We start from the raw sequence: 121,896 nt of genomic DNA on the forward strand, positions 1-121,896 counted from the left end.
GTTTAAGGACTCCAAAGCGAACAGGCTAAGGGGATAGGGAGCCTCAGTGCCGTGGAGCTACCCCTGTCCCTCCCGGCCAGCACTGCCCAGAAACAGCAGCTGCCACCACCCCGGGTAGCATAGAGGATGGCGACAGCTTTCCTGGCCTTCATGCCAGTGCCACAGTGGCAGCCTGTGGCCAGGAAGAATCACTGCGGAGGACTGAATTCCTAACAGCCTGTGACGGGTGCATGAGAGATAATTTGGTTGGAGGTGGAACAAGCTCCTTGGGGGTGATCGAAAAGGCCACACAAAGATCTGCATTTGCTTGCTTCCTCCCCTTTAAATTTACAAGATTTTCAGGCTCCTTTCAGACATTCTTCCTTGCTCCCCCAGTATGGGACCTCCCTGTTTGAGAAAGCCTGTTCTGAGAACAGCAATCTCTGGGCGTAACACAAAGGTCACGGGGATCCCTCCAAACATGCTCATGAAGCACGGGTTTTAAAGCCAGATTTAGATATAATAATATGGAGCTATACCTACCTCACAGAGCTGAAAGAGACCTTGCAGGGTCATCGAATCCAGTCCCCTGCCTTCACAGCAGGACCAAGTACCATCCCTTATTTTTGCCCCAGATCCCTAAATGGCCCCCTCAAGGATTGAACTCGCAATCCTGGGTGTAGCAGGCCAAAGCCCAAACCACTGAGCTATCCCTCCCTCTCCTCTCACCTTTTTCCATAGCTCAGTCTAGTACAAAGGCACATAACTAGGAGTAATGGCATGGGAATTACAAAAGGGAGGCCTTTTACTTATGATATTAAGGAAAACTTCCCAAGAGGTGGAATGGCTTCGTTTGGGACATTTCAAACTAGACTTGCCAAACAGTCATAAATGTACAGCTGGAAACCCGTTCCTACATCAGTGGGGAGATGAGTTGGGTTACCCCCAGAATTTCTATTACAATTTTTGAATGAGGCCTGAGGAAAAATGGTTTTCAGTTTACTAAGAAAATCTAAGCTAAGGAAAATGTACATCAAAATGTAGAAATTTTAAAGAAAACTTCAAGCCAGAGCAGCTCAGTCGGGCTCCAGATCCACTGACAGGAAAAAAGGAGCTTGAGGAAGAAGGGATACATGCTCCTGTATAAATCTCCCTGCGTGAGCTGTACTTAACATGGTTCCCTCTTATTCCAAAATGAATAGTTCTGATACTCGGGTGGGCTTCAACAGGCTGTCTCCGTGGAGATAATTTAATTTAACATGGGAAAAGGTCATTCAAGATTCTGAACCAAACTCTCTCAAGTGATATTCTGGGACTCCTGGACATCTATCATGTCTCAATCAGTGTGTAAAAAAAATCAAGACAATGTGTTTTAGCAGCAATTTCCCAATTTATTGAAACTGATTGATTTTTGCAAGTATGTCTAAGCTAATCCCATCACATAAAGTAATCATAATCAATAGGCATACCTTTGGCATGCCTAGGCAGACAAGAAACTGTGAGATCAACTAGAAAATAAGGTAATATTTACCTGAACTACATTTACAGAAAATCAGTACAACACACAGTCATGTTCTCCCACTGACTTCTGATTACTAAAATCTCCCCACCTCCCCAAAATATTAAACACATCTCCAATACAAACACAGGTTTATAATAATTAATATAAAGTCAGTATAATATAGAATATTCCCAGCAAAAAAAAAATAGTCAACAATCTTCAAACACTGTCTTGGTGGGTTTTTTATTTTTAGTTTTATTTTTGTAGACAGGTTTAAAGCATGTTGAAAAATAAATATATATGAAAGCATACACACAGCACTCTTACTATGCAGAAATTCTAGAAAAGGCAGAAATCCAGAACACAATATAGAATCTAAAAATAAAAAGAACCATTAAGTATGGCTTTCTCAAGAGTTGCACATGTCACAGAATGAGCTAAAATAAGATTATCTTTCATAATATTGCAAAAAATTCCAGTTTTTGCATTTTATTGGAGGTTTTTTTTTTTTTTTTTATATTAAAGGATGATGTGCAAAATTGGAAGCATTAAGGTGGATCTTTTTCACACAGGTGCCTATTCAAAGATGGCAGTGTTCTGACCCAACACTCTACTGCAAATTGAGAGTCAAAATATACAACTTTGTCAGGAACAAGAGTTTGATACATAACCCAAAGTAATAAATTCCCAAACATACATATATATAAAAAGTCAACTGAATGCGATTTTCACTTTGGAGTTGCAGAACATTTAAAGGCATAATTCAAGATACAAAACATAAAATGGGACCTAATGCTAAAGTAGGCTTCCTTTTGATAAGAAAATATTCCTTTAATAGTCCAAACACTATTTGTTTTTAAAAAGAGCCAGTCACTTCGAAAACCTTCATGAGACATGTCCTACTTCTCATCTCCCTGCAAAATCATTCTGTATCTTTGTGAGGTTTTATGGTGACCTTAAACTTTAATATATAAAGAAACAATACTTAAATATATATAAATTAGGATTTTTGTTTAAATGACTTTTTGAAAGAAACAAAAAGTGGCCAAGAACCTAAGTTGCCTGTATTGTTCAAGAAAGCTTTTAATGCAGTATTTTACGAAGGTCTAACTTACTGCATCATTTAGCATTCTTTAGGTATTTATTCTGAGCTGCATAGATAGTGTATATAAAACTGAAGAAATGCATTCAATCATTGAACTGCATGAGAAGTTAGCAAAGCTATATTTGAGATGCTCTTTGTAGTCCTGGCCCCATTTTATATATAAAAAAGATAAGAATAATAAAGAGATTCAGGGTACAGTGATCACATATTAACATATAAAATTTTTTTTAAAATTACACACATTTCCACTGAGATCAAATGTTTTATTTTTTCATTAAGGGAGTTCTTTTCTGAAACTAAATCTGCATTTTATTTCTTTATGTATTTAAAGAAAATGAAATTTAAAAAGGGAACCTCAGTAAAATATATAAATTCCTGAAGGGAAATAGAAGAGTGGATGCTAAAGATTATTTGAGCTAGTGTTGGATAGAACAACATTTAGGCAGAATTTCTTTACACAGAACAGCAAAGAGAAATTTATATAGGCAGCAAATTACACAAGTATCTGGACACAGAAAAATGTGAGATATGGTTGGTAAACTCTAAACTGGCACTCCAAATTTAGAAAGTCAAACACCTGCACGAAGTTGTGCATTTGCTGACGTCTTTGTGGGACTGGGCCTGGGGATGGACCTGGAAATTGCTGGTCTCTTTCCATGCTTAATTTCCTGTTTTCAAATCTGATTTCTTTTAATTTTTACATAGATTATCCCTGCAGTTAAACACAGTGCAGCTTCAGATTTCAGTTTATAACATAGAAGCGAAGTAACTGGTAAAGTTGTATAGAGAGCCCCCCTTTTCATCTGATGGAAAGCATCACCGTTTTCAAACTCACTTTCTTTCAAAAATAAAATCCCATGTCTCTCCCCCATAGGGTGTGAAAGTTTAAAAAGCAATTCCTTAAAGGTTTTTAATTTCCAAATCTGCACACCTCCATCAAAAACAAAGCACTTAAAAGTATACATCACATATTAGAATGATTTATTTGGTATATATATTTATTTAGTGTAAGTTAGTAATATAGACGTATGCGCTATATTATAATTTTAACATTATAACAAGTTAGCTTTTTGTGGGTTTCTCTTCTTTTTTTGCATCCTCAGTTTGAAGAGCACAGAAGTGGCACTGGTAGAAAACATTTATGAAAGCCATTTGGCTTCTTGTCCACCATTTTAAAAAAAGGAAAAGAAAAAGGCAATATAAAATATTTCCAAATAAAACACAAAATAAAGCTAAGCACCCCAAAATATTAATACAAAATCAAGTTTGCCCAAAAGGGGGCAGGGACAAGGGAAAAAGTCAATTCAGGATCAATACCTTTTGTTTCTCCCTAAAACATACTAGCTGAAGATAGTGAATTTGTATAGTGGAGTCAGGGTGGACGAAAAGTGGAATGTAGAAACTGAAGGTTTGTGGTTTCGGGGTTTTTTTTTTTTCCTTTCTCCATTTTTAAATAGATTTAATATATAAAAAGCCAAGCTACAGGTTTCTTTAAAGTACTGTATGTATTTGTCTATATGTAACAAGTGATTGCTGGAAGTCTAGGGAAAAAATTAATATTTACAGAATAAATGGCAATAAATCCACAGCCTGCATATCTGATAGGTAAAAGCAGTCAAGTTCATGAAACAGTGGCCTGGTTTTATAATCAACACAGAGTGGACACAACTGCTGATTTCTTTTGCATTTAGAAAAAGGGATATAAAAAGGTCCAATCTTAAAATATTGGGGGGGTTTTAAACATAGTTATAGGGCTTTATAACAAGCTAAAATGCAAAAACAGCTTTTTACAGTTTCATAAAAATGGTTTTATATGACCCTCCCACACTATTCCTTGAATATTTAAAGAATCTGGTTGCCCATTTTTGTCAGGTAACTTTCTCAATCCTAAATATTAGCCTAAATATCACACAGACAAGTGATCATAGAGCTTTGCTTTGAGCTAACAATCGATTTAAGACCATGGATTGACTTAGAAAAACATTTTTCCAAATTACTGACAAGTACCAAACTTGAACAGCAATAATTCTGGTGCTTATGCACAATGTGAAAGTATAAACCATTGTGAGTGGAGTCCCAAAATTTGGGGAGGAAGAAAACATGCATAGGAAAATTGGGGAGATTTTGGTTTTTTTCCTTTTCAAGAAACTGAAGACAACTGCAGAGAAAGGAATAAAATACATAACAATGGTGATATGACCCTTCAAAGAGAGCAATGCCTAAATGTCCAACTATTCTAGGTAGCCAGGTGGGTAGGTTCCTGCATTATCACACTTCACTGGGAAGAGATTCCTGGCACCGAAGAGCTGAAAAACCTAAAGATTTGATTACTTGGATTTTGTACAGTAAAATCTGCTTTTATTTTACTCCCTGGGTAGAACCATGCTTTCCATTTTTTTAAATTAAACTGCAAGCACTTATATTGTTTTCCCACAAGAAAGTACCTTTCCCACAATTGGGGGGAAAATAGCACCTTTTAATAATTTGGCTTCCTAGGTTTAACTGGTTGCCTCTTGGTCTTGTTTGTGGCAGGTTTCAAGACCACCATTAATCATACAGGTTGTATAAAAATCTGCTCCATAGCAAGAAAACAGTGAGGTCTTCAGCTTTTTTTTTTTTTTTTTTTTTTTTAAGCACCAAAAGCATAAAGGTGAAAGGTTCAGCAGAAGCTTTTATTATGAGCAGGACACTTTCATTGAGTTTTTTATTTAAATGTTGTCATAGGAAGGCAGCAGTGGCCAATATGAACTGAACTATTTGGAACACACCCATGTAAACTCTACTGTATAAGAGGAGATGCTCTAGTGGAGAAATATGGTTCTCTAAAAGGGAAGGTTTACTTACTTGGAACCAACAAAGGAAGTTTTACTTAGTCAGTTAAACATACGGACTACACCTACAAAGTAAGTAGGAATGTTTCAGCTTGGCAAGGATGAATATAACAATTTGGGAAAAATCTTGACTTCAGAGCCAGGATTTCTCCCCTAGTTCCTTGAGTTATCACAATTTGTAATTCATTTTGCTAAATGACTTGTATTTACTAAAATTTGCATATAAATATGAAAAAGGCAGTTAGTTGACACCTAAGGAAGAAAGGTGACAACTTTCATGTAAACCAAGCAACTGGGTACTAAACTCTATGCGTCTTTTATAGCAAAAGAAATCTTATGGAAACACCAACACTCATTTCAGATAATAGAACTAAACAAGGTTGGAAAACTGGATACTGTTAAGATGCCAGTGGGCCCAAGTAATTTCATGATCTTTAACCTAATGGACTATTTGGGAGTTAAGATCCCATGTTATGAAAGGGGTTCTTAAGGCTGCAGCCTGAATTGCTGTTTGATCTAACAGGCTCCATAAAAAAAATCCATACATTAAAAAAATTAAATATTTAAATTAATTCTTTGCGAAAGGCTTGGGTTATATGGAGAAGCCCTCAAACACACAGGTCAGTTTATTTACATGATACTAGTTTGTAAGTAAGTCCACTGCTGCTGTGAATTTAGAACAAACAAAACTTTAAAAAAAAAACAGTGGTTTGGGACACAAAACCTCCCTGGTATTTAATTCAGGGTGGGGAAGGTTTATAAAAGGAACACATGCTTTACACTGTCTCCTAGTCTCTCTCTCCCCCCTCACAGTGCTTACATCTTCAGAAACTCTAAGTCACTTGCATGCAATCTGATTTGCTCCCACAGAGAGGCAAAGACAGACAATCATATTTTTCCATGTGGGAGAAGGGGAAGGGGATGTAACTGATGCCACTAAAAGTGACACTTACTAATACAGTATCTGAATGGTACAGATAAAGGACTTGTTTGTTTAAAAAAAACCACAAACAACTCTTTTGCACACATGGACAACAACAAGGCTACTTAGTTTTTCCCAGCACACTCTGTCTTCCCTCCCTCCCCCTACAAACAAAATCTTCCCCGATTCCCTAAGAAATCCAAGTAAAATCCTTGTCATTTTCTCCAGAGTTCTCTTGCTCCTGTGGAGAGTCGACATCTTCTTTGTCATCTTCTAGAATCACATCATCTTGTGAAATTCCTACATCATCTTTCCATTTTATATCATCATCATCCCCCATCTCTTCATCTCCCTCCACTTTCATGTCATCTGGATCCTCCATGTACTGGCCTTCACCAGGATACAATTCATCTGGAGAACCTTCTCCTCCATTCTGATCTAAGTGGCCTGTTATGCCTCGACCAGAGCAATCGGCACAAACTCCATGGCGGCGGGAACCATGCTTAATTCCCACGCTGGCTGCAGACATGAACACTCTGTTGCACACTTTGCATACATATTTTTTATCTTTACTGTGGACCTAGGGAAGGAAAAAATAGAAAAAAATTAAGGCAGGGAAGATGAAGCAGAGAATTGCAAATGTGGTCCAAGAAAGAAGAGATGCTTTCCGTTTTGCTGTAAAGGGAAAAAAATAATGTAGCCCGTAACTGTCACTGGCTGGTATTTCGAACAGAAATGATGGGTACCAGGTATGACTTTTATCCACTATATTTCTACTAGTATTAGTAGGAAGGTGTTTTACAATGCAATGGAAAATCCTTTTTTTGAAACACCTCTGACTGTGAAACCAATCATTTCAGCCTAAACCTCCTTGCTTCTCTTGGTCTACATTTACCACAGGGCACTAGAATGCACACATTCCTAAAATTCCTACTACATTTTGAAAGTCTCATACTATCTTAAAATAGCTGTCACCAGATGCTAGTTAAAAGCTACCCAGAAATATGTCTCAAAGATACAACAAGAATTTCAGTGTTTGCTATTGGTCAGACAAAGGAACGGTCTACCTTAGGAACATTTTCACTGGTGGTGTAACCATGTCAGTGTAGTTACACGGTGCAAACTGCTAATGTAGCTGCACTGCACTGAAGTAAAGTAAGGTTTACTTTGGCAATTAACCATATTAAGTCGTGCCTTTGCAAACCCTGTCTTGGATTGGTTCAGTGCATCTGTGTGAGAGGTGTACCCTGCTTTAGTTGCAGTGACACAATTACATTGATTAAGTTTTTCAAAAATGTTCCCAATGCAGACAGGCTCAAAGGTGGTAACTTATCAACAGGTGTCAGGATACTGTAACGCATGAATTTAGCGGTCTGTATTCCATCGTTATCACCATCACCATAGGCTAAAGAATAAAAATCTAATCAATGTACTCACTTTAAAACAAAACAAAAAACCAAACCACCTTCTAATGCACATCAGCTTCAAAATTTGTGTCTACTTTGACAGCTGAAGAAGGTTTATCACAGAAGTTTCTGTTTCTTGAAAGAGTCACACAGCATTCCACGGTATGCATCCGATGAAGTGAGCTGTAGCTCACGAAAGCTCATGCTCAAATAAATTGGTTAGTCTCTAAGGTGCCACAAGTACCCCTTTTCTTCACACAGCATTGTGTGTCTGAACATGGCATTATGCACAGCTATTACAGTTACAGAGTACGAGCAGCAGTGGAAAAGTAATCTGCAGAATTTATTCAGAGGGAGAACATTATTCTAACTGACCCAAACGTCACAGTATAATAACCAGAACTAAATACTTGAAGAGTTTGTGTGTTTAAACACAGCTCCATACAAAGTATGCTAATACACGTAATCTCTGCCTTAGTGCATTTTCACTTTAGGCAAAGCAAGGGAGCCTATTTACTCATTAAACTCATTTGCTACACTCCACTCTTAAAGAAAAGAACGTATCAGTGGGGTCAGGATTACTGAACTCTACTTCAGTGGAGTCACACCAAAAATAATCTGGCACACGAACACATGCTTTTAAAAGTTCTTTCTGTTAAGATGTTACAATGCCAAGAGGTCTCTGGAAACAGCATTCAAATCGATTGTGACTCTCTATTCTTTGAATTGATGGGCCTACCATGTCCACCAGAGAAAAGATGTTTTCTGTTTGAGGGCTCTAAGGCAATTAAAACTATGCTGGCTATGCCACGAAGTTATAGTAAGGAACTGATGAAAAAACCCCAAATTAAAAGCTATACTTTGACCTGACAATCTGAGTTTAGAACACACGCTTCCTCACATTGAAGTCAGGTGGTGAGTTGGCTTTTCCACACAAAAAAGGAGATAGGAGGACAGATACCAATGCAGCCCAACTTTCATTAGGCATAACTTGATCCAAAGTTTTTGCATGACTAAATCTGAAATTAATCTGAAACCAGTCAGGAAATGTGCCACATAGAAAATGCCATAGAAAGATAAAACAAACAAACAGGTCAATATAGAGCTGTGCCATAAGTCACCTTTGAACAGGAGATGGCAGCCTTGCAGCTGAGCCACTGGTCTGGAATTCAGATCTGGGGTTAATTCCCAAATCTGTGGCAGACTGCCTGGGTGAGCTCGGACAATTCACTTCATCCTTGTGCCTAAATTACCCGTCTGCAAAATGGGGATACTACCTATTTCCTTTCTCCCACCCTTCATCTGCTCTGTCTGCTTCGACTGTAAGAGTAGGTGAAGTTGGTCAGTTTCTTCTCTCTCCAAATACCTTTAGTTCAGCTGGGTAACCAATAAGGAAATTGAATATTCTAGTTGTAAGCACTCCGATTAGCCTATGATCGGAATAGGAGCATAGGAATTGCCATAGAACAACTGGTTTGGCTTCAGATCCAGGAAATGTAGATCTTCTGTGACTCAGTTAAAAATGTGTTTAATTGACCTTCTTTCTGAGTAAAAAAATGTTTTCACGTTGATGAGCCCAAATGCCTTTGGGAGCAAGGAAGTGGAGCCAGCACCACGAGAGCTGCCAGCAGACAATTAGAAAGTGGTCCATGGTCCTCAGCCAACATTTTCCCAAGGGGTCTCAACTTCCCAAGATGTGATTACGCTTGTTCTTGCTACAAGTTTTTGGGCCACCGTGTCCCCCTTTTAGTCGATACACCTTATATGCAACTATGTCAAGAGCACACACAGTATATGGGCAGTGCCTCCCCATATCCCCATGCTATCTACTGATTCAGTTACTGTGTTTCTAACCTTTCTGTTTGCTCACTTTACTCTCCTTTTCTGTGTGTTTCTTTTTTATACACCTCCTGTTACTCCCATTCCTCCTTTTTCCTGTCCATTTTTATTAGTTTTTGCTCTCTTGGTTTTTTCTCTCCCTTCCCCTTGTTCCTATTGCCTATTCCATCAATGACCAGAAAGCTACGCTGCTTGTGATGGAGGTGAATATTTACTGCTTTCATGTGGCCGAGACTCTTGTTCTCACAACTGAGCTGTGTATTGCGAGGAGCGACACACACAGATTGGACCAGCAAACTGCTTCCTGACCCTGCACTCCCCAGCCATGAGCTGTATCTCTTAGCCCTGGTCTACACTAGGACTTTAGATCGAATTTAGCAGCGTTAAATCGATTTAAACCTGCACCCGTCCACACAATGAAGCCCTTTATTTCGACTTAAAGGGCTCTTAAAATCGATTTCCTTACTCCACCCCTGACAAGTGGATTAGCGCTTAAATCGACGTTGCCGGCTCGAATTTGGGGTACTGTGGACACAATTCGATGGTATTGGCCTCCGGGAGCTATCCCAGAGTGCTCCATTCTGACCGCTCTGGACAGCGCTCTCAACTCAGATGCACTGGCCAGGTAGACAGGAAAAGAACCGCGAACTTTTGAATCTCATTTCCTGTTTGGCCAGCGTGGCAAGCTGCAGGTGACCATGCAGAGCTCATCAGCAGAGGTGACCATGATGGAGTCCCAGAATCGCAAAAGAGCTCCAGCATGGACTGAACGGGAGGTACGGGATCTGATCGCTGTTTGGGGAGAGGAATCCGTGCTATCAGAACTCCGTTCCAGTTTTCGAAATGCCAAAACCTTTCTGAAAATCTCCCAGGGCATGAAGGACAGAGGCCATAACAGGGACCCGAAGCAGTGCCGCGTGAAACTGAAGGAGCTGAGGCAAGCCTACCAGAAAACCAGAGAGGCGAACGGCCGCTCTGGGTCAGAGCCCCAAACATGCCGCTTCTATGATGAGCTGCATGCCATTTTAGGGGGTTCAGCCACCACTACCCCAGCCGTGTTGTTTGACTCCTTCAATGGAGATGGAGGCAATACAGAAGTAGGTTTTGGGGACGAAGAAGATGATGAGGAGGAGGTTGTAGATAGCTCACAGCAAGCAAGCGGAGAAACCGGTTTTCCCGACAGCCAGGAACTGTTTCTCACCCTAGACCTGGAGCCAGTACCCCCCGAACCCACCCAAGGCTGCCTCCTGGACTCAGCAGGCGGAGAAGGGACCTCTGGTGAGTGTACCTTTTAAAATGCTATACATGGTTTAAAAGCAAGCATGTGAAAGGATTACTTTGCCCTGGCATTTGCGGTTCTGCCTTTGCAAAAGGTTTCTGGGGAGGGCAGCCTTATTTCGTCCTTCATGGTAGGACACTTTACCACTCCAGGCCAGCAACACGTACTGGGGAATCACTGTAGAACAAAGCATTGCAGTGTATGTTTGCTGGCATTCAACCAAAATCCGTTCACGCGGTGGGAGGAGGCAAAATGCGACCTTGTAACGAAAGCACATGTGCTATGTATGTAATGTTAACTTTCAAGGTTTACCCTGAAAGAGTGTAGCCACTGTTTTATAAAATGTGTCTTTTTAAATACCGCTGTCCCTTTTTTTTTCTCCACCAGCTGCATGTGTTTCAATGATCACAGGATCTTCTCCTTCCCAGAGGCTAGTGAAGCTTAGAAAGAAAAAAAAACGCACTCGCGATGAAATGTTCTCCGAGCTCATGCTGTCCTCCCACACTGACAGAGCACAGACGAATGCGTGGAGGCAAATAATGTCAGAGTGCAGGAAAGCACAAAATGACCGGGAGGAGAGGTGGAGGGCTGAAGAGAGTAAGTGGCGGGCTGAAGACAGGGCTGAAGCTCAAAGGTGGCGGCAGCGTGATGAGAGGAGGCAGGATTCAATGCTGAGGCTGCTGCAGGACCAAACCAGTATGCTCCAGTGTATGGTTGAGCTGCAGCAAAGGCAGCTGGAGCACAGACTGCCACTGCAGCCCCTCTGTAACCAACCGCCCTCCTCCCCAAGTTCCATAGCCTCCACACCCAGACGCCCAAGAACACGGTGGGGAGGCCTCCGGCCAACCAGCCACTCCCCCACAGAGGATTGCCCAAAAAAAAGAAGGCTGTCATTCAATAAATTTTAAAGTTGTAAACTTTTAAAGTGCTGTGCTTAAAGTGCTGTGTGGCATTTTCCTTCCCTCCTCCACCACCCCTCCTGGGATACCTTGGTAGTCATCCCCCTATTTGTGTGATGAATGAATAACGAATGCATGACTGTGAAGCAGCAATGACTTTATTGGCTCTGCAAGCAATGATTAAAGGGAGGAGGGGAGGGTGGTTAGCTTACAGGGAAGTAGAGTGAACCAAGGGGCGGGGGGGTTCATCAAGGAGAAACAAACAGAACTTTTACACCGTAGCCTGGCCAGTCATGAAACTGTTTTTCAAAGCTTCTCTGATGCGTACCGCGCCCTCCTGTGCTCTTCTAACCGCCCTGGTGTCTGGCTGCGCGTAACCAGCAGCCAGGCGATTTGCCTCAACCTCCCACCCCGCCATAAACGTCTCCCCCTTACTCTCACAGATATTGTGGAGCACACAGCAAGCAGTAATAACAGTGGGAATATTGGTTTCGCTGAGGTCTAAGCGAGTCAATAAACTGCGCCAGCGCGCCTTTAAACGTCCAAATGCACATTCTACCACCATTCTGCACTTGCTCAGCCTGTAGTTGAACAGCTCCTGACTACTGTCCAGGCTGCCTGTGTACGGCTTCATGAGCCATGGCATTAAGGGGTAGGCTGGGTCCCCAAGGATAACTATAGGCATTTCAACATCCCCAACAGTTATTTTCTGGTCTGGGAATAAAGTCCCTTCCTGCAGCTTTTGAAACAGACCAGAGTTCCTGAAGATGCGAGCATCATGCACCTTTCCCGGCCATCCCACGTTGATGTTGGTGAAACGTCCCTTGTGATCCACCAGAGCTTGCAGCACTATTGAAAAGTACCCCTTGCGGTTTATGTACTCGGCGGCTTGGTGCTCCGGTGCCAAGATAGGGATATGGGTTCCGTCTATAGCCCCACCACAGTTAGGGAATCCCATTGCAGCAAAGCCATCCACTATGACCTGCACATTTCCCAGGGTCACTACCCTTGATATCAGCAGATCTTTGATTGCGTGGGCTACTTGCATCACAGCAGCCCCCACAGTAGATTTGCCCACTCCAAATTGATTCCCAACTGACCGGTAGCTGTCTGGCGTTGCAAGCTTCCACAGGGCTATCGCCACTCGCTTCTCAACTGTGAGGGCTGCTCTCATCTTGGTATTCATGCGCTTCAGGACAGGGGAAAGCAAGTCACAAAGTTCCATGAAAGTGCCCTTACGCATGCGAAAGTTTCGTAGCCACTGGGAATCGTCCCAGACCTGCAACACTATGCGGTCCCACCAGTCTGTGCTTGTTTCCCGAGCCCAGAATCGGCGTTCCACAGCATGAACCTGCCCCATTAGCACCATGATGCATGCATTGGCAGGGCCCATGCTTTCAGAGAAATCTGTGTCCATGTCCTGATCACTCACGGGACCGCGCTGACGTCGCCTCCTCGCCCGGTATTGCGTTGCCATGTTCTGGTGCTGCATATACTGCTGAATAATGCGTGTGGTGGTTAATGTGCTCCTAATTGCCAAAGTGAGCTGAGCGGGCTCCAGGCTTGCCGTGGTATGGCGTCCGCACAGAAAAAAGGCGCGGAACGATTGTCTGCCGTTGCTCTGACGGAGGGAGGGGCGACTGACGACACGGCTTACAGGGTTGGCTTCAGGGAGCTAAAATCAACAAAGGGGGTGCCTGTACATCAAGGAGTATTTCAGGCAGGACTGCACGGAGGGTTCCAATAAGAAATGGTGCACCTAAGTTATCGTTGTTATTGGAACAAGGAGGTTAGCCTGGCCTCTGATTGATACATGGCTAGATTTACCTCGCTGCACCTTCTCTGTGAGTGACTGCAGTGTGACCTAGAGGAATGAGTCCCCTAGACAGGGGAGGAGGCAAATGAGTACAAAACAAATCTGGTCTATTTCTTGTTTTGACCCACTCCATCTATCTTTTACATCTTTGGCTGGCAGCAGACGGTGCAGAAGGACTGCATGCCATCCACATCTCATGGCTGCTTGGCAGAAGATGGTACAGTACGCCTGCTAGCCATCCCCATCTCTTGCCTGCCTGGCAGAAGATGGTGCAATACGACTGCTAGCAATCCTCATCTCTTGCCTGCCTGGCAGAAGATGGTACAGTACGACTGCTAGCAGTCCGTATCGCCTGCCTGCTCACCATAAGACGGTTCAATAGGACTGACTGCAGGACTAAAGAGAATGACCTGGTCAAGTCACTCCAAATTTAGTCCCTGCGCCCATGTCTGCCCAGGCGCTCCCAGCCGACGCGGCCAGGAGCACCTCGGACACGATGAGGACGACTACCAGTCGTATTGCACCGTCTGCTGCCAGAAGGCAAGGGGTTGCTGCTACTGTGCAGCAAAGCCGTACCGCGTCTGCCAGCACCCAGGAGACATAGGGTGACGGTTACCTGAGCGGGCTCCATGCTTGCTGTGGTATGGCGTCTGCACAGGTAACTCAGGAAAAAAGGCGCGAAATGATTGTCTGCCCTTGCTTTCACGGAGGGAGGGAGGGAACGGGGGCCTGACGACACGTACCCAGAACCACCCGCGACAATGTTTTAGCCCCATCAGAGCGCTCCATTGTGACTGCTCTGGACAGCACTCTCAGATGCCCGATTGTTTGCCATTGCTCTGACGCTGGGAGGGGCGCTTACAGGGTTGGCTTCAGGGAGCTAAAATCAACAAAGGGGGTGGCTTTACATCAAGGAGTATTTCAGGCAGGACTTCACAGAGGGTTCCAATAAGAAATGGGGCACCTAAGTTATTGTCCTTATTGGAGCAAGAAGGTTAGCCTGGCCTCTGATTGATACATGGCTAGATTTACCTCGCTGCACCTTGACTGCAGTGTGATCTAGAAGAATGAGTCCCCTAGACAGGGGAGGGGGGGGAAGCAAATGAGTACAAAACAAATCTGGTCTATTTCTTGTTTTGACCCACTCCATCTATCTTTTACATCTTTGGCTGGCAGCAGACGGACTGCATGCCATCCACATCTCATGACTGCTCGGCAGAAGATGGTACAGCACGACTGCTAGCAGTCCGTATCGCCTGCCCGCTCACCATAAGACGGTTCAATAGGACTGACTGCAGGACTAAAGAGAATGACCTGGTCAAGTCACTCCAAATTTAGTCCCTGTGCCCATGTCTGCCCAGGCGCTCCTGATCGACCTCACAGAGGCGACCAGGAGCACCTCAGACATGACGATGACGGCTACCAGTCGTACTGTACCGTCTGCTGCCACAAGGCAAGGGGTTGCTGCTACTGTGTAGCAATGCCGTACCGCGTCTGCCAGCACCCAGGAGACATAGGGTGACGGTTACCTGAGCGGGCTCCATGCTTGCCATGGTATGGCGTCTGCACAGGTAACTCAGGAAAAAAGGCGCGAAATGATTGTCTGCCCTTGCTTTCACGGGGGGAGGGAGGGAACGGGAGGCTGACGATATGTACCCAGAACCACCCGCGACAATGTTTTAGCCCCATCAGGCATTGGGATCTCAACCCAGAATTCCAATGGGCAGCGGAGACTGCGGGAACTGTGGGATAGCTACCCACAGTGCAACGCTCCGGAAGTCGACGCTTGCCTCGGTACTGTGGAAGCGCTCCGCCGAGTTAATGCACTTAATGCACTTAGAGCATTTACTGTGGGGACACACACACTCGAATTTATAAAACCGATTTCTAAAAAACCGACTTCTATAAATTCGACCTTATTCCGTAGTGTAGACATACCCTTAGCAGCTTTATGAGGGGCCCATCACAGGGCCAGAAAGGCTACCCATTTCTTTACCCCTAGCAGTATGTTTGCAGTGATAAATTGGTCCTGCTTTAACTACTCCGTTGCTCTTCTCATGTGGCACCTTACCCAAGTCGGGAAACTTAACATAATCCATAAGTGTTGCTAAACAGAATGACTAGAGTCTGTTCAAACAACTTAACTCTGAGACTAGGAGTATTGTGTTCTTGATACTCCCAGCTGCCTTGAACTTTGAGAAACAGAAATCATCAGAGAGCTTAGTGCCCTCTGGAGTGGAGTGCTTGACTACAAAGTTGATTACAAAGTTAATGTGAGGAAGTGTTGCTCTTAGATATAAAGATTCGAGAGAATTTTTTGTTGAGTCTGGTGTTACATTCCCAGTTTCTGTCTGTTCAAATGCCTTAGTGGTGGTCAAATGCATTACAGGGGATGGGAATTATTCAGGAAACCCTTTTTCTCTGAGCTGGGACAGGAAATTACATATATTTGGGGATTCAAACTTGGATGTCAGTAGTCACAGTTCTCAATCTGACAGCACAGCATCATCTCCTGCAGGCAGCAAGAGTTTGGGCACTTCACCCACTCTCATGTGCATTTAGCCATGGCACCAGCTGTGTTGGTTACAGACAATTCATTTAGAAAGCACCGAAAGAAGAAAAAAGTCTGCTATGTACACTTGATTTGTGCTACAAGAATTCTTACTTTCAACTGAAATTAGTTGATTTCCGGCTGTCTGTTTTTATTAATTATTTATATCACCTGGGGACCCCAAACAGGTTGTTATAGTGCCTGGGTCCCCAACCAAAGTTGGGGCTACGCAGTTTTAGCTGTTGCACAAATATATAATGAGAGGCTGTGCCCCTTCCTCAAAGATCTTACAGTCGAAGCAGACAGAGCAGATGAAGGGTGGGAGAAAGGAAATAGGTAGTATCTCCATTTTGCAGATGGGTAATTTAGGCTCAAGAATGAAGTGAATTGTCCGAGCTCACCCAGGCAGTCTGCCACAGATTTGGGAATTAACCCCAGATCTGAATCCCAGACCAGTGGCTCAGCTGCAAGGCTGCCATCTCCTGTTCAAAGGTGACTTATGGCACAGCTCTATATTGACCTGTTTGTTTTATCTTTCTATGGCATTTTCTATGCGGCACATTTCCTGACTGGTTTCATATTTAGTCATGCAAAAACTTTGGATCAAGTTATGCCTAATGAAAGTTGGGCTGCATTGGTATCTGTCCTCCTATCTCCTTTTTTGTGTGGAAAAGCCAACTCACCACCTGACTTCAATGTGAGGAAGCATGTGTTCTAAACTCAGATTGTCAGGTCAAAGTCTAGCTTTTAATTTAGGGTTTTTTCATCAGTTCTTTATGAAAAAGTTAGGGCTTCTCTACACTTACCGGGGGACAGATGACGGCTGATCACTCTCCCGTTGACATTGCATCGTGTGAACCCCACAGTAAGTAGATCTAAGTATGTCACCTTCAGCTACGTTATTCACGTAGCTGAAGTTGCATAACTTAGATCGATCTCCCCCTGTAATGTAGACAAGGCCTCAGTCATGCTTCTGCTTTGATCAACATTGAGTTCACCAAAGCCGGTGCATTCTTACTCCTATTGAACTACACGTTATTCCATGTTCTGAAATATTTTTCAAGATGGGTTCTTGAAAACTATTTGAAATACTATTGTATGTATTACCATATGTATATGAAGCAAACTCTTTTTTAAAAAAAGTTGGATAGTAGACCCATCCTAAAGAATGGATCTTAAAAGCGATTTTAAATGATCTATGCTGTATCCATGTATGCCGTTCTGTGTTACTGAAAAGATTTTCAGGAATCAAAACATTAACAACATCTCAGGAGATGGCAAAATAGGTAGATGAGGGGAGGTCCTCAGGGCCAAGAGAGCCAGAAGTGACGCAATATGCACCAAAATGAACCATAACTTCAAACAGAAGTCCAGCAACCCAAACTTTTAAATGATTCTCCCCTCCACCCCGCTCCTTTTCTACATTTGATAGTCCAACTGGAATACTCAGAATGATGCACACAACTGGATTTTGCCATCAAAACATACTATTTCCATTCCCCCAGTTAACTCAAAAGATGTACCATCTAAAACAAAGGCACGTATGCTGTTTGTCTTCAGTGGTTGAAAATGACCACTTTCATGGTAGACAGACCCTATTCTTATTGTATTTGATAATAAGGATATTCACCAATATTTCAAAGGGGAATAACTGCCCTGGCTGCAACTGCACCAAATCCTAATGTAAAAAAGAAAAATATTCCACCCCGAACTATAAAGATCCAGGGAACCAGCTGGCATGACAAGGTGTCTACAACGGCAAAATTAACAACAGACCTTAAAACCTTTGTGTCTACAGGGGACAGAGCCAGCTGCTTGGATGTGCCTATTGAACACCAGAAGACTAACATCCAAAGGAAATAATAAAGGGACATCTCAAGGAGCAGTTGGTCCCAAGGCCAGATGGCTGGGCACTCATCCGAATGGACACATACTCATGGAAGGAAGTAAAAGACGGTGGGGTTTTAGATACCATAGCAACTGATAACATAAGCCCCTTGATCATTCTGGTTTAAGTGGTATGGGCTAACTGCCACCTTGTATATAAACACCACCACTTGGCAAGCTAAGACATGACACTGGCATCTGCTGCAGGCAGGCAACTGCCTACCAGCTGACTACATACAACTCTTCCCAGAAAAAGCAACTGAACATTGTTTCAGAATGCACGTGTGAACAAAACAAGCTGAATTCACAATGTAGTATCTACATTAAAAATGTCAGTTTATATTTTTAAAAAGCTATAGCTTCTACAAGAAGTTGGGTGCTCAGCAACAAGGGAAGCTGTTATTTTTCCCTCACAAAGCCACTAGATTTAAGTAATTTCTGGTCACTATGGACACTGCAACTAGCAGGGGTCAGAAAATTTTTAGCAAAAACAGGGACAACCCAAAGGGAAAAACAAAACAAAAAACCCAACAGCAAACAGCAGATCAATACTTTTTGCTGAAGCCATTTAGAAATATTTGATTATAGGGCTACACATTTTCCTTGCAAGGTGGACATCCATTTTTGGAGACAAAATGTGCATTGCAACCTCAAGGAAAGCGAGTGGTGACGTAATGTTAACTGATACATTATCCATTGGTTACTTTTGCTATTACATCTAGGCCCTCCAAAGTAAATGGTCATTTTAAAATAAAATAAATGAACCTTATTTAGAATATGTATTTCTCAGTACACATCTATAAATCAAATAGAAGAAAGGAAATATCAAAGACATATTTGCCATCTCAGGTCATGTGTGTGTTTTTCAGAAGCACAGCTGTTTATCAAACTCCTCTTTAAATAGAAATCACACTAGCAAAACTAACTTTTTATAGACAGTGTTTTAAGGGACAATATCAGATTTAAAACAATATTTTTAAAAATTAATGTCCTTACCTATGTTAATGTTGCATACATTACTAAAACTAGAATCTGTGCTGTTCACACATTTTGTATTTCTCTCAACCTGGACAATGAAAATATATCTGTCATTTTTGTTTCTAGTTAATTTCACTGTCAGCTTCTTATGCTCTAACACAATGGAAAAGTATCTGAGAAGCAAGGAATGCAGGGAAAATCTTATTTGCTTAAAAAACTTGCTCTGGATTTTAAAAAGATACCGCATAGAAACATTTCTACAGACCTGAGGTTATGTAAAAGCTTTAACAAACAAAACAAAACACATTTTTAAAACAAAAAATTGGGCTAAACAAAAACTAACTCAGGCCCTTTAAACCTTGCACATTGATTGAGGAACTGAAAGAAGCAAAGGCTTTGCTGGTTTAAACACATTTCCTTTTCTCTACTTCAACTTTTTACTCTGAGATGTATGTCTGGGAGTTATTTTTATAACAGGTGCAGTTTGCATTTGATGCACAACAACATTCATCTCCACAGTTCTACCTGCAAACTGGCACTAAGAAGCACAAACGTCTGACATATCAGGAAAATAAAGTTACAAGACAAATAAGCACAAGGAACAAGATTCCATGGGTTTCCCTCCCCATATTCAATTCACACAACCCCCAACACCTCCCCATAAGTGAAGATGAAGATACTGATTGAACTAGTAGCCTGTGGAAAGTGATGCTGTGCTAACTGGAAAAAAAAATCCGATGAACATAAAACTATCCATTTTCTGGAGTCTTATACACAATCTTCCCCTGTAGGGCTCTCACTTTTGTGAAAATAGTCAGTGGGTTCCTCTGTAGAGATTTTTGTCAGTAAACCTGATGGGTCCATATTGTAACATCCAAAAAGCGAAGTGAACCTACCTAGTGCTTCTTCATAGAAGGAACAATGGTCTGAACCGAAACCAATCATGATTTTTAATTTATTTTAATTGTCATTTTCACTGTCCAGTTCGGGGCACCACCACACGTTAGGGAAGATGTGGATAAACTGGAGAGACTCCAAAGGAGAGCAACAAAAATGATAAAAGGTTTAGAAAACCTGACCTATGATGAAAGGTTAGAAAAACTGGACATGTTTAGTTGTGAGAAAAGGAGATTGAGGGGGAACCTGATGAGCTTCATGTTAGGGGCTATTCTAAAGAGGACAGTGATCAACCGTTTTCCATGTTCACTGAAGGTATGACAAGAAGTAAACCGTTAATCTATAGTAAGGGAGATTTAGGTAAGATATTAGGATAAGCTTCCTAACTATAAATGTAGTTAAATTATGGAATAGGCTTCCAAGGGAGGTTGTGGAATCCTCGTCATTGAAGGTTTTTAAGAACAGGTTGGACAGACACTTGTCGGAGACAGTCTAGGTTTACTTGGTCCTGACTCAGGCTGGACTTGACCTCTCGAGGTCCCTTGCAGTCCAACATTTCTATGATTGTTAACCCAACCTTTATCAGTTTCGTTATAAATCAGTTAAACTCTTTGGAATAACTTCGATAGTAGTAATGTTTTTTTTTATTCCATGTGAAACTTTTTCAGGACTTTATCCCTTGCCCTGCAAATCTGCACACCCAGTTTGCACTTTCAAAACAACATGCCTAACCTCTGGCCATAACTGGATTCTGAGGGACAGGCTCAACTGCATATAAAGAAAAGCTACAGATATCTCAGAGATGTCTGATACATCTCCCCACGTATATACTAAAAGAATTTTAACTCCACTTCAATACACCATGGTAGTGACCTGAATGGTCCTTCCTTATAGCAAAAATGGAGATCTAAGATGGATTTGTACAAAACTACCTCAACTTCACTTCTGAAAGACAAGAGAAGATAAAAATATGCTACATTTAACCTGTTTAAAACTATCCACTACAATAGGAAAAAAACCTTGCAAATGTCAGGATATTCAAATGTGTTATATTTAACTTAAACTATCGTTTTAAATCGCCTTTTCAAAATCTGGTGACGGGAGAGAGGATCTCTCTGTGGATATCTGCTGTTTGACTTATAACCAGTAAAACATAAATCAGTCTAAATTTATCTTTAATCTTTTGTGATACCTTAATTTACATGTACTTCACATGGAATCTACATCATCCAAAAGGAAAAGCTGTCTCCAGCTCCTATCTGTCAAAACCCATTAAGGTAAGGGTCTTTCTTAGCCTGGAAGATTTTAGTCAGTCTTACAGCCCACAATCAAGAACTGTTGCTTCTGAAGATAATACATTCCACTGAATTCTCTAGTAGTTGCATCTATTTGCAAATTCAAAATTAAAAAGGTGATAAAAGGTAAAAGCAAGCAAGTTATTGAACTGGCTCTAATAATTTTTTTCAGTGATTTCTCTGCCCAGCACTCTTTTCCCCTTTCTCTCCCATAGTGTTACAAACCAGTTGATGTATGAGAAAGTATTACTATGAAGCCGCCACCATCCCTAAAATTAAAGCTGAAACTGGTGTTTGTGCTACAGACCTGATTTAAGGGGGAAAGGGACAGTGCTGGTCTTGGCTGTTGAAACTATTGTGCTAGAAGTTGACATAAAATTTGTTCTTTTTAAAGTAACACTGTTTCAAGGTGGGGGTTTTTTTTTTGTTGTTGTTGGAGAAAAATGTGAGTTAGTTTTAAATTCCTTTGTGTCAAATTCTAGCCCAAACATTCTGTTTAAAAATCAAACCAAAATAAACTTGGTAAGGTGTTAGATTCTAGCACTTCTAGTTTGTGGGTACTGAATTTATTATAATAAACAGAAATTGCCAGGATATTAACAGGTTTCAGAGTAGCAGCCATGTTAGTCTGTATTCGCAAAAAGAACAGGAGGACTTGTGGCACCTTAGAGACTAACCAATTTATTTGAGCATAAGCTTTCGTGAGCTACAGCTCACTTCATCGGATGCATTCAGTGGAAAATACAGTGGGGAGATTTATATACATAGAGAACATGAAACAATGGGTGTTCCCGTACACACTGTAACGAGAGTGATCACTTAAGATGAGCTATTACCAGCAAGAGAGCGGGGGGGAAAAACCTTCTGTAGTGATAATCAAGGTGGGCCATTTCTAGCAGTTGACAAGAACGTCTGAGGAACAGTGGGGAGGGGGTTGGGGGGGGGAGAACAAACATGGGAAATAGTTTTACTTTGTGTAATGACCCATCACTCTCAGTCTCTATTCAAGCCTAAGTTAATTGTATCCAGTTTGCAATTTAATTCCAATTCAGCAGTCTCTCGTTGGAGTCTGTTTTTGAAGTTTTTTTGTTGAAGAAACCCATTGTTTCATGTTCTCTATGTATATAAATCTCCCCACTGTATTTTCCACTGAATGCATCCCATGAAGTGAGCAGTAGCTCACGAAAGCTTATGCTCAAATACATTTGTTAGTCTCTAAGGTGCCACAAGTCCTCCTGTTCTTCTTCCAGGATATTAAGGTCTTGAAAAAGTAGCTAGTGAGTATGAACAACAATATTTGCAACAATTATATCTAATTTCACTATCACCAGATGGGACTTCATGTCATCTCTACTATCCCACAGTCTCACCCCACATCATCAAGGTGATGGACTGTCAGGTGCAAGAAGTCTAGAAATGATGCTAACAAATGTATGGAAGGGAAAATACCACAACCAAAGAAGGAAATTTGACAAAAACAACCCACACACAATGTCATGTGTTTATAACAACACCGCAGTTGAGACAAGCTAGCAAGTTACAACAGCACACATTGACCTTCTAGCAGCTCTCTGAACAGCAAGCAATCTTTAATTAAATGATAATTCAGCACAACAAGATAGCGGTAGTCCTGGATCAGAATTTCCTTGCTTTTACTGGGTGGTGTATTACTTCAAAAAAAATTGTTCCTAATTATTCAGTCTTTGGCCAACATTTTTGATCCTAAAGATACCATTGCCTCTTGTGCCTTGAAACACCAAAGCCTAATAGGTCCTCCACAGCAGTCTATGTTGCATTAAAAAGTAGTTTAGTGCACCAAGAAGTGAGGATTGGAGTTTGAGATCCCAGCTCAGTCCCTCACCTTAGGGCCAGGAGCACTAAACAGGGTTCGCAAACCACTTCAAATTGTTCTTCAGCAACTCCTCTGGCTGAGTTGGAGGACCAGATGTTGAATAACTCCAGAGGAACAATAAGCAAGATACTGGGACTTTTAAAGGTAGAGAAAACAGGAGAGAGGTCTTCTGCATTCCATAAAAGACTCAGAAGAGCACCAGGGAAAAAAGAGAATACAAATCTAAGTCAGGTGAAGTTCCTTTTCTCCTTAATCACAACAACAAACCACCTTTCTGTTTTCCAACTACTTCAAATGCTCCTACTTACCAAAGTGTGCCGTTTCATGTGCTCCCTGCGTGTGAATTTTTTCCCACAGATTTCACAAGGATAGGGTCTTTCTCCTGTATGGGATCGCATGTGTCTCTTCAGGATACACTGATGCATGGCTGAGAAACTGCAGTATGGGCACTTGAATTTCTTTCTGATGACTGTGAATTCATTTACTGAAAAAGAGCAACCCAAGAGGGCAGGTTACAACTCAAAACATTTCAAATAATCCATTTTCTTGCTTAATTTTCATTAATGTTTTTGCTGTCAGACCACATTCCCACTGTTTTATGCTCTGCATAAGGAAAACATTTAACAAGTTCAATTACGTTGCACTGTCTTTCTAATGTCTGCCTTATTAAGTGGAAGATTTTAACTAGGGTACTTATACTATGTCAACACAGCTGGGAACTTCAAGTATCTTCCCCAGAGAAACTTGTTGATAAGACTGTACACCAGGCTGTCAAATATTTAGCAACAGTAAAAAAATGATGCAATTTCCTTAATGTCTGTTAAAGTACAAAACAAAAGGGGATTATAATCTGCTATAATCCTAAATTATTTTCAGGAATTGGTTGGCCAATATAGAGACATCTGAAATTCAAGCATAGTTCTAGTTAGTGACAGTGCCCTCATGTACTGAAACAGCTACATGCAGAATCAGGTCAGAAATAACTAGCTGTGAAGAGAGGATCACAAATGTGACATATTGATAGCAGTATGTCGAATTTCTCTTTAAACCCCTAAGTAAAACAAATGAGTGAAATGCAGTTTATAGGAAACCAGGTACTGTGGCACTATTGCCATTAATGTTCAAAGATGAAGGGGTGTCTTGGACAAAGACAGAGTTCACCATGCAAGCATTTAACAGTAACCATCTTTAAAGTAGCATACTATTGCTGCAAATATGGAGAGTAGCAGAAAGCAGATACAAAATCTTTAATGAAAGCGCAATTCTTGAAAGTGTGTTCACGGTCCAAATTGTATAATCTTTGCGAGATTAATTTTCTTATCACATTTTCCTGAATGATTTGGAAGAGAATGAATTTTTATAAGTTATTCCTGTGCTGTCAACGTTTCTCCTTTTGCCATCCTTTTAGAGGTAAGTGCACTCAAACTGGACCCCAGGGATACATACAGTATTGACAGCCTAATGGCCTAATTTGCCAGCAGAATGCACATAGAAGCTGTGTTGCTGTTTCCCCCTCCAAATAAAAATGAAAGTGGAACATGCAAAACAAAGCAGGGGAAAACAGAAGATCTGATATTCCTTAATGGAACCCACCCATTATACATTTGGAGGTCATTGTCTTTGTGCATGTAATGTTTGATATCCTCCCACTAGTGATTCTCTTAGTTGCCATTACTATCTGTTAAATATTACCCACTTCAATGACTTTGCCCAAAGCAGTTTTACTGCTAGTAAGGACCTGGATTCTTAATCTTAAGGATACTGGTTTGCATTCAATAAAAGCAAATTCTAGTTGACATCTTAAACCTTGGTGGGCTTAAATATGCTATTGTTCTAAGTAGATGGCAAACCAGCGCTGTGTTTTCAAATGAAGCACTGCATGTAGGAGAGAGAAGGAAAAAAGGGAAGTCTAGTGTCTATTATGGTCTTATGTCACTAAAGGTACCGAGTTAAATTACAAGATGCGTACTCAAATATTACATCCTGCAAAGATCCCAGTAGCTAAGTCAACGCTGACAGCTCTCAGCGTCTCACAGACCCACACCCTTCAAGTGCAGTTGTACTCTGAGAAATGAACTATTTTAAAATGACACCTTTTTACTCAGCAGGCCTGCTCCCTGCGTGTATTCCGTCTCAACGGCTTACTCTGGTGACCAGTTCTTTTTAAAAATTTACTTCTATTTGCATGGCAGAGCAAACACAACGAGAGTGGGAAACTAGGTTTGATTCCTCATGCATACACAGTGAAGACAATCCTTTGAAACCCCATTGATTAGTATGGGGCTGCACAAGTGTCACTGAAGGCTTAATCTGAAGATATTGAGTTGCACAGGAACACCTGGGAACAATTTTGGAAGAATTTTTATTGCTGGAACTGATACACAAGAAGGATAGAAGAAAAAAACATTTTGAAAAAAACTTGACTGTCTCATTATTAAATTTCTAGGGCTAGTACTTGGAGAACCAACCAGTCTTCTTAGTTGTAAGCTGTGAAATTCAAAGTAAAAATCAATTAAACAAACACTGAACCACAGTGGGTTGTGGTTTTTTCCCTCCAATAGAGAGACTTTTTAGACTAGAACCATACTCATATGCAGATGGTTACTTGTAGTCAATGTAACTTATTTCTAAGCATATAGATGGAAAATCCTTCACTTTTTTTGTCCACATTTAACTATTTAAGTGCTGTGCCCTTGATGACAGAGGAAGAATCATATATCCAGCAGAACAGCACCTGTTGTGCTACTCAACACAAAAAGATAGGTCTTGATATTCCATTACTTTCAGTGGAATAATTGAAGAGTAATGCAATTTTCTCCCCTTTTTAAAAAGCATACATAATAAGATAATAAAGGGGCCACCTGTTGTATACTTGTAACCAAATCTGTTACGTTATGATTTCCTATACATTTAAATGTTACTCATTGGTTATATTCTTCTCTCTAGGCCTGAAGATTGTGGATTCAAACAACACCCAAAGACAGAGGCACCTACCCAGTGTTGCAATACACTGTAGGATTAGATAAGGAAGTACTATTAGAAACATTATTCCTTAGGGGATCATTCAACAACCCCTTCTAACTTTTGCTGACTGCCCAGGTAGAAGTTAGAATGCACAGCACTTTTATTTAATGAGGAGGAAATGAACATATTTCATCAGATGCCAAAAGCTAAGCAAGGTCACATTTGTTCAATACGTGAACAGGAGACCAAGCAAAATACTGAGTTCTGTAAATTTTGGTGATTCAAAACGTTGACTTTTTTTTTTAAATTAAATGAAAAAAATTGGCTTTTTTTTTTTTTTTTATACAAGAAAGGATTTGGCTGAAAAATGTTGTCCCACTCTAGTACTAACTGATTGAGAAACACTCTTCTCCAGGCCAGTACTGTAAAAAATGCCCCACGTTTGTGCTGGGGTGCTGGGCTTCCACGTGCCATTTTTCAGATAACGCACAAACATGGTACTAACAACAACTGGTTGGAACATTTCTGATGAAATGTATTTTCATTGAAATATGTTGTTAAATCGAAGAGTAAATGTTTCAGAGACCTATCAGTTTTCTAAGATTTCTAAGGTCCAGGGCTTTCTGGTCATTTCTGACGAGAGAGAGATGCCCAAATTGAAAATCTGATCTTTTCTATAAGAATAATGGACATTTCAACACAATTCCATTTTGTGGAAACATTTGAAAAATTTTGTTTTTGTTCTAACATGGAATTAAATCAAATTTCAACAACTCAAAATGTTGCCACGTAACAGAATTGTCATCTTCTGGCTGGCTCTAATCCTGACCACTTAGAGAGAAGATCCAAAGTACAGTTTCCTTCTCCATCAAATGGGGCAGTTATTTTTAAATCTACCTCTAAATTTCCTCAAATCAGCACTTTGAACTTAATAGTCTTCACGTCTTGTCCCAGACTGTTGCTCTGTTGTGTTCTATAGCTCTTGTGTTCCACCCTGAAGTTATTTAAAGCAGCTCTGGAAAACGGTCATGAAAATTTACTAGTCCAAGCACAAAATCTATTCACCCACCTGTACCATGGTGACTATAATGATAATAATGAAAAAACAAAGACTATTTTATTCACTTGTCAGAAAAGATTACCCACTCCAGTCAAGTAGAATTTCATAAGGTTACTTTAAAGGGATTACACCCATGCATGCAAACTGCTTTGGGAACCTATGGAATGAAAGGTGCAAAAGAAAAGATAGAACACCCGAGTTCCCGGCACCATTCATTCTCAATAAAGCATATTCTAATGTCCACTGCTCTCTGCCAGCTATTGTTGATAAAACAATAGCAACACCTTGCTTGTGCAGTCATTGTGCTACTAGTATTTAACTTGTTACTTGTAAAGCACTGTTGAAATAAACTAGAGAATGGAAAGGTATTCTAGTGTATTTTATTTTTCCAACTTGCCTGGGAGAACTTAAAGTATATGAAAAATATTTTGCCTTTGCATTGTATCTAACACATTTCCCAGTTTATTTCTTTTATGAGCAATCTTTAGCAAGTTTGAATATTGTGAAGGACAAAGATATTTATGATAATCTGTTGCCAATTTCAACGGGATAAGATCTCTCAGCTGCTTGACCACTAACAATAGGTTATACAAACAAAACATTTGCACTCCACAGGATCACCATAACCCAAATACTACAGAATCTAGACAAGGTAAGCAAGCTATAAACAGATCAGGTAAGATCAGCCAAGGTCAGCTAAGCCTCCCACAGCTACACGGCTATTTTCAGTATTGTCTAACAATTTAAACATAACATACATAACTACATAAGGGTCTTATTAAATTCTCAGCTATCCAGCTCTGTTGGATTCCTTCATAGGTGGTTATTTACAGGAATTAAACTAGTCACAGGTGCAGTAAACAAGGTTCCTGCAGGGCCAGCGTTGTGAACAGGAGATGTTCCCTCTCATGTACAGTTAACCAAATCAGTTAAAAAAAAATGCTGTCCTAGTATGGCAAAACAAATTGGGTCCTTTCAATGAAAATGCCTCAAATTAACAGCAAATTTGTGATATTTTGGATTAGCTTTCACCACCACCTAAAAAAAGTCATTAATAGTAATCTACTGGTGAAATACACTATAAATAAATGCAGGACTTGATCCTCTCACCGATGGGGTGGAGGAAATTTTCCCCTGTGGGTGTGTGAAGGAGTGCTGAAGCTATCCATTTCTGCAGAATTTAAGATGTTCTTTAAAAAAATCAAGTGTGATCCTTGCAGTTGCAAAGAGAACCTTCCAAATGAGAAGTGATACAGTACTGCTTTCCTGAGTCCGCAAAGACAGACTGTTCTAAGCGCCGCCGCTGCTGGCATTCCCAATTTAAGCGGAGTCAAGCTGACAAGATTATGGTTAGTTTCACCGTTGCTATTTAGAATCCTGACAACAATGCAACTGTAAATCAGTTTCACACTGTCGACCAAGAAACCTCTTACCAGCAACACAAATAGGTACTGGAGCTATTCAGAAGAGGTAACATAGCATAGAAATTGAAAAGCTAGAGTAAGTCACAACAACATGTGGCTGTTTAGAACAGAAACTGAAGAAAAAATTACTGCTGTTTCAACTGTAGAACTTTATGTAGGCAGAATGTAGTTAACAGTGTTACAATTAGCCAGGATGCCACCTATACCATGAGTGCCATGAGAGTACTCACAGAAATTAAGTGCCCCCAACACCATTCTGCGATACGGTGTCAATTCTGATCTGTAGATTACAAAGGCAAGAGAAGAAGGGATTACTGTGATCCTCTTGTCTGACCTCCTGTATAATTCAAACCATAGGACTTCCCTGAATTAATTCCCGTTTGAGCTACAGCAGATCTTTTAGAAAAACATCCAGTCTCGATTTTAAAATTGCCATTGATGGATAATTCATTACAACTCATAGTAAGTTGTTCCACTGTTAAAGATTTATGCCTTATTTACAGTTTGAATTTGACTAGCTTCAACGTCCAGCCATTGGATTTTGTTATACTTTTTTCTGCTAGACTGAAGAGCCTTCTATAATCCAGGTACTTATAAACTGTGATTAAGTCACCCCTTAATCTTTGCTCTTTGTTAAATAGATTGAGCTCCTACAGTGTCTCACTTTAAGGCATAATTTCCAATCCTTTAATCATTCTTGTGGCTCTTCTCCAAAACTTCTACAATTGATCATCATCCTTCTTGAACTGTGGACAGCAGAACCGGACACAGTATTCCAGTAGTGGTCTCACCCGTCCCAGATACAGAGGTAATACAACCTCTACTCCTACTTCAGATTTCCCTGTTTATACATCCAAGACTCACAACAGTCTTTTTGGCCACACACTCACACTGGGAACTCAAGCCCAGCTGATTATCCACCAGGACCAGCAACTCTTTTTCAGAGTCACCGCTTCCCACAATAAGAGTCCCCCATCCTGTAAGTGAGGTACGTTCCTTGTTTCTAGATATATGACTTTACATTTGGTCATATTAAAACACATAATTTGCTTGCTCCCAGATTACTAAGCGATACAGACTGCTCTGTTTCAGTGACTTTTCCCATTTTACCATTCCCCAATCTTTTCATCATCTGCAAACCTTATCAGTGATGATTTTATCTTTCCTTCCAGGTCCTTGATAAAAAACAAAAGGTTAAATGCAGTAGAGCTAAGAACCTTGCATGTCTCCACTAGAAACACACCCACTCAATAATTCCCCTTTTACAATTACATTTCAAGGCCTGTCAGTTAGCCAGTTTTTAATCCATTTTATGTGCACCATGTTAATTTTGCATCTAGTTTTTGTTTTGTTTTTTAAATCAAAATACTACGTGGTACCAAGTCAAATATCTTACCAAAATCTAAGTATATTCCACCAACACTATTATAATCTTTATCAACCAAACTTGTAACCTCATTTAAAATAAAGATATCAAGTTTGACTGGATTTATTTTCTATTAACCAAAGCTGATTGGCATTAATTATATTACTCTTCATTAATCAAGTCCCATAACAGCTATTCCATTAGTTTCCTGGGATAGACGTCAAGCTGACAGGCCTATAGCTACCCACGTCATCCTGCTTACCCTTGAAAATATTGGCATCACATAAGTTTTCTTCCAGTGTTCCGGAACTTCCCCAGCATTCCAAGAATTATTAAAAAAATCAATGTGACTGGTTCAGAAAACTCAGAGGTAAGAATGCCACTTACTGTGCACATTACTTCCTACAACATTAAGATGCCCCTTGGAGGTCTTCCCTCAACTTATTGTCCAGACAACATATGGTTTAAGCTTGCGAGGCTAAATAAATTACAGTGAAATGTTGCATGTTACTGAAGACATAAAAGTCCCCAATTTCAAAGCCAAGGTATACAGTTCCAGGAGTTAACCAGGCAAACCCATGTACAAAATGTCCATTTACGTCACTTTGGATGCATGGTCATAGCAAATCCATGCAAATAATGCGTGTATTTGGATACCTAAACAGTATGGAAAAACCAGGCACAAAAGCTTTGAGAGAATGGTGAAAACAGATTGAACCACTTTAACTATTTCTGCTTACCAAGAGAAAGATGTGAAAGTTTTATGTTAAATTCAGATACAAACACCGTTTCAAATAACAGATCCAGAACATTTTATGATAATATCGCTCAAATTCACTGCTTTGGGTATTACAACGAATCTCAGTGCATACGACAAATTTTGCCGTTTACTTAAGATTAAACAGACAGAGGACAATAATTTTTGCAGTTATAATTTTATTAAAAACTAAATATTTTGTCAAATATCCATATATTTTTATTTCTGCATCTATAATCTAAAAACTTGAAAAATAAAAGCATCATTAGAAAAACTGTAATACACAGTTTCATTTTAGAGTTTCACAGTACTATCTATCTGTTAAACACACATGCCTATAAGCACATATATTTAGTCAATAATATATTAACCTCGGTATGGACATACAATGCATTTTTTGGTCTAAATGACAAAGTTTCAATGTACAAACTATTTGCCCTAAATAAAAAGGCTAATATTAAATATTTACAACACTTAAGAATAGCAGCATCTGTAAACAAAGAAATGACCATTGACCAGATTACCAAAATCATTACCAGCAACGATACATGGCAAATACATGAAGAATAGTACCAAGAAATGAAATATGCATTACGAACAGAGTTGTATTTTGAACAAAAACTGCAAAAATAAATAATTTAATAAATTCATTTATATAAAATGAGCATTTTAAAAAAAGTTATCCAGCAACACTACAAAAACTTTGGCATTACTGTCTCAAGTTATCTATCTTGTTTCACTGAGGTAAATTTTCATTGTTTTACATTTTTAGAATTCTCTTCTTGCTAATACATGTTAGCTCCCCTCCCACTTTCCTACCTGAAAAAGTGATGTGCAGGTTTAACACTATCCTGGTTTGTACATGCATTTCCTGCATACGATCTTTTAAAAAAACCTGTTTGCAAATCTAAAACTCCAAACAAGTTCCCAATGGTGAAAGATAAAGACTTTTTTAAAAAGCATAAATCTGGTCTATCGACTATCACTGCTAAACAGAGACAAATGCGTAGATGATATAGGAAAACAACCGGTTGTACAAAGTTTATATGCATTAGTCCTATCATGTAACATACTCACATCAATGATGTTATTTCCACTCTAGTTTAGAATATGCACGCTAACTCAGTGATAAAGGGAACCCATTTCATTTAGCATCACATGAACTACAGAAGACATTTTATTGTAAGGTTTGTCTGCAGTTTGGAAGATTTGTAGTCAACACCCTCCCCACCAAAAAAACCTACAGCTAAATTTATGCTTTCTTAATATGTTGCTAATCTCATTTGCAACAATTATTCATAATTTTTTCTCTTTATTGCTGATTGCTACTGTCAGGACCTCCAAAAAGATATGTTTATAATTCAAAGCCCAAATTATGGAGACAGAATTTCTGGAATCCTGTGCAGTAACTAGATCATTTCTGTGCCACATATTGTTTGGCATTCCCCTGCTTCAGTTGTCCACCCAAATATACTCTCATTACTGCAAGACTGCAATATATTATTTCATTTGGTGTGTTATTAGCACTGCCATCCTTAAGACAAGATGTTAAACCAAAAGCAATTTCTTCTGATTCTATGGAAATTAATTTTTTTTTAAATTAAAGGGACAACTTGTTTCCTGACCAAAATTCTCGCTCTCAGAAACAGCTGCTACATTTCCTATACAGTTACATCAATACCAGCAGCTGTTTTGTAAAATACTGCATAACTATTGCATAAAGATGCTATATAAAACTAAATTTTATTCTACAAGTCTGTAATTTATGCATATGCTGTGTTACTGCATGACAATTATTGGAATACTGAATCTTTTGGATGCCAAGAAGTGTTTCACAAAATAGCTTGAGGCAAGTTTTTTCCCCTTCATTTTACACATTAGACTGCATTTTAAGCTTAAACTATATCTTTTGTTATTTACATGGTAAAACCAATAATCCCTATCACATCATCTCCTACTTCCCAATTTTGAATTTAAAAATACAAGTTTAAGAAAGTTTTCTATTACATGTTTATATAAACATTTGCTATATTGTTCCCTGAAATTCTAATGTTTGTGTTTTTTTTAATTAATTTGCTCCTACCTGTGAAGACAAGAACTTGCAAGTCACTCAAAAAGTTGGATAAGTATTTGCACAGGTGCCAGGAATCAATACGATCGGTATTGACTGTACATATTACAATAAAATGCCTACTTAACCTGTCTAATAGAAAATAATTTCTTCCACTGCTATGTGATCTCATTTGGATGTTAAATTAATTTAATCAAGTCCCTTAAACATTAGGGAAAGGAGAGGGCTAATCTAGTTGAAAGAATGTTATCTAGACATTTTCACAAAGAATAACACAAAATAATAAAGGACAGACTTAAAAACATCAAAACAGCAAACTCTGCAGAAAATGCTAACAGAAAACATTAACAAAAATCAGAGAACCCACAGGGGCATTGGTTAGAATGAGAGAAAAGCAGAGGAAATGATCAAGGGTCTTCTTTCATGATCCACCTACTCCTTCTATTTATAAGATGTATTCAGTGACTTTAACAGTTCCTTATGTGTTTCATTACATTTATTACCATTGTGGCAATTTGATTTCTAATGACTGAACCGTAGCATCACTGAAGAAATCAGATAGGATCGAGATTTGTGACTGATGTTACACAGGTATTAATTCCCTAATACAGGGGGAAACCCCCGCTCCCAGTAAGTATTTAATATGGCCATTATATCTGCCTGTGGCACATAACAGTCTAACTTCCTATGGGTTGTAATACTTTGGGTTAGTTGGGATTAGTGTGAGGGTGCTGGTGGCCTGCGATAAAGAGGTCTGACCCTCTAGTAGCCCCCTGTTGCCTTAAACTCTATGACTATGACTCTGTCATGTGACAGCAGCCCTTTTAGGTATGCTGTGGTTATTCATGTTCCTTTTCTGATACGGTCTAGATAAGCCCTCATTTTCTGCTTCCAGAATGCCACAGATATTTCTCATGGGGGCAGAGAGCTTTTTCACAGTTCCCTCTCACTGCTTAGTTCTTTCCCACCTCCTCTCCCATCTGCCAAACAGCACAGTAAATTTACTTAGCTATTGCCAAATATCAAACAGGCAGATTAGTCATGTTCATAACAGGAGGAGCAGGTTGATTCTAAGCCATATTTACATATATATCAATAATCAATAAGGGGAAAGCATTATATGGACAAGAGAGAGTTTAATATGGCTTTCTTGCTGTATCAATTAACATGACACGTGCTGTAATAGTTACACAGGAACAGACTCAAACTGTCTGTGATCTGCTCAGGCACATTGGGGATGGGGGTGAGGTGGAGTGGTTTGTGGCTCCCTGGCCCTAAGCTGCCACCCAGCTCTGGTGCAAATTAGAGCTGCAGTGAAGCAGATATAATTTACACCAGAGAAGGACTGAGTGTAGCAGAGCAGTGCTCTAGAAGGCGCCACTTCCTCTCCATGTTGGGGATGGTGGAGCCACCTCTTCCAGCTTCCCACTGGTGGACAGTTCCTCCACATGAGAAATTCTCCACTGGCCATCTCCAGCTGTTTTATGCCCACTTTGTGTAGCTTGCAAAGTGGATTTAGCAAGCTAAAGAATGTGGCCCTTAATGTTTAATCACGCTACAAGTATACTATATTGTTTGTGCAAAACTAAGCATTTCCTTGCCTTGTTTTCCTGAGGTATGGCCATGCTACAAGAGAACTTCGGAGAAATCACAGGACTACTACTTCTAAAACTTTTGTTATTGCTTTCTATTTATGTTGTGTCACATATCAAAAAAACCAATATACAAATTAACCCCTACACACTACATAACACTTAAGCACCAAACTAAGTTGCTGACAACTTGTGCATTGCACACAGAGTATTTGAAACGCACTCTTACTGTGCCTTAAACTACAGCAATTGTTAGAGTAATTAAACTAATATGTATTTGTATGAAAATAAACAGCAAGCTATGAGTTAAACAGTTCACAGCTTTCAAATAATTGAACCGAAGTAATTAAATGGGAACTATATTAAGACTTCAACCTTCCAGTAACAGTGTCTGATTTTCAAGTTCCACGGTCTCCACTATATAGGCTTTTTGGAGCAACAGGATCTGTTTTTATGTACATTCAATTTGGCTAGCTCAACCACAATGTACAGAACAAACTGATGGAGTTAAAAGACTTGAAGAAACTTAGTTTTTGAATGCCACATTCTTACTCATAAATATAAAAAATAACTCCAGGTAACATTCAGCAGCATACTAAATAATCAAATGTTCTTAAACCTGCAGCAATTTTTAAAAAAACCCTAGTATAGAACATATGCCCAAGTAGCACAGAGTTTCTTAATATGATACAGAAAACTGGACTTCTTTATAAATAGCTTGTGGCATTTGGTGATAGCAAAGTACTTTCATTAACTGGTAGTTTGGACCAGAGATGGAACTAGCAGCTCCATCTAGGGTGACCAGATGTCCCAATTTTATAGGGACAGTCCCAATTTTTCGGTCTTTTTCCTATATAGGTTCCTATTACCCCCCACTCCCTGTCCCGATTTTTCACACTTGCTGTCTGGTCACCCAAGCTCCATCCCACAGTTGTGCAATTGCAAAGCTCAGGTCTTTCATTGTTCTGTTTCTTTTATAATCTGTTTGATGCAATACAAATCTAATCTTTGTCCAATAGCATTCCAGAAGTTTTATGTGGTTTTTAAAACTAGTATAAATGAAGACATCATTCAGCAAAGCAGACATATTTGTCACAGTGGTTCAACAGAGTTTCTCATCTAATACAGGCAACAATCAGAGTGCTTTAGGAAAGAGGAGGTGGCTGAGTGTACATACATGGTACATTGGCAGGAAGCCAAAGGAAGTTTAAAAAAAAAAAAATCTCAAAATGCCATAATCAAATTTTTTGAAACAGCAGGCCAGTTTCACCTCTTCTGGTAGGACTATATTCCTCTACCCATGCCTGACATCTGCTGGAATTTGTACTTCTCAGAACAGATTCACTTTAGCTGCCGTGCAGAACAAGCTTATAGTTCAACTGTGTAATGCCTAACATCAGAGGGGGAAATCTCCTTAGATGATAAAGTCGACACAGAGACATGCCTTCTTCTACTCCCAAATGCAGTTATCCTGTATACTTCTCAATAATCCTTTTGAGACTATTTTAAACAGAACCTATAAAGCAGAATTTTAAACCAAGCAAATGTTTACAATCACTGATCATTTCCATTCATACAGACCCTCACAGTACATAGGGACTGCATAAAACATATTGCTCTAAATTGCTATCTTTACAAAGGAATCTTTTAAAACTGCTTTTAAAAATAAATAAAAAGTTAATTATCCTTAAAACATTATCTTTGTATAACCAATTAAATCTTCTCTAAAGGCTTGAGCTTATATTAAAAAAATACACAAGCCAAAGTTGTTAAAAATGACATGTAAAAATTTTAAAGGAATGCGATCTCTAATCATGAGTAATCCAAAATACCATTATATTATCTATCACAAATATTCTTACACAAAATTGCAGCTTGATTCTAATTAGAGTTTTTAGTTTACAAAATCTGGAGCTGAAATAGTGCCTGACCAATCTGTCCAATATCTGGGAATTATTACAGTGTTACAGTTTATCCAATAAGAAAAGGAGTACTAGTGGCACCTTAGAGACTAATCAATTTATTTGAGCACAAGGTTTCGTGAGCTACAGCTCACTTCATCAGAAGCATTATGAAGTGAGCTGTAGCTCACGAAAGCTTATGCTCAAATAAATTTGTTAGTCTCTATGGTGCCACAAGTACTCCTTTTCTTTTTGTGAATACAGACTAACACGGCTGCTACTCTGAAACCAGTTTATCCAATGGTAAACCCATTCTCAGCAAGTAACAAAGCAGCAATATACTCCTCTTAATTTATGTATTTAATAAAAAATAAATGCCTAAAACATGGGATCCCATCTCCCTCCAATCTCATGATTTTCTCATTTCCTTAATACAGCTTTGATAGACGACGTCAGGTTCCTGATTTTGATCCACACTATCCAGAACTTCTTCACCAATTGGCTGGGCAGAGCCCAGGTAACACACTTTTATATGAGTAGTGAGATTCTTTTGTGTGCCAAAACCTTTGCTGCAAAAGAGACACACAAAGGTACGTTCATCTGAGTGCACAGACATAAGATGCCGGTTCAGATCTGTCTTGTCTCGAAAGAGTTTTAAGCAGTCAGGGCACTGCATCTTCTTGTGGTTAAAGTGGATTGTCTTTTCATGCCTATCCATATTTGATTTTAGTGTAAAGCTTGCAGGGCACTTAGAACACTGGAAACGGGCAAGCTGATCCTGGGACATATGATCAGTGAGGCCAATGAGCACAGGTCTGGCACAGTCAATTAAGTCAAAAGGAAGAATCATGGAAAAAGCATGCTCGTGTATGTGCTCCTTCAACTTTTCAGTGCACTCAAAAACCCTCCTGCAGAAAGCACAAGTCAGTCTCTTGGTTAAGAGTGAATCCAAGAACAGGCCTTCATTGGTTAAGTCCATATCTTCACATCTTGAAACATTTATATCTAAAACAGAAACACACACACGTTAATGACTTTAAGTATAAAATAATTTTCTATTAAAGGTATTGTTCTCTCCATTTACCTGTGTCAGAGTTGCCAAACTGCCACAGTGCTAAAAATCCATCATAGGGGACCTGCAAATGAAAAGTTCAATTAAGTTAAAATAAACACACACAGAAAAATATTTTTCACCCACCCACCAGCCCTCCACTTCTTTAAACAGAGATCTAGCATTCTATTCAGCAATAACTAATTTCTCTTTTACAAACTTTTCATTAATAAAATTTAGAAATGGAGGTCAGAATTTTCAAGTTTGGAGCATAAAGAAGGGGACTTAGATAGGGAATTTAAATTCACAGTTGGGCTCGTAAGTAAATGTGGTTCAATTTTCAGAGTTGCCTAACACACACAGCTTCCTTCAACTTAATGGGAACCATGGGTGCAGAGCAATTCTGAAAGTCAAGCTACTTTTATTTAGGAGGTGGCGTATGGATCCAGGTACTTAACTTTGCCCTTAACCCTTTACTGCTATTTTTCTTTCCATAGAGAAATATCCATATCAAGCAAAAGCATGCTCTCCTCAGTTTCTTTTATGTTAAGACTATACGATATGACTGATTTGAATTATAAATACAAGCTGATTTTTGCATAAGCAGTTTGCACTATGCCATTGCATGGCAGACAGTGACTCTGTCTATGGAATAGAGCAGATGATGTAGTCTGGGCAGGTTTCTCAGAGATTGGGGACAGGGTGGGGTGGTAAATTAACCTTTCTTACCAAGTGATTTTTTTCTAAGGTGACTGCAAAAGAAGAGCTGTATTTTACTCCATTTGTTTAACAAGGAGGCAAATATCTAATTCAAAAATATTTTAAAATGTAACTCATTACTGAGAGCTACATATTTTAGTTCAGAAACTTTTCCGTTATGGAAAGCAATCCCTGCTTCTATCCATGTTTAAATAATGAGTAAAAAAGCACACTGGACACCTGTGTGTTCAAGCATCCCTATACTGTATTATAAATTTTAATGGTTTTTACAATAAAAAGCACACCTGCCATTTTTTAAAAAAATACTAATTACTTTTGGATGCATGTTCCATTCAGGAAAGGAAGAAAAGGGAAAGTGATCTGCAAAATTAGGAAAATATTAGCTCTTAACCCAGCCCAGGAGCAAATCTGGATTTTTTTTTCCTGAAATTTCAAACTAACTGTATTTTGAAAATCTAACTCGCTAGTGTGACATGGTAAAAGTATAAAATACGATGGTCACATTTTTCTACTAAGGAGAATGTGTGTTAAAACCCTTTAACATTTACAAATTTTTGCAGCTATCTCTTGATCTTACCTGAGCCGAGGAAGACAGCTTTCCTTTTATCATGGTTTCTGGTGACATTTCACCAGAACAGGAGATCACAGGGGGGCTCTGAGTGGCAAGGTGTGATGAAGGCAGCAGGGGAGATGGTGCTTCCACTTTGCCATCAAATTCGCCCCTTGAACGATTCAAGTTGGCACCAGGCCCTGGGGAACACAGGAAACGAGTCTCACCCACGTGAACTAGCACCAGCTGGTGGTTTTAAAAAAGGCCCTGAAAAGGTAGTGAATGAGCACTTGCAGTTTATCTTCTGTCAGTGGGAAGGAAACGCAGCAGTGTAGTGATGCAGGCCTTTTGTGTTTTTAAAACCAGCCTCCCCACCCAAAATGCCAGTTGTCTGCATGTGATGTATGTGGTGGGGGTTATATCTCACAGCAGCAAAATGGTCACTAAAGAGAGTCACATGGGAGAAAGAAGCAAAAGGTAGCACAAATATTCTGAACAATTACATCTCTGAAATACACTGCTTTCACAAATACTATTTTAAACATATATCTCTAAGTTCTCCATGAACATATACAAAAATGATCAACTATCCATATAACTGTCTTTAAAACTTCTGTCAAAGCCTTAAGATCAACATTTAACCATAATAAATAAATAAATAAAATAATTTGTTTTATATAGTATGCTTAATCCGAGATCTCAAAGTGCTTTGCAAAGGTGAGAAAGCATTACCTACATTTTATGATTGGGAGAGCAGAGAACTTAAGAGACTTGTTCACGGTTGCATAATTAAACCCTAAAAAGTGTTACATTCTAAACCTCTACTAAAGTTTAAGGGAAAAGAATATTGACTGGCCACTAAAAGGCCAACTTATTTTTGCTGTGCCAGACAAAATAAAAGTAAACCCCTTTGTTCATGTTGTGACAGCAGCTAAATGGTATACAGTACTCAGAAAGTATGTTGACAGTCAATGGTGAAAATATACAACAATGTTTTGACTAAGACAAATGGCTATATAAGTTTAAAATTGTTAATTAAACCTTAACAGCCATCTTAATTGTTGCCTCATTTCAACCTCACAAACCACTGCTTGTGAAAAGAAAGTGGGCAAAATCAACAGGAACAAATACTATATATGCACTGTTAAATATGGTTTTGTAAACTAAGCTGTAAAAAAAGCAGAATTTTAAATACTTTACGTCCTTTCAAAGGCTTTTTATTCTTATTACAAGAGTACAATAATTTGCTTGCAAGATCGCAAACAAGGTGTATAAAAACTTAGCATAATTTTCATCAAATTATTAAATACGTGCAAATGTTAAGTCGCATGGCATGAACAATTATTTCACAAAAGATACAACTTAATCAAAATTACAACGAAGCATTCCACTGAAACTGGTAAGAGTTTCTTTCTTAAACCACCCGTCCCAAAACACAGCAGCCTAACATTTTTATTAAATACTAAAAAAGATTAAAGTGACTTTAAGATGCCTTCTAATAAGGACTCCCCATTACTTCCTCAGTTTATTTAATTTTTCGTTCAAATGAAACACCACAGCTACTCTTGCACTTCTTACTATCCTCTGGTTTGGCCTCCTCTGTTTTGGTCTTCTGTATTAAAGTTACTCTCACAGTTTAGTTAGTTACATTCAGGAGTGATGAGAAGAGAATATTTTTAAGCTTTCCTTCTATTTAACAATAAACATTGCACGGCAGTGAAGAATGCCAAGAAAAACTAAATGTATGCAGTAATAAGGCAAAATTAAATTAAGTTACTATCTCCAGTTATAAACAGGTGGATTTCTTGTCTTAATTTACCATTACAACTTATGTGATTTCCTTGTGACTGGGCAATGGTCTGTGGCAGTTTCAAGAACACATGGAGAGTACATACGAATGTAAGAACGGCCTACTGGATCAGACCAATGGTCCATCCAGCCCAGTATCCTGTCTACCGACAGTGGCCAACGCCAGATGCTTCAGAGAGAATGCACAGAACAGGCAATCATTAAGTGATCCATCCCTGTTGTCCAGTCCCAGCTTCTGGCAGCCAGAGGCTAGGGACATCTAGAGCACAGGGTTGCATCCCTCACCTTCTTGGCTAACAGCCATTGATGGACCTACTCTGCATGAACTTATCTAATTCTTTTTTGAATCCTGTTATAGGTCTGGCCTTCACAACAGCCCCTGGCAATGAGTTCCACAGGTTGACTGTGCATTTTGTGAAGAATTTCCTTATGTTTGTTTTAAACCTGTTGCCTATTAATTTCACTGGGTGACCCAATTCCTGTGTTATGTGAAAGAGTAAATCACACTTCCTTATTCACTTTATCCACACCATTCATTATTTTATAGACCTCTCTCATATCCCTTAGTCATCTCTTTTCCAAGATGAAAAGTCCCAGTCTTTTTAATCTCTCTTCTTGTGGAAGCTGTTCCATACTATTAATCATTTTTGTTGCCCTTCTCTGTACCTTTTCCAATTCTAATACATCTTCTTTGAGATACAGAGTAAAAAATATTTTCAATATTCAAATGAATCGGGGGGAAAAATTAGATTTATAGTATTACACTACTTTAGGTAATTGCACAATCACTGTCCACCTACACAAATATGAGATTAACTGGTGTTCTGATTAAATCTACAATACTGATGCAGATTGCCCTGTTTACATTGCAGTTCTGCATTGTGACTCTAGAGAACTTACATCAGGAGTCCACTTCAGGCTAAATGTAGTCTGAACTTTGACAAAGAAAGAAACAGTAGCTTAGCTTTCGTAATTCCCTTAGGAAGCTGTGCTTGGTATTGAATGTGAAGTAAACAGCTGCCCACTTATTAAAGCAACAGTGAAGGCTGATGGAATGGGCAATTTTTTGGAGAATAAGGGAAAACAATATGCCACTCCTGAAAATGGAAAGAAAACATATGCAGCATAAAATAGATACATAACAACAATAATTAATAACTACTTGTTTGTTTCCACCAATTGCAAGTATCAAATGAAGGTATATCATTGATATTCTGTACTATGCATGCAAGTAAGTAAACAGCATCTGCGTTTAGATTTTAATTAATTCTTGCTAATATAGTAAGAAATGGTAAGATTATTTTTTTCTTTAAATTTTTTCAAGGAAGCAAGACAATTTTCTTAATCAGAAATTAAAACTATCAATTGTCCTGTGGTCAGCATTGTTCATGGAAAAATATGCATAGAAGATCTCACTGATAGCAACATGGCAATGGAGGATGCTATTTTCAAGAGCACAAACAGATTTAACAGGAAACTCCTGTAGAAAACTTAAATTGAAATGCCAAGATCATTATGACATGCTTAAAATGACATCAACTCTCCTCTAAATCTTGTAAGAAAACATCCCTGCCTACATGAATACCACTTGGGAAAACTGACCACTGTGTAAATGTATTCCTTTAACTTTTAGTGAAAGTATAAATTATTGGCTTCAAAGAGTATCTAAAAATAAAATATTAATTGGTTAGCCCAAGAAAAAAGGGCCTTTTGTACCATGCAATCTGTTGTATAACACGCTTCATAGGAATTGCTTCTATAAACAAACAGAGAGAGTAAACAGGAAGAGCCAAACAGACATATGGAGAACTTTATAACAGACTAATCTGAAAACATGAAAGGAGTCATTTTTTTTAAAATGAGAGTTGACTTCAATCACCAGAAAACTGAAAACGTAACTGACTTTTTAAACTATGGAATATATGGATAAAGTAATTGGATCAATTTATTTCTTACAGCATTACCTGAATGGCAAGAAATGAAAATCAATTTTTTTTTTATTACTTTTATTTTTAAGCTGATTTGAATTGGTTAAGTTTACAAGTACCGCATTACCTTCTGCTCAGTTGTTTTAAACACAATATATTAATATCCACTGTAACAAGAATCATCCTGTATTCCCATTGTCCATTAGCTGAATATTAGGGATTTCATGCCTCTCTTTCAGTGTCATCATTACAAAAGGTACAATGCTTGTACATCCTTTAAAATTAATGTTCATTTACACAGAACTTTTTACTTTGTTTTGTTAGCTTAATGTTTACAACACAGAACCACAGTAAAGTTGACATGAAGCTAAGCCTTTTAGTAATCAGCAGTTCCCTTTACTCACCAAGCACAAAGATTTCCCAGGTTTAAAATCCATTAGAAAAATCAGCAAAGGTATGATGAGCACCTTTATGTATTCTCAATTAGCTTCTTACAACAGCATAAACTATGCCAGAGAAAAACTAAAAAAACCCATGTGTTTCTACAGCAACCAGGGGTGCAACCAGAATTTTCCTCAGGAGGGAGCCCCAGAGATGCATTTGTGTGTATGGGTCTCCCCCACCCCTCCGGCACTGCCATGACCTCTTCCCGCTTTCCTCCCAATGGCCAGGGGGAGAGGGGAACCCTGGGCCCCCTGATTCCCTCCCCTCATTGCATCGCTAACAGTGACAGAGTTATACTCTCTTAGAAAGTTCATGAGTATTTCAAACAAAGAAAATACACTCTTACAACCTATTCCTCCTTACCTCAACCTTACTCAGAAAAAGGACAGCAATTTTAGGTCATCTTCTTACACTAACATTTTCTGGGTCAAGACGACAACTGAATCAACAGATGGTTAAGATGGTCCAACACACTTTTTTTTTTTTTTTTAAAGCTTCAGGGTGAAAACCATTTAGAAATGCTTGGTGTAAGAACACGTCATTTTCAGATTTGATAAAATAGAAAACAAAACTACAATAAATAACATGTCTGGGTTTTTTTTTTAAAAGAACTTTGTTCACTGTTGTTTTTTTTTTCCTTCTTTTTTTTCTTTTAAGTACCAAGGATTTAAATGACAAAATCCTCAACTCATGGGTTTGAGAAAGAGAGTAAAGAACTGAAATAATGGGAGGGGAAAAAAATCCAAAAATCTACTACTAACCTAAATTGCATGTTCTGAATGTCTTAGCAGTGCCCTAATCACTTGATACATTATAATTTATGAGTTTAATACTAAACACGAATTTAAAAACAAGCTATCACTTATGGTTTTTTAACAAATACAACAAGACAAAGTTTAATGAGAAATTTTAGTGTATAGAGTTAAATATCATTAAAGAATTAACATTAAAAAGATACTCAGATTGAATGGACCATTATAAAACAAGTACACTCAAAATTATGACAGCAGCTCCTAGTGATATATTAACATAAACAGCAAGGAGCCTAATAAAATATAAAGAGAAGGTTCCCCTCCCCCCCCGCCCCAATTCCCTGCTTCAATCAGCTGTAAAATGAGTCTCCCCAAGCTTTTGGGCGCAGTTGTGACAAGAAGTATAGACCAATTATCTTTTTCTCTTAACTCCAGAAGACATTCATTTTACTTGCATAAAGACCAAGTAATTAGGGCCTATGTGGGTGAATTTCATGTGCTGGTGAAAGCGTAAGGATGTGAAATCAAGTACCTGCCAATCTAGGGCCAAGATGAGGGGCTGCAGTGTGGCATCCTCTCAGAGCTGTTTCTCTTGCCCAAGAAGGCAGAAACTGCTTCATCATGCTATTACTCCTAGAAGCAGTGGCCATGACACATTATCTCTGTAACACTGATCCCAGGTTCCCCCCTGGACCTGCCCTATTTCTAGCCTCCACCTCACCTGTAGGCCTGGTGAGGAGACCCTTTCCACAGAATGCAAGGAGGGCAAAAACTCCCTTGTGCGAACACTCTGCCTACAGGTTCCTCCACACAGTTGCAGCAAGAGTTTAGATAGTACAAAGGGTCATGTGCTGCTTCACTGCAATGGGGCCATTTGCACTCTAGGAGCAGCCTGAAGAACAGAATATTCTACTTATTTACTTAGAGATATTACCAAAGGAAAGAAACTACCCTAGCAATTTAAAAAAAAAAAAAAAAAAGCAAGCAAAACATCACTCCCAAAACAAAAACGAACGAAACACACAATCCCAAGTTGCAAAAAGATTACTCCTTCCAATCCCCCATAGTTTTTTCACTTTTAAAAAAATCAGACTAACGTCAACAAAAAATTCAATTATTTTCATTTTGGGGGTGAGAAAGAACATTAAGATTTGCCATTACATTATTTTTAATTGCATTGCCACTGCACTGTAATTCATCATGCAGTTCAGGTGATTGTTAGCTTAAAGGTGACCTAATCGTTTCCGGCTTCAAAAATAAAAATAAATAAAAATCAAATAATATGTGCTAAATGTTCTTTTCACTTTGTTTATTTGGGTCATTCACTGCCTTAATGATGATCTCATCCCCCCCACCCCCCCGCCCCCTTTCTGGAAGTCTGAAGTGCATATACACTGCTAATGTATATATGCTTTGCTTTGTACGGCCAGTGTTCTGCTCCCCCACTACTGAAAATACCATCTCAATATAGCATATATGGTTGTTATTTCTATTTTCTTCAGCCCACCGAAGTTTTCTTAGTTGTATACCCCACAGAATCTAAAACACTTTACAAAAGACTTATGCATAGAAGAAACTATAGATCTATCTTACAATACAGGCAAGCATATATACTCAAGTTCTTATTAATGTTGTGTACACATAACCAGTAGAGCATAACCTGAAGCAACCAGGAAATCATCCTATGAACTATATGTCCGCATGCTTCAGATTTGAAGAAAGTATGTTTTAAGTTATGAATACACAGAATGATCACTTTTATCCTGAAGAAGAGCTCTGTGTAAGCTCAAAAACTTGTCTCTTTCACCAAAAGTTGGTCCTCACCTACCTTGTCTCTAGCATCCATGGATACAGCAACACTGTAAACACTTCTACCCTGATTATTTGGAGATATCTAGCAAATGTGCAAGTGACTATTTACAAGATGCTATCATGAATTTTCCTTCCTTCCTCAATTCCAAATATTTAGTCCTAAAAAATTCCCAAAACAAACAAGTATCATCCCTCTTTGTGCACAAGAATAGCGAAAGTCAGTATGGCTATAGAAACTATATTTGTTCATTACCAAATGCAGAAAATCCGAAGAAAGAAGCAAAAAAAGGATTAGGCTTGTTGGGTTTACAAACATGACTACAACTCTCATTTTATTTTTAAAATTTACTGGAGTGGCAGCTCCCTCCCACCTGGCTTTATGATTGATTCATTTTTGATCCAAATCCTACAGAGCATCCCTTCTTTGACTGAAAAAGTTAAATATTCCATATTCTCTAAATACGTAAAGCCATGCTAGTGATTTGTCAATAAGCGCGAAGTACAAAATCAATGTAATAAATATCTCCCTAATACCTTTTGTATTTCCAACATTGGTATTAGAGTTACGCTGCATAACACTACAGACAACAGGATTCCAAACCTGGTGGGATGTGCATTTATACAGAAGTTTAACCTAGATACAAATAGTAAAGGAGCAATACATCTCGAGTGCCCTGAATTTCCTCCTTTTCCCCTAATTAGGTTTTAAATTAATCTTTAAGCAAAAATATAAAAGTATAAACTTACGAGATAAAGAATGTGTGCCTTTGGGTAAGTACTCGAATAGCAGAGAACTGTCCTCTCCCAGCATGTCAGCTTTCAGAGATAACAAGCTGTTCTTACTCATGAGGGCTGCGCGCAGATTAGCAACTGTGGCAGCCTGAAGTGCATCATCCTTCTCTGGGGTAAGAGGCTGAGATAGGTAGCTAACATCACCTCCTATGAGTGCTTCATCAACATTTGCGTAAAGGTCTGATCTCTCCAGTCGGCTATCCGAATTGCTGGGTTCTGTCACTGTCACATCAGCACCTATGTAAATAAAAACACCATTAGAGAAACATACAAAGTATTCAAACTTTCAAGGTGAGATATCTACCACATGTGCATTTCTAATCTTAGGACTAAACAGCTAGGCACCAATAGTACATAGGGAAAGGATCTATGTTTTTGCTCTCATAAGTAGATGGTACAGAATTCTGGTTTGGGTCTCAACTTTTATTGTCCATTACGTATTTTAAATTAAAACAGTTACACATTTTTACTCAACCCAAAACATGCAACTCACATGCTTCTAATTTCCGGACTACACAAAGATTAAAACAAAAACTCTGTTAGCCTTTTCTGTTGCCAACCACTAAAGACTTATTCAAATACATGGTGAAAAACAAATTTAGTGCGAGTAACTCTTTCATCCCTTGAGAAAGCCTGAAGGTAAATAGCAATATTATATGACCCATAATCGTGAAACAGAAAGTGCATATGCATTACAAGAGATACATCAGAACCAATTCAATTAAGGTTCACCACCAGATCCTACCAATTTGGGTTGCAGTCTTCACTGTTGTCCTATGAAGCAGGTGGTTACATCACAGGTACCACAAACAATGTAGATGGATAGGCAATATAAGATAATCAATGTAACTCACTGGATTATACTGAGCAATTCATATTCTGTACTTCAGCAAGAGTTTCACTGACCATGACAGTTAAGATTTTATTACAGCAAGCTAGTACAGAAATGGTTTTCAGCCACTTTAAACTGTGGCTTTCCAGCTGAAATTTTCCAGGCTTGGTCTTTTCCCCCAGGATGAAGATTCTGGAAAATCTGAGCAACAGGTCTACTACAATTCCATGTGGACCCTGAGGTCATTCATATTAAAAGTACACCATAAACCACAGTTGCACAACATATATTATACATGAAGTTTAACGTGAGTACTAGTGAAAAACTTCTGACAAAACAGACCACCCGACATAGTTAATTGCCTCAGAAGTCAAAAATATAATGGACTATTACAACAATAAAATTAGTATAAGTACAGAAGAATGAAAAGAATGTTAGAAAATGATAATACACATGTATGTAAAGTTGTAAAAATTACATTTGCATGTTTTTTATTCTAATAAAAAATGACATCCATTCCTTTAGCCATCATAATTATTTAAAATATTCCACAAAGGAATAATCACCCAACAGAGTAACAGTGACCACACACAATAAAGTTAACTTGCCATCAATTCAAAATAGCCAAACATACCCAAACAAACCTAAAACCCAATCACACACATAATTTAGCCATTGCCAAAATCCTGAGCAAATGGATTGTTGGTGCAGCAGGTCCTAAAAGTCAACAGATTAAGGCTATTTTGGAAAGCCAGCAGAACATCACTGAGAATGCCCCACCGAGGGGGCTCTGTATCTCTGCAGAGTGCATGTGTGGCTGCATCATACAGGCAGAGAGGCAGTTTTTTCAGTAGACAGGTCCCAAATGATTTATTACTTTATAGGTCAAAACCAACTCTCTAAAAAAATCACTCAAACCAATAGGCAGCCAAGGCAGATCAAAGTGCTGACGCTGTGCGCTCCCTTACAAGATATACCACCTAAAAGGTGAGTTGCAGCACCAGCTGCAGTTTTCATATGGATTTAATGTGTGGCCCCATGGAGAGCATATTAGAATTTAGATAGCAATTTCCATCACTACATCTCAAAGTGCTTTACAAAGGAAGTCAATCATTACTCCCATTTTACAGATGGGGAAACTGAGCACAAAGGTGAAGTGGCTTGCCCAAGGTCACAGAGCAGGCTAACGGTAGAGCTAGGAATAGAATCCAGGTCTTGAGTCTCAGTCTACTGCTCTATCCACTAGATCACGCTGCTCTACGTTACCACAATGTAATTTTGAGGTGACAGTGACACAGATAACAGCAACAAGGTCCAAATCAGAGAGAAAAGGTTGCAATCTCCTGTCTGGCAACAGACCAAAAAACAACATATTGGTCATTGCTGTAACATGGAGTGTCTAAAAGCCACTGCGTTTTAGATGATGGTCTACAACCATTCCAAAATTAAGGAACTAAGGACAGATGAATACTGTGACACTCTACACCCCAGGGGAGCACCCTGTAACCCTCATATTCCTCATTTGTATATAATTTTGATATTAGATACAAAGTATGCCTTGTAAGGTATCATGGGAAAGGTTATGATCTGCTGAAACCCACTGTTCCATCTAAATATACATCATTAATGCATATGAAGTTATGAGAATTGTGTTGTATGATTGTCACTAAAATATGCTATGGGTTTGGGAATTGCCCAGATATTAGCTCCCCCAAAGACAATAACCAGGGAGATCAACACCTGCCTGGGCTTTGGTTAACAACTATCAATAGCCATTGTCCAGCAAGGGAGCTACAAAGCAATGACTCACTTGCACAAGGCCACACCGGGGAATTGCTCAACCTTGCCTGGGGACTCAGCAGCCACCATGAGACAAGCCTAGATTTGTGTTTTCCAAGCACATAGGACTAGGGGTATAAAACAGAACAGAGTGGCCCCATGCTGGGCCTTCCCCCCCCCCCCCAGCTTCAAGTAACAAGGACACTGAGAAGACAGAAGATTTCCACACAGGAGACTGGCCCACATTTAAGGGACAAACCTGTACATTAAGGACTGTAAGATAAAGTGGGGTGAGAACACTGCTTGATCTAAATACTGCCTAGTGTGATAAAGGTTAAGGTTTAGACTGCATGCTTACATTATATTTTATTTTCGTAACCACTCTGCCTTTTTGCCTATCACTTAAAATCTATCTTTTGTAATCAATAAACTTGTTTTACTGTTTATCTTTACCAGTGAGTTTGCTTGAAGCGCTTGGTAAATCTGCTCAAGTTACAAAGACTCGTGTATGTCCACTTTCCAAGGATGAAGTGGGGAAACAATTAATAAACTTGCATTGCTCAAGAAAGGGTCTTGAGCAGTGGAGACGGTATATGCCTGAGGTACAAGGCTGGGAGCTGGGGGGATTTGGCTCTGGTGCTTTTCTCTGTGTGATTCATGAGTGGCTCTGGGAGTATTCATGCGATTTAGCTGGGTGTGGGGCTCCATATCGCTTTAGCCATTGTTTTCAGCTACCCGCTGGCTGGGCCGTCAGTGGCGCGTTTACCTCCTAGTTTACCTCGGCCCGACTCAGTGACAACAGACGGACCACAGCTATATCAGAGTGGTACCCGTGAGAACAGAAACGGCCACGTGGTCGGCCCCCAAAGAGGTGGGATGATTTCCTAACAAGGAGATATGGACAAGCATGGCAAAGGATGGCCAGAGTGAGAGAAGATTGGAAGACATGTTGTGATTGGCTCAGTCTCAACTGATGAAGGACCGACAGTCTATGCAGTGGGGCTCCACATGCAGTTGTACTAAGTAGTAACAGCACCTGCAGGGGTTTGCTGCTTGCCCCTAGTAAGGCATTGTGAGAGAGAACCCAGAATAGGGAGTAAAGGGGGCACAGCGGTTCCACAGTCTCAGGCTGCATCCCAGGGATCCCATCACAAACACCTTCAGCCAAAGGGGCTTATGTTATTTCTCCATATCATCCTAAACTGGACATCCTACAATTTAGCACCACCTGAGGTTTGCCTAGTTTGAAATTTAACTCACCTGCCCTCCTCCACGACCTAATCTCAACCTGACTAAAACTGGCTAAAAGTGTTCAACAGCATTGTTCAGAGAAGGGGTTCTCAGCCGCCTTCTTTCTGAGGCCCCGCCAACATGCTATAAAAACCTCCATGGCCCACTTATGCCACAACAACTGTTTTTCTGCATATAAAAGCCAGGACCAGCATTAGTGGGTAGCAAGCAGGGCAGCTTCCCAGGGCCCCATGTCACAGACAGCCCTGTGAAGCTAAGTTGCTCAGGCTTCAACTTCAGCCCCGGGTGGCAGGGCTCGGGGTCCCGGGCTACAGTCCCATGTGGTGGGGCTTCGGCTTTCTGTTATGGGCCCCAGAAAGTCTAATGCCATCCCTGCTTGGTGGATCCCCTGAAACCTGCTCATGGCCCCCTTGGGGGCCCTAGCCCCCTGGTTGAGACCCACTGGTCCAGAACACAAGCTGGCTTTCACCCTCATAAAAAATACTTAAAATACTGTACTCCATGCCATCACCTCACGAAAGCTTATGCTCAAATAAATGGGTTAGTCTCTAAGGTGCCACAAGTACTCCTTTTCTTTTTGCGAATACAGACTAACACTGCTGCTACTCTGAAACATGCCATCTTAGTGGCCTTCCTAATGGCCACACGAATAAGAGGGGTGAAAGAGGAAACTGCATCACCCTATACTTGAGAGCCCTATTTGAGAAACAATGTGATCATGAGACTAAAGACTACCCCAATACATTTGCATAACAATAGCAGAATTAAGGTTAATCATATGGATATCTTGACTTTTAAGTGCTTAACTATGCAACTTGAAGTTTCTCTTAACAGTTCGCAAGAAGAAAAGGAGTACTTGTGGCACCTTAGAGACTAACAAATTTATTTGAGCATAAGCTTTTGTGAGCTACAGCTCACTTTATCGGATGCATCCGATGAAGTGAGCTGTAGCTCACAAAAGCTTATGCTCAAATAAATTTGTCATTCAACTATCTTAGTTTCTTTTAGAAAAAAGTATTTTAAAAATTAGTTTTCTGAGTTTAAAATGTTAATACTTAGCCACATTTTTATTAGTGCTTATAACTAAAGGATAAAAACAAGTGTAAAAACAGATTGTTTTAAAAAAACATTTGTCCCTTTGAACAAAATGATTCAAAATCATGCATTGCATGAAAAGATAAAGAAATGAAGAGAATTCTGGCTAACTAAAAAGGCAATTTAACAAACATCTTTAAACCTATTACTCCTATCAGCCATGTGTGTAGTGCATTTTGCATGAGGTGGCAAAGAATTCAGGCCTGAAAGGATGTTTGACAACAATCACTGTTGCCAAAAATTGGGCAGTAAAACATTTCCGGTTTTCTCACTTCTTTTCCATAGCCTATTACAGATGCTGACTGACAGTTTCCAGAATGTGTTGCTGCATGCTGCACACAAACACTAATTGCTAAAACAAAGACAGATTAATTGTAACCACAACAAAATATTGCATCTGATAAAGTGAGCTGTAGCTCACGAAAGCTTATGCTCAAATAAATGTGTTAGTCTCTAAGGTGCCACAAGTCCTCCTGTTCTTTTTGTGGATACAGACTAACACGGCTGTTACTCTGAAACCTAACAAAATATTAAGTATTCGTCAAAAGCCAAGATTAGAGGTAGCCAATGAAATAGTACCTTTGGGGCTTTCAGTATTTATAGTTGAAATGACCTAATCAAATACATATTAAGGCAAAATAACTAATCACACTCATGTAATTACTAAAAAAAAAATACAAAATAAAAATACAAAACCAGAAACCCCAAACACACAAAGTTCCCCTTAACTGAGCTTCCAAAACCCCTCTCAAATCTGATGTAACAGCTCTTCTAATTTGCTAGCCAAGAATCACATGAACCTAAAGTATCCATCGATGCCCAATTAACTTAGGCAGTGGTAGGGAACTTACGGCAGGTCCAGTCCGCTGCTGCATTTCATCTAGCCTGTGGCAAGTCTCCATGCTGCGGGCCAGAAGCCCTGGGCCTTGGTGCCCCCGCGCGGGGCTGGAGCCACGAGCACTAGCTCACCCAGCTGTGGAGGGAAGCTGAGGTTGCCAGGCCGTTAAAAGTACGGTTGGCTCCGCACAGCTCCCAGAATGTCCCTGCGGCCCCTAGGAGCAAGGGCCATCAGGGAAGCTTCACACGTTGCCCCCGCCCCCAGTGCTGGCTCTGAAGCTCCCACTGGCTGGGAACTATGACCAGTGGGAGCTGTGGGGGTGGTGCCTGCGGGCAGTGCACACAGCCCCCTGGTCCCTCTGCCAAGGGGTTGGACATGGCAGCCACTTCTGGGAGCAGCATGGAGCTAGGAAGTCTGCCTTAGCCCCACTGTGCTGCTGTAAGCACCTGCACCCCAAACGTCCTACCAGGTCGGAACCCCCTCCCACACCCTAACTCCCTCCCAGACTCTGCACCCCCACCCCCTGCCCTGTGCCCCCTCCTGTACCCAAACTCCCTCCTGGAGCCTGCACCCCAAACCTCTTCCCACTTCCCAATCCCTCTGCCCCAACCCAGAGCCTGCTCCTGCACTCCAAACTGCTTGGCCCCAGCTCTACCCAAGCCCACATCCCCAGCCGGAGCCCTCACCCCTTCCTCCTGTACCCCAACCCCTTGCCCCAGCCTGTAGTCCCCTCCCACACCCTGAACCCCTCATTTCTGGCTCCACCCCAGAGCCTAGGGGAAGCCACAAGCCTCCACATCCAATGTGGGGCTGGAGCTCCAAACACCAGCTTGCCCCACTGCGGGGCAAAGCCCCGAGCCTCCACAACCCGCCTTCTTCTCCCCCTCCTCCACAGGGCTGTGTGTGGCCCTCAACTGATTTTTTTTCTGTGGGTCAGTGGCCTATATAGAAAAAAGGTTCCCCACCCCTCAACTAAGGAGTTCATCAGGGCCCTTCAAATTCAAGTCTATCAAGTTCCAGTAAATGCTTTTTTTTTTTTTTTTTTAATTATCCGAGGAGAGGAGGAATGTAATAAGCCTTAATTCACCGAATGTTTATGGTATGTGTATGCTGCATATGAAGTTGTGACTAAACATACCATGCTAGCTTTTATCTAGCTAGTACTGTTGATTAGTAATGTAGATGTGGCAACAAGAACTTTAGCACAGGCTAACAACCTGACTACAAGCCATCAGGAAACCTGGGTACATACCTGGGTTAGTAGCTTGAGTTGCCACGTCTTCACTATTATGGTTATGCATGCATGCTAATTAAACCTAGCACAGATATGCCTACTCATGCTACACTCACACCTTCACTTATAACATATAACATATATTGTTTCATATTCTCTGTGTATATATAAAGTCTGCTGCAGTTTCCACGGTATGCATCCGATGAAGTGAGCTGTAGCTCACGAAAGCTCATGCTCAGATAAATTGGTTAGTCTCTAAGGTGCCACAAGTACTCCTTTTCTTTTTGCGAATACAGACTAACACGGCTGTTACTCTGAAACTTATAACAGACATACTGTAAATGAGAGCTTAAATGACATTTTATTGCCAAAGAGGCATTTCCCTGCATCTTTTTGCATCATCCACAGGAAACCCTGTTAGAGCCAGCAAATTAAATATGGAATTAAAATGCTGTTCTGAAAAACTGAGCTCATTAGTATCTGCTAATAATTCTCCCACAATTATTCCATTGCCCCACCCTTGTTTCCAGACACTGACGCTTTCAGAAAATCTTTATTAGGAAATTCAGTCTGCTCAAAGACTTGCTTTAAAAAAAAAAAAAAAGCTTCCTTTTAACAGTTTCTGCTATACTGTAGGTCATACATTCCTGAAACTCTGAAAGTTTAACTGGGAAAAATCCTTATTTACACATGAAGCCCAATTACATGCATCTTGTTACAGAGAGACCACACATTCTAGCTGACTAATGCATGACACACACACTTCATCCCTAACCATGCTCACCACTGTAAGCATTAGCACAATTCTAGAAACAACAGTGTTTAAGCAGTTTGACAGAGTGGCTGGAGTAGCTGTTTTTCTAAACCAATACAGACAAAGCCTCTGCACATAAATTTCTACTTGGATAGAGGTAAACTGGACACTTTTTTTGCTTAGGAGCACAAGGGACAAGAAACCAGTTTTTGTTCTTTGGTAGGTATAGAAGATTGTTAGCTTTTATGACTGCTGCTGCACGCAGAGTGGATGTTTTTAGAGAACTATCCACAATGACTCCAAGATCTCTGAGAGTTAGCAGCTAATTTAGACCCCAGACTTTTATATATTTCGTAGGTACTATGTTTTCCAATATGCATTACTCTGCATTTATCAACATTGAAGTTCATCTGCCATTTTGTTGCTCAGTCACCCAGTTTTATAAGATCCCTTTGTAACTCTTCACAGTCATCTTTGGATTTAACGGTTTTGAGATAGAGTCCGAGGGGTACTGTATCTCAGCAGTATGCCACTGCTGTAACAAGGGTTTTATTTGAAAATACTACTAAACTGGAAATTCCTACAAAGCTTAGGGAGGTCAGAAAATTAAAACAAAAAAGATGGAGAAGTTACAAATACAAACACAAATTAAACAGTCAAAACAGAAAAACATAAGGCAATCTTCTTCGTTGGGAAAATAATCCAAAACTATTATGTGAGTGACATACTTGGAAAGTATGAATGCAGCAAACTACATAAAACTATAATAAAAACATACCAGCCCTGGCAAAATAACCATTTATCCGCTCTTTACACATGATGATTGATTATAATTGAAAAGAACCCTGTATTTTAGTCACCTGCCATAAAGCTTACTTGCCTAAGTCAAGAAGAATTTTTCAAAGTTGGCTAAAACATACCTGGGGAGGAGGCAGAAGTTTGTAGGCAGCTAGATATTAATTTGTTCTGTGATGCGTGACAATTTTAGGTTGTATATCCAGAAAGATCATATATTAGGAAAATAATCCTTCTATATTGCATTGTTTACACTAGGAAATGAACCAGTCACTGACATTATGTGTCAGCAATGGGGGTAATTAAATTAGCACTGAAAATAGACTACAAATGTAGAAAGAAAAAAAAAACCACATTCATCGCTGTGTCATAAACAGTGGTTGAGCACCGCTTGGTGCAAAGTTCAGCTACTATTTCTGAAACGGTTATGACACATTTGGTTCTGTTGTTGGTTACTAATTTGGAAGTCCATGTCTGAGGTTAGACTGTTTACCAACTCCAGGTAAATCACAGAATGATAGGAATGTTGGGCTGGAAAAGATCTTAAGAGATCTCTAGTTCATCTCCCACACTGAAGCAGAATTACATATACCTAAGCAATCCCTGACAGATGATTGTCTAACTTGTTCTTTAAAACTTCCAATGACAGGATTCCACAGCCTCCACAGGTAACCTATTCCAGGGGTTAACTATCCTCATAATTAGAAAGCTTTTTCTAATATCTAACCTAAATCTCCCTTGCTACAAACTAAGCCAATTACTTCTTGTCCTACCCTTGGTGGACATGGAGAACAATTGATCACCATCCTCTTTACAACCATCTTTTCTGAAGAGTTGTGTCACATCCATGTGATTCAAGATGCCATACCACTGAGATCTCAGAATCTTTTGAGTGTCTTATGTGAAAGTATACCACAAGAACAATAAATGTTGTAGTGACTATTAGGTTACGATTCTCAGTATAGTTGTTTCAAGTATCTTTTAGCTGTTCTTTCAGCATTCCATCCAAGTAGACCTGAGCTCTCTGGACTGAGCTATGTCTACAAGAGCTGTAATATAATGTTTCAAAGGGGCAAGCTTACACTTTGAATAACTTCCTAGAAAACCTAGTGTCACTACTGAATCCTTTTCCACAGAGATATTTGATCAGCTAATCTCCAGCTAGAACACACAACTCTCATTCTGCGTAGCTATATAGTTATCTTGAACACTTAGCACATGACATGTTCTTGATTAACGGTAGCATGAAAGAAGCAAAAGCCACATGTCAGAACGCATTTCTCAGGTGTCACATCAGGTCAGACTGAGGACACTACTGGGATTTGGTACCTCAAGAAATGTAGCTGATGCAAAATGGGGTATGGATTTGATAATCACTAAGGCTGTGTCTACACTGCCACTTTCAGCGCTAAAACTTTAGTTGTTCAGGGGTCTGAAAAAACACACCCGAGTGACAAAAGTTTAGCGCTTAAAAGCGCCAGTATAGACAGTGCTCCCAGAGACAAAGCTACCACCCCTCGTTTGGGGTGGTTATTTTTTAATTGCCGGGAGAGCTCTCCTGTGGCGAAAAGGCGTGACTACACTGCCCACATCACAGTGCTGCCATGGCTGCGCTGCTGCAGCGTGCTGTAACGTGGGCAGTGTAGACATACCCTAAACCTCTCTCTATGCTCTGCAGAAGTCCCGCCACCAAACTGAGGGTTTAGAGCCATAATGGAATGGCACTGAAATGCAGCTTATCCCTTTGACTTGAAAGGCAAGGAGCTCAAGTACCACTTCAAAACTCTCAAGTTGCTAATTTGGGACCCAATGCAAAAGATTCTACATTAAATGAGGGTGAGTCCAACGGAGGAAGTCTAAATACAGTCACTAACCTTTTAAGAATTTCTTTGCAGACTTCCATGTTAACTGAAGAATCAGTCTAATGGGAAGCTATGGAGGATGACAGGTATAACTCAACATAAGCCTCCTGGGACCTGATAGCTTGAGTGACATCTGTGAGCAGACAGTAATGCATTTACGTCAATCATGCTACTCTGAAAGAAGACAGGTAGTGCTCATGTCTGTCAATGATTGACATCAAGATGACCCTTGGGTTGGAGCATGTAGCTGTTGGGTTGCTTCAAGTCTTCGGACATCTTATGATAATTGCAATTAATAAAATATACAGGTTTAGAGACCCTTAAAAAAGCAAATACCAAATATCATATTCATTTTTAAAGGATCAGAAACTGAGCATTAAACACTGCAGACCACACACGAGACACAAATTTATTTAAAACATTTTGCTCTAAAAAAATAGCAACTTGACCTTGACATGCATTTCTCACTCAAACCATATAAAAAGTCATTACTCCACCCCTCTTCTTTGTTTTATAATCACTGCCTCATACTTGAATTAGAAAACTGTATTACTGATGCTCCATGCAAAAATTTAAAAAAAAAATTTTTTAAGGGTTTTTTTTTTTTTTTTAAATATTTCTGGACCATATACAAAAGAATGCTATAGGATCACATTCTACTGCTCATTCTGGCTAAATACATTAAACAACAAGAAAGTTATGTTGACTGGACTGCAATAATTTCAGGATATTTTTTAGTTTAGTTATCCTTCTCAGTAGTCATCCACCAAACCTATGTCATGTAACCAATGAACCAAAAACGGTTCTGTCCTTGATTCAAATTTACTGCTGCAATAAGGAGAGGAGCAAGTCCATGAACTATGTTACAATGCTGATAGAAGTTGACACAGATAAATGAAAAATTTAATTAAAACTGTGGGAGCGGTACCAGAGACTGAGCATTTAAAACCCACCTCCATCAACTAAAATGTATTATCATGGACAATTATTTGCAGGACAGTCAGATTTAATAAACTTTTTAGATAAGGCTCTATTTATACAAAGACTGTACCGTCCAGAAAAATATGAAGTATTACCCCTTGAAGTTTAAAGTGAAGAATTAAAACAAAAGTAAGATGTGACAGTGAGACTCTACAAATATTAGAACAAAAAAGAAGAGCGATACATAATTCCAATCTTCAAGAGCTTGAAAAATGCACTTGACGCTTTTAAAATAACTAAGCCTATTAGCCTGGATGAAAATTACTTGTGCCACCACCCCATAGACAAGGATCATATGCCCAAAGAAACAGCTCCTGCAATTTAAAGGTTGAATACAAATTGTGTACTGTAATTAACTGTAACTTCTTATTCCATTTCAGACATTTTAAAAAATCCAACTCTTGCTTTTGTTATACATTTATCCTGTCGTGGCTTCACTCCACTTTTTGTTTTTCTTTCCTATCATTGTTCATGGTATATCAATATCAAGTTATATTCAGTACCTGTTTCTTCTTTTCCTTCTCTCATTACACCAATTTCTCTCTTCCCTACACTGTGTTCTTTAATTCCTCCTAAACATTTTTCTATCACACTTTTATCCCCCCCCCTTTTTTTTTTTAATTTGTTCCATCAATTTCTTCCCCTCTCCCTCCTGAATATTGGGTTTCTGGAAAATATTCAAGCCCGGTGTACTAGGAACTAGCTAAAGGGAGTTTGATCTCTCTCCCATAAGTCCCTCCTTGGCTAACAGAATGAGAAAGAATAACTGTTTCCCCATCTCAGTCTTCAGAGACTCCTGGATGATGAGACTGAAGACAAAACTCCAATGGAAGCTGAAGCTAGACAAATTCAGGCTGGAAATAAGGTATAAATTTTTAACAGTGAGGATAATTAACCATTGGAACAATTGATCAAGGGCTGCGCTGAATTCTCCAACACCGACCATTTTTAAATCAATATTGGATATTGTTCTAAAAGATATGTTCTAGGAATTATTTTGGGGAAGTTCTATGGCCTGTGTAATGCAGGTCAGACTAGATGATCATAATGGTCCCTTCTAATCTTGGACACTATAAATCTATGAATAAATTACCTGATCATTTTCTCTGCCTGATTTTTGGGTCCCTAAGTCAGTAGTGCCTCAGCTGTTACACACAATTTTAGGAGACGCAGCAGAACAAAAGCACCCATCACCTTGGCAATTTTACTGCTGCCCTTAGGGTTCCGATAAGTAACAAAAACTGACATGACTTTGGTCACTTTCATTCTGCTGAGGCTTGACAAAGCTATAAGCAACACCAAAGACACTGGAACTGTCTGCAGACTCAAGATGGAACTGCATCACTTAATACTGTGTTCATGTTTAGAAGGTATTCTTCAGCATAAGAGCTAGAAACTACATTTCTTTTAAATTAAAGCTTTGATTCTCCAGAAGCTGGATGCTAATCACTCAAGTAAATGGATTTATGAACTCCTATCTATGTATCATATGCATTTGTAAAGCAGCCACTACCATAATATCTGGACATCTAATAAAGATATTCAGAAGAACCTTCAATAACTGATTGTGAATGGACAACTAATCCCACTTCTCCTAATAAAGGAAGAGCATCTTATAAAATGTGTAATGTGTAGGTTGTGGTGGGAGGGAGGCAAGGAATTTTGATTTTGTGGGTGTACCTCTGAACCATACAAAACAAATGGTGAAAATATTTTTTCGTTCAGAAATTGCCAGAGTCAATATTTCTATGGTATCATATTCTCTTCAAATATCTTTTTTCTAGGTACAATGTTTTAGAAAAGTATAAGAAAGTCTAATGCACAAGATGACAGGAGTGTATGATCTAATCAGTGAAAACTAATTGTAATTATATGTGCAGTTTTATATAAAGAGTCTAGATGAGTACCTAGCACACAGTAGGTACTACTGGAAATAAATACTTGGCACAGCAAAAAAACAGGCATCTGATTTGTACTTTAAAGTTAATTTCTAATCTAGATATTTACCATTTAAAATCCATTTTTACATTTAAGAGTTAGAACTGAGCTATTCATAAATGTTGCCGTGCGCTGCAACAGTTGATAGAGTATCTTCCCTACATCTGTATGTGATCCACAGGTAACATATCAAATAGCATATTATATACCCCGAGGGGGGGGGGAATCCACAGGTGGGTCGATATTTCTTAAAAGTATCCTAGAAACACTATCAATAATATTTAACTTGGCATTTTAAATGTAAGTCACATTTATAAATTACTGTTGCGTTGTGTATTTGACCCAAAACTAAATATGTAACCTTCCAGTGCTAAGGGGACATTAACTTTACAAGCATGCATTGCAACTGCCACAATTGCTTGCATCCACCCACCTTCAGAACAAAATAAACCAAGCTTTTATATTTATTGTGTTCTAGTGGACCCTGACCTTCTACTTCATAAGAAGTGCAGGAGCTCAGGTTTGCACACCGGGAAATAAGTATTAGAAATGCTGCCAGTGCCACATCAAAGATATAAACAAACCCTCCTCTAAGTGAACATTTTAAAACATAAGATTGAAGCAAATAATTGTTTAAAATGGGGCTGCTAAAAGCACATTATCTCCAGACAAGTTTAAATGGTCAGAGTAGACATGGAATATTTTAGTTACCATCATATATATTCTCTGGTGCTTTATATCTGGTAGAATAAGAGACCTATAGACAACTTTAGGCAAATAAGAAAGCCTACAGAGCTTTAAAGAAAAAGGTGGGAACTTTAAATAAATGGAAGGTACTGAAACACTAAGTTATAATTCACTGTATATATAAAAATCATGCATTTATATAGCACTTCCCTCCCCCCCCCCAAGACCCAAGCTACTTTAGAGTTATAGAGCATTATTAATATAGGGCCCATATGCACATTCTAGAGTAAATAAATAATAGTTAAATATAAACTTAAGTATTAAAACAGAGGTTGACAAAAAAGTTATGTAAGAAACCAACTTGGACAGTCTACAACTCTGTTTTATCGTCAATAATAAAAATCTAAAGCCCACAGCTGAATAAAAGAGGGGAAAAAAAAGGATTCCACAATAAAAAAAGGTCCAATATCTAAAAGACATTTTCTTTCAAATACTTTCCCTATTAAGATGTACCATTATCATAGTATCATATTAAGTTCCATACCTAGTATTTATGGCCAGCCTATTGTTGCTGGAAAGTCAAGCAAGTTCTAAAATATTTTGGCCCCAAGTCTGTGAACACATACATGCTTAATATTTTGCAAGTGAAGTCAATCAATGGGACTGATGTCAGGGGGATTTGTAAAACAACATTTTTTACACTGTTACATGTTCTTTATAAAACGTATTCTTACCATTTTATTGCATGTTCTCTAAAACAGACAAGTGTAGAGGAACTACTAGAGAACTTAGATTGTAAATACTAGTTGAAAGACAGAAAACATTAACAGATGACATTGGATTGATACTTAGAGTACAAGCCTTACTGTATCTTGATAAATTCATCTAATGTTGGGGTTTTCTGATACGTAAGCCAATTTACACAAAGGGACATGTCCTTTTCATCCACTCCCAACTCTCTCTATATAAGGTATCTGAAGGCAATTTACAAATTTGTGTGGGAGTGGAAAGTGAACATACGTTGGGAGGGATGAGGGACATATTTGGACTGCCAAAGTCACTTTCAGTGTATGAATAAATCAAAAAGATTAAATAGCCTATAATTATACAGCCCCCCGCCCCGAGTGCAAATACTTCCCAAATCTCCATGCTAGTTTTAAGTTTAAAATAATGGTCATACAGTAATCTTCATACATACATGCAATTCAATAGGGCATTCCCTGCTTGTTTTATACCAACAATGCACTGCACTACTCAACATATTATAAAACGCAGTTGATTATGGTAACTGTGGTTCTCCCAAAGCACTGTCTTTATGTACATACATGTGCATGTCTTCCTGCACGTATGCATATATAATGAAGAGCTCGTCTCTTTCAGCAACAGAAGTTGGTCCAATAAAATCTATTGCCTCACCCATCTTGTCTCTCCAAGAATCCTACAACAGAAGAACTCCGAGGAAGAGGGGAAAATAGTATGGTTTGAAAAGGCAACACTCTCAAAGAGCCACAGTCAGAATGTTAAGTTGTTGGGTTTTTTTTTCCCTCTTAAAAAATGACCCCTGCATAATCCTACTTGCAAGATGCTAGCAAGCAGCACCCAGGAAGTTGGACTGAGGAATTCTACCACCACAAGGATTGTAAAATTGCCCTCAAAGGGTCAGATTCGGATATCCTGAACCATGTTGAATAGTAATTTATTCTAAAGGTAGCCCTACTGAAGTTAATGGTACTTTTTGTGGAGTAAGGCATTACTCAACATAATGCGGGGGGGAGTGGGGGATCAGAATCTCGCCCAAAGTCAGTATCAAAGCTGGATGCCACGTAAACTGTGGCAAACACTGTCAAAAATGAATATCCTTGATGTGGGAAAAAGAAAGGACAGCTCTTTGTACTGATAATGGTAATTCTGCAAAGAAAAACAGGAGGTATTTTATCGGAGCCAGTCTGAAAGTTATATGAAAGTAGCATTCTTTAAGGTGCCCTTTAAGTCCAAAGCCCCAGATTAGCTGAAAGGGAAAGGGCAGGAATGATAAAAATTAAAATTAGTCTTTCAGAACTAGAACTTTCTGATAAAGCTGTTTGACTTCTGGAGGTCTGCAATGGGATGAAGACAGTCTTTTGGTATGATTCTGAGATACTGTCATCAACCTATTTATGGGTAGATGATGAAATCTTAATCGCATGGTAACACCATGGAGAAGTTCTCACTCTCTTTCAATTATATGACCAAAAAGACAGAGGGTGCCTGTTAAAAGAATGACTGTCCCAGTTACATCACATGGTCTAATGCCATTAGGAGATGAAGTTTCATCATCTGATTCAGTGAGGTTTCATGATCAATAAGAAAACTGGTAAAGCTTCCCTCAACAAAATTATGTCTTCACAAAATAAAGAGTCTTCACATTAAATCTGATACTTTTGATACTAAATGGTGATACATCCCACTCTCAGATGACAGACTGAAGGTGGGTATGGGTAAGGGAGAGTGGTGCCTGTGGGTATGTTAAAAGCTTTGAAGAAATTTGACTGAATTACAAACTCAGGGAGAGAGCTGAAAAACCCTTCATAAGATGCCTAAAAAGCATAACTTTGTTACATCAGAAGATCAAGACCCTGGAAAATAATCTTAAATGTTGTAATCTTAGAGAGACTTAAAGAAGTAATGTTAAAGAACCTTGTAATGTTTTACCTCATTTGACAGAAATGTCCTTTCGATAAAAAGCTTTGGCTCCCTTTGTAAACAACAAATGCATTTAGAATGCCTTATAAATTTATAAATTTTATAAATAAATGCTAGGCACTTCATCTACACCAGCTTTATGCCACACCTTTAAACTTATCTAGAACCAAAGTTAAAACTAAGTGCTATATTACAAGTGATATTTGGAAGTACTTGGGACATATTTTGGAGGAATGGAAGGGAAAAAGGATACATAATAAACAAGCTTTACAGAAAAAATGAAGCATTAATATGGACTCCTTTTATGGCTAAAACTGAAAAAGTTCTTTTTTACTTCTGTTGTCACATCAAACTCTCAAAATCAGGGTTAAACCCCAAATTTGCTCACCCTGATATGTAAGGCTCCCCATTACAACTTGACTGTTTAAAAATAACATCATGACACTTGGTAATAAGGAAACATGAGCCATTGCTAACTTACAAATAGAATTCCTTTGATTGGCCAGTGAGTATCCAATGCTACCATAAAGAAGACTGACTGCTGTCAGTGGAAAGCAAACACAATCCAACCACATGTGCTGTATGAAAGTCTTTGTTGAAAGTTCATGTGGATCCTGATTGAGACCAGGCAACAGAATGGATATTGAAGGTGCGTGTTGACTTCTGAATTTTATTTCTGTTAAGTTTCTTGGAAAAGTCAAATTCTATAAAATCCTCACGTTTGCGTAAAACAGAACTTTTAATTGGAATTTAATCCACGTCAATTGTTCTACAGGTCTTCAGCAAAGTTTCAAAAACCCCATTTATTTATGTATAGATACATACATACTAGCAAACCTAAATTTGGGTGTTATATTGGCTTCATATCCCTTTAAAAGCAACAGAACATACATTTTTGGGGTGTATTTATGTTGTTACCTCATCCAAATTCAGGAAGCAGAACAAACCCCCTTTAACTGTTCCAAAATGCATTTATAATTGCTTTTTTTAAATGTGTAAAGTTTTAGGAGAACTGTCCAGAACTGGTGAAAATCTGCAAGATACTAGACTTATTCAAGGTGCCAAAGATGAAGCAGGTCTGGAAAAACATGCACTCACATTTCCACTTTTAATCTACTCAACAAGAACAAACTGTGAAAAGAGCTAAATTTATGTAAGGCAAGACTGATTTGCAAACAGTCAGAAATCATTCTTTGATTTGCCAGTGCTTTTTGTCTCTTTGCCTCCCTCCCCCCACCTTTTTTAAACAGGATTGGGCAGGGGTGGGTGAGGGTGGAAAATGATATTTCACCTCAGGATGGCTCTCCAGTGAGAGGCGGCAGATAATCCCTAGTTGGCAAAAATGAAAACTCCTAGCAGACATAACTTTTCTACAGGTCACTATTTATTAAGCAAAACTACTATTTTCACTTACTGCAGTTAATTTGCATGACAGAATTCAGGCACATTATTATCCTGGATTCTTGGTTATCACACCTTTGAGTTTTGTTGGCTTAAAGTGTGTATGTGTATATAAGAGCTGTGACTAGGATAAAAATGTGCAATATGTTCTATAAAGATATATTCCTGGTTATTAAAGGAAAGCACAAAAGCCTTATTTGCATAACAATTCACAGCTTTATTACAGAAAGGTCCAAGCAAACATGAATATTCAAGCACAAATTTATTCTAAGAACCTCTTTTAAACAGGATATATCTTCTGAAATACAACTACATTTAACTGAAACAGTAATTTGACTAAGTTATCTCCTTGGGGCTGCACTTCATTTTTCACTATGTTATAGATTCTACAGAAACTTTTTACTGTGGTCCATGCTGGGACGTGGAGCACTCTCTCATCTGCACTGCAGGTTGGCTTTGGATAATCCATTAAGTATCATTTTGGAAAACGTAGCGAACAGCTTTTGAAAGTTGCTATCTATTGCTGGGGACCCAGAGGGAAAACTTCAAAGCTTGCTAGGCCAGTTACTCCATTTATTTTGTCTTAGCTAGAAATTTCTAGAGATCTCCCAGAGTCCTTTGAATAAATTGAGAATGCACTGTAGTACAATCTCCCTGAATATTTGAAAAGTTGAACTTCTAGAATACAAGAAGTTCAAAGTGCATGCCATTTGAAAGGTAAAGTTCTGCTATATTTCCAATAAGGTCTTGAATATGAACTATGAATTGGTTATCATAGGCCATTATTCGATTTCCATATGGCCAATGCAACAAATACATTTTTATTAGAAATCTAAAATCCTTCACGTGGAATATATCTGTTCTTTCAATACACAACTCCAGATGTCTGAATGAATGTAAAAAAGCAAGACAAGACAATTTCAACAACTCTCCAAAATCTAGATTTGAAGAGTATCTGAAAACAGTATTTCAAATTCTTTAAAAAAATATATATATCTAACACTAAGCCTTTTTGAAGCATGCTAAAAAGATTTGGGTTTGCTCTGGGCATGTTTGACTGGGCATGTTCTAGCAGAACTTCAGTTTTTAAAGGATATTCACTTGACTACAAAGATACATATTTTAGGACAGTTCACTTAAATACCAAGTACTTTAGCCCACCTGAGGATAAGCTGATTCCCCCTGTTGACATATTACAGAGCAGCTCAAATATGGGCAGGAATTATACTTTCACATAAAGAATCACAGAAATGTTGGGCTGGAAGGGACCTCAAGAGGTAATTTTCTAGTCCATCTCCCTACACTGAGGAAGGATTAAGTAAACCTAGACCATCCTTCACAGATATTTATCTAATCTGTTCTTAAAAATCTCCACTGATGGAATTCCACAGCCTCCCTTAGAAGCCCATTCCAGTGCTTAACTATAGTTATAGTTAGAAATTTTTTCCTAATATCTAACCTAAATCTCACTTCCTGCAAACTAAGATGCTTATCCTTTGGTACCCATGAAGAACAGACTGCTCTTTATAACAACCCTTAACATATCTGAAGAAGTCTCCCCTTAATCTTCTCTAGACTAAACAGGACCAGCTCTTTCAATCTTTCCTCAGATGTCCGGTTTTCTAGACCTCTTATTTTTGTTTCAGAGTAGCAGCTGTGTTAGTCTGTATTCGCAAAAAGACAAGGAGTACTTGTGGCACCTTAGAGACTAACAAATTTATTTGAGCATGAGCTGTAGCTCATGAAAGCTTATGCTCAAATAAATTTATTAGTCTCTAAGGTGCCACAAGTTCTCCTTGTCTTATTTTTGTTGCTATTCTCTAGACTCTCTCCAATTTCTTAAAGGGTAATGCTCAAAACCGGACACAATACTGCAACTGAGGCATCACCAGTGCCAGTTAGAGCAGAATTACCTCTTGTGTCTTACATACAACACTCCTGTTAAAACACCTCATGACACTAGTCTTTTTTGCAACAGCACCATATTGTTGACTCTCATTCAATTTGAGATCCACTCAAACAGAGAGATCCTTTTCTGCAGTACTGCTGTATAGCCTGGTATTCTCCATTTTGTATTTGTGCATTTGATTTTTTTTCTTCCCAAATACATTACTGTATGTGTGTCTTTACTGAATTTCATCTTGTAAAGTTCAGACCAATTATCCAATTTATCAAGATCACTCTGAATTATACTCCCAGCCACCAAGGGTTTGCAACTCCTTCCAGATTGCTGTAATCCGCAAATTTTACAAGTGTACTTTCTACTCCATCATCCGAGTTGTTAATGAAAATATTGAATAGGATTGGACACAGGACAGACCCCTGTGGGACCTCTCTTGGTATATCCTCACAGTTTGTCAGAGAACCATTGATAACTACTCTCTGAGTATGTCTTTTCAGCCAGTTGCGCATTCACTTTATAGCAATTTAATCTAGACCATATCTCCCTAATTAGCCTTTACACATGACATTCTCATAAGCAAAAGTCTTAACACAGTCCATGATTATTATGACATATAATAATCTATTATAATTACATGTTTCATACATATAATACTTTGTGTGTCTGACCAAATAATTTATTTTTCGTTTTCCACTACTACAAAACTAAATCATGAAAAAAAAATATTACTGGTAAAGTACCAATGATAGCTTAATTGGCCTTCAAAAGGAAGGCTCCATGTTACAGACCACAGACCTTTTCGCCAAATTAGAAAACTCCCTCCAACACTCTCACAGGACAGAAATCATTTAAATTCAGGTTTAACAGATTAACAAATAATCCATAGGAATTTGAGGATAATTCACCCTCCTTTAACATGACATGGTAACATTCTGCAACACTGCAAATGCTAGTGTACTACTGTATGTTTATTTGATCTCTTGACTCTTAAATACGGATTTCCTAAAATTCTAGACAAAGTATTATATTATAAATTTCTCAGTGTTGAGACCTTATCTGCCTTTATTTTTGTACAGGACCACACAAAGCTATGATGAGATATAAATAAATGATATTAACACTGAATGACAGGTGCACTGGGACTAATGGCCCCCACTGGATTAGCATCTTATCTCAGAAATAATGTTAAGATTTTCAAAATCCTTTTAAAAAGAATTATTTTGTTTCAAGACGTGATCAAAACTCAGAAAAAGCAGTAGTAACTTCACAGTACTTGTAGATCTCAGATTTTTTTCAGACTGCAGACCACTGAATTCAAAGAATGAACTCCTACATATCATACATAAATGCAAAATTACCCCTTCCATTATAAAGATGAAAATACTGAACAGTTTATAGGAGTGTGTGATTCACAAACCAGGAGAAAATACTTTAGCAGTCTGAACATTTGACTCACATTTAAAAAAATTCTCTATTCATTCAATATTCAAAAAAGGTTATAACTAAGAGAAAAGGCTGGATTAAAATATTAAAATGGTAATAGAATTTTTGTTAAAAAGTTGGATAAATATAGATTAGGGAATAGTATAGCCTCAACTTAAGATGCAAATACATTAAAGTTGCAATAAAGACACTCGGAAGGGAAGTGCTCTCTGATCTGTGGAGTTAAAGCAGATTAGCAGAAACATGGCTGTTATTATAGGGAGGAGGAGGAGAGCTTTGGAGCCTGGGGAAAAAGGAATGCAGGGTGGGGAAGGGAAACAGACAGAGCTTTGAACTAAAGCTGGTTTAGGGTGGAGCCATTTTAAACCAAGGGTGTAGCTAGGGAATGGAAGTCCGAGTTTAAAGCAGTTTCCAGAGAGACTTGAAAATAACCTGACCTAACCCTTTAATAATGGAAACTTGAAACTGCTATTCCTGTGAAGACTGCATCTCACTAATTTCATAAATGTATAACTGTAGTTAAGTGAAGTATCTGGTATCTTCCCTGAACATTCTAGGATGAACTAGTCATTGAACATTCTGCAGACCAATACAGGATTCATTGTATTTTCTTTGTTTTGTTGCAACTACGATCTATGTCCTTGTATACATTAAAATTATTCATTTTGTACATTTAAAACGGAGAGTATACCAAAAGAATTTAAAAATCTGGGCATCTTCCTAATCCAGTGGAATGCAGAACATGGACTAAGCTGATTTGGACTCCAGGAAAAGAATTCTGGGGGTGGGATATTCAAGCACTGAAAAGGTAATCCCTGCAGGTCTGGCTTTAAAGAGAGCCTAGCTCTCCAGTGTATCACCACCTACCCTAGGTGTCACAAAATGCACAATTGTTTCACAAATTGATTAATCGTATTGCCAAATACATCTAAATAATAGCAAGGTATCCATAATACCCTGTATCATAATCCTGTCTTAATTGCTAAATTGCCAATCTGTTTTTAATTAAGTTACTTTTTTAAGGTGGCATGTTGTTTGAAGCTCAAATTGGAGCAAAACTATTACTTTGCTCTTCAATATATATACCGAAAAATTCTGATACCGTTGCAACATTCTTAACCTCTAACTTTCCCAAGAACCACCTTGCACCATAATTAGGTCTATCCGACTTAAAACAAGAAATGTTCTGATCTTTCACAAACTGAGTGTAAAAACAGCATAAAAGCAGTCCAAATAATGAAGCAGCTCTAATAATCTACTTAAAATTTGAGCCCAAATGTTGCTTTTATAATTTAAAACATCCCAGATTACTCTGACACAACTCAACTTTTAACTAAACCAGTTTTAAATTCACTAATGTAGCAATATTCAAACCCTACTGTTCAATTTTATATTTAACACTGGAACTTAAAAAAAAAAAAAAAAAAAGAAGAAGAAGATATGGAGACTGATGGGTTGCAGCTTCATCCTGCTCCAGTAACATTGAGCATCATTGTTGTAGATACTTGTGTCTTGGACCAATTATCTTCTGTCCCCCTTCTCCACATCTGTGCAACAGCAGTGCTAAACAAAAACAGCATAGCTATATGGCAACCGAACAGTGGATCTACAAAAGAAAGTATGCAATCTACAGCATCTGTTAGAGGTGCAAAAAACTCAAAACACTATATTACAAATGTTATTAAAAACGCTAATAAAGCCTGTTCTCCATCTCATTAGACACAAAGTCCTTTGACATTCAGTGAACAGATAATTGTACACCAAGGTCTACTTGATAAAATCTACAACAGAAGGACTGAGGCTTTGGTTTCCTTTATAGTGTTCACACAAAATACAAAAGGATAGTGTAGAGGACCTTTTCAAACAAAACTTGATAGGTCAGACATAGAACAAATAGCATAGACCTCTTTTGTTTGCTTTCCAGAGTAATTTTCTATAAATTAGCTATCAAATCAATCTCTTCCAAATTTCAAATTGGTTTGACTTGATAAAATTATATTTTATACACCTCTTCATAAAAAATTATTTACATAAAAAACATATTATATAAACCTAGAAAAGTTCACTGAAACTTATCGGCCCACTCAAAAACCACCACTGCCGCCATCTTGATGGTTAGAAATAGAGACCAAAAACAAAGGTCCAAAGGGTCCCATGGAGCTTAAATATATACTTCAATAGCCCCTTTTATACAAGGATTTTGAAGTGCTTTACATCCATTAGGCCAATACTTAAAGTCAGTGACAACAGGATGGGAATTCACAGTTCCATTAACTGCAGAAACCTCATGGGGCCACTGGTACAAATAAGTCCTGGTCTACACTACAGAGCTAGGTCGACATAAGGCAACTTAACCGTGTAAGTGTCTACACTAAAATGTAGGTCCCATCAATGTAACTAGCCCACTACACTGACTTAATAACTCTACCTTCGCGAGAAGAGTAGCATAAAGCTTAGGTCAATGAAGTTAGCTCAACACAGTGTCAGTATGACACTGCATTGCTTACATCAACTGTTGCTCCCTTTCTGAAGCCGTCCCACAATGCACCACACTAATAGTTAAATGAGTGCAAGTGCTCCAGGAAAGGATGCAAACCACCGACACGAAGCGTAGTGTGGACATGCAACGTGATTTAATTACTGCGGAGGTGATACTTCAGCATAACTTAGGTTGACTTAATGTTTTAGCGTAGACTCTCAGAAGGACAGATAAGTAATGGGTGAGAAGCTAGTACCCTCTACAATTATAATGTTGTGAACCAAAACACTACTATCTGCCTATGACACAACGAGGCCTCAGCTGATGATGATGGCTTGCACACCACTGTGTATTTTGGTGGCTTGCTGGAAAATGTGTATTTTTGGGAGAATAAACATTTTGAATTCTTAAAGACTTTTACAATGGATACTTACCATTCAGCGAACTGGCAGTCTCCCCCACTCACTAATTTTTAAATTAATCTAGATATATTCAGGAGGACTGATCCAGTTTATTTCATCCAAGTTACATCCAAGGAGCACAGACTCCTCTGTAATTGTCCTTGAATATTGAATATGAACTGCTGAACCCGTAAGTATTCCCGTTAAATGCCCCTCTACCCTCAAATTTCTTTCCCCAGTGCAGACTCTAGAGAACCTTTGTTCTCCATGATGATATGTGCCAATTAGACTACCAGTTCTGCAGACAGATGCCCGCCATCCACATTCTACAGGAAAGGTGTCCCTTTGGTGTCCCACTCACTGAACAGAGTGTTCTGCTGACTAAGGTTAACAATCCATATTATGAAGGGTTAGATGAAGTGCATCCCACTCAGATATACAGAAGATAGGAAGTTATATAAAGGGAAATCATGTTACAGAAAGATCTCAAAATAACTTTCTTGGAGAAGAATTTCACATATAAGGCCCTACTTAATTTGCCATACTGCAGATCCCACAATATTAGACTTCCACCACAATTTTGACTTTAATTAGCTTACTTTGCACAATTTTACATACATTTTGAGGTTTGCACATTTTTTTCCCCATTAGTACAGTAGAATCCCATTTATCTGAGATGACAGTGGCTGGGGCTCCCGCTGTCAGCCCCGCGCACGGCTGGGGCTCCCGTTGTCAGCCCCACGCACGGCTGGGGCTCCCGTTGTCAGCCCCTGGCACTAATGACTATAATATAGTTGCAGCAAAATGTCTGGTTATCAAAAAAAAAATTAACAGGCGTAACATAATACTTGAGTGTTTGTATTGTTCCAGCATTTTTTTCTTAAACAAAGATCTTCTCTAGCATTTCCAAATTACTGCAATTAATAAAGGTCCATTATTACTTTTCCATGATTTTCCATGTCTTGTCCACGTAGTTTATAGGATAGGGATCACTACACACATCACAGCCAGATTTTCAAAACAGCATGCATGCAAACATCATTGTACATAAGAAAAGTATGTGATCACAGAACACTTTTTCACCCTGAAAACAATTTTTATGGTTGTACACATTTGTCTTTCTTCCAATGTCATGATTCCATATTTGTGATGGAAACTCCAACATTTTTCCCTCATGTTGTGAATATCTACAGCTCAATAGGGCAGTCCGATGGATAAAGGCCTGACAGGCTGAAAAATCTTCAAAAAATGCATCAGAAGGTTGCATCATCATGCTTGGCTGACCTATGGATGGCGGTGGAAGTCCGCAGATCTCAAAGACTATGAACACCCTTGATCACAGAGGGAGCTATGAAAATTTGAAAATGGTTTAGTAGCTGGGAGCCATTACATTTAAAACCAGACTGAAGACTTCAATGTGGGAGACAAATGTATAAAATGCTGAAAGTGGAAAACAATATGGCTCATTTGTAATGGTTCCCAGCTACCAAATTAATTTACATTTTAATATCCCCACCACCTCATTGTTCGTTTCTGTACATAAACCTCCTGACCATTTAGTTTAGCTCCACTGAGTCACACAGGACTCAAGCACTGCCTACAGTGTCTAGCTGGGCAAGGAAGTTTCTTTACCCATTACCATTACCTGACATGGTTTTCATTTTGCATGGGCAAAAAGCTCACAAATTAACTAGCAATAAATTGTCTGGTGATTGCTGCAATTTGGTTTATTTACCTCCTTTTCAGGCTCAGAAGCAACATATTCCTCTTAGATAGCAGAACTTCTGCAGAGATCATTCAATTTTATTGTTAAACTTTAATACCATTGTCTCACTCACCAGATCTTTCTAAAGGCAGAGCTGAAAGAAAAGACACTGCCATTTAGAAAGAGGAAAAACAGGGAAAGACATATTTTCATTGACAGAAACAACATATGAAAGTGCCTCCATAAAGACTATACTACTTATGAGTCAACAAGAGAGTTCTTTTGTGCCAAATACATGGCAGATATGCCCACCATTTGAGGAGTTGCAACATATGGCATCTGCGTTGCAGAAAATGAAATAAAAAACAACTTTTTTTGGAAGCTCAGTGTCAGTTAGCTGTCCCTGATGTACAACTTAGCCAGGGGTTCTCAAACTGGGGGTTGGGACCCCTCAAGGGGTCGCGAGGTTATTACATGGGGGGGGGTCATGACCTGTCAACCTAAACCCCAAACCCCGCTTTGCCTTCAGCATTTAGAATGGTGTTATATATATAAAAAAGTGTTTTTAATTTATAAGGGGGGGAGGGAGTTGCACTCAGAGACTTGCTATGTGAAAGGGGTCACCAGCAAAAAAGTTTGAGAGGCACTGGTCTATACCATCTAGGCTCTTATACCATAATCATCACCATCCACAATTAAGATTTTAACCATATGTCCTGTATTTCTATTTCATATAAAAATCTCTAGTAGGAAGATATAAGCCCCAGCCCAGCCAGTGGTTTGTTAAAACTTGCCTTAGACAAGTCTGCTGAGACACACATATTACCCTGAACAAAAGCGTAGTAGTTATACAAAATATATTGGAAAAGATTGTATGTTTGGAGATACAAACACTTTAAATAAAGTGGTTAAAATTTGAGGTGCTATAACTTTGTGCTTTAAGAGTACAATTCCCATCAAGGGCACCCTTTTTTGGTGGTGGTAGTAATGGAGCCAACCAGGCTGCTATAAAGACAGACAAGTTGGGAGGAAAATATGAACCATGATGGACAAAAGATTGAATGACTCTGGCAGACTGAAATGCCATTCCAGGTTGTAGGAGACAAAGATTTTGCCTACCATGCTATATGCAGCATTTCAGTAGTTTGTCTCGTATGCTCTGGTCTCACCTCCTGAGGATCTTTTTAGTATCCAAGTAGACGCATTGTTTTCCTCCTTTAAAATCTGCACTTTTCTCTCTACAAGTTGCCAATAATTCTTATTTAGACAACTTGACTAGCTTATGAGATGATGTTTGGGACAAGCACTGATAGGTGACTCAAAATAATTTCTAACCTTGAGGAGGCAGGGACAAAAGTCTTGAGTAGCAACTTTAACACCACATCAAAAAAGGTTGCTTATTCCCTTACCTAACCTAGGCAAGAGGTTAGAAAAGGCATGTGGTGGCATTAGTATTTCTCATACTTCTGCAGTACAGTGCACATTCTTTTAAGTTGATCTGCAACTATTTAAGAAAAATAGTGGAAGCTTATTTATGATGGAGAGCACATGGAATAAGGTTAATTTTTCTGCTGTAAAACCTCACAATTTTGAAGTTTGTATCTTGCTCAGAAGGAAAGTCTCTTAGCGATCTCATCCAGGCACAGACAATCTCTGGTTTATTTGCAAAAATTTCAGACACTTTGAAAACATTATCTAAAATGGGATTTTTAATGCATATTACTAGCTGCTCGTCTTTGCAGATACACTTCCTATATCCTAGGATGATGGATTAAGTTATTACAGAAGGGTTGCATACTGATTTGTGGGGCTGTAATGGGATGTGGGACTAAAGAAAAATTTAGAGCTGGAAAGAGGGATAGCTGCTGGGAAGGATGGGCGAGTAACAGCTTGGAGAGATTTTGAAAGTCTAGTGCCTAGGCGTTTTTAGTAGAGTTGCTGTCATTGTGGACGAATGAGAATAGCTTGCAGGTAGGAGACTTCATAACTAGGAAGAGGGAAAATAATTAGCTGAAAAGGATTTCAATTTTTTTTTTGTATTACAGTAGCTGTTAGGGTAAGTATACACTACAATCAGAAGTGTGACTGCACATGTGTGATGAAGCCATCTTGAACAACTATAGCAAAGAAGAAGCAGCTGTAAATGCCTACCGGACCTTGGGCCGGTACATGTTCTGGCAAAGAACAGAGACCATTTGTTCTCGTTGGTGGCTAAAAGGTCTATCACAGGAAGCTCCACTCGCTGTATATAAGCTTCAGAACACAAGTCCTGCTGGAATCACTCATGGTTGGCAGTTTACCTCAGCAAATAGTATTCTGCTAGATCATTGTTCCAGATAGGTCAACAGAAATGGGAGTTATCCTGTCGTAATATTCATCACTGGTCACAGACTCCCTAAGGCAGCAGTTCTCAAATTGTGGGTTGTGACCACAAGTAAGCTGTGACCCCATTTTAATGGGGTCGACAGGGCTCATGTTAGAGTTGGTGATGCCTGGGGCCGAAGCCCAAGGGCTTCCGCCTGGGCAGCAGAGCTCGGGCTCCACTCCTGACCTGCTTCTCCCCCACGTCACATAGTAATTTTTGTTGTCAGAAGGGGGTCGTAGTGTAATGAAGTTTGAGAACCGCTGCAAGGGAAGAAAACCAAATGCTAAACCCACTTGGACTTGCAGTGTAAGTGCAGTTGGTACACAGGCTACCATTGGCCAAGGGCCCGTCTGTGAATGGAAAAATTGCAACTTTCACCCCAGCAGAGGCAGATATTTGAGGGGTACACTCAGAAACCAGAAAGGAGACAGAGGTGCATATATCCTTGTAACCATGACAGACCTGTCAGGATCTGAAGCCTTTGGCTATCAAGGTCAATGTGTGATGGGAATCTTGACAACTTGTAGAAAGACATTCTTGCAAGCCAAAAAATATTGAGAAAATTTTGTGGACTAGGAACCTAAGCAGTGTATAAACAAGGCTGCTTTGTGGTATGACAAAGTATTTTAATTTTCAGAGATATCATTCCTTCACAAGTCTAGTGTACTATCAAAGGTATGCAAGTTTTATTCTTTAGTTCAGCCAGACCACCCTTCAGTCCAACCTCATGGAACAGAACCAAACACATTGCTCTGTTCACTCTCTTTCTACTCCAATAGCAATCTTAAAATATCTTCAAGTAGTGTTCAAGGTAATGTGCAAAATAAGAAAGCTAGTACAGTACTGCCCTTTCAATTATTAAAATCTTTAGGTAAATAAGTTTGACATCTGTATTCAATAGCAGTTTTGCACATAAGTGCTGCGCTAATTTTTTTTGTTAGCTTGATAATGGAACATATTCAAATGCTCTGAACAACATTTCATGGAATATTTCACAGTTATACATACCACCACCACCACCCCCAAAGACCAAACTGAACGCTTACTTCAGAACCAAGGTTGTCTTAGTTTAAGAAATACTACCTTAGCGGCTTAAATGAATTAAAACTGATTTTTTATCTAGGGTTTCTATTTTCAGCTTATGTGAAAATGGAAATAGTTTGTTGACATTTTGACACTTTAGTTTGAACACACCAAATTCTTGCACTGCTCTGGTAGCCTACAGGCACTTTCTCCTCCACTCTTTAAAGAAACACAGTTAAGTTGATGCTATATGCTTAGAGAGTTAAAATACTGTATGAAAATATTAGAGGATGAAGAGACTGCATGTTTTCTCTTGCTTTTATTCTTGTTCAATTTTACAAAACACCCCTCCGTATCATTTAGCATTCTTGCTTTCCTCTTCAAAATAGTAGAGCATGCAGCCAGCTGAATTCTCCACCAGGACTACAGACAATAGTCCTCCAACAGTAGGCAGCAGGATTGTGCGGAGTTCTGATCCAACTATGTGGCTGAGCCTTCCACGTCACTGGCAACAGGAAATGTTGCATAGCATAAAAGGGTTTTGACTTGAGAGTTGGGTTTCTCAGGTCCCAAAAATTTTAAGGCATTTTAATATTAATTAGATAATAAATGCACAATGTACATCTTGGAAATATGACTCAGTTGTGATGGCAGACGAATTTGGCCACAAAAGGTAGCTATATCCCTTCAAACCCCAATAAGATTAATATAACTAGAGCCTCTCATTCAAAATATAGCTATTATGTGTGCTAGTTGCTGAAACTTGGTTATAAGTTCCACAGACTCTGTATCTTGGAAAACGAATGTGTTCAGTTTTGGTTTGAAAAATCATCATCTACTGCTACATGACATTGTTGATAGTTAAAAAACAAAAGAAAACGAAAACACTCCAAGCTTTTGGGAGAAAGGATTTAAAAGATACGAGTGGGAGTGTTTTCTTAGAAATAAATTTCTTTACCAGAACTACTGTGCTTGAGTTGACATGTATTAGCAAAAACTGTTCATAAATTTCTCAAACAAAAAGAATGGCAGAAGTTTCAATTATATGAAAAAAGCAACACCTCTGTTTTGCAAGGCTAACAGCTCTTCCTGTGAAGATAACTGATCTCTGTGAGGCCAACCTTTAATACCATCAAATCCTATAGTCCAGAGTCTGACTCTATTTAATCCTGGAAAAAGGAATATTCCTAACACTAACTGAACAGTCTAAAAAATAAACAAGACCTTGTCTGAAACTTCAGATGCTTCTTTTATATTCAGAATAATCCAAGCAGCAACATTTTAATTCTCTACTAATGCTAAAGGGTTTATAACAAGGAGGTGAAAAATAGGCCAGCCAAATTCTTAAGCTAAATCTCTGTAAAAAAGCTTCTTCTTGGTTAAACAATTGTGCAAAAGTTGCAATGTGAAAATACATTTCTCAATTTACCTTTTAAAAGTTGTGATTCCAGTAAACGTGGTCAGAAAAGGCTTACTGTAAAGGAGCATACATCTTTCCACAAGTCTCAATTCCTTCTTAAAATAACACTGGAGTACTTTATTTCAAATAAATGACTTGCAGAAAAGAAACTAGCAGATTAACCAAGTGAAGATCTAGTAATCCTGTGACGGTGGTTGCTCCTATTACTTGGCAGATATGAATACAGTGTAGAGATGTCAGTAAACAAGAACATCCCATGAACCTTACCCCCTTCGCTCTACCCTGCTAGAACAACAACTAAATAGCATACACTTAAAACACAGAGCAAATAGTATAGTGCTTTTTCCCCCAAACTGAAAAAAGGAGTGGTGGATTGACAGGCATCTCATAGGAAAGCAACTGACAGGTAAGACAATTAAAGTATACTAAATTATGAGGGGAAAAAACCCAGCATATCCCAGATATGAGGAAAGGGAAAGAGACTGGCAAAACAATTTACACTAATCCAAATAGCAATGGGATAGGAACACAGAAAAAGCACTAAAGAAAAATACAGATTAATCTACATCTGCATGAAAGACCCTTTCAGCCAAATAATGTGTCCACAGATGCCAGGAAACACACAAACTGGACCACACGGCTACCTTAGCCTACTTCACCAAGCTAGAACCTTTTTCAGCCCCCCATACCACCGAAGATCTCAATGAGAGGGGATGCACTAACATTTATACGATTAAGGCCATCCTTCAGAAACTGCAATTTATCTGATTCCCATCACATTTTCAGCAGTCTAGAATCTCAATTTACTCCAGATTCTTTCACAAATCCTGCTTCTGCATTCCTTCCTGGAGAAAGTGGATCCAGAATTCATGGCGAACAGTAAGAATCCCTTTCCCCATTTGCTATTTCTGTGGTATCCAAGTACCATGGTGCCTGTGGCCAATACAATATTATCAGAATCACTCCAGACGTTTGCCTTATTTATTTAACTGGCCTGCCATATAGTGGAATTCAGGAAAGCAAAGCGGTGTCTCTATTCACATCTGGGATAGGGAGTCAACAGATCCATGGATTATTCTCTTAGCCTTTCCACCAAGAATCTGATTATTTCTGGGTTTGAGGCTCCACTCCATAGTCTGCTTTGGTATGTAGGACCTTTCTAATATGCAGTGCCTGTATGTTTCTCACTGAAATAAGCACCATTACCCAAAGGACTGGTAGCTCCTTTACAGTTCAGTTGTGTACACTAGCAAAGAATTTCAGAAAATAGCTTACTATATAATAAACTCCATAACAGCATCAAAGTTTTAATACATTAATTGTTTCTGCAAAACACAGGAGGGGTTTCGGGTCTAGCACTGGTTACTTCAAGTCCTAAGAAGAAAGAAAATTACTTTCATTCTTTTCCTGTGTCAACCCAGCAACTCTAAAATACCCACCCCTCAAAAGTTACCATTAAATTGAGGGGACTTTGTGATAACAATGGAACCCTGTATTATTCTCCTCCCCACTCCAAAATCCACACATGATCATGCTTCTTCCTGTTTCTATAGGGCCTAGAGAAAATTCTAGGGAAGAACAAGTGCTCACACCACACAATTCCCAGAGCAAGGTATCAACACTTTCAGACTATAAACCTGTAATGGCCTTCAGTGAATCATCATTTTAGGCTGCCAGATGGTCTATACTAACCCTTGGCCTGGCAGTATTCATAGATCATAGATATTAAGGTCAGAAGGGACCATTATGATCATCTAGTCTGACCTCCTGCACAACACAGGCCACAGAATCTGACCCACCCACTCCTGCGATAAACCTCTCACCTATGTCTGAGCTACTGAAATCCTCAAATCATGGTTTAAAGACTTCAAGGAGCAGAGAATCCTCCAGCAAGTGACCCGTGCCCCATGCTACAGAGGAAGGTGAAAAACCTCCAGGGCTTCTGCCAAACTGCCCTGGAGGAAAATTCCTTCCCGACCCCAAATATGGTGATCAGCTGAACCCTAAGCATATGGGCAAGATTCACCAGCCAGATAGCCAGGAAAGAATTCTCTGTAGTAACTCAGATCCCACCCCATCTAACATCCCATCACAGGCCATACTATTCTAAAAGACTTAATTCCAGGACAATCAGAAGTCTCAAGATACTTCTAGTCAGATTTCAACAGAATGAAGAGGAAACGGGGCCTCAAAAAAAAGTAAGTTTTAAATATTTTTTTCTCCTAGGTATCCCAAACACACACATTACAATGGTATATCAAGCACCAATTCCCTCAATATTGAGGTAGTATTTTTTTCCCTTTGGATATGGACTGAATGGGTAAGATCACTTCCAGATTAGTGAACAGGACAAAGAACCTTACATAAAAAGTTAGGGACAGTTTGAAAAGGTTTTCATTAGGGTGGAGGCTATTAAATTCACAGTAAGGAGGGGGCTGGAATTTGTTAAAAGGTAAACGGTAACAAAACTTGCTAAATATCTCTAACACTTTGCTTACATATGGCATGCATTTGCCATCATCTCTTGTTTTTACTTATTTAGCTGATCAGTTCTCCGGGGCTGTGGCCTATCTATTACAGGTTTGTGAGGTGCTTAGCATATTTTTGGACACTAAATAAATAAGTAATTAAGAAGCTAAAGAAACCAAAAAATATCAGTGACTAACCTAAGCTCAGCTCTGAAGCCTAGCAGCTTAGTAGATCTAGTAACTAGCAAGAGGGTTGCTTCCACCTGCTGGAGATGGGAAATATTAATTTGAGGCAGAAAGCCCTATTTCTCACAGCAAAAAGTAAGAGCTTTGTTGACCACTTCCTCCACTCCTATCTCCACCCACTGGAATGGTGAAATGAACTCACATGAATAGCCTATTTAATTAGATTTCATTTCATCCAATGTAGCTGCAGAGTTGGGCACAGGAAGGAAATTTGCAACTGGCAAATATCCTAAGTATCCCCGCCCCCATTCCTCAGACGTTCTTGTCAACTGCTGGAAATGGCCCACCTTGATCACCACTACAAAAGGTGTGCCCCCCCCCCCCCCCCCCGCTGGTAATAGCCCACCTTAAGTGATCACTCTCGTTACAGTGTGTATGTTAACACCCATTGTTTCATGCTCTCTGTGTATATAAATCTCCCCACTGTATTTTCCACTGAATGCATCCGATGAAGTGAGCTGTAGCTCACGAAAGCTTATGTTCAAATAATTTTGTAAAAAGAAAAGGAGTACTTGTGGCACCTTAGAGACTAACCAATTTATTTGAGCATAAGCTTTCGTGAGCTACAGCTCACTTCATCGGATGCATACTGTGGAAACCAAAGATTAAGTTGTAACCAGAAACAGAAAGCAAATACACAAGGTGTGAAACAGAAAAACAGTGTCTCTCAGTCGCTTAAAACACTTTTAGGGATTGATTCTGGCACTATGGTGGATCACACAGTGCTCTCGCAGAAGTGTGCTGATTAGCACTCAATTCAAGCCCACTCTTGTGGCAGGCAACAGAGTCTTGTGGAGAGGAGCAACATCACTCTGCAACAGTAAAGGGAGGAGAATTCTATTTCTGATCAATTCTTGAGCTGGCTTAAGTTGGAATACCATGGGCTGGTCAGCCTTCAGATATCTCCCTTCTTCAGCAAGATTGCCTGTATTCAGGACCATAGTGTTTGTGGTGCAGCAGCCAGATCTCTGTAGGTCCCCATCTCTGCTGGCATCACCCCTGTGTGTTTATTTCTGGCATTTCACTCAATTTCAACAGTGAACAATAAATAAGAGTATTTCTAATTAGTTTCTCTTTCTGATCTACTGGCACTACTGGAATCTTTAGCTAAATCTTTTTTTAAAAAAACGAAACAAGTTCTACTAATTAGGATCTACATGTGGTTTAACTAGGACTGTCAGTTAATTGCAGTTAACTCATGCAATTAACTCAAAAAAATTAAACCTGATTAAAAAAATTAATTGTGACTAATTGCATTGTTAAACAATAGAATAACAATTAAAATTTACTAAATATTTTGGGTGTTTTTCTACACTTTCAAATATATTGATTTCTATTACAACATAGAATACGAAGTGTACAGTGCTCACTTTATACTATTTTTTATTTCAAATATTTGCACTGTAAAAAATGATAAACAAAATAGTATTTTTCAATTCAGCTCATACAAGTACCGTAGTGCAATCTCTTTATCGTGAAAGAGTAACTTTCAAATGTAGATTTACTTTTTGTTACATAATTGCTCTCAAAAACACAAACATGTAAAACTTTAGAGCCTACAAGTCCACTCAGTCCTACTTCTTGTTCAGCCAATTGCTAAAAAAACAAGTTTGTTTACATTTATGGGAGATACTGCTGCCTGCTTCTTATTTACGTCATCTGAAAGTGAACAGGCGTCCGCATGGCACTTTTGTAGGCGGCGTTGCAAGGTATTTACATGCCAGATATACTAAACATTTGTATGCCCCTTCCTGCTTCGGCCACCATTCCAGAGGACATGCTTCCATGCTGATGACGCTCATTAAAAAAATGTGTTAATTAAATTTGTGACTGAACTCCTTAGGGGAGAATTGTATGTCTCCTGTTCTGTTTTAACCACATTCTGCTATATATTTCATGTTGTAGCAGTCCTGGATGATGACCCAGCACGTGTTCATTTTAAGAACACTTTCAGAGCAGATCTGCCAAACGCAAAGAAGGTATCAATGTGAGATTTCTAAAGATAGCAACAGCACTCGACCCAAGGTTTAAGATTCTGAAGTGCCTTCCAAAATCTGAGAGGAATAAGGTGTGGAGCATGCTTTCAGAATTCTTAAAAGAACAACACTCAGATGTGAAAACTACAGGACCTGAACCACCAAAAAGAAAATCAACCTTCTGCTGGTGGGATCTGACTCGTATGATAAAAATCAACATGCATGGGATCACTTCACTTTGGATCGTTATGGAGCAGAACTTGTCATCAGCATGGGTGCAAGTCCTCTGGAATGGTGGCTGAAGCATGAAGGGACATATGAATTTTTAGGGCATCTGGCACATAAATATCTTGTGAGGGCGACTACAACTGTGCCATGCAAATGCCAGTTCTCACTTTCAGGTGACACTGTAAACAAGGAGGAGGCAGCATAATCTCCTGCAAATTGTAACCAAACTTGTTTGTCTGAGCAATTGGCTGAACAAGAAGTACGAATGAGAGGACTTGTAGGCTCTAAAGTTTTACATTGTTTTATTTTTGAACGCAGTTTTTTTTGTACATAATTCTATATTTGTAAGTTCAATTTTCATGATAAAGAGATTGCACTACAATACTTGTATTAAGTGAATTGTAAAATACTATTGTTTTTTACAGTGCCAATATTTGTAAAAAATATAAAGTGAGCACTGTACACTTTGTATTCTGTGTTGTAAACGAAATCAATATATTTGAAAATGTAGAAAACATTCAAAAATATTTAAATAAATGGTATTCTATTGTTTAACAGCGTGATTAATTGCAATTAATTTTTGTAATCGCTTGACAGCCCTAGTTTTAACACATAAAACGTAGATTTAAGGCCACTCTAAACTATTTGATAGTGTCCACTGAAGCAGATGTCTGAGGACTGCACTGAATCAACGCTGGAAGTCTCTTTTGGGTGGGGGTGGGGTGTTTTTGTGACCATTTTCATGTTAATACTGTTCAGTACCTTAATCATTAGGTACTCAGTGACACAGACCCTATTAATTCCAACAGCAGAATCTCTTGTATTATGCCACTGAATATCTCTGACATGTTTTAAGAAACTATATTTTTAAAACAATCCTCGAACATATCCCTGCAATTAGTTTTTCAGTGCCATTTTTGCAGCCATTCCAGCATACTTGTATTTTACTCTATAAACCAGTCCAAAAATGTCCACAGTGTGAATAATATAAATTGCTTGAGTGGTTTTTATGGGGTGGTGTGCAAGCCAGAAACACTTATGCTTGAACAGCATCATAGGCACTTAACTGGGAACAACAGGCTTTATTCAAGAATACCCTGAAGTTTGAGAACTATAAATCCAAAATTCATTATAAGCCAGTATCATTTGGCATTGTTGGTTTTAAATTAAAATTGTTTAGGTTTTTATCATTAACCAATAAGGACGATCAAAATTATATGCAAGCTTGTTGCTGCACGCAACAAAATAAATCCAAAAGTATTTCTAGACTGTTATCCATTCCATCTAATTTGACTTTCCATGACATTTAACATTCAAATTCCAGACCAGAAATATTTCACTAATACTGCCCTTCAACTTCAAATAGGATCAATTATGTAGATTTTTTCCCTAAAATTATAATTGTTTCTTACAAGATATATGAAAACATATAAATGTATTTACTTTACACATTACACCTCTCTCTCTCTCTCATACACACGCACACACCCACCCACACACCCCTCTCCCCCCTTTCCTGACTTTATGTACCAGCATGCCATAACAGATTTTGTTAATAACTCATGACAGGCTGGGATTTCCAAAGAAGGCCAAGGGAGTTGAGCACCTTGTACTCATTGAAATTCAACTGCAGTTGGGCACTTAACACGCTCAGGCTCCTTTGAAAATCTCAGCCATAACTTTGACAGGCAAATATTTATTCTTGAACCTAAATAACTGGTGGATAAAGTGAATGTAGCTGGACAATTTTCATATTATTTTAAAAGAAAAACACTGATGAAAATTCAAAAGAGGCGAAGAGTGTATTTGTCTCCCTTGCAATGCATTTAAACCTGCTCATCTGAAAGACTGCAGATATTCATAATAAACCAATAGATGGTCTAAACCATGAAATGACATGAGGATTCCATTCTTAAAGCCACTAAACACTTGGCTGACATTTGATTAAGGAGGAACATGGATGCTATGTTGTCCTTAATCGCCCCCTCTGTCAACACCATAGCTGTTCCTCCATTGAGGAGTGATCTAAGCAGGCCATATGAGTGAAATTGGCACTCCTGTAGATACCAGAAGGCAGTGTTAGAAACAGTAGTCTCATTAAGATGCAGAGATTAGAGCACATGCAGTAGCAATTAAAAAAGACTCCTTGCTCTATACAACCAGTGCTCCTCAACCCTGACCTGAAATGATTAATCTAGCAGGTGGTCAAGTCCCGTTTCAATCCTTTACCAACACTGCTAGTAAGAATGGCAGTTTTGGTGACAGACAATTGTACATCAAGGACCTGACTTAAGCCACTATTTTATTCGCAAATTAATACCTATGAGATGACTATGACTTCAGTTCTCTACTATCCAGGGATAAGTTTGGATAAATAACCTAAAGATAAAAAGGTTCTATATTCCATTATCAATCCCCAGAAGTTCATAATATTTTTATTTCAGTGAATGAGAAGTGTGCTATAAGCAAAATACTATCTATATTTGCATTACTACAGCTGCTCATTGCTGAAAATCAAAAGAAAAAAAACCAAAACAAAACCTTACTTGGGTCACGACTGTTGTATGGCCATCCTGAGGCAGATAAAAAAGATGGCACTGGAGAGCTTGCCCTGCTGTCAGTCTCTACTTGCTGTGTAATATGACGCACAGTTTCTTTATTTTTTCTGTTCTTTCTGCGTCCAGTGGGTTGCCAGCCATCCCCTGCTCCTTGTTCTGAGAAAGTGTTCTGTATTGCACTATCCTTGGCAGAACGCAATTCATTCCCTCCATAGTGAGATGGTGAAATTTGCTCCTCTTTGATACGCAATGACCCATAGCCCATGTCACTGGACCAAAGAGACTGGGATGAAATGTCATCATGGCTATCTGTTTTTGGTTCCTGATCCTCTTTTCCATAACTGCTCCCTCCTTCATGACAGCTAGCAATGGCCGAATCTCCAGAAGAGTTCGCGGGACTTGTTCGTCGAGCTAACCACGGAGAAATACTCCTACCAGCCACCACTGCTGAAATCAAAGCATCTGTACTACTGCTGGAAGCGGCCCCAAGTTCATAATCAACAAGATCATCTGAGGCATCAGACTTTATACTTATGTCAAGAGCTGCCTTTATGAAATTGTGACAAGCTTGTACAATATCAGTCATCTGGAGATAGCTAGCAGCTGACATCACCTCAATGACATTTCTGCTCGTCAGTGCTAAGTGTGCAGAATACATGAAGTCAATAATGGCTTTAAAGCCCTGTGCAGTTACAATGTCTAAATGAGTGACTGTGGCCTGGTCAGATGTCTTCTGTACTTGGCAGTAAAGAGTCTTGAAGTAGCGGCTGCTCCCGAGCAGGACATTTTTGTGAGCCTTAAAGATCTTCCCCTCCACTATAATGCAAACATCACAGAGGATGCCATGCTGTCTCTGCTCATTGAGCTCACGAAGCAGATGACGGTAATGGGAGGCAATCTCCATATCTTCCTTTCGGTTATTCATTTGGGAATCTTTGTGTTTCCTCGTCCACAGACTCTGGAGGGAGAAAGGAAAGCATTACCTCAAAATGCAAAACAAATGTAAAAATGTATTTTGTCAATAGCACTGGTGAAAGGAACTGAAACTGCACCACACTAAATGCTCTTCGAGGATTATCTTGTCATCATAAAACAAAAATTATTTCCTAGCACAGATTGTGTGTTCCTTATGTGATTAATCTTAACCATGATGCTAGTATTCAAATAATTCACATTATTAAGAGAAATCAGAGTGGAAGTTCAACTCCCTAATATACAGGAACATCTCAGACATTATTTTACATGTACCACTGATTATACTTTAAATTAACACAGGATTATGGTGAAAAAGCTTGTCAGTAAGGGCTTGTACACACAGTGGGATAATGCACACTATGGGAGGTATGATTTCTAAAGTGCAGTAACATGTTTTGCATTAATTGTTGCGTGAATACCCTGCTGGTGTGCACTAAAGGTTCCCTAGTATGCTTTAACATAGTACTGTTTCAAGCAGCACTAAGTCAGAGAACACTAGGGAATCTTTAGTGCACACCAGCAGTCAACATGGTCCAATTAATGTGCAACATGTTAGTGCTGTAGACAAGCTTTGTGTTACTGAAATGGTCCTGGTAAAATACCTGTCAGTTTTTATCATTTAAGACTTGATAAATAAGAACTAGAGTTGAAACTATGCTAATGGATGCAAACCACTGAATAGTATCCTGTAGCAGTAGTATTTCCTTAGGGGGGAAAAGCCCAACTTATGTATAGCACGCTAAATACTCTAAATCCTCAAACAGTAAAAGTCAATTGAAACTAGCCATTTACTTTGCTATATTGTTGCTTTGGGGCTATAATGCCGTTACAGTGTCAGAGAAAAATCAGATCTGAAACCACATTTCGGAAAATTTTAAATCCCCACTCAATCAAGAAAAGTTTTAATGTATAAAGACTATGAACTTAATTTCACCTGAACTTTAACTCGTTTTCTATTTACGATCAAAACATTTTTACAGGTTTCAGAGTAGCAGCCGTGTTAGTCTGTACCATTTTTAGTGTCACGATAAATTTATTTGCCAGGCATATTTTTTGAATGGAATGGATTTGATTTAGTCTCTATATAATCACCCTTTTTTCAATCAAGGGCCCCTAAAACACTATTTGTTCACCAAATACTGTGGATGTATGCATAGTAAGGATTCTCTGACTTCCAAAACAGTATCTTTTGCATCAGACTTGGACTTTTACCCACCAATTCAGAAGACCCTTACAGCAGATTCCTGCCAAGCCTGGATGACGCTACTAGCGTTGCCAACATCAATATATATTCCCTGACAATCTTTAATTTAAATGTACAGTTTTGTTTTGTTGGTTTTTTTCTTAACTGCCAGCAGAAGTCTTCCCTCTTAAAGCTGCTAAATGTTCTAACTTGTTTCTTCTAAAGAAATTCATAAAACAAGATGTGTTAAGGTTAACATTTTTTCCATAACGCAAGTAGGATCAAATTCACAAGTGAAGTGATAAACTACTATTTAATTATTATTTTTAAATACTCCAATATCAGCATGAACATAATCCACATATGGTTTCCATATAGCATTAAATAAGTCACCTCTGTCTTAGAGTGACAGAATCTGAACCCAAAATCTTCAGGAAAAAAAGGAGAGAGAGAGAAAAAAAAGAAGATCAATAGTATACTGTAAGACCTCTCCATTTGAGGGACCTCTCTGATGACGTCAAACTTCAGAAGGTGAGCTACTGTTTCACACATTGCTCTGTCTGCAGAGGTTCCTTGAGGTCTGCAAGAAGATAACGGTCTCCACAGGAATGTGAGAATTCCATGGCATAGTATCTTCTTTGACCAGTGACAGTTGAAAACAGTAGCCTCTTCCAAGGGAGGAGGAATCCTTGGACAGGTAGAACTGGTAGCCATGTGTTATTTTTGGTGTTTAAATTCCAGATGGAGTAAGCCCTAGATTTTCCTCCTTGGGAATATCTATCCTCTTCCTTGGGAGTAACCAGAAGCTCTTTTAAAGAAGTACCAGGGAAAACAAAACCCATAAGAGGGCTAGACTTTTTGGTGCAAATTAGAAGAGGCTGATGCTATGTACCTGCAGAATATCTGGATGACATCACTGCAGGTAAATTTCCAGGTTCAACCAGTAGTCCTCAGGATATAGGGGTCCTGAAGATTGCACTGGAAGCCATTACCCATGCCACAAATCTTAGCCCACGTCTACACTACTGCGGTAAGTCAACTTAAGTTTCACAACTCCAGCTACGTGAAGAACATAGCTGGAGTTGACGCAGCTTAGGTCGACTTAGGGGTAGACGGGAGACACTCTCCCGTTGACTTATCTTGCTCCTCTTGTTCCCAGTGGAGTACCGGGGTCGACCGGACAGTGAACTGCCATTGAGTTAGCGGGTCTTCAGTAGACCCACTAAATTGACCCCCTGTGCATTGATCACCGGAGCATCGATCCAGGGGTAGCGTAGACATAGCCTTAAGACCCTATACAAGCATCAGACAGACAGACAGTCTTCTCTCACCAAAGTGAGAGAACATTTGAAAATCAGTTCTTCCAATGTTTGGACTTGAAAGGAAAAAATTGTTAGAAATACTATGATTGAGGATTTGACTGCCACAGCTCCATAATTTTGCACCAGTGGGCTCCTGAAAGCCCCCTTCTCAGATGGAAGGACAGTATTTTTGATTAAAGAAGCCACTAGTGCATCTACTTTTAGAGGCTGTAGAAGTCTTTTTGCCTTTTGGGAAATTGGAACCACCATATAGGATCAGATGAGTGGTCCATCATCCATGCATTCATTCAAAGGAAGATGCAAGAAATCTCAGTTATGAAGTGAACAGGTTTTTTATATATTTGTCTTCTTTCCTTTTGGTGTTCTCATTCCAACATGAAAGTTTACATGAAAAGGAGCAACTTCTTGGACTTGGTTGGAAACAGGCTCCCCTTGGAGTTACTGTTCCTCATTTTGCTATGGATAATATCAAGCATATTTAGCAACATTTTCATCCATCTTGAAGAATTTAGGCAGCAACAGCCTTTTGTGGGTTTCTTCTTCAATGCCTTCTATCTGAAGTTCAGAGAATTTCCTTAGCATTTGATAAGGAAGACCTCTGCCACTACTTGTGTTTCCCTCAGCTTACTTTGACTATATGTATGTTTTTTCTTTGTGTGTTGTCTGCCTTCTGGATATACATCTCATTACTAGTTATCTTCCAACAGAGAAAAGCCATTTGTACCACAGTGATGAAATCAGTGTAAGTGTCTAGACTGAAGATGGCTAGGATAAAGGAATCTGTGCAAGCTTGTGATGTGAATCTCCTGGTGCCTTTCTTAGGTTTTTTTTGTTTGTTTGTTTGTTTTAAATTCAAGCAGGGCTTCTTTAACTAGATCCTTTTGAGACTGAGCCCCTGGAGCTAACCTGAATCAATCTTTATTAGCCTTGTCCTTACGGACAGAGCACTTGCTAGCCTCACTGGATGAGGAGAGCGTCTCACTGGATTTGGCTATTTCCTGTTCAGTATATTCTTACTAGATTCTAGAGCCTAGCAATAAAGGACCAAGTATCACCTTCCTTCCCACTCACCAAGACCTTGGCAGAAGATGCAGCCTCTGGGCAGGATGAAAGAATCACTAACCAAAGAAGGGCAGGAGTTGGATGATCCTAGTTTGCTTGCCCATATTTCTAAGGGCACTAAAGAGGAAGCAGAAGGCTGGAGGATACATTTGGGGGGTGAAACTCTGGACTCTCCCCCAAAATGTTTCCCTATGGGGCAGGCTCTTTGGAACGTAGGCCATGCAAATCTGCCAGGTATCTTGAGGAGGAGGGCTGGCAGTAAGTAGCTGTGGCATTGTCAGACACGATAGAGGCAGACTGCATGAGAACTAAAACCAGTTTGGAGTGTGGATTGGCCCAAAGAAAGTGGGGGCTCTCAATTATTCTGCTCTGAGTTCATGCTCTACTAAAATATTAAGTATAAGAGTGGTAAGAGTACTGGAAATGAGACTCTGCAGGACCATGAAAGGTGGCTTACTGGAAAAGCACTGTAGTTTTATTACTGTAGCACCTAAAAGCCTTAGTCATGGACCAACATCCCACTGTGGTAGAACAAACACGAACAAAAAGACCTGTCCCACACAGGTTACAATCTAAGGATAACACAATAGACAAAATAGAGTAAAACAAAACAATGAGACAATATTGGTCAGCATAACAGACAATGTCCTCAGCAGTTAGACCACTGATGTGCTATCAACTTTTTCTAGGTATCATGGAAAAATAAAAGTTTAAGGACAGTTTTGAAGGAGCATCATTCGATAACTTTGCAGATGTTTATGGGGGCACTCCTCTCAAGCGTGATGGACAGCACAGGAGAAAACATGAAAGTGCTTGTTTAAAAGTTTAATAAGTAGGCAATGGAGGGTGGCATCAGCAACCAATCAGAGGCGGGAGTCAACTTCTCAATAGAGAATGACATGACAGGTAGGGTGGAGACAGGCCATGAAGATCCTTGAAAATGAAGACAAGTTGCTCATGTTTGATGCAAAAATGTACTGCATGTTGAGAATTTTCTAGTCTTTGGGTTCTTAGATTCATTTACTTGAGGGAAGGGGAGCACGCTAGCTTGGAGACTAACAAAAATCACTCAACAGTAAATCTGAAACTGGCAGAATAGCTACAAAAGAAAAACAGAACACCTCACTACTGGAAAGAGACTGAATTTCTCATTCCTGCCTCCCTAAACTGAAGAGAGTCTGGAGACTGAAAGCCAGGAGGACACAAAAAAATACTTTCTGCCATCAATTGGCAAGGTGATGAAACTACTATTTGTGAAGACTAGTGGCTATCGCAACAAGAGAATTCCACATTATCTGTCACCTTCAAATTTGTGCGCAATAATAAGAATATTTGTGTTCAGTTTGACTAGTGAAGTTCAACATCTTCCAATCTGAGAGAAACAGTTATAAATTACTTGATCTGTGTGTCACAGAACCTGTCACCTTATATGCTTTGTTCCACATTCACCTTTTATAAAACATCATTGTACTTTTTATATAAGAGGTCTTTGGGGGAGAAATTAAATATGCCTCAAATTCAGAAGAGTTAGTTAGTTTTTTGTCTACCCATGTCAAACTAGAGCATCCGTTTTATGTCAAGGACCAGTAGGGAATTAGCTCAAGTTAAATTTAAGGCAATTTGCTAGTAGTTAATTCAGTAAGCTTCAAAATCCTCCTCTCCCGTGTTCCAGTTTTACACACTGCTTTGTGGTTTTGGTTTTCTACCCTACTTTGTGATTAGATATAGCTATTTATGAGAAATAATGGAAGGAGTTCTATAGAAATGTAGCCCCTCCAACTACTAATGGAAGCACCTGAGACTAAAGAAAAATAAACTGGGGAGTAGAAGTCAATTTTATAAAAATGGATCATCACATAGACAAAAATATTAAAATGTGAGCTTATGAAAGCTCTTTTTAATACTCTGAATAAGATTTCAATTAACTCAGATTGGATTATTTAGGCCGGAGTTCCTGTTAGTATTTAAATGTAATGTGGCTTCTGAAAGAGTTAAATAGAAATATTTAATATGAAAAGTCCTAGTTTTGAAGAAAATGACAGGTTTTTTTAAATGAAAATATTTACTAGATGAAGTCATACATGTGCCAAATACATTTCTACTAACACAGATGAAAGATTTCAAAAAATAAAATAATAAATAAGTGACAACTTCTGGAATGATTTCACTAACTATAAGAGAGTCATTAATAGATGAACAAAATTAAAGAAACATGGCATCGGGGTATTAAAATTCAGGTCTCAAATTAACAAACTTGAAAGTTTTACTATAAAGTGTATGGATTAGCATTACTCTAACTTTGCTTCACGAGGGGTTTTAGTTCTATATTTTGAAACATTTACTCTATTGTCTCCACATCTCTGTCTCTCTCTCTCTCTCACACACACACACACACAGTCCTCTACCGATCTCTCTGACATGCTTTAATTCTCCAAAGTCTAATGTTAGTAAGACTCTTGAAAATGTATCTATTTTTGTTTAATATGAAGTCATCCATATGAAGTCATCATTCATTTATTCTTCACTAAGCCTTTACTTGTATCCTGCATATTTCAAAGATGTCTTACTTTTTATAATTTTGTCCCAAATTTCAAATACTTGCATGTGTGCATAACTTTACACATTGTTAGTAGTCCCACGAAAGTCAGTATGTAACAAAGTTAAGCGCACACACAGTCTTTGGTTATCAGAGATTAAAGCCTCATTTTACAAACAGGATCCATCTATAACCAAACTTTAGTATATCTAGCTTCATGTCAAGATACCCAAAAACACATAAGGAAGCAGCCTTTAAAGAAAGCAAGTGAGAAGTATGAAGAGTTGCTGAGTTTGGAGAGAGTACATGATTTAAGATTTAGCCTATATCTCAGTCAAAAAATAGAATACCAAGAACAGACAAGTTCTAGTTTTGGATCAGAACAGTCTGCACCGTTATCGAAAGCAAAATGTAAGTAAGAGCTGTACTGGCTTTTTTGGCAGACACATTCTGTTACCAATATTTCACTCATTACACAACAGTATTATCTACTTATATAATTACTGATGTCATTAAAAATATTTTCTGAAACTATATTTATTTAGGAAGTTAACCTGTTTACAAATCCTTGCCATGTAAATATCAGGAGACAAAACAACCATTACAACAATGAGCTTTCGAGAAACTTACAGTAATAAAATAGAGATCTGATGATTAAATAAGGTGTTACCATATTACAGAGTGAGCATCTTCATACTACTTTATAACATGATGTTTTGGTGATTTTATAAAACTGAGTGAAACGTCTGATTACACATTTAACAAAAACAGACAGATCTATCAATTGTTAATATTCGAAAAAATTGGAAAGTATACTCCAGGTACTGAATAAATGGAAACCAAATAGCTAAGTAACTATTTGTCCTCCGTCTATATTGTTGGGTACACAATTGGTGTGTCAATTGTTCCATAACCATCACCTCCCACATTTTTGAATGATTCCTCTAGTGTTGGACTATTTATCTTTTTCCAAGGCTACCAGTAGCCTTGCAGCTACTAGCAGATGAGAGATTAATTCTTCACTTCCTTGTGTGTGACCATTTCTGCTAGAAAGCCCAGGAGGATTACCAAAGAATCATTTGGTAATAAATATCCAACAATTGTGGTAGTGTAATAAGCTGCATCCAAATACTCTCTAATGACTGGACATGTCCACCATATATGCACAAATCTCCACTCACTCCACAATTTCTTCAGCACTTATCGCCATTCAGTCCCCCCTCCCCCCCCTGCCCTCTATATATATTAACCTGACCAATATTAGGTACCCTTGAAAAAACATCTTAATCTAAATCTCAGATTGAGATTGCTGATCCTCTTTTCCAGATCAAATCCCATTTCTCTTGGATAATGCGTCTATCCAGATCCTTTCACCAGTATGTCATGTGATGTCACTAAAATTTTAGTTTCATAAATTCTATTTGAGCATTGCTGTGTATTCCTCCTTAATTCCACTGAATTTTACTTTACACAACCCATTTCCAATACACAACTATCACATGGAAATTTCCAGCCTTTAGGAAAAACTTCAAACAGAATGTATCCAAGTTTAAAGTGCTGTATAGTTTCCTACTTGGAAAGTATTCATTGGGGTCACAACAGATACAGATTTCAGAGCGGCAGCCGTGTTAGTCTGTATCCGCAAAAAGCAAAGGAGTACTTGCGGCACCTTAGAGACTAACAAATTTATCTCAGCATAAGCTTTTGTGAGCTACAGCTCCTTCATCGGATGCATACAGTAGAAAATACAGTGGGGAGATTTTATATACACAGAGCCAGAAGAGTACCCAGAAGTTACCTACTCCAGGACAGGCCCAACAAAGAAAATAACAGAGCGCCACTAGCCATCACCTTCAGCCCCCAACTAAAACCTCTCCAGCGCATCGTCAAGGATCTACAACCTATCCTGAAGGATGACCCATCACTCTCACAGATCTTGGGAGACAGGCCAGTCCTTGCTTACAGACAGCCCCCCAACCTGAAGGAAATACTCTCCAGCAACCACACACCAAAAACACTAACCCAGGAACCTATCCTTGCAACAAAGCCCGTTGCCAACTGTGTCCACATATCTATTCAGGGGACACCATCATAGGGCCTAATCACATCAGCCACACTATCAGAGGCTCGTTCACCTGCACATCTACCAATGTAATATATGCCATCATGTGCCAGCAATGCCCCTCTGCCATGTACATTGGCCAAACCAGACAGTCTCCACGTAAAAGAATAAATGGACACAAATCAGATGTCAAGAATTATAACATTCAAAAACCAGTTGGAGAACACTCCAATTTCTTTGGTCACTCGATTACAGACCTAAAGGTGGCAATTCTTCAACAACAAAAATCTTCAAAACCAGACTCCAATGAGAGACTGCTGAATTGAAATTAATTTGCCAACTGAATACAATTAACTTAGGCTTGAATAAAGCCTGAGAGTGGATGGGTCATTACACAAAGTAAAACTATTTCCCCTTGTTATTTCCCCTCCTACTGTTCTTGTCAACTGCTGGAAATGGCCCACCTTGATTATCACTACAAAAGGTGCCCCTCCTTATCCCCCCCCCCCCCCCCGGTTCTCCTGCTGGTAATAGCTCACCTTTCCTGATCACTCTTGTTACAGTCTGTAGGGTAAAACCCATTGTTTTATGTTCTCTGTTTATATAAAATCTCCCCACTGTATTTTCCACCTTATGCATCTGATGAAGCGAGCTGTAGCTCACGAAAGCTTATGCTCAAATAAATTTGTTAGTCTCTAAGATGTCACAAGTACTCCTTTTCTTTTAACAGATACAGAGCTTCCTCAAAAAAAAAAAAAAAAAAAATGATATCAACACCACATTTATAAAATATCCATTAATGTGGTATGAACCGAGGTTGAAAAAGTAGGGCACCACCAACCCAGACCTCCATCTACAACAGTCTGTCCAATTTCCTATGGTAGTTACATAAGATACTAACAACCAACCCACTGCTTACCTTCATTGCAGTGTTAGCCCATGTTAACTGCACTCAAATTAGCCTACATCACATGACAGCAGTCACACCGCAAAGTTTTTGAGCTGCACAGAATGTATTAACAGCACAGAATAGCTGAGCTCCCACTTCATTACTAGCTCAACCCACAACTCCTGTCCTGACTGGCCAGCTAGCTAGAGTTTAAATCACCACTTCACTCAATCTAAAGAGTTTTGTGTGCACATGGGAGTCAGGTTAGGGCAGCCCTCGAACTATACCTAAAACTAATACTGCAATTTGGGCAATTCCCCAAAGAATCACTGTGCTGCCAAAGGACAAAAGAGTTCCCCCCATAGCAGGTATGCAAGGGTCCTCTCCCACAACTCAAGAGATGTGTGTAGGATGTGTGACTACAAGTCTCCTGTTGGTTCAGGAAGTGAAAAAATTAGGGCTGTCAATTAATCGCCGTTAACCCATGCGATTAACTCAAAAAAATTAATCGTGATTAATCGCTGTTTTAATTGCGCCATTAAACAGAATACCTATTGAATATTTTGGATATTTTTCTACATTTTCAAATATATTGATTTCAATTACAACACAGAATTCCAAGTGTACAGTGCTCATTTTATATTATTTTTATTACGAATAGTTGCACTGTAAAAACGATAAACAAAAGAAATAGCATTCACCTCATACAAGTACTGTCGTGCAATCTCTTCATCGTGAAAGTGCAACTCACAAATGTAGCTTCTTTGTTACATAACTGCACTCAAAAAACCAAAACAATGTAAAACTTTAGAGCCTACAACTCCACCCAGTCCTACTTCTTGTTCAGCCACTTGCTAAGACAAACAAGTTTGTTTACATTTACGGGAGATACTGCTGCCTGCTTCTTATTCACAATGTCACCTGAAAGTGAGAACAGGTGTTTGCACGGCACTTTTGTAGCTGGCGTTGCAAGGCATTTACATGCCAGATATACTAAACATTTGTATGCCCAACATTTGTATGCCCCTTCATGCTTTGGCCACCATTCCGGAAGTGTATGCTGATCCCTGCTGATGACGCTCGTTAAAAAAATAATGCATTAATTAAACTTGCAACTGAACTTCTTGGGGGAGAATTGTAGGTCTCCTGCTCTGTGCTTTACCCGCATTCTGCCATATATTTCATTTCATAGCAGTCTCGGATGCTGACCCAGCATGTTGTTCGTTTTCAGAACACTTTCACTGCAGATTTGACAAAATGCAAAGAAGGTACTAATATGAGATTTCTAAAGATAGCTACCGCACTCAACCCAAGGTTTAAGAATCTGAAGTGCCCTCCAAAATCTGAGAGGGACAAGGTGTGGAGTATGCTTCTAGAAGTCTTAAAAAAGCAACACTTCGATGCAGAAAATACAGAACCCAAACTACCAAAAAAGAAAATCAACTTTCTGCTGATGGCATCTAACTCAGATGATGAAAAACAAACAAGCGTCAGTCTGCACTGCTTTGGATCGCTATTGAGCAGAACCCATCATCAGCATGGATGCATGTCGTCTGGAATGGTGGTTGAAGCATGAAGGGACATATGAATCTTTAGCACATCTGGCACATAAATATCTTGCAACACCAGCTAAAACAGTGCCATGTGAACGCCTATTCTCCCTTTCAGGTGACACTGTAAACAAGAAGTGGGCAGCACTGACTCCTGCACAGAGTGGATTTGATTTAAATCATGATTTAAATCACTAGTCAGGAAGACTCTATTTAATCATAGATTTCTACACAGACGTGCATTCTTGTTGGTTGTTATAACCTTAATACATATTCTTCACAACTCAGATAGATGTAGGTTTCATTTTTAGAAGGTACACATGATATATTTTTAAAACTTTTCAGATTAGTTTTACAGGTATATCAGAAAATGAATGATTATTTGGTTATTTTATTTACTGAAGGGAATTGAAGCAAATATTTATTGAAGTCATTGGGAGATGAACTAGCTCCAATTCAACAGGTTAATCAATATTTGGAGGATTTTCTTGCCATGCTGTATTAGGAAGAGAACATTATCAGACAGACATTTAAAATTGTTTTATTTAACTAAAAACAATAATGCTATGTATTCTGGATTTTTTTCTTCAACAGCAAACATAATATTTTAACAAAACAAACATATGAATTTTTGAATTTAAACATTCAAGTTTTTTAAAATCAGGTTTGTTTTTGTTAAAATTGTTTTTAACTAAAACAGTTAAATGAAATATTTTTTTAAAAAAACAAAAATTAAATTGACTACATCAGCCAGGTCAACATGAGGAACTTAAAATATTGGCTTCTGCAGCTAACTCAGTCATCTTCACCTTCATTTTCCTGTTTGTTCATAATCTGGAAAAGAAAAACAAGCTTTCCTGCTTTTTCAGGTCCCAAACGATTTCTCAATTTGGAATGAATTAGTCCAAAGGAAGAAAATATTCTTTCTACACCATCAGAAGAAGCTACTGCTGTTAAAAGTGAGATTATCACTTCAACTGTCTCTGAATCCAAGTGCTTAAGTGACTTCCACCAGTTCACTGGTGTGACTTTATTTCATCATCAGCAAACATTTCTTGAATGGTTCTTATTCCCAAACTGGGTCTCTCTTACGGCTTGCTGCCATTATAGTTTTCCCTTCTAGTGAGAGAATGGTATGGTAGATCTCAAATCAATGAAGGCTACACTCAGAAAGACCTCAAGTTTTCTGGAATATGCTGCTCAAACAGTTTCACTTTTGTTTCTACTGCCTGTCCCCTCCCTTCCCACATTTATCTCCAGCCTTCTTTTCCGCCCCCAGCAATCTTCTATTCATTGAACTTTTTGAAACTTTGCACTTTTAGAGAGAGGTAAGGGATTGACTCTGTGTACACAAATTTGCAGAGGGACAATAGGGTTGAGGTCCGTTATTTCTCACCTCTATATATTTATTTATTTTAAAACATTTTTGCTGTTAACCAGCATATTATCTCTGGAGACACAAATTCACAGTTTGAGAACTGCAAAACTAAGCATCTCTGACGGCATCTTCTAGACTGAGCACTGAGTCCCATTGGATAGATAGAAAGATTAACCTAAATAATCTATACAGAAGCCCCTGGAACCCCATAAGATTGGGTCCCTAATCCATGAACTATTGGAACTCATTTACAAAACTTTCCTTAAACATTACATCAATATAGTCTCATACTATAGAATTAGAATTTATAATCCCTATTCTATGATGAGATATCTTTGAGCTAGAATGTATCTTAATTAACGCTTTCTTTAGATAGGTTTTTTCCTCAAAAAGCATTTTATCAAAAAATCCGATTTAAATCCGATTTTAAAACAATCATTGATTTTTATCCACTCTGCTCCTGCACATGTAAACAAACTTGTTTGTCTCAGGGATTGGCTGAACAAGAAGTAGGACTGAGTGGACTTGTAGGCTCTAAAGTTTGACATTGTTTTGTTTTAGAAAGCAGGGGGGTTTTGGTGAATAATCTGACATTCGTAAATTCAAATTTCATGATAAAGTGATTGCACTACAGTACATGTATTAAGTGAACTGAAAAATACTATCTTATTTTTACAGTGAAAATATTTATAATAAAAAATAAAGTGATCACTGTACATTTTGTATTCTGCGTTGAAACTGAATATATAGTATTTGAAAAAGTGGAAAACATGCCAAAATATTTAAATAAATGATATTTTATTAACATTGCGATAAATTTTTTTTAATCGGTTGACAGCCTTTGAAAAAATTAACTGGAGCTAGTGATATCTTTGACCATTAGGATCTATTTTTCAATTTGCAAAAAGCTACATCCCACGAAAAGAAACCAGGAGTAAATAAATGGCACTCTCTCAAACCCTGTCAGGGTGATATACACCAATAAATAGCTGCAAATTTTGGTAATCCTAAAATTAAATATCCATTGTAGAAAGACAGAAGCTTTGCAATTGTCTACTACTTTGACAATGTTATATAACAGATACTATGGATATCAAGCTATTTATAGTTTTTTAATACCAGTTTTATGGTACAAGAGAATAAATTATTCTGCTAACCAATCTGAACAGAGGAAGTTTTAATTGATAAATAGCTTGGAGAGCTCATTTCCAGTGGTTTAGAAAACATGTGTTAGATATATCATTCAAAGGGTTTAGTATTTTACCGGGCTGAACTTTGAAATATGGTAAATCCCACCTCTGCTCTGCATTAATATGCCCAACAACCATGTTAGTTTCCCCAAGTACAGCCTCTCACTTTCTAGGGAACAAAGGAATAAGGACACTGCAGAGACAGCATCCCCAATCTCCAAAACAGAAAGTTGCTCTAGTCTACAGGACTTTTCTGATTGATCTATCAGTTACTATAACACCCTCCAGAGGGAGGAAAATCTGGTACTCTGATAAAGGAAGGTTGCTACAACAGTGCCTTCCAAGAGGCCAGTGAACCATGAAAGCTCATCTGTAGGGACTCTGACAAATCCTCCCCCCACACAAACAATAAACTGTAGTCTGAACATATTTTCTCCGCAAGCTAATGTGCAAATATAGTAATTTGATTCTACTGAAAGCATATTAATAAACAAACTGCAAAAATAGTATAGAGATTGTTTCTAAACAAAAATGCACTTACACAATAGTAAAATCAAGTATGGGCTTTTAAATCTCAGCAGATTTAATTTTACTTAGCCATATGTCAATTTATAGCTATAGGTCAGAATGACACTGCTCACATTTTTACAGGCTAGGTCGGAAACTAAGTATTAAAAATACAACTCTAAATTACTGCTAGAATGAACCTAGTTCTACAGATACTGTAAATTCAAGAATTTTCTAGTAAATTGCAGATACACACAATGGAACCAAGTCAATGTAATCAGTTAGTGAACAATTTACTGTACTTAGCATTGTCTTGTTTACTTCTTTAACAAGTTAATAAAATACAGCCCAATTTGACACACAAAATAACATTCAGTCTAAGCTTATGGACCATCTTGCTCACATGTTCTAATCCACTTTTTGTGAAATGAGAAACTGTTTTGCACACTCAACAAAATAGTCTTTATCTCCTAAATAAAACAACAGGAGCAAAGCTGCAGACTTCAGAACACTAAATCGGGTAGCCTCCTTCAATTGTACCAACACTTGTTAAAATATTCTTTGAACGTTAATATAGAATTGATTAGATACCACCCTAAACTAGAAACCTCAGTAAAAATGACAGTTACTTGAGGTTGTTTGTTTTATTAGAATGGACTTCCTGTGGAAGTTCAACAATGAAGGAGGACTTCATTGAAGTACATCTGTTTCAGGTGGCCACCACTGTAATATCTTACTTTTCACAACATTATCTTTGATGGAAAAAAGTATCTTAGCACTTATTCTAAATTTCACAATGAATTCTAAACTTTAGAGTACCCAACTTTCTACACTTCACAAAAGTAGTATTTCAATGCTAAATCAGTCACTGCAAAGATAATATTTATTGCTTCAACCAAGTAAGGTTTTTCCCCCCAAGTAATACACTTTTTATCTCAAATATCATAATGTGAGATATTTTAAAATACAGCTGAGAAAAAACTATTTAGTTTTCAGACTGAATTAGTATCTGAAAGTTAGAACCTTAAGGGCACAACCCTGCACTCATCTTATCTCCACTGTGCTATGTACTCTAAGCAATTCAAAAATTGTTGATTTTACGCCATCAATACCTAGGCATAAAGGTGTGCCTTCCAGATATAGCAGCAGCCTTACCAAAACTGAGGGATCATCAGTTAAGTTAGAACAGTCCTTCAAAATAGCAAATAGTTATAGGACTATCCTGTCAACATTACGATATGAGTAGTCCCAAGATTAAGATTTAACCCAATTAAAATTAAAGGGTACAAAAAAACCTGCTATATAACACTTTAGTCCCGAATAAAAAGAGATAGGCAGAACACACTTCCTAGGTGTAAGGTAAGTCTACAGAACTGTCCCCCAGAAAAATCTTGGAGACAAACAACAACTCTTCTGCCTCCTCAAAGGTACTTTGTTTCCTTTGCTCAGAAGGAAAACAGCAACAAAAACACAGATTACAAATTTCTTTGATCAATCCAAAGCACGATCCAGGAGAAAGATTTTTTTTTAGGACAAAAACTAACCAAAAAAATGTACAAACAATTTAGACTGTGTACAATTAAGTACCACATAGCCTTGAGAGTGAAAAAAACAAACTAAGGACATATAAATAATAGGCTACCATAACATAAGAACAGCCATACTGGGTCAGACCAAAGGTCTATCTAGCCCAGTATCCTGTCTTCCAACAGTGGCTAATGCCAGGTGCCCCAGAGGGAATGAACAGAACAGATAATCATTAAGTGATCCAACCCGTCGTCCATTCCCAACTTCTGGCAAACAGAGGCTATGGATACCATCCCTGCCCATCCTGTATTACTGTATGTATTATACACGATACTAAGAACAACCTAACATTCCATACTCCCCTGGGGGAAAAGCTTAACTGGAATATAGACAAAAAAATTCAAGTGTTGCTCACAGTTATCAAGATAAAACAAATTCAGCTAACAGATTAAGGAAGAACTGAAACTCAGTCCAAAATTCTACCACGTAAAATTAAATGAATGCATCCCATGTTTCTATTTCCCTTATCCCCTGTCCATGCCCACAGCCCCCCCACCCCCCAGCATTCCGACATTTTTTAAATTCCAGTGCAAACGAACTCCGCTAGGTTGGGTCACACTTTCAACTCTTCTACTTGCAGAATAGGACACAGGATGCTTGTCAATTTCACTTGGATCTAGTTGAGAATGCTGGGAAAATAACATGTACAGGAACCCAGGCATAGGTATGTTCTTACACTACTACAAATTAATCGGACAACAGAAAAACAGAAGAGGATTGTGTCTATGCTTGGGTTACTGCACCTACTTAATGGGTCAGAAAAAGCAGCAGAATGAAAGCACTGATGGACGATGACTCCCAGCAGTCACTCTCCTGCTACTCAAGCTAGCAATGGAAGAGCTCACTCTCCAGAAGCAGAGACTATTTCTGTAAGGATGTATTTCGGGGGGGAACGTACAGAAGAGAATCTTAGGGATAAGATGGATGATAGAGTACTTCCAATACAAGTTTTCAAGAAAATGTGTTTATACTGGATGTTCAAAAACACACTCAGTTTGCACAATGTTTAAAAGCACAAATGTAAGGCTTGACTAAACAAGTTGTCAGACAGAAGTAAGCAACCTTAATTTGATTAAAGAAACGAAGTCCTTTTGGCCAGGAAAAAAAAAATCAAAATTGTGAATTCCAGATTCCTTCAAATATAGACTGATGTCTGTTGTAAGGACAAATTGGACCTTTGGACTGTAGAACTAGACAAGACTTGCAAAAGAGTATGATGAAGGCACTCCAATATACAATCTTGTCCCTATAAATAAGAGAGAATGAAGACATTGAGTTAAGGACCAGAATGGGTACTTGCCTTTATTTTTACTCCTGCAAACTCTACCCCTAGAAAGCAGTCTTCTAATGTAAGGAACATTATGGATAAGGCAGAGATCTTTGGGGCTTCATTTCCAATGAAAAGACATATTTTAAGCTGTGTTTTACTTTTATTAGATTTTTACATAAGCAGAGAATGTTCAGCTTATAAGCCACTTAAGTATCAAGAACAATTAATAGCAGTGGTGAAACAAAAGTAGGACAACTTTTCATAACTAAGGGATCCTTAGGACATGTAGGATGGAGAGACATTCATCAGAGGGAGTTCAGCATGTCTTTTGTCCCCTTTTCCTTCAGCTTCTAATTTCTCTTTAAAGAGAATTGCTTCCTCTGCAGACACAAAAACTCAAGATGTATCCTTGTCTCCCCAGGAATCTGCAAGCACTAACTTTAGATACAGAGGTTCTCACTGGTGATGGGGCAAACATTCCCTTCTTCATAAGTTTAGGCCTGATCCTGCAAAGACCAAACACATGCCTTGATTTCAATGGAACCAGTAAATTAAGCTGATCTTTGTAGAACTGAGACCTAAAATTGCATTTGGCTGTGAATATCTAGTATGTAAGCTGAATGTAAATATCACTGATTGATAAACCTACTTTCCAAGACCATCCCACATCTGTAGGCTTTGCATTTAGAGATCTTCGCTATCACAAACTCTACCAAACTCAAAGGAAAGGTAACTATAGCAAGTAGCATCAAGGGCATTTTATACTTAATGAGACAATGACAAAGTAAACAAATCTGAAACTTTTCAAAACTACTGCTTTGTAAAATAAAAAACAACAGGTGATGTCATAGCCCTGGGCCTCTCAATGTTGATCATTTCCATTTAGACCATTTCTTCTCAATAGTCATGGTGTAATGAGCCTGCAACTATAATTAGCATAATCTGTTGAGGAATATGCAACTGAATTCCGGCACTGGGTTTTGACTAATTTCAAGCTGCAAAAATATTAGGACATCGCTGACATTACTGCAGGAAAATTTTTTTCCTTTTAGAAATTCTTACGATAGACAGTGTCCAAGAACACAGAAAGACACCCAATTCAATCAATACAAGAATGGTTAGCAACTACACCCTTGGCATATTTACATGTTCTAACAAATCAATGGATGAGGGAGGGAGTCAACTGATTCAGTCAGGCTATTTCCAAGCACTCTAACTCAAAGAGCAGGTTCAAACTCTCAACCTGTATGGAGCAGATTAAGTCAGGAAACTCAAAACATGGCAAAAGATGAGAGCTTAGACACCAGTGGAGTCTACAGTTAGAAGACGACCTCTTCTAGGAGGAGAGCTGAAGGTGTCTGATGGGCCAGAAATATTTATATTCTTTAGACCATGCTACTGCAATGGTGGAGATAAACAAAAACACATTCAAACCCCAACAGCCAGAACTGAAATAAGTGGGAGCAATCAATACAGATTTCACCCTGTGCTCCCAAACCTTGATGGTCAAGCCTTAAATACTGGTCAAATTGGCTGTCAAGAGCTAGGAGCATGCCTCAAGTCCTCAAAGGCCATCTGGCTACAACTGAGTCTCTTGAAACCAATCCAGAATCCTCCCGCTCCAACAAATAGATTCTACAAAATGGTAAGCCATACACTATCAGATGGACAAAAACCCAGAAAGTGTGAAAACTTGTTAAAATATTAGTTTATTAGTTCAGGCTAATGTTGAAGGTGAAGGCATGTTTTCAGAGAAAAACGAGAAACTTCAAAAATAAAAGCATGGTAGAGCATTTAGGCCTGGTCTACAATAACAAGGTAAGTCTATCTAAGTTATGCTATTTAAGTTACATAAGGTATGTAACTTAAGTCAACATAGCTTAGATCAACTTACAGCGGTGTCTATGTCACGCTATGTCAACGGGAAACACTCTCCTGCCATCAACATAACTTCGGCCTCTCAGGGAGGTGGAGTACTGAAGGCGAGGGGAGAGAGCTCTCCCATCAACTTATGTTTTCACCAGACCTGCTAAAAAGAACAAGAAGCAATAGGCTTAAATTGCAGCAAGGGCGGTTTAGGTTGGACATTCCTAACTGTCAGAGATGTTAAGCACTGGAATAAATTGCCTAGGGAGGTTGTGGAATCTCCATCATTGGGGATTTTTAAGAGCAGGTTAGACAAATACCTGTCAGGGATGGTCTAAATAATACTTAGTCCTGCCTTGAGTGCAGGGGACTGGACTAGATGACCTCTCGAGTCCCTTCCAGTTATATGATTCTATGAAATCGATGCCTGCTGCATTGATTGCAGCGGTGCTGATTTAGCTCATAGTGAAGACAAGCCCTTATCCTTAATGGCTTTGAGGGAAAACCTGACAGCATGATGTTCCGTGGCAGATTGAAATGCAAGATAAATTAGGCAACAACAGTTTAAACTTTACAACAGGAGCACACAGGTTTGTATTCTTTAATTAAAAGTTAGCTGAAAGAAAAGTTAAAGAAAAAAATATTGTAAACAACTGTGTACGTTTTTACCATCTAAGTAAATTTTAGAATAAACCCACTTTCCTCTTAATAGTCACAAGCAGAATTCAAGGTTTCATGTTTCTCCTACAACAGTCGAGAACATAAAACATTCTAGAGCAGCACAGGCATATCAGCTCTCTGAGCTGTTTGTATATTACTGGTATATTATTCCTACAACTCTTGTATGAGAAAGATAATTCTGATAAAAAATTATTAAAATTAGTAAGAAAATAAATAAAACAGTGATACAAATTCTGAAACTCTCTCAGTCAAGCCTTACAGCTAACAAGTGTTGAACACCCAGCTATCAGCTGATGGACTAAATATGCTACCTAGTCCACCAATGTAGAAGGCGCTAGAGTTTATGAACACAATTCCAAGATCTACAAGCCATGTGATTGCACAATGGTAATTATGCAGCAGTGTTACCCTTAAAAACGTACAGAATCAAATTTTAGAGTTCACATATTTTAAACTCCTTGGAAAAGGATATTTTTGTTTTGCAATTTTTTAAAGATACTCTTAATTCTAAATGCTGTTTTAAAGAGAGACATTTGTGGTCCTAAAGACACCAATCTGTCCCATTTAATTGATAAAACAATGACGTTAACCTTAAACCTGAAGTAAAATTCAGAGTTTCTCTAACAGTCAACAACAGAATTTCGGGGAGGATGCCCTCCTGCAAATATCGAACCAACTGCCAGATTTTATTAGATGATACCATATTCCTAGACTTAAAGATCAAAGAAATTCAAGACAGTCCAAACATACACACACATTATATGTCAAAAGACAGACTTCCCAATAAGTTTTAATAGGTTGTGACTACAGAAGTAAAACTGTTTGGTACACTGGTGCCCCACTCCCTCACACACACAGAGCAGTGTCTGTATATGTTCTTTTTTAGTTACACGATTTAAAAAGATAACACTACATAAATTCTTTTACATTCATATAATGGTTGATTTGTGTACAGAAAAATTGACCAATATTAAAATGGTTAATTCAACGTAATATTTACAACTTACATAGTCCTTTGCACACATTAGTCTTCAATAATCCTCTGAGGATATTATCATTTTACACATTTAGAAATTACAGCAGAGTTTAAATGGTTTACCAAAGGCCATACAATGCGTGGCAAAACCAAGAGTAAAATCCTGGCCCCACTGAAATTAAGGCAAAACTCCCACTGACTTAAATGGAAGCCAACATTTCACCCTAGGATAATAATTTGTGCTCATTCTTCTAAACCATGCTGCCTGTCCAACAACATGCATTCTGTATGGGACTGTATATGAATATATTGTTCTATGTGGATTATTAAAACAACCTTACAATTAAATTTTAATTCTTGTTAACAGAATTCTTACCTCAACAGGGCGATTCAGATTCCAGACAAGATTAAAGAGCTAGCTACCTATGAGAAACTGTCTCATACACCTCCACCAATTTACAGTTTAGAATAGATTAAGCAAATTAGGAATTCCAGCTTTTACACTAAAAGGTGTTATTCAGCAGTTTCTATTTATTTTACACGGATTTATTTTCTGTATGCTGTGACAAGGAAAACATTTTAGGTCTGGGAGGTCTCTTCAAAACATAGGTCCTGATCTTGCAAAGACTCATCATGCACATGAGTAACTTTATGTAGTGTGAGTAGTCCCACTGAAGCCAATGGAGTACAGTTTCTAGGATAAGGAACTTAGTTTATAGATGAAGAGATGACTATTTCAGCCACCTTTTTTTTTTTTTTTGGGTGGGGGGGGGCAAAGTGGGGTTAATGGCATGAGGTGTTTAATCTTATATATGACAGTATATTTATTTGTTAACTCCATCTTCTTGAATAACAAGTAAAACATAACAATGAATCACATATCTCCCCGCTATAAAACATTATGAAGAAAACATGCTATTCAGTACTCTTAAGACATTTAAGTTTTAATTATAATTCTTTACTCTACCTTGTTCTAAATTTAGTTTGTGTGCTGTAACTCCATCATAACAAGATAATTTTCAGTATATTCCCCAGTCCCAGGTGCACTCTCTCTTAAAAGGGCTAGCCACTTTCTGAAACTCACATGCCCACGTTCCAAGAGCTGTGTTCTGTACAGTTATTAGTCACAGACTAGCTCCCTTAAAGAAGAGGATCAATTTTTAGATCAACAATACCAACTTCTTTAATGACAGGATATTAAAGCCATGCTATTTCAGCAAGTCTCAGAAAGTTTGAGGAACCACAGCTGTTTTTTCTAAATACAAAAGTACACAAATTTCCACTCTGTTGTTATGGCCAGTCACTGCTAATTCTTGTTTGCACCTGACCATAGACTCTAGGCTTCACAGAACTGAGGCTGAGTAGAATAGGAACAGTAAAAGCAGTGAAGCTCCTACCTTTCCTGTTTTTGCATCACCCCTAAATGTTTTTCTGTTTTGAGTCTTGTGATATTCTTTCTTCCTGCTTCTCATACACTCAGAGAGAATAACAGACCGATCAGGATTAATGAAGGTGACCAAACCAGAAGGTAGGAACAGTACAGTAGCCAAACAAATTTACGTCAGGTTTTAATTCTGTGTTAGGTTTTCAAATTAACCTTCACTGTCAGTGTTAAGTTTAAATTTAAAGATAATTCAAAGTCCTCAAGGTAATGCTTTCCCCCACCACACACAAACCAAAAAGCAACTCTCTCAAGTGTTCAGAACTTACCAATAGTTGAAAATTGTTTTCTTTAGTAAAGATAAATGCCACGAGGTGTCATGGTACACCATACATGTTTTAATGAACAGAGGGAAAGCGTTTCTGATAACAGGCTTTGGAAGGTTCATCAACTGCCCTGTAACTGGGAAGGAAGAAGAGAAGAAAAAATAATCTTAATTTTAAGAAATGTAAAAGTCAGTAAGTTTTAAATCAGGTATTACACACTGTGACTTCCACGTTCTTACAGGCAACAATTAAAAAAAGCCAAGCCTGGAAGTTGTCTAATAAGTAAACTAAAAGTTATTATTTAATAATAGAAAGAATGCATATACTTTAAACTGGTATACCTGTTAAATCATTCAAAATACTAATATATTTACCATCTCATGAAGAGAAATATTCCTGAAAAATTTCATAAAAAATGTCTAAAATCAGCTGCATAGGAAGCAAACTTTATTAAGTTGATTTTAAAATACTGATTATTCTAAAAATACTCATTCCGGTCTTAATTAAGGATTGTATACTATTAATAGATTACTAGATTAATAAATTAATGTGGTCAGCAGAACTCATCATCAAAGAAATCCTGAATTCAATGCTTCCAAGCCCCTTTCAATACAGGAACTGAATCTTTATAATTTTAAAGAAGTGGCCTCTATGTTATATAGAAGTTCCTTCTATCTGAAGTGTGATGCACTGCCAAAGAAAGGTATTTAAAAAGACATTGATATTATAATAAAACAGAATACAGTTACTACAGTAATCAGGCAAAGGAAAAATCTACAGTACAAAAACCTCGCACTTCTAGCACTCAGAATTACAGTGAAGGAAGCTGCCTAATAGTCTCAACAAACAATACGTCCCAAGGTAAGTACCGGTAATGTGAAAATTTTTAAAAATGTATTGTGAAGCATTTACTTTGGTGTTGTTATACTTTGCATTTCATTTACACCATCCATCCAAGCACCTCAATAGTCTTACCTAACATCTGCCCGCCCATGAGATCTCTCTAAAATGGAGATTTTGCGAAGGCAACTTAGTTGACAAAGATTAAAATGATCTGTTCAGTACAATACAGGAAGTCTGTAGGAGACATGGGTTCTATTCCCAGACCTATTGAATCCTTCTTCCATTTAGACCAAATCACAGTTACAGGAAAGCACTGCACAAGGACACTAAATTAACTGCTGCCCTTTAGCAACCTGAGAACCTTCTGAAAAAATAGCAAGGATATGAAAAGAAGTACAACCAATACCTAACTGAACTTAAAGAAGCGGCTTTTTTTTTTTTTACACCAACACAAAACTTAAACAAACACAAAAATTACTTAGCCAGAACCTCTGTATTCCACTTGATAACACTGCTGATACTTATGTCTGGATGGCATCCTCCCTCACAGCCCACTAATTAAATCAGTCTTTTGTGACATTAGAAGTTACCATGATCTATAAACCTCTTGACTTCAAAATGCTTCAGTGTGAGAATACAATGTAGAACACAATTTTCTACTTATTATTTCTCCTCTCATCCCCTCTCTCTGCATTCCCTTTGTACTTGCCTTCTAATTCATTTCCTCGTGTCCTCCCATCTCTATTCATTCCCCTCCCTTCTCTCCATATCCTTCCCTCACCCCCATGCCACAGGAATACTGCTTATATATAGCTCTCATCCTGCCACATCTCTGCTCCCTCAGACTGTAACCTATGTAGCAGAGACAGAACAACAGCTCCAACAGTGCTCACACCACTGGGGCTTGCATCACAGAGGAAAAAACAGAAATTAGCAAATAAAGCATCTGAAAAGCAGGATACCTTATAGGATGCTTGAGAAGTATGTCAAGCCCCCAAAAGCAGGTCAAAGAAGAGCAAGCACCCTAGCAGCAATCTCAGCATTAGAGACTGTATCTCACCGGGTATTGCTCCTAAAGAGTGAGATCTCCTCACCCTTCTTATTGTTTTTTGGCTGTTTGGTTTAGTACACTCACTATGGGATGTCTGACAAAGTTTCCAAGCTCAATGTGAAAAGGGGTGGGTGAAAGAAAGAGGAAGAATTATGAGACATTAGAGAAGAGAAGTATGGAATTGAGAAGGCTTTTGCAGGAGACATGGGAGAAAAACAAAATGTAAAAGTTGAGGTAGAGAATTTAACATAAGTTAAGGAAGTTATAAGAAAGTCAAGGATGATAAAAGAAAAAGAGAAAACACTGCAGAATTAAATACACCATGTTTGGTGTTTTGTGGATGATCTGTTTTTGTTATTTATGGTAACTTATCATAGACAAATATCCCTTTCTATTTTTATTTTTATTTTTTGGGGGGTGTATAAACCTAATCTAAATCCAATAACCTATCACAAAAAAAAAGGAAACGGAATGAAACCAAGAAGAATATGGTGATAGTAAGTTAAGATTTTTTTTAAAAATTGTAAATAGAAAACTGTTTGACAACACAGTTCACAACCATTTCATTATTTAAAACATCGGGGGCATAGTTCTGAAGGGTGTGGCAGCACAAGTATTTTTCATCCAGGCTATCTGGTTTAGTCCCCAAATTAGCTGGTATTGGGAGAGCTTTTTCTCAAGTACCACACAGACACACACACACTAATCAATCCTCATGCTTCAGCCAGCCAGGGTCAGGAAGAAGTTTCTCCCCATGCTATAGTACTGCACAATTAAGATTTTGCATCTTCTCCTCAAGCATCTGATATCAAGCACCAAGAGCAGTTAATGGACGAAAGATCAACTGCCTATTCTGGTATGTTTTCCGGACTCTACATTGCTCAACTTGTGACAAAGAGAAGACTGGCTTGGATGGAACAAAGCAGATCATTTATATCCAAAGAGCTTTAGTAATAACATAAAAAATTGTGAAAGGTAACTGGGTATGTGTGGAACTACTCTCAATTATAACTATTCCTCAGTATGTGAACCCCTGCTCAGTTTGCTAAGTACAGTCAGTAGCTAAATTCTTGGCACATATACCCTGCCATTCTAGTTACTAAGCATATTTCAGCACATACACCAGTGAGTAACTGTATGTGTAGAATATTTTAGACTTCTTTGCTGCCCCTAATCTGGAAACTCCCATCCCAACCTCATTATATAAGTGAATTTTAGGTATACTAATTATTCATATTCATTATAATAAATGTATAAGATAAAATAATTGAACAGGAACAAACCCCATAATAATATGGGTACGGAGTGCAGGTATGCATATATTTAAAGGGAAACTTCAAGTACCTACTGTCACTCTGCAAGTACCTGTAACTTTTCAACTATCTACTGCACATATCTACAGACATATTGCCCATTCTTGTGCATGCATGCATACACACACACACACACGTATAATCAAACTTCTACCATAAAGCAGACCATGGTTCCATCTAACTAGAATTCTGTCAGTGATCCCATCTTGTCAGCAAAGAATTCAAGAGTAATGAAAAATCCACACTTCAATTTAAAAAAAACTAATGTTTCCTAAAGGCGTGCTTCGGTAAGAAAATTACAGCTGTAATTTCCTCTAACTATATTGCTGATGACTTTAAAGAAGAATGAAATACAAGCCTCTTACAGAAATATACCAAAAAGTGTTTGACAAACGAACCCAAAATTTCAGACTATTTTGCATTAAGTAATTAATTAAGAATACACATGCTGCATGCTAATATAACACACTATCTATGGATTTGGAAGCCCTTTAAAGAGGTGGGTAAGCATTAGCATCCCCATTTTACAGATGGCCAAAGATATACATAGAGATTATGTGACTCGCACACTGAGTCATTAGCGGAGGTGGGATCAGAACCCAAATCTCCCAATTGCTATGCAGCCAGATACATCAAGGCAGCATCAGATAAGTAATTTAATACTTTGGGCTGTGGGAGTCAAAATTCCTCTCTCCCCTGCCCCAAGACTGATAGAACACCAGTGGCAATTAATACATTAGAAGGTCTGGGGAATCTAGTAGATTGGGAAATAAGAACTAGCCAAGACCACCAGAGAATATTCTTTTGATACAAACCCCCTAAAACAATGGTTCGTTAAAAAGTTAACACCGGAAATATGTTCATGTCTATATCTTAATGTAAACAGCATGAAATATCACAGGCATCATTAAACAACCAGTATCATCACTGCACTCTAAGCAAAAATTATGCATCCCACAACTTTGTTAGGCCCTTTTTATTGTATCTGCAATTTACAGACAACCACACAGGACATTTTCCATCATCATTAATGAATTGTAAGATACGTAAGTGTTAGAGACATACTGTACAAGTACACTGCACATTCAGAAAGTTTAAGGTAGGTCAGCAGTAAACTGACAACAAAATAAGAATGTTATATTAATCCTTTTGTGTAAAGTGTCAGAATTTTCTGCTGTAGTTTGTTGCCAGTAATGGACAGAAACTGCTGGCTCCAGGGAATTACAATGAACATAAGGAATATCCATTAGAACAGCAGGTAGCTGTTCAAAGATTTAAACTAAGCCCTCTCCTTACCCCTTTGTTTGCCCATTAAACTAAGCATGTAGGAGTAAGGAAAACCCATGTGAGTGCTTCACACCAGAGCAAGACAGTTCAAAATACATCATGGAGTGCTCTAGAGTAGCTAGTTAACACAGGCATAAATAGTCACTGAGAAAGAAGCCTTAGAAAAAGTTGGGCTGTTGCAAGAAATATTAACTAGGAACAAAAACGTGGATTGGATGGTAGTCTTCACCTGGCAGGACAGGAAACATTTTGTTAAAAAATGTAAGCATATGTATATAATAGATCAAAATGGGTGTTTTTAGGAGAAACTTCAACTGGGAAGAGAAGGCAAGGCAAAAATAGTTTCAAAATATACCCAATCCCACATCAATGCAACACCGTGCCAGAGCATGAATGAATATAGAAACGGTAAATAACAGACTAAAAACCTCTCCTTTTTTTTTTTTTTTGGGGGGGGGGAGGAACTACTTGCCAATCTGGTTTTCCTCTAAGCTTTCTAATTATAAATGCCTCTTGCATAGAAGAACATATCCACTGCTGTACAACTGTCCCAGAAAAAACATAGACCATGGGGAGAAAGTGGCCCATTTTCTTTAGTCTCTAAGAATCATGTGTACAGGTTATATTTTCAAAAGTTCCACTTAATAAATGTATATCACCACATTAACAGAAGTTATATTATATGGCTTTTAAAATATGAAATTGTAATTTTCACTCTTGAAGTCTGTAAAATTTACTCTCAGTTTTGCATATAGCACTATAAAAATATAAAAACTTTATTTCCATCACTTACATGAAAACTAAATGTAAATGAAAGTGACTGGAATCTAAAAAGATGCTATTTTATTGCAATAGTGAGGCTAGAATCAGAAAAACAAAAAAAATATATAATTTTCCATTTAAATTGCAATTAACCCATTAGTCTATCAAACCAAAACATAATTTTCAGGACCATGCGTATGAGAATTCCAGCAAATACAAATATAAATATTGTTATGTAGTTCCCAGCATGGCCCATGGGGCAATCTTCTCTATCAGCTTCTATTTTAGCACCCAAAAACACCTCAAAGTGAGAATTCTTCACCACATGTTGAAAATGTTGTGACTAATAATACACTTCTCCTCCCATTTTTTCCATCACTAAAAGGATTTCAAAATAAAGAACTTGACAAACCATGGTTAAATTCCATTACTTTGAATTCAAATCAGTAAAGCCAAATTTAATCCACAATCAAAAAACTTGCCATAAGAAGTGAATGCATCTTCTTTTAACTCTTGCAATAATAGTTATGATGATATACAATATACAAGAAAAAATTTAGTACAAGTAGAAAAAGTATCCAGTAACTGCAAGCTTCTTCTGTAAAATTACACCCTCATTTTTGTCCGTTTTTTAGGTCACCTAACCTTGTTCTTTCTTTCAATTACTGTTCTCTTCCCCCTTCTCTCCCCACCATCCTCTCTTTAGAAAAAGTCCCTTTAAGGTAGGTAATTTAACAAAAATGGAACTAGACAGAAAATTTAAACATGTAATAAACATTTTGTTGAGGACAAGAACTGGGAGCTAGACCCATACTAAATTAACTAAATGTAAAAAATGATAGAAGGCAATTAATATGCATGTAAGAACTTCCGTACAGGTGTCTGCAATAGCACCCTTTGCAAAACACATATGCTAATTAGCATATCTTTAAACAATGCTGATAATAATCTTGTCCCTATAATCCATGCCAAATGAATCACTCAGATTGTAAAACAGAAAGCATGTGGAAAGTCATTAAAAGTCTCTGTTAAACCTTTCTTTGTTTATATTTTCCTTGGCAGGTGTAAAAAATAAAATATTGTTCTAGTTATTCGGATTTCTTCAAAGTGTTCACTTAAACATTTTAACACAGGTTCTTTAATGGTGCATTAAGTATCAACATTTTTTTTTCCTATCAAAGAGATAAATCCTCCCACTAAAATCTGCTCCATTCTCTATTTGTCATCTGGGATTGAGTTATCAGACACTACTTGTATTACTTTGTGAAACTGTCACGTCTATTTACAGGGATACAAAGGCAATCCAATACTACAACCCCTTATTTTACAAGCACCTTCCAAAACACCTCTTCTCTCCCCCCTATTTTTACAAATACTTTGGTTTTTCAATGGGGTGGGAGAGGTTATGCAAAGTAGTTTTTCACCTTGACAGAAAACAATTTCAGTCACTTTTGCACTTGTTATAAGTATATTAAAAATCACCTACATCTCCAAAGAGGAGAGGCATTGTTTTTCAGGGGTTTTTTGTTTGTTTGTTTGTTTGTTTTTAAATAGGGTCACTTCCCCCATTTCAGCCTGCAATTAAAATGGAGGCAAGGCCAGGCGATCTGTGTCTGGCTTTAGGGGGAGACAATAACCCAAAACAGGCCTGGCTTTAAAAAGAGAAAGAGAGAGAGGGAGAGAGAGAGAGAGAGAAATACAACATGCTTCACCAGTATTATTACCTCATCCCTTTTTCCAAGCAGTTTTGAACCACACTCTTGACAAACTCTTGGTCCAACTTGCACAGATGCTGATTTTTTGGGGGTGGAAAGGTTTTTAATTCTGGAGCCAGAATTCAGGCTTGTTATTTGCAAGTGGAGCTGCTGTTAAAATGCCCCCTTGTCTCCTCTCCTCTCCCTTGAGCTGGGTGTTGACGCAGCAGAAATTACCAGCTGGAAAATTCCCCTTTTGGAGGTTACAGGGAGGGGGGGGAAGAGGGAGGAGGAGGGGGGACGAGTCATGGGGGAGGGGGGGTTAAACCCTGCCACTCACCTAGTTAACCCATCCACCCACACCAAGTCAGTCAGGCGTGCCAAAAGGGGCTCCATGCCCCTTCCACAAAGGGAACATTTCCCCCTTTCCTCCCCACCGAGTGTAGTGGGCTTAGCCCAGCGGCCCCCGGGGGCTCAGAGAGGTTCAGGGAGAGAGAAGAGTGTTTACCGGCCAGGGGAGACATTTGGGCTCAGACAAGCTCCCCACCGTCAGGACCCCCGCACTTGGAATCGCGGCACTGACACCCCCACCCCGCTGTTACCCCACTCCCGGTAGGGGGAGGGAGCAGCACTCCCCCGACCCAGCCAGGGAGGGGGTGTCCTCGGCAGCGTGTGAACCAGGCTTCCAGCGACGGCCCCCCTGTGCTGCCGGGTAACTGCCTCCCTCATCTCCTTGGGGGGCGGGGGGGGCGCCTCCGCCAGGCCAGCGCCGCCCACCCCCGAAGCGCCGCGCGACTCCCGTGCTCGCCCCCCCCCGCCCCTGAGTGAAGTGGGGGCAGCTACCTCCCTAGCCAGCCCCCCCCACCCCGGACGACGAGCGGCTCGTCCTCCCCATCGCCCCGGGGGCGCCGGGCGCCCCACCGGACACCCCCCCCCTCCAGCGGGACGCGTCGCCGCGCTGCCCCGGGACCCCGCCGAGCCGGGGGGAGCGGCCAGTCCCCGGGGAGAGCCCGGAGCCCCCGGCCAGGCTGGGGAGGGCAGGTCGATGGGCGGGGGGGGGGGGGGCGGCGCGAATCCCTCTCCCCTGAGGGGCCGGGAGAAGCGGAAAGAACGGGCTGGGGGGGGGGCTCAGGCCCCCTCCCTTGACCGGGCCGGAGAGGAGTCCCACCGGCCCCTCTCCTCAGGGAAGGGGTCAGCGGGCAGCCGTGCCGAGCCCCCGGGGTGAGGGGGAGCCTGGCTGGGGGGGTCTCGCTTACCTGGGCCCCAGGCAGGGGAGCGGGGTCTCGGAGCGGCCGGAGCTTTGGCTCCTTCGGTCACTCAATGTCTCTCCTCACGGGTGGGGATGAGGGGGGGGAAGCTGGGGGGGGCGGGGCGCGCTCCCGCCGCTCCCCCTGGCGCGCGCTCCCAGGCGGCGGGCGCGCGGGCGCGGGCCCGAGACCGGTGAGGGCGGGGGCGTGGCCTGAGGGACTTGTGCGGCCTCCCCCCCCGCCCCTGCTACGCTCCCACTGGATGACGCCGGACACAGGCCTCCGTAAGCCCCGCCCCCTCGCCCCGCCCCCTCCCGGCTCCCTTGCGCCCGCGGATCGGGGGCGCCGCCAGCCAGAGGCACTGCCGGACACCGGAAGTGAGGGCAGCGCGCTGAGCATCATGGGAGGCACCCCCAGAAGGGGGTGGGGTGCGCGGTGGAGCGTTGGCCTTGCCGGGGGGCTGCCGGCCTCCCGCGAAGCCCCCCCTGTGCCGGGGCTCTTGAGGTGCCCCCTCGGGAGCAGCGCCTGGCCCGCAGCTGCCCCAGCCCCCGCAGCCAGGCCCAGCGCCCCTAGACGCCCCCAGAGCGCCTGGGGGCCTGGCGGGTTCCGCTGCCGGCCCCCGCGGCGGGTTACTGGTAAAGGTCGGGATATTAGGGGTCGCGGGCTATTAGCGGGACGGGCTGGGTGAGGTTAGTATCTTTTATGGGGTGACCTTCTGTGTGTGCCCATAGGGAGATTCTGCAAGCTACTCTCTAAAGGAACAGGGGGGCTTGCGGCGCCTTGGAGGCTAACCCATTTATTTGAGCACAAGCTTTCCTGAGCGGAAGTGAGCTGTAATGCTTATGCTCAGAGAAATGGGTTAGCCTCCAAGGTGCCGCAAGTCCTCCTGTTCTTTTTGCGAATCCAGACTAACACGGCTGCTGCTCTGAAAGCTGCTCTCTGTACTTTATTCGGAGTGGTAGCTGTGTTAGTCTGTATCAGCAAAAACAAGGGGGAGTCCTTTAGTTACACATGAAGGAGGGACAGCTCTTATGAAGGATAAGCTGTTCCCCAAGAACAATACAACCATGCTCACTTCAGAGACCCCTGCCTTCAATGGGATTGCAAGTGGGCAGCTGTGGGTCTAATAGAGATCATGGCAGGAAGTCAAGAGAATTGGATTCGATCACTTTGTCACCGTAAAATGGAGATAATGCTTACTCGTTTATGTCGGATGCCTTGAGATCTGCAGCTGAAATACATTATATAAGTGCCAAGTATAACTGATAACAGGGCCAAATTTGGCCCTTTGACGATAACGACCGAAAGATCAAAGAACTGGACTATATTTCATGGGAGTGAGCTAACAGATTTAGAGTATGCAGGACACCACGCTTTTGAGATGGCTTTAACAGGCAAGACAATGGGTCTCTGAAGCCTGTGTTGTTGTGCAGTTGTACTAGGGCACAATTTAGCCGGAAAGATGTAGAACCAAATATTCCAGGTATTTAAGTACATGCACTTACTGTGATTATGCACACAAATTGGGTAATTATGTATGCAAATAACTGGAAGTGGCTGTTTATGAGCAGTTATCTGATTTCTGTGTGTAACCTCAGCAACTGCACAGAATTGTGTGCCTAAGCTCTGAGAATCTGCTCCCTAATTTCCTTTTCCTCAAATCATGGTACATATAAGGTCACTTATTGAGATAGACTGTTTTCCCCATGCACACAGATAGTGGGTCAAATGCAGCCCAGGAGTAAAGAGAATCTATTCCTCTGAAGTCAGTCAAATTACACCACTGCTCCTTACTTAAGTGCAGTCCTAAAAGGATCTTTTGATCCCTAGTATGTTTTAAAGTGGATGAACAGTTGTTCCAGCATGTCTTTCTTCCTACTCCATCCCACCCCCCAAAAACCCAAACAATTTTATTTTAGAAAAAAACCCCAATGCAACTAATTAATGAAAATGAAATGTCTTCACTCCAGTATATTTTTCAATTACCTTTTCTTCTGTATTGCTAAAGGAGTCCAACTACCATCTTCCAGGAAAGAATTCCATTAAAATGCAAATGAACAGTTTGCAGTAGTTGTCTATGTATGCAGTGAAGGGCACAATTCTTAGTTTAAGGAATACAAAATTAAAAGTAATGGGCCTTATTTTTAGACCTCAGCCTCCTTTTATGTAAACCCAATCTTGTGCGTGTGCACATCGCTGCACATTCAGTTGAAATTCACCTGTGTGCAGGTGACAGAATTTTAACACACAAATCCCCATTGTCCATGTTAAATTATCTGATGGGTTTTACATGTGAACATATCCTCACATGTACATACAGATACTAGAATATTTCCACTGTGGTTGCAGCCGTTGAATGCTTTAAAGCTGAATCCTAGTGCCTACAATTACAGGTGCACAAGTGGAAGCTGGGTTGTGGGGGAGGAACACATTAAATCAGGCCATATAACTATAGCTAAGTATGTTTGTAACACTCTGTGTTATCGATAGGTAAACCACCCTATTATTCCTTTCCTGGTCTCTTCTCTTTCCAAGACTCCTCTGATTCCAGGCAGGAATTCCCCTATCACCCCTGGACTCCTTCAATTCCAAACATGCATGCCCTAGTTCTACCCCTACTCAGGATTTCTTCCTCCTCTCTTTGTTAGAGGAAAGTATTTATTTATTTAGTTGTGTGTGTCATGCTGGACTCACTCCCCCATGAGCTGCAGCAGCTGCAGACTGGGCACTGCCCTGGGGAATGCTTTCAAAGAGGGGGAGGGTGGAGAGAGGCTGAGTTTCCTGAAGCTGCAGAACACAAAGGGCTGGGGAAAGCTGGAAGGGTTTAATACACTTGAGCCTGTATTTTGCTGTGTAGAGATAGGTTTTTGTTTGTTTGTTTTCTTTTGATTAGCAGTTTGTATTGCAGTTTAAGTAAGTATGCAATTACACAATCTGTCCTCAGAAGAGGGGAAGCTGCTCCCCAGAAAGAAGGAAAGAACTGACAGTGGGAAAAGAAGAGAGAAGGAGAAAGGAAGGTAGAAAGGGAGGATGGTGTTGTTAGGGTGACCAGATAGCAAGTGTGAAAAACTGGGATGGGGATGCGGGGGGTAATAGACTCCTATATAAGACAAAGCCCCAAATATCGGGATTGTCCCTATAAAAACAGGACATCTGGTCACCCTAGGTGTGGTCCAAGAGGTGTTTGCTGAATGAAGAGCACGTCACCTGGAAGCATGATACAGAGTTTAATAGTGTGTAACATTGATGATATATGTCAAGGATTAAAGACCACAGGGTTTTCAGACTGAGTGTAACTCTTCTGTATCCCACCTTTCCAAGGCTGCCAAATCACAAAGCTCATAAATCCAGACCATATGCCCAGGGACATTGAGGCTTCTATCTGCAGCCTTCGTTTTAGCACTGAAGAAGCATTTAGAAGTCACATTCTTGGGAGCAGTTCTCTTGTGATAAGGAATATATGAACACTTTAATGCATTCATATTTGCATGCTTACTCTACATAGACAGTCATCATATGGGCATGTGCAAATGCTGAGCATCTATTCACAATAACTGTGTACACAAATTAGGCACACACATTTTTGCACATGGTTTCTGGGAAACTGAGGTACAGGGCTACACGATTTGCCTGTTTTCACAGAATGATTCAGTTGCAGGTCCCATGAGTACTTCTCAAGTATCCTTACTCCCAGTCCCCTGCTCAGCTCTAGACACCTCTGTCCCCCTGTCTATCTATAAACCATAACAGACATTGCATTTGATAAATGCAAAGTAATTTCTTCTACCTCTGTAATTTTCCTAAATTCAGAATGAAGACGAAGACAAAATCCCAAGTGGCTGAATCACTCTTTTTCTCTGTGTTTTGTACCCTAAAATAGATGTCCAAAACCAAATAAGCATTCTGAGCTGACGAGCTTCTTTGTCAGAGTTCTCGTTTTCAAGAGGCCATTCTGACAGGGTTTTCCATGCACCCTACAAATGAATCCCAATCCTCAGACCCAATTCATTTCTGACCACAGTGGGAAGAAAGCAATTTGACTGGGACCCATTACTGCTCAACGTGGTGGTTCTGGTTGCATGAAAATTCCAAGACTCTCACCTTTTTCAGCCAATTTCCCTCCAAACCTCTGATGTCACAAGTAAGGGTTAAAGGACCTATACTCCTGTCCATATTACACTGAATCAAAGGTCATCTGGTTTCTTTGTCAGGGGACCATAACGGAAAAAAGGGAGGTGATGTGCATCCCTGACCAGGTCATTTTAGGAGTAAACCACATTTAAACTGAGCTCATGAAAAAGTATTTGTCTCTTTCTCTCACGCACAGACATACTCCCAGCCTGTGCTTGCTTGGTGAGTGAGAATTCCTTCTCTAGTGGGAGTCAACATGTCAATTGTATTTTTTTTCCATGATGTGTAAGGAGGCATTCACTAGGTTGTGGGAGTAAACACATGGGGGAATTCTCCGTGAGCTAGCAAGGGCAAGTCACAATCCTACTAAATATGGTGAATGAAGATTACAAAAACCCCAGGAGAATAAAATTCCCTCTCTCCACCCCCATCTCTTCCCCCCCACACACACTTATTTTTTCTCATTACCATGCTCTGCTGTTTAACTGCTTGAAAGTTAAATCTATTTCTATTTGTGTTACTAAATGCACAATGTTGGTTTAGTTTTATTCTGTGCACTGAAGGGCAGAACTGGGGCAATATGTTGTTTTTTTCATTATTAATCAAGGCACATCATTAGAGAGGAGCAGAAACACCAAGTATTCAAGTAGTGGGAAGCAACAGGAAATAGTCCTCAGGTTTGTAAAAACTCAAGGGGTGGGGAATGATGATCGTTTATAACATATTTAACCAGCCACATCCTACTGACCTCCTTCAGTGCAGTTCTTGAAAGGAACTGGCCTGACTCCGAAGATGTTTAATACTCCAAAAATACATTCCCCTCAAAATGTTGAATTTAGAGAGGGGCCCAAGCTGCAACATTCAGGTCCCACTGCAAATTCATCATAATCTGGAAGTGCTGAGTTCTAGGGTATTTGTTTGTGTCCATCTTTAGTTCAGACTGAGAAGCCAGTGGTCTTTTGTATGGATAACTTTGCTGTACCAACATAGTCTTCCTCTTACAGTCAATCATGTAAATGGTCTTTGCTTCCATTTTAAAAGCCATTTTGCATCAGGTTCACTTTCTATCTAATTTTATACGTTGGTGCACTGGGTGGGAGTATATCTTTTAACAAGTTTCTCCTTTGATTGGGGTCAACTTCCCTCTAACACTGCGTTTTGGACTGGTAGGCTGACAATTTATCCTTTAATCAGATCTTTTCTTTTTGCAGGTCTTTATTTAAGATGGACTCACTGTACATCGGAGAGAACAAGAGATGTGGGCTTTTCTTTTTCCTGGAGCCCAATAGTACAATGGTGACATGTTTAGAATAAATTTGATTTCTCCTTTCCCTCTCCACCCCTATGTCCGTCCCTTCATGCTTGCAAACTGTGATACAGTTTACAATGGCTCAGTTGCGCTGTCTCATTTTAGGATGGGCACCTTCATTGTCTTTTTCATTGTTATGAGATACAAACAGATAAATGCCCCTAACTAAATGCTAATATCTACATTATTAGAGAAATAAACTAGTTTTCCATTAAACGAAAGCCATTTTGCTACAATCTCTCAAACCAGTCCATTTGTATAGGAAGGACTCCACTGAGGGATCTCCCTGTTGTCTGCAAAGAAATCTTTCTGTTTTCTGTAGAAACCAAACAAATTGCAGAGCTTGTGTACAAGCCCTTTGTCTCACGCAGATTGCATAAATAGTGTACCAGTACAAGTAATATATCTACTTAAAAAATAGAAGCAGCAGTTAAACTATATATAACTCTACTAAAGAGGCTATGCAGTGTGGTTTTGGGTTTACTCAGACAATTTGGAGTTTGTACAACAATTGAGGCCACATTCTAGGCTCTAGTTATCTAGGTTAGATACTATGAGACAAATTCTGCTCTCATCTGTGCACAATGACAGTTGAAATGTCAATGGGACTTGCACCATGTAACTGAGGACACAACATGGTCCCCTAAGATGCTTCAGTTATGTATGAATGAACTAAAAATTAAGCTCTCCTCATCAAATGCCTTCACCTCTCTGGAATGAGCATAGACAGATATCTCCTCATAATTCTAGTACTCCAGCAAATGAGATTACTCAGACTCTCCAGAAATTAGCCAGAGTGTGATCAATGCTTCAGGTCACATCTACTTACTGATCACATATCTGAAAAATGTTGATAGATGAACACACCTGAGCCAAACATTTCTCGAGAGGATTCAGTTGCTCTGCTCAGTGAATGAAGTCTTTTAAAAACAGTTTGGTGCAAACATTCCTGGTATAACTCCACTGACATCAATAAACTTCGCTATTGATGAATTTGGCCTATGTTCCCATGAAGTATACCTGCTCCAAGATCACGTGTCCCTTACCTCCACTGACCTGGATTTGCTACAGTGTCCCAAATTTCAGGACACTTTATCAGTGTCCCATAATAGCACAGGACGTGCAATTCAAAGTATTTGGTGCA

At 39.2% G+C, this 121,896-nt stretch overlaps 1 protein-coding gene and 1 long non-coding RNA gene across 8 annotated transcripts; one reads left to right on the forward strand and one right to left on the reverse strand.

The window, feature by feature from the left end:
- Positions 1-1,349: 1,349 nt before the first annotated feature.
- On the reverse strand, positions 1,350-115,445 carry ZBTB46 (zinc finger and BTB domain containing 46). 6 transcript variants are annotated; one of them, XM_048819399.2, is made up of 8 exons: positions 115,322-115,445; positions 114,096-114,163; positions 107,119-107,251; positions 84,363-85,332; positions 45,986-46,267; positions 38,521-38,693; positions 37,257-37,308; positions 30,771-37,177 (listed from the first exon to the last, which is right to left on the reverse strand). In XM_048819399.2, the coding sequence occupies exons 4-8, from the start codon at positions 85,297-85,299 to the stop codon at positions 36,582-36,584; spliced, it is 2,040 nt and encodes a 679-aa protein (XP_048675356.1). In that variant the 5' UTR covers positions 85,300-85,332; positions 107,119-107,251; positions 114,096-114,163; positions 115,322-115,445; the 3' UTR covers positions 30,771-36,581. The 6 variants fall into 6 exon arrangements, with proteins under 6 accessions (XP_048675357.1, XP_048675356.1, XP_048675355.1 ...); XM_048819398.2 differs by having other exon boundaries at positions 114,096-114,276; XM_048819397.2 differs by having other exon boundaries at positions 114,096-114,305.
- Positions 115,446-115,658: 213 nt separating this feature from the next.
- On the forward strand, positions 115,659-120,782 carry LOC142068790 (uncharacterized). Of its 2 annotated transcripts, none has more exons than XR_012664671.1 (3): positions 115,659-115,953; positions 120,051-120,120; positions 120,655-120,782. It is a non-coding gene; the product is annotated as an uncharacterized LOC142068790 (long non-coding RNA). The 2 variants fall into 2 exon arrangements; XR_012664670.1 differs by having other exon boundaries at positions 115,659-115,947.
- Positions 120,783-121,896: the final 1,114 nt, after the last annotated feature.

Source organism: Caretta caretta, chromosome 13 (assembly GCF_965140235.1).
Source record: "Caretta caretta isolate rCarCar2 chromosome 13, rCarCar1.hap1, whole genome shotgun sequence".
NCBI lineage: Eukaryota > Metazoa > Chordata > Testudines > Cheloniidae > Caretta > Caretta caretta.

Excerpts from the sequence above, each read along its gene's own strand:
- ZBTB46 (XM_048819396.2), bottom strand. The coding sequence starts at position 85,299 with ATGAATAACCGAAAGGAAGATATGGAGATTGCCTCCCATTACCGTCAT. Across the intron at positions 38,694-45,985 it reads AGGCACACATTCTTTATCTC|GGCCTGGTGCCAACTTGAAT; the intron begins GTAAGTTTATAC and ends TGTGTTCCCCAG. Across the intron at positions 37,178-37,256 it reads GTTTGGCAACTCTGACACAG|ATATAAATGTTTCAAGATGT; the intron begins GTAAATGGAGAG and ends TTTCTGTTTTAG.